This window comes from Ursus arctos, unplaced genomic scaffold (genome assembly GCF_023065955.2).
Source record: "Ursus arctos isolate Adak ecotype North America unplaced genomic scaffold, UrsArc2.0 scaffold_24, whole genome shotgun sequence".
In the NCBI taxonomy this organism is placed as follows: Eukaryota; Metazoa; Chordata; class Mammalia; order Carnivora; family Ursidae; genus Ursus; species Ursus arctos.
This window is the reverse complement of record NW_026622919.1, coordinates 35,804,283-35,929,418: the sequence shown is the minus strand read 5'-3', so window position 1 is coordinate 35,929,418 and position 125,136 is coordinate 35,804,283. Positions and strand designations below refer to the sequence as shown.

General features: G+C 44.9%; 6 protein-coding genes, 1 long non-coding RNA gene and 1 pseudogene across 9 annotated transcripts; 2 read left to right on the top strand and 6 right to left on the bottom strand.

Moving 5' to 3' along the window:
• The first annotated feature begins 3,859 nt into the window (after positions 1-3,859).
• Positions 3,860-31,306, top strand: TAF15 (TATA-box binding protein associated factor 15). Its single transcript, XM_026517589.4, has 16 exons — positions 3,860-3,971; positions 10,321-10,360; positions 11,712-11,763; positions 11,849-11,933; positions 12,017-12,119; positions 15,066-15,259; positions 16,299-16,419; positions 22,924-22,958; positions 23,583-23,615; positions 24,836-24,945; positions 25,910-26,039; positions 27,960-28,052; positions 28,763-28,844; positions 28,961-29,049; positions 29,157-29,661; positions 30,979-31,306. Exons 1-16 carry the CDS (start codon positions 3,965-3,967, stop codon positions 31,016-31,018), a joined length of 1,719 nt encoding a protein of 572 aa, XP_026373374.1. The 5' UTR covers positions 3,860-3,964; the 3' UTR covers positions 31,019-31,306.
• Positions 31,307-38,282: 6,976 nt separating this feature from the next.
• HEATR9 (HEAT repeat containing 9) lies at positions 38,283-49,948 on the bottom strand. Its single transcript, XM_026517590.2, has 15 exons — positions 49,861-49,948; positions 48,949-48,998; positions 47,514-47,695; positions 47,132-47,258; positions 46,875-46,931; positions 46,634-46,690; positions 45,900-45,957; positions 45,399-45,529; positions 41,831-42,013; positions 41,336-41,428; positions 41,114-41,233; positions 39,959-40,032; positions 39,424-39,475; positions 38,909-38,995; positions 38,283-38,663 (listed from the first exon to the last, which is right to left on the bottom strand). The coding sequence occupies exons 1-15, from the start codon at positions 49,946-49,948 to the stop codon at positions 38,283-38,285; spliced, it is 1,740 nt and encodes a 579-aa protein (XP_026373375.1).
• Positions 49,949-51,188: 1,240 nt separating this feature from the next.
• CCL5 (C-C motif chemokine ligand 5) lies at positions 51,189-58,674 on the bottom strand. Its single transcript, XM_026517588.4, has 3 exons — positions 57,218-58,674; positions 55,692-55,803; positions 51,189-51,699 (listed from the first exon to the last, which is right to left on the bottom strand). The coding sequence occupies exons 1-3, from the start codon at positions 57,291-57,293 to the stop codon at positions 51,612-51,614; spliced, it is 276 nt and encodes a 91-aa protein (XP_026373373.1). The 5' UTR covers positions 57,294-58,674; the 3' UTR covers positions 51,189-51,611.
• A 1,099-nt stretch (positions 58,675-59,773) lies between these two features.
• On the top strand, positions 59,774-73,587 carry LOC130544724 (uncharacterized). Its single transcript, XR_008961249.1, has 3 exons — positions 59,774-59,913; positions 64,929-65,124; positions 73,182-73,587. It is a non-coding gene; the product is annotated as an uncharacterized LOC130544724 (long non-coding RNA).
• Positions 73,588-81,821: 8,234 nt separating this feature from the next.
• CCL16 (C-C motif chemokine ligand 16) lies at positions 81,822-87,185 on the bottom strand. Its single transcript, XM_026517581.4, has 3 exons — positions 85,378-87,185; positions 82,547-82,667; positions 81,822-82,116 (listed from the first exon to the last, which is right to left on the bottom strand). The coding sequence occupies exons 1-3, from the start codon at positions 85,448-85,450 to the stop codon at positions 81,984-81,986; spliced, it is 327 nt and encodes a 108-aa protein (XP_026373366.2). The 5' UTR covers positions 85,451-87,185; the 3' UTR covers positions 81,822-81,983.
• Positions 87,186-87,513: 328 nt separating this feature from the next.
• On the bottom strand, positions 87,514-90,263 carry LOC113268942 (C-C motif chemokine 14-like). Its single transcript, XM_026517576.4, has 3 exons — positions 90,046-90,263; positions 88,157-88,271; positions 87,514-87,724 (listed from the first exon to the last, which is right to left on the bottom strand). The coding sequence occupies exons 1-3, from the start codon at positions 90,239-90,241 to the stop codon at positions 87,634-87,636; spliced, it is 402 nt and encodes a 133-aa protein (XP_026373361.3). The 5' UTR covers positions 90,242-90,263; the 3' UTR covers positions 87,514-87,633.
• Positions 90,264-92,358: 2,095 nt separating this feature from the next.
• LOC123002029 (calmodulin-1-like) lies at positions 92,359-94,118 on the bottom strand (annotated as a pseudogene).
• Positions 94,119-98,646: 4,528 nt separating this feature from the next.
• LOC113268943 (C-C motif chemokine 15-like) lies at positions 98,647-103,061 on the bottom strand. Of its 3 annotated transcripts, none has more exons than XM_026517577.4 (4): positions 102,903-103,061; positions 100,878-100,931; positions 100,286-100,400; positions 98,647-99,882 (listed from the first exon to the last, which is right to left on the bottom strand). In XM_026517577.4, the coding sequence occupies exons 1-4, from the start codon at positions 102,976-102,978 to the stop codon at positions 99,765-99,767; spliced, it is 363 nt and encodes a 120-aa protein (XP_026373362.2). In that variant the 5' UTR covers positions 102,979-103,061; the 3' UTR covers positions 98,647-99,764. The 3 variants fall into 3 exon arrangements, with proteins under 3 accessions (XP_026373362.2, XP_026373365.2, XP_026373364.2); XM_026517580.4 differs by having other exon boundaries at positions 100,286-100,397; positions 100,884-100,931; positions 102,903-103,060; XM_026517579.4 differs by having other exon boundaries at positions 100,884-100,931; positions 102,903-103,057.
• Positions 103,062-125,136: the final 22,075 nt, after the last annotated feature.

Here is a 125,136-nt window from a genome sequence, read left to right as displayed (position 1 = left end):
AACAATGGAGGGAGGCAACTCAGAGCTTTTCAACAGCAAGAAGATTCTACTTCTTGCTCTACTGAAGGAAGAAGGGAGGGTTGAAGGAAGGAAGGATTACAGGATCCCAGGAGCCAGGGTCACAGATAGGAAGGATCTCTGGAGAAGACAGCTGCTGCCTGAGACACTGCTGGTGGCAGAGAAGGAGGGGGAGACATAACCCTGGCTCCTTCCTTTCTTCTACCATCTGATTTTCCACCAAGTTGCCCATTGGCTGATTCTAGCTGGAAGCTATCCGCCGAGGGAATCTCTGAAACTGGAAAGTAGCTTGCAGGGGGTGGGGGGGGGGGTGCGTAGCTCTCCAAGTGAGGACTCGAAGAATGGATCAAGGAAAACAGGCCCAGTACTAAGACCTTCCCAGGTACCTTCTGCTAAAGCTGATGTGTAAAACGTACCTGTTGTCTTCCCTAACTGTGCAGAGTGAGGCCAGGATAGTGGATGTAGAGGGAGCAGGATCTCGTAGCATGAAGAACGGCTGGGTGAAGATTGAAGTCAGTTCCAAATAATCATCCCCAGGCAAAAGCCTGGAAGACAGTGGGGCACAGGACTCAATCTGTGAGTCAGTTCTTGGTAGAGAAGGGCCCTTGGGAAGAAGCCCCAGAACAACACAGACTTGGGAGGAGTTCTCTGTTTCATGTTTGAGAGAGCAGGGACACTGTAAAAAGAACCTTGGGTTGGTCCAAAGGCCTGCATGTGAGCTCTGCTTCTGTCCCTAATTAGCTGTGTGAACCTGGTAAAGAGATTCACTTCCTTGAGCTCCAGTGTTCTTATCTACAAAATGTGGACAACTGCAATGCCTGTTTCATGGGGCTGTCCAGAGTTTTAAAATAAATAATAAATACAAAAAAACCTAAATGTCACTCCTTTGGTTAGATTCCTCAGAAGTTCCGCACTGTTTTTTTTTTTTAAGGATTTTATTTTATTTTATTATTTTATTTTTTTAGAAAGATTTTATTCATTTATTTGAGAGAGAGTGTGAGCGAGAGAACACAAGCAGGGGAATGCAGCAGAGGGAGAGAGAGAAGCAGACTTCCCATCGAGCAGGGAGCCCGACTTGGGGCTCATCCCTCGATGACCTGAGCCTAGGGCAGCCATTTAACCCACTGAGCCACCCAGGTGCCTCAAGGATTTTATTTTTAAAGTAATCTCTATACCCAACGTGGGGCTCGAGCTCACCCCCCCAAGATCAAGAGTCACATGCTCTTTGGATGGAGCCAGCCAGACACTCCTTCCCTATTGTTTTTGATTTAGTATCCAAACTCCTCTGCCAGGCACACAAGGCTCTTCAAGATGTGTACTTCTTTCACTCATCATTTATCACCACTGTCCACCCCTGCATGTCCACAGACCAGCAGAACTACTTGCAATTTCCGGCACTTTGCTCTCTTGTAGTCTTTGCAAATACAGCCTTTTTTTTTTTTTTTTTTGAAGATTTTATTTATTTATTTGACAGAGACAGCCAGCGAGAGAGGGAACACAAGCAGGGGGAGTGGGAGAGGAAGAAGCAGGCTCCCAGCAGAGGAGCCTGATGTGGGGCTCGATCCCATAATGCCAGGATCATGCCCTGAGCCGAAGGCAGACGCTTAACGACTGTGCCACCCAGGCGCCCCATATACAGCCCTCTCTGCCTGGAGCATGCTGTTCCTGATATACATCCCTGGCCTAATTCCTGTTCTTTCATCAAAATTAAGTTTAGGAGGCATCTCCTTCAGGAAGCCTTCCTTGATACCCCATCCACTCTTCATGTGGGCTAGGTGCTCTTACTCTGTTTTCAGAGCACCCTCTGCATTCTCCAATTCTAGCACATTCAGTAGTTATTGGAATTAAAGGTTTGTACTGTCCCTTTTATGGGACTGCAGTTCCTGGAGGGCAGGGGCCATCGTGTTTCCTACTTCTCCACCTCCAGGCCTTTCCAGAGCCTGACATCGAGTAGATCTCAGGAAATGGCAATTAAGTGAAGAATGCATGCATGTATGAAAGAATGAATTGATGGTACAAACTTAAGGGGGCAATGATGAGCAACACTTTTTGTATTTCCCTCTTAAAAAGAACACCCAATTGTAAAAATTAAAATTAAAAAAGAGGAAGAACAATCTAGAATTTTCCCCCATCCCTAACCCAATTCTCTCCTGTGATTGCACATGCCCATCATCTCCTCCTCTGGGTTGCCTTCCTCAATGTACATGCTGATCGGCTGAATCATTTTTAGTCATGAAGGAATTTTTATTCCTTTAACTTTGCTTGTTTGGACTTATCCAGAGAGCTCCGTGACCCTCGATATCTAGAGTTGAGTGTACAGGTACTGGTAGTATAATGAAGAGTGATGACCTCATGTCTTTTTTCTGACCTGAAGGTGTTAATTCTGAACTTATCTTTCTACCTCCATCCCAACTTGCTCCTCCTCCTGTTCCCTACCACAGGGAATGATACCACCATCTGACTACTCCTCTAAGGGAGGAAACTCAGAATACGCCTCTCACTGTCCCTTAGCTCCTCCCTCCCAAATTGGTCACCTGATCTTGCTCAGTTTACCACAGAAGTATTTCGGAGGTCTCGTCACTTCACCTCCACAGCTACAACTTAAGTCCAGGCTACTGTGATCTCTCAGCAGAATGATTTCGTCGGCCACTGAATTGGTCTCCCTGCTTTTAGGCACCCCTCATCTCCATACATTCTTCATACTGCAGCCTGAAAATGCAAATGTGACCTTCCTTTAAAATCCTCTGGCTTCCCAGTGCCCTCAAGATAAAGCACAAATCCTAATGCACTGTGTTTTACAAGATATGAATTATTTAGCTCTCTACTTTTCTGGCCTCATCTACAGTTCTCCCCTGGAGGGTAAACTCCAAACATACAGAATTACTTGTTTTACAACTAGTCGAAAGCCCTTTACCTCACTTGGTCAACTTCTGCTCAACGGCTCTGGCTTGACTCAGATGTTGCGTTGCCGTCGGGGAATATGTCCTTGTGTGCTCTCCGAGCTTTCACAGCCTCATTTTATACTCTAGCGCTCCAGCCCCCACTAGGCAGTGCAGCATAATGGTTAAACCCACAGGCGATGGTGCCTGGTTACTAGGATTCGAATTCCACATTGGCCATTTACTAGTTGTGCGACCTAGGGCAAGATCACGCCCGTAACGTCGGGATAATATTTCATCAGTGTGTTGTGAGAATTAAATGAGATGATGTAAGGTGCCTGATAATTAGAGTTGGCCATTACGACAGCACTGAAAACTAAAGCTCGACCTCCCATCTACTGTATTCTCAAGGCCAGGTTTGTGTGTGGTTTCGTTTTAATGCACACGTTTGTTTCAGTATCACCTCGTAGTCTGTGTTTTACTTGACAAGGTAGTTAGACCGGGAGGCGATCACGACTTTCCGTCCCGAAGCTCGGCGACACCCAACGCCCCCAGGTGGCTCCAGCTGCCTGCAACCAAAGCTGAGCGAACTAGGGCATACCACTCGAAATTTTAGGGGAAGAAAGCTTTTTCTAACCAAATAGTCTGTGTTTCTAAGGCCTCCCCTCTTTTCCTTTCTAACCTCGAATTCTGTCACACGCGATAAAAGTCAGGAACAGGACTGTAATTGGGACGGAGAAAGGAGGGTCGGCTTCCTCCCCCATGCTAATGGCGGCATTGGTACTTTCTCTTCTCGATTCCCTCTCAATATTGGTACCGTCCGCGGAGGGGAGAACAGAGAGGGTTTCCGAAGTCCTCAGGGTTCAGAGGCTCGTACTCGTACAGAACCACCCCTCGCGCCTTGGCGCGGTGGTACCGTCCACTGTCCTCTGATTGGCTGCCGAGGCCCCGCAGTCGGGCACAGCCCGCCGCGCCGCCCTCAGTACAGCTCCGGCCGCCGCGCCGCTTGGCTCTCGTATTCCTTGTTCTCGGCGGGCTCTGGGGGCTCCGCGCTGCGGCCGTTAGTCATGTCGGGTAGGTGACTCCTTCAGCGAGCAGCGGCAGCGGCGAGAAGGGGCCTGGCGGGGTTGGGCCGTCTTCCCGCCCACCGGAGGGCCCCGAGGGAGAGCCTCCGGCCCTGAGGGAGGCTTGGGGTGGGGGGGGCGGCCGTGGCCGCCGCCATGTTGGACTGAAGGGACGCACGCTCCCAACGCTTTCCGTCTGCAAATCTCGGCGGAAGCGCTTCGGGCCCCCCCTTTTTTGACCCTGTCCTTGGAACCTGAGGAGACGTGCCGCTCCCGGGGAGGGTGTGTGAGTTGGGGGGGCGGAGGCCGTCTACGCCATCACGGGGGCGGGGGGAGCCCGTGATTAGAGCATCCGCCTGAGAGAATCGGTGCTTCTGGTTCTCCGCTCCGCCTCAGATCTTTCAGCGAGGCCTCGGGCCACTCGTCTCGTCGCCTCGTACCTCAGTTTCCCCATCTGTGAAGTGGAGCTGGGCCTTCCTGACTCACCCATTCATCAGGTGGGGGTCTTGACGCTCTGGGAGCCCTTTCAAAGGACGTTGCCTTGCACGAAATCCTACTTGCCGTCATTCCCTCTACCGTAACCACCAGGATTCGAATGGGGGTGTTTGCGTATAATTCAGCTTCCTCCTCACCCTCCTCTCATTTTTCTCCCTTCCCCAGTTGTTTATCTCCTGCAGGAGCCCTGAAAGTGAGCCTTTTCTATTCTGGATAGACTCCTGTAGGTACATGTGGCAGTTACCTTAAAGCATACAGGCCAAAGGAAAGGCAGTCTTACACGAAACATTAAAAATCATAGACACCTCCGCCCCTCCCCCCTTGTATGGAAGAGGCCTAAAGAAAAAAAGGCATTGATCTCTTCAGGACAGTTTAGATCCTGTTAAACCCGAATTTAAAGTCGGGAACACGAATGTTGTTTAGATTGAGCAGTCCTAGCTAACCACACAAGGTCCACTGTTTTGGGTACCTCACAGGCTGCAAAGACCCAGCTATCCACTTGCTAGAAAACATCATGAGAGATCACGTTTCACGTGGAAAAGCAGAACATTTCCTTGAAGCCATATGATGGGGATCAAAGTGTTGGCTGGGTACAGTCTTTTTACAAAAATGTAAAAAGGAAGGACCTGTTGGTATTAAAAAAAAAAAAAAACTCAACCCCAAACAACTCCCCCCCCCCCCCCCCCCCCCCCCCCCCGTCTTGCAGAAGGATGGAAATGTGTGACGAAAAACAAGTAGCAGGCTGAGAGGAGGCCAAATTAACAAGACTGGACAGGAGAATAATAAACATTCCTTAAATTAACCTTAATGTTAAGTCTGAATATTGAGCTTTTGTGGGATGGGACACCTACCTGATGGAAGAGGCTGTTAACTGCACAGGATTTCTCTCTTCTTTCAGTATTTAATCCTTGCTCCAAGAAAAACTCCCAACTAGACATTGGTGCATCTTTTACCAGGTGCATAACTTGGAATGAAGTCTGGTAAAAGCTCCACAGAAGTATGTAGAAGTATATCTTTAGGAGGCGTGTAACCCATCCATGATTTAAAATAAAATTCTCCTACCCTTATGGGGAAATTGACCGTTTCAGTGGACATTAAAAACTATTGGCGTGTCTTGATTTTTAGCATCTTTATTGGTATAAAACAATGGCTATTTTTATAGGACTGTAGCTTTTATGGAAGATTAAATTTTAGAGGTAAAGTCTGTAAAGTCCAGGATTTCAGTGTGTCGTATTAGCATGTGAGCTCGTTTATCCATTAGTACTGATCTTCAAAGTACCAAGACACTAGATTAATTTGTCAGTTTGTAAGTAGTTTTTTAAATATCAAGATTGGCTTTCACATATGAAAAGAACTTTATATAAAATTGATTGTTTCTAAATTAAGTCCATTGAAGCGAGAATCTTTAAGTTCTGCTTAGTGTTATATACTGTTTATGCATTTTGTAAAATGTGTATAAAAATATTTTTGACTTTGTATAAAAGTAAGAGTTATGCTTTTGACTTGTTTTTTGGTTAATGTTTCAGTTAATAAATGTAACAGTAAACTCCCCATAAACAGCTAATTGCATTAAGTTTAGTTAAATCCTTTAAACATTACAAACTCAACCACTCAAGATGCCTGACAGAGCAGACTTACAAACTTTATAAAATATAAATATAAAATATTGACTGCTTACGTAGTCAATAAGTAAAAATTGTAAATATTGTAAGTCAGACTCTCATTCAAATATTGTTTACAAATGTGAATTATCTGACACCTTCAAGTTAGAAGTTATACATAGAAAAATTAAAGTTAAGGTACTTCTCATTTTGGCAATATGGCAGACCAATATAAATTGAAAATCCTCTGTCTACAAACACCAAAAATGAAAGAATTCACCAAAAAAGGGCAAGACCTAACTGCCAGAAATGAAGTAGAAGCCAGCATACGGCTAGCTTGACCGTTTCCCTAAAGAGGCGGGTTTAGGTCTCATCATTTAGAGACCTGGGGCTTTTGTTTGTTTGTTTTTAAAGATTTTTTTTTTGAGAGAGAGAGCACAAGCAGGGGGTGGGGGTGGGGTTGAGGGAGAGGGAGAAGCAGGCCGCCTGCTGAGCAAGGAACCTGACTTGAGGCTCCTTCCCAGGACTCCAGGTTCAAGGCCCCGGGCTGAAGACACACACTTAATTGACTGAGCCGCCCAGGTGCCCCTCGACTGGGTTTTATTACCCAAGTACCCGAGGAGATGAAGCCTTTAGACTATTAGAGCCAGATAATAGGAACTGAGACCTTCCATAAATCCTAGATGTTTGAAAGATTGTCTTTAGTGAAAGAGTGAAGTAGAAAAAAACCTTTGTATCAGCATAACCTAACAAGGAAGGTTGGGCCCTGAGTGAAAAAAGTCTGTCCTGAGAATTTGTAACCTGGAAACTGTGCTTCAAGAATTTAACGTAAAAATTGGTTCTGGGCTGGTAATAACCTTGGGGCTCCTGGTAGAAACAAATGAAAAACCTTTTCTGAAGGAAATGTCACAGCCTAGGTCATAGGAATCTTCTAGAAAAAACAAGCCTTGCAAAAGGTAGATTCACATTACAAAATTGTAGAACTCAAGGAAACAGTTCACCAAAATGAGTTTGTGACAAATGGGGTTAGAACCCCTAATAGGTAATCTGAAAGCAAATATGTTTGAAATTACTAAAAATCTAAAGGAAGGAATCAACCATAAGACCAAGGTGTTAGGAAGAAAGGCCATGTAGATTTTAAAGAACCTAGTATGAAATAGAAACTGGTTAAGTTGAATTGTAGACCTAGCAGAAGAAATAATTAGTGAAATGGAAGACAGATACAGTTACCCACAATTCAATTCAGAAGGAGGGGATGAAAAACAAGATTTAGAAACAGATGGAGAAGTCCTGTCATACATCTAATATGTATATAATATGTCTCCTAAGAAAATGTGGGAGGAATCATTATTATAGGTGAGATTTTTCCAAGATGATGAATATTTTGGATCAAAAAGCAGTGGTTTCAAACATGAGACGTAAAAATCAGTTCATACCTAGATACATTGATGTGAAACTGCATATTATGAAATACCAATTACCTACTAGACGAAAATAGGGCAGTAGTAAGATTGGTAGACTTAAAAGTTCTAAGAAGTTGGAAAATAATGAAATGATCCCAGGTCTAAAGACTAAGAGTACCACTTTCAGGCCTTTACCAAAAGAACTAAAAAAAGTAAATCCAGAAAGGAGAAATAGAATGCAAAAAACAATAGAAGGAGCAAACACAGTAAATGTAAAGCAAATATTAACAGTATGGAACATTGAAGAGTAAAGTGATTACATTTGGAAGTTAAAAAATGGAAACAAAAAGAACAAAAATTGAATGTGTAACTTCTAAAGCAATAGGGGAAAAGGGAGTAAAGAAAATCCAGTAGGAGGCAGGAAAGGAGTTAAAAAGAAAAAAACCCTGGTAAGTAGAAAAATCTAATATAGGTGCATAGGAATACATGAAAAGTAGTAGTAAAAATATGAAGAAGCCAGTTGAAAGAGTTTCACATTGGGGAAAATAATTACCTGTATGTTGTTCAGAAATGATATACCCAAAACATAGGAATAAGAAATGTTGGAAGTACAGAGATAGAAAAAGATGAACTAGGCAAACACCAACCAAAAGCAAGATTGTTTAGTTATGTTACCAGTCAAAATAAAGTTTGGACATTTTTAATCATAACATAATGTTAAAATGGAATTCACGAATATACAAATATGTACTTTTATGTGCCTAAGAATATAACCTCAAAATATAGAAACCAAAAAAACAATTGACAAATCTGGTCAGATGGAGTGTTTTTTTTTTTTTAAGCATACCTTTCTGTGTAATTAATAGATGGGACAGACCAAATGTTAAGAGTATGAATGGTATAAGCAGTTAAGTATCTAGACTTAAAGAATTTTCTCAACATTTAGGAAATACACAGTTCTTTTCAGGCACATGGGGGCGTTTATGCAAGTGAAATATTTACAAGGGGAAAAACAAAAAACAACAAATCCTAATAAGTACCAGGAATAATAGAGAGAAAATACCTTTTCTGGCTGCAATGGAATATAATTAGAAAACAACAGAATCAAAACCCAATACACCTGGAAGTGAAAGCATTTTTAAATCATGGATTCAGACACAAGGCTCACATGTCAAGTTCTTATAATGAGCTGTAGTTTGAAATGCCATAAATAACATTTACAAACTCATGAATATGAAACATTTGTACGTTCTCTCTTAAGTATTTATACTAAGGGCCGTACTTATTGGTCAGTATTATGTCTTCTAGAGTTTTAAAGTCAGGCAACTAAAGAAGTCAGATTTATAATTTCAGGACCAAAGCGACTGGGTTAAATTATGGACTCATATTTACTAGATTTGATCCAGGGTCACATAACCTATATGCTGTGTCCTTCTATAATTTTGCTTGAGTGAAAGGGAAATAAACAGGTCTTGGACTCCGCTCTGTCAGCGGGGGACCCCCCCATCCATTGCCTTGGGATATAATTGAAGCTAAAGCTTAATTTATCCCAAGGGTACCTTAAGTTTTACTCATACTTCCCCTCCCACTTCATAATCCCTTTTCAGTTTCTGATTTAGTTGAAGCTAATTTCATTTTTCATTTGGTAGATGTATCTAATCTGTGGTCCAATTAGATTCTGTGTGCTTTTCATATTTTATTTGGTTATTAGCGATAAATCTGTGGTCATTTTATCATGGGTGTGGCAATGATAAACAATTTTTTCTTCTTCATCTCAGCCTATGTCCTTCACATTCATAGAAATAATTTGTCAGGATTTCATTCAGTATTCTTAGGATTTAAAAAAATAATCTTGTTCAGTCTGAATGTAGAGCTCTGCTGCAGAAAAGTGGCAAATCTGATATCTACTACGCTGCCAATGGCAATGTTTTCATATTGTAGCTTTACGGGAATTGAATGCAAAGTCACTGATTTGATTTCTGGTGGGTTTTCAGAACTGTTTGACAGCAAATGATTTTGTTTCGTGTTGGATTAGATTGGGCCTAATGGTCAGCAGTTTCAGATGGGAGTTATTTTTTGCAGTTGAAAGAATATTTCATATAATATTATTCTTATTCATCACTAATAAACTTAGGTCATTCATTTGACTCTGAGTAGAAACCTAAAAGATAGAGCCTCTTCAAAAGTTTTTGATGTAACTGATGTTTTGAGGTATTGGGAATAGCTTATAGTTGAAAAAAGTTTGTTTTTTTTTTGACATTATTTAATTCGTGCCTTCCTTGGTAGTTTTTATTCCCGAAAGGGAAGCTGGGAGTCGGTATTGCTGAGTTGGTATACCGATTGCCCAAATCCCTGAAAGCTTGGTAAAGTTGGGGATAAACAACTAACTTAGCTGCTTTTACCAAAGTCTTGGGAGATCTATCTGTTGCTGCTGACTGCCAGAGCAGTCCAGTACAGGGGGTGGTGTGTATGTTGGGCTGGTGAAGATTTGAAGTCAGTGTAATCCTGGGAATTTATCTTGTCAGAGTGTATGTCTTCCCCTCTTTTTAGTCTTGATTAGTTTCAATAGATGCTTTTTTGCATTTAAGAGAACTTGAGTTTTTTAAAAGGATGGATTTTTCATGTATTGTTTTACACTTGTTCACTTGGTTCTTAAGACCATCAGGACACATTTGTGGAGTAGTTTTTCAAAGATGCAGTTACTGTAAACAAATCCTTGCACAGTAATTTTAACTAGTTTTCCTTCTGTAGGTAGTTTATATTACATTTTCTTACTGCATTTCATCTATAAAAGCTAAAGTCAGCCTTTGAGGGAAACATAATTTTAAATAAGATTTAAAATTCTTTTTATGTGTTTTAGATTCTGGAACTTACGGTCAGTCTGGGGGTGAGCAGCAAAGGTAAAGTATACATACATTTTAATAATACCATGTAAGAGTAGAACTAAGGAAAAAAAGATGAATTTAGTCATGCGTTCCTTCAGAGATTTGGTATCTGGATTTCTTAGAGTTAAATATTAGCTTGTCAAGGGGAAAAGGCCTGTGTACATATGTACCGAAACATTTTTTCCTTTTTTTTTTAAAGCCTTCTTGAACCAGTGAATACACATGCCCCTTAGAGATTAAAACAAATCTCATAGGTATTTTAAAGAATGTTTTCTTTAAGAAATTTTTAAGATGAAACAATTACATGGATTTAGACAGTTGAACTATTTAATAGATTCTTAGAGAAAGCATTTCAGTTTTTGATTATATATATTACGCTGTTTTTTTCAGAGCAGTTTTTCCTTAAGCATTGTAATAGAAATGTTTAGCATTTTAAAAAGACTCCTTACCATGCTTATAATAAAAGTCTGTTTTTGTGCGACTGTATACATGCAGCAGGGTTCTCTTACTTGCCAGAAACAGCTGCCTTCAAATTACATTATAAATATTTTGCAGCTCAATGTGAGATATTCAGAATAGCATCTCAGGTATCTTCTGTCTTCAGGTTTTAAGCTTCATGAAAACAAAACAGGTTTGACTTTTCTATTCTTATAGGATAGTGCTGACTTCATAATAGGAAACTAGCAAATGTTTATTCAGTGAAATATATTTTATAAAGTTAAATTCTGTTAGCACTTGATAACTCTAGAATAATAAAAAGGTTTTTTTTTTGGCAAATATTTTTGGGGGCATATATTCAGAAAGTTTGTTTCTGACTTGTTAGAATTTACATGCTATAAAATTAAAGTTCAAATCTGAGGAAGGTACATTTATTCAGTCAGCAAACTCTATGCCAGGCTGTGCTATGTTACTGGGGACACAATATAGTTACTAAAGGCAGATTTAAGGCAGATAGTAGGAAGAAATTATCTGTCAGAACATAGCTAATTTGATTAAAGTGCTAATTAAAAAGTTATTTTTCTGTCTCAGATTTTTGTTGTGGGTCTTGCTTGCATGTAGTCACTCCCCACACCCAAGTATAATTCTCTTGAGATTTTCTAGTTCTCCTGAAGTTTTATTTGTGCGGGATTGTCAAAGCTAAACTTTTGGTGCTTGTTTGGTATTCAGGAGGTCTGGGAGTGACTTCATTTATGTCTTAACAGTCTTTGGTCATCACCTCTCAATTTAGACTGTAAGAGACAGGCAAATTGACAGTTTCTCAGTAGAGAAGCTTGTATAGGGTTGAAAGTTGAAAATGAAGTTGGTTTTTTTTTAAGCTTTTAAATTCTAGCACCTCTCTTTCAAGGAGTACATTTTTCTTTTACAGTTACTCTTCCTATGGAAATCAAGGCAACCAAGGTTATGGACAAACACCACAGGTAGGTTAAAATATAAATTGTGCTTTTTGTAAATAGTTATTTTTATCTTAAGTAGGTGATAAAACTTGTATTACCTAAATTTCAGAGCTATTCTGGCTATGGACAACCTTCTGATTCCTCATATGGACAGAATTATGGCGGCTACTCCAGCTATGGACAAAACCAATCAGGTTGGACTGGTTTATTAAATTTGCTATTTTAGAAATTAAAAAATCAGAACATTTACTAAATGGTATATCCATCCAATCTTTAGGTTATTCACAATCCTACGGTGGTTATGAGAATCAAAAGCAGAGCTCATATGGCCAGCCGTCTTATAATAACCAGGGACAACAAAACACGGAATCATCAGGAGGGTAAGGAAACAGTAAAAGCACTGAGATTGTGTTGGGTAGTGGAAATAACACTTTGGGTATTAAATAGACTTCACCACCAAACTCCTAGTGTTACACTTTTTTTTTTTTTGGAAGTTTTGAAGTATGAATTTCATAGTTCTGTATTAGGAAGAAGGTGGAAATTGTTAGCATTGTCAGTTTATTCTTATGATGAGTTATTTGTAATATTACTGTTTAGCTGTATATGAATGCGGATTATTTATTTTTAAAGATTTCATTTATTTGAGAGAGAGAGAGCGAGAGAGCTGGTGAGCGAGCACGAGCAGCAGGGAGGGGCAGAGGGAGAAGCAGATTCCCCGCTGAGCAGGGAGCCCAATGTGAGACTTGATCCCAGCACCCTGGGATCATGACCTGAGCCAAAGGCAGATGCTTAACCGACTGAACCACGCAGGCGCCCTGCAGCACATGATTTAAATGTTAAAAAAACATTTGTACCTCTGCTTTATACCTGAGATTAAATAAGAACCTAGCTATAAAAGGAGACTTTCAGTGCTTGCTTTTATTTCCATTTTATTTTTTAGCTATTTTAGTGTATTACCTTTTCAGGGACAAAAATATTTAAAAAGTGCCCAAACTTATCCACACATTTCAGATAGTCTAAGTATGTTGTATTTGTTAACATAGGTAGGTGAATATTTACCAACAAGTTCACAGGTTCTATAGCTTTTTTATTTTTTAATTTTTGTTTTGGTTTTATAGTTTTTTTAAAGTTTCAGATGTGAGGAGCTTGTTCTTGTTACTAATTTTAATAATAGCAACTTAATTCTTTAAAATTGTGCTTTACATTTTTTGAAATGCTTTTGTATTCCCTAATTGATCCTTAGCCACAATGAAAGAGAGTCAATAATTATACCCAGTTTGTAGAGGTAAAGAGAAATTAAGATTATGTAGCCTCTTAAATTACATAGCTCAAAAATTAGGCAAAAACTGAGATCACAAATACTCTCTGCAGTGAAAAAAATTATTCTAAGTGAAATTCAGTTAAATAAAAGGATTGGGGAAAGATTTGTGAGGTCACATTGTCAGTCTTATAGATAATGAGAGTGTTTTGAAAAGTACAAAGCGGTGTACACGTGCAGAGAATAATTTTCAGAAAGCATGTTACATCAGAAGGAGGAACTCTTTAAGCCCTGTTTGTTAGTTTTAAAGTTAGGAAATCCTTTTATAAGGATGTGTTTTTGGAAGCATGAGATATAAATGCAGACCAAAGAAAAGTGTTAGATTTGGTTTGACGACCGTTTTATTTTTTTTTTTCAATTAAAAAATTTTATTATTTTTTTATTTTTAAATTTGTAAAAATTTATTTGAGAGAGCGCATGTGCATCTGTGCAAGTGGGAGGAGGGGCAGAGAGAGAGGGAGAGAGAATCTCAGGCAGACTCCCTGCTGAGTGTGGAGCCCAACATGGGGCTCCATCCCATTACCCTGAGATGTTTAACCGACTGAGCCAGCCAGGTGCCCCCTCCCCTTTTTTTGACAACAATTTTAAAGTGAAGCACTAGGGTTCTGCTGTTGATGTGATGTGCTTTGGGTAAGGAGTTGAGGGAACATACTGATCTTTATTATTTATTAGATTGCTGTGGTCATCTGATGCAGAATAAGACGTGACTATTAAGTTATGAGACTTTTGTTCCCTTTTTAAAAAAGTAACATTAGAACTCAAATCCAATTAAATGTTCCTTTCAACATTCCCATCCTGAGAACAGGTAATTAATAGTCATATTGTTTAGCACATACTTAGGAATTTCTTTTTGAATTGCCAGAGATAATAAAGCAGTCTCATTTTTTGGTAGACTAGTTGCAGATAAAAAATGGCATCACAAAGCAGGTTCCTTCTTCTAAAAATCCGATTTAGTATTGTTTTCTTTTTTTTTTTTTGTAAGATTCTGCTTTTTAAGTAAACTCTACCCCCCAGCGTGGGGCTCCAACCCACAATTCTGATATCAAAGTCGCATGCTCCACCCACTAAGCCAGCCAGGCGCCCTTAATTATTGTTTTCTGAAATTTATCTTTGAAGATATTTAGGAGAATGTACTATAGGTTCTAAAGATAATTATAAGAAAATAGTACCCAAAATATTATGAGATAACATTGTTAAAATTAAGTGATAGAGAGCCTTTTAATGTACCTGTTAAAAGGACTCAGCACTTGGAGCACCTGCGTGGCTCAGTCGGTTAAGTGTCTGCCTTCGGCTCAGGTCATGATCTCAGGGTCCTGGGATCAAGCCCTGCATTGGGCTCCCTGCTCAGCGGGGAGTCCCCTCCTCCCTCTCCTCCAGCACGTGCTCCCTCTCTCTCTCTCAAATAAATAAATAAAATCTTAAAAAAAAAAAAGACTCAGCACTGGTTGTGATACATTCGTTAAAGAATGAGACATATTATTGTTTTTTGTGGGAACTTTAATTTTTTTTAAATTCAAGGGGATGGTAAAAGCCACAGCGATTTTTTTGTTTCACTAATGTTTTCAAAGGTACATGTGTTTTTCTCATAATCTGGGACCTCTTCAGTGATAGTGAATTGTTTGAAGGTCATTCCATTATTGATAAGGAGATTTTATAGATAAAAAAAACTAAATGATTTACACCCGAAAGTGGTATTAGGGTTGTCTGGGTGGCTCAGTCAAACATCCGACTCTTGATTTCGGCTGAGGTCATAATCTCAGTGTCATGAAATTGAGCCCTGTGTTGGGCTCCGTGCTCACCGGGAGAGTCCGCTTGAGATTCTCTCTCTTCCTCTGCCCCTCCCGTCTGTGTTCTCTCTGTCTAGCAAATAAATCTTCTAAAAAAAAAAAAAAAGAAAGTAGTATTAAATACGGTTGAGGTCTACCTGGTCAGGCCTCTCAGTCTCAGTTAATTTACTACAGTGAACATAATCCTTCTATAAAATTTCAAATTCTTGATTTCTGTTCAGCCAAGGTGGAAGAGTGCCTTCATATGACCAGTCAGACTATGGTCAACAAGATTCGTATGACCAACAGTCAGGCTATGATCAACATCACGGTTCATATGATGAGCAGTCAAATTATGGTCAGCAGCATGATTCCTATAATCAAAATCAGCAGTCCTACCATTCACAAAGGGAGAATTACAGCCACCACACACAAGGTATGATATATTGACCTGTTATTTTTCTTTTTTTCCTTCATAGAATTCTGTTGAGTTTTGGATTAAAAGACCTGCATAGGACTTCAGCTGTTTGTAAAAATTCAGAGTGACCTTGAATATGCATGCTTTTCTCTTATGGCCATCAAAGCTAGTTTATTAGATTTCTGTTCTGAACTTCTCAGACTCCCAAATGCTCATGTGACTTTTTGATGACTGATGACATGAATTTCCGTTGTTGCATTACTTAACTCTGATCATTTGACAATGCTGCTGCTACCAGTTGTTTTGATAGTGGTGGTATACTTGATTTAGGGAAATTATGATCCTGTATTAGCCTTCTCACCTCATTTAAGAAGGACCAGACATTCTTTCACTTGTTCTCTTACAGCACTTGAAATAGTCTCCTGATACTTAGAAATCGATCTGTGCCATGGACATGAATGCTTCAAGGGCACAAGTCTTGTTTTACTCATTTATACCCTCATTGCCTAGTATAGGGCCTGGTTCATAGTAAGTGCTTACTAAATATTTGTTGAATAATTGAATGAATGAATAAGTAAATGAGTAAACGTGGAAGCTCATTCACTGACTGTCTTCAGTTAATATAGTCACTGAATATGTCTTCAGTTTGAAAATCCAGTTATTTCTTTTCCATGCTTGATTTACATTTAAGTATTTTTGAGATGAAGAAATAACTTGTAAGATTAGGGTTATGCCTTTCATCTAATTAAGATTTTGTACCTAATATTGTACTGTAACTCAAACTGTTCTTCACCATCACATCAAATGGTGATATCCATGTCACCATTTTGCTATCTGACTATAGCAGAATGGAATTTGACACAGATATAATTCTCAGACATATTTAATTCCAGATGGTTTTATGATAACTTGCATTTGAGCTCTGTGTACATGTGCCATTTTCTGAAGGACATAATATGTGACCCAAAGAGCCATTTAAGTTTGTGTTATGGGAAGCCTTTGTCAGAAATGACGATGGTTATTTATTCACGTATATATTTGTTTCTTTCTTTTGTAGATGACCGTCGTGATGTGAGTAGGTATGGAGAAGATAATAGAGGATATGGCGGGTCACAGGGAGGAGGTAGAGGGCGTGGGGGATATGACAAGGATGGAAGAGGTCCTATGACAGGATCAAGGTAAGTATTTAGGTCTAGGTGCCTACATTTCTTCTCTCTCTCTTTTTTTAATTTAAAAAAATTTTTGTTGTTTTACTTAGCTGGTTTGATTCTAGCATCTGATTTAGTTAAGAGGCTTAAGTACATTATGTTGTAGAGAAGAAGGCAGAAATTCAAAATTTATTTTCAGTCTTAAGATGTCAGTAAATTACCTCAGAATAGGCTATGTTAGCAGTTAGTTTATGTGGTGTATAGTAAACACCAGTGGAGAAAATTCCCCTATTATGGTTGTGATTAAACCACTTAACTATGTTTTTCCTGCCAGAGCTATAGAGTCTAAACCCCTTTAAAAGATGACTGAGAAATCCAAGTATATTATATGTAAAACATAAAAGGTAAGTTAATTTTAGATTGGAGTGCAGAGAGGCTCCTTAATGTTGAATCCCCTTGGGAAGGGAAACTATTAGGAGGCGATAGCAGAGTATATAAAGGTGGGGTTGGCGAATGAGAAAGATTTTATGTAATTAAACTATTTTGTCTTCCTTCCTAAGTAAATAATTATTGAAATAATTAGCACAACATTCCCTATCATTGCATATTTTGTTCAGACTAAGCTGTGGAAAAGATGACTTTTTAATTCAGCTTTTCTTTTCCCCACTGCTAGTATTACCAGGTTTTGATATACTTAATTTTGTCATATGTTATGAAAGCTGGTTATAAAATTACTTTCAAATATATCTGTAAATTTAGTACTTCGGCCCTAAAAACAAGAATGAAAAAACTGACATTTGTTTTCCTCAGTTGAGGTTTGCAGTTGCAAATTTATGTGTAAAATACACAGGCTTGAAAGGTAATTTTTGTTCCTTGGGAATTGAAATTGTTAGTGGCCTGTTAACTGACACTTAATAAGGAGCACTCTTCTGCTCCTTAGGGACTCTCTGTCCCTTGAGGTGACCTGAGAAACAAAACTAGTTACATACAGCACTGTTACTTCTTCAAGTGAGCCAGGAATTTGATCACCTACTTGTATTTCTCTGTGTTTAGTGTACAGTACTTTGATACTACGGCAAAACTAAAGCCTAAACATATTCGATGAACTTTTGTAAGACTGAACATCAATCTTTCGATTGATAGCCAAAGTCAGTTTACAATATATAAATATATCATTGTATGCTCTTCATTATCAAAGAGAGCAGCCTGCCATCATGTGGATATAAATGAACAATGTAAACTGATAACGGTGATTACTTTCTACCTGATAGCCTCCTTCCCATTTCAGACAGAATCCCAAACAAGATAGCCAACAGGTGTATTTAAATTTCCAGTTAATATGTCTTGGGTAATTGGCTTCTTTGGAATGCTGTATGTTTTATAGTATATTGTAGGTTTGATTTTCTTTATACGGAAGTTATATCCTATACATTATTTATTAAACTATGACAATGTGTGAGAATGGTAGAATCCCACTTTTCAGGAGGAGGAGGGTAGGGAAATCTTCAAAAATGTTTTCATCTTTGAGAGATGACTCATCTTAGAGATTTGAAAGGACCTGGAATGAATCTCCTAATAAAACAGGGGAGCTCCATACCTTAACCATCTTGAGAGTCCCCTTTTTAATGACTTTTATAACCTCCTTGGCATCATATTTCAGTATAATTTTTGCTCCAGTTTTTGATTTTCAAATAGTTTTATTTAGCTTTAGAACCTTTTCACAGTATCTTTTGCAGAAGCCCACTTTATATTAGGTCAGAATGATACAGATCTGGTTCAAGGTAGGATTGGGGGAGGAGGTCTTGACCAACTGCTGTCTATACCCTACTCCGACCCCCTCCTTCAAGCCAATAAATGGGATGTTCATGAAAGGCCTTTTTTAGGAATCCATGTGGATGATGATGGTTCTCTATATTGGGCTGGTAAATTTTTTATGTGAAAGGCCATGTAGTAAATATTTTAGGCTTTTTGGGCCATATGGTTTCTTTTATAACTGCTCACCTCTGCCCTTGTAGCACCAAAGCAGCCATAGGCAATATATAAATAAACATGGTTGTGTTCCAGTAAAACTTCATTTGGATATGGAAATTTGAAGTTCATATAATTTTCATGTGTCACAGTATCTTACTCAAGATGTATTTTTTAGCTTATTTATAGGAGTAAAGTATTTTGAATTAGAGTAAAAGTGTCCAGTTTCAGGATATTTTTTTCACACTTGGTTTTACATATAAGTACGAAAAATATCCAAACATTTTTTGTTAGTCTTCATCACACTTCCATTTGTGTTTCTAATCATCTTACTTAAATTTTATCAAGGTTGAAAATACAGTCCTTTCAGGGCTGTTTGAAGAATATCTGACATTAGGTTTTTATTTAAAGAAGAAGGGGCATAGTTTGTGGGTGAGGGTTGGATACGTGGTAAAGGATGGGACATTCTTAGACTCAAGTCGTATGATTGCATGGCTTGAGGAAGAATACAGACCAAAAGGAAGCTGCCAGCTTTCCAAATATGGAAGAAAAACATGTGAAAATTATAGGGACTTTAGGAACCAATGTTTTTCTTTGAAAAAGCAGTTATAACAAAAAATACTGAATTTCTAATTGTCATCTAAAATTGATCACTGACCTCTTATTGGACTACAAGTTTAAGGCTGTAAGTTCTCGTGTTTTTAACTTCAGCATTGTGATGAATGCATTGCAGAATTGCCAGAACTTTATAGATAACCATTTTTCATGATTAAGTCATCAAGTTACATAGCTTTTTCTAGGCTTTAATATCTCAAGCCTAAAAAAGTCATCTTGAATTTTGACTGTCTTGTTAGAAGAGTTTTTGACTAATTCCATTTAAATTGTGCATATGTTCTGGTGATAGTCTAGAATAGCACTGCCCAGTAGAAATGTAATGTGGGTCACAAATGTGAGCCACATAGGTAATTTTAAATTTTGTAGTAGGCACATTAAAAAACAGGTAAAATTAATTTTAATAATATATTTAATGTACCCCAAATATTTTATCATATAATCAGTATAAAATTACTGAGATATTGTATATTGCCTTTTTCATACTAAGACTTAGAAATCCATTTTGTATTTTATATCTTGAGTACATCTTAATTTAGACTGTCCATATTTCAAATGATCAACAGCCCCATGTGGCTAGTGAATACTGTATTGGACATGTAGCTCTAGAATGAGAGATTCTTGGCTTCTTGAAATGTGGGTAAATGTTGAATCCAGAGAGCCTTTTTACCACAAACAGAAGACATGGGAGGAAATAAGACGTAAATACAGCTACTGTTGAGAATGATATTTAAATCCATTGAGTCATTTACATTTGGAATTAATGTTAGTGTTCTTCATACCCAAAAAATTGTATTTTGGATTTACTATGAAAATTCAAGCATAACACAGTTTTTTTTAACCTTTTCTAATTTTTAGCTAAATCCCTTTTTCTCTTTAGATAATGGGTTTTCTGGAAACAAAGATTCCTGTATTGTCCTTTTACTTTTTGGCAGTTTAAGTCCTTGAATAGATATATTTAGATTTTTTTAAAATGAAAGATTTGGAGTAGAGATTCTGTCAAAAGAACTTTTTCTTGACAAGAGCCTGAAATTAAATGACCATCAGATTAAATGAGCATCTTCTCCTCTACATATGTAATACTGTAACAATGAAAGAAGCCTCAGTCTACCTTAGGGTAGGCTGCTCATTGTTGTTTTGAACTTGGGACAACAATTTCTGTAGTTGAGTCAAGAATATATAGTTGGTTTTCTTATGCAGGAGACACTCAGCCATACATTGGAGGATGTTTAATCTCTATAAATACCTCTACTGCTTTACCTTCAAATGTCCTTACTTCAGGAATTCTTTATGTGTACAAGTTTGCTGCTTTTTCTGGGAGGAAGACAAATTGTTGTGGCAACATCTGCACCAAGATGTTCCCATATCTTCATTGTCTTAATTGGCTAGTGAAGCCTCAACTTGGTTTATGGAAAAGGGACTTTTGTAACCTGACTGCAGGTTTGAAAGATTCTTAACCACAGGCCCATCTTTGGTTAAATATTTAATAGTGAGTACTACTTGAGGTTTATGTAGTATATTTAATATAATACATTTACTTATAAGGGATTATAATATAACTAGTTAATATGGAATTTCCTAAGTGAAGAGAAAAATGATTGAAACATTTGAACTTGAATGAAACATTTGAACTTGAAAGAAGGCTTCACGTAGGATTGTAGATCATCTAGACTGGTGCTTCTCAAACTTTACATAATGAATTCCTTGGGGGATCTTATTAAAATGCAGATTCTGATTCAGAAGGTATGGGTGAGGCCTGCGATCCTGCTTTTCTGAGGTGCTCTCAGACTCTGCCTGTGCTCCTGTTCCCTGGACCACCCTTTGAATAGCAGGGATGTAAACCCTTATTTTGTGAAGGAGGAAACTGAAGCCTAGGGAGAATTACTGACATGTCTGAATTTTCAAGATTGATTAGTGACGGTAAAGACTGTACCCTGAGTCTCTTAGTTTAAAGACTAGTACTTTTTCAAATTCACTGTGATGTTTTCATATTTATGACCATTGTGTTGAAATCTTCAGCTGCCATATTTTCAAAGGAAATGCTCAGTGAAGGTGATTTAAGTTAAAATGTCATTACATGGAGAAATAGGAAATAATAAACCTATTCGAATGTCATTTGTTTTATAGCACTTTTTTTTTGCAGTGGTATGGCCTTTTTTTATTGTTCAAAGTTATATTGCTGGCCAGAATGGAAATTACGGGAATTAGCTGATATATGTAGTTGCATATTTTCTCTCCACTGTGGCCAGATAAACAGTTTGGTACTTGGCTTAAGATAACAGCAAAATAAGTAAGAGGTATCTCTTCCAGCACTTACTTGTGAAAGTTGCCTATTTTAAAGAATATACTTTATCCTGGGGACTTTAACCTTCTGATAGGAATGTGGGCTTAATATTTTCACTAGTTCTTTCCTCTTTTTTTTTTTTTTTCTTTTGAGTTCTCATGATCGTCTTTGAAGAAAGCTAAGATATCTTGGTTTCTGATAATAAGATTTATAGCAGATTAATCTCAAGAACTCTGTTAGCTTTCCTTTCTTAAAAGAGTAAGGAGTGATATACAGGTCCATTAGAAGTGTAGGAAGGGCTTGGGTACTGTTCTAAAAGGGGGGTCTTAGAGACTCAATAGGAGACTGTATGTGTATAAAGGACTTGAGCTTTATATTGTCTGCATAGCCTTGAAATAGCCTTATTCTACTTATAGTCTTCCTGGAAATTAAAATTAATAACAAATTAAGATGCATGTGTCTATACCTAAGCTAGTTGCAAGGGGAGATTTTACATCAAAATAGTAGAATAGACTTATAAAAGAGGACTGCTTTCTCAGAGAGGTTTTTCTCAGGATGGCTCAGAAAAGCCATCTATTTAGAGGCTACAGGGGGCAGTGTTATCATTACAGGAGAGGCTTTTAAGCATTGAAGAGACCTTAGTGTATTGGATTAGTTTCTTGGATTATAGTAGAATATGATTAATAGTAGTACAATATTAGATGTCACCATCTGAAAGCTGGGTGTTTTTATTTCCATGACATATGTGAATCTTAGAGGATTACTTAGTTCAGGCAAGAGAAACAAGCTTTTAATGTATGAGTATTTAAATAGTTTCTTGATGAGAGAGATCTTAGATTTCTTACGTAGGTTTATGCACACAAGGACCATCGACTTACCAGTGGAAGTTTGCCAAATAGTCATTTTCTTGTGGGCAGCTGTGATATTGGAGTATGTTGCGTTCTGTCTCTGATACGGTCTGCTGATTGGTGTACAGAGCATTTGGTAGCATGAATCTCAGTAGCTCTGATATGAAGAGATCTCGTATATTATAGGGGTGTAGAGTAGGAGGGCAGTTTTAAGTTATGCTTGCTTTTAGTGCTCATTTTATCAGATTTCTGAATGATTTGAGATTTTTCAAGACTACTTTCATTCAGGCTCACTTTCGTGTATATTTGTACCTCACTTTTTTTCATCTCATAAATCCCACAATTTTGTATCACAATAGAATATACTACTAAAGTTTTTACCTCCCATTCTGCTATCAGAATCTTAACCTAGCTTTATATTGTTCTTCTGGTCTTTTTCCTTTTTCCTCATATTTAAAAAAATATCCCCCTTGGAAAGAATGTTTGCTCCAGGGTAGCATTCTTTATTCTGTGCCTCCAGCTTTTAAGTTATGATATGAATAGTATCCCTTTGGCTTGGGGTTGGGAAGATTTTAAAATAAGAATATATGAGATACATTCTGTAGTAAGCTTGAAAAGGCAACTTTGTGGAAATAGATTCTTGGGAAAACACTTAGGTGAAAACAACATTTTGGAGTCTATGAAATGGAATTTACTGGAAAGTTAGAGGTGCTACTGTTTCCCTAGGCGCTCTACTTGTGACAGTTAAGTGTAGATTGAGCCCAGGGCTCAGCACATTAGAGACTTAAGGAAGAAATCATTTCTTCAATTTTTCCTCTGCAGTGGTGGTGACCGCGGTGGCTTCAAAAATTTTGGTGGTAAGTGCTGAGTATCCCAAAATGTTTCAGTGGAAATGCTATATAAATCTAAAAGCCACCAATATCCCGCAGACGCAGTCTAAGCCCTTTCTTACTCTGTTGAGGCTGGTGTGTGTTGTGTGCTTTAAAAAAAAATTATATATATATATACATATATATATCAAAGAAAACATTAAAAAGCCAAAGTTGATCTCAAACAGTCCAATGGGTTTCTACACAGTGAATTTGCATGAAAGAGTCTGTGGTGACCGATGAATGAGACTTCCACTGGATTTTGACAATACGTTTTTTAATAAAGGTAGCTGACATGGTGCTGTTAAATTATTAGGGTTTTCCAATCAGCCTTCACAACCAGAGCTTAACAAAAGTGATACACTAGCATAATGCCAAAGTGGCGGGTACCGTCTGGGACAAATTTAAGGAAGTAATTGACTTTCATCTTGATTTCTTAAACTTAATAAAACTTAATTTATGTATTTACTTTGTAAATCTGTGATGGTTGACTTTCAAGGATTTTGGAAGTATTGACTTTCATGCCTTGATTTTTATTACTATTTCTTCATAATTTCTAATGAGTTGCCTTAAATAGCTTTTTTTTTTTCTTTTTCTTTTCTTTTCCCTTAGGTCACAGGGATTATGGACCCAGACCAGATGCTGGTAAGGTTTATAGTAGTTTGTGACTTTGCCATTAAGAGAATGTTAGTTTTCCAATTTTTCAAGGGAAAAGTGTGTGTGTTTGGAGGAGTTAGGGCAGGAGGAAGATTTAATATGATAGTGTTTCCAGAATTGGGGAGCTTCACTTCTAAAAAACATACCAGAATGAAAAATTATGGGAAATTGGAAAGTTTGCTGGGGAAAATTGGTATGTTTGTGGTTTCCTATGCTCTGCTTTTTCTTTTGTGAAGAAATACTTCATCTTGTATTGCTAAGTAACATTACTTATTTAAATACTATAGATCAGATTTGAGAGAGTTGGTATCATTGGGAATTTGAAGTAGAAAAACTGTGTTTAAGAAAATATTACATTGGATTGGTAGTCTGCTTAGTGGGCCTGAGAAACCTGAATTCATACATGGGGAGAATTGTCTTACTCTCAGCAGAGGTCACTAACTTCATGTGGCTTTTATTTTTAAATGAAATTCAAGGCTACCTGGAGCCTTTTGGAAGTTATAATTTAGATATTAAAAATCTATTTGAGCCAAGAAATTTTAATATATATTGAAATCAGAACTTTTGTTTTTATTAAGATGCCAAAGTATTCTATATGGATGGCAATTTCTGAATTATCCCTTGATGGACTGAATTTTTGTACATCTTTCTTACTTTGTTGTACTAATCCAAAAGTGTGCGTGTAAGGTAAGGTGTGTGTCAAGGTGCCCCTACCCTCTGGTATATACAAAGCTTATTGCAATGATCGGGAAAACAACAGTTGTGCTTGGCTTGCTTGGAAGTCCAAAGTGTCAGATTTGGGGAATTTTCTGCTGGAGAGCCTTTAAAGTATTGATTAGCTGTAAAGTATTAAAGCTCTCCAAAGAAAGGAATGCTAATAATGCTGTCTTCATCTCTTCATGAGCTTCAGCCCTGTATCTGAATCTAAAGAGTAAGATATCTAAGATCTCCCTTAATTGGTCTGTATTTCACATAGTGTGGACTTGATCCACTTTAACTGAAGTTTAGTTGTAAGGATTGATCTACTACCAAATAACTATGGTGACCACTTTGCATGTTGATACAAGATTTTTTGTATATTGGTCCTTTTTCCTTTTGGTCATAGAAATAGCTGAAGGTGGACAATAAATTATTGCTCTTGATTACTGAACAGGATGTACTAAGACCAAGGAATATGTAAAATTAACCATAATTTTTTTCCCCCTTAGATTCAGAATCTGATAATTCAGATAACAACACAATCTTTGTGCAAGGACTTGGGGAGGGTGTGTCTACAGATCAAGTTGGGGAGTTCTTTAAACAAATAGGAATTATCAAGGTGAGTAGCAAGTATGGCTTATGTTGAAAATCTCATAATTATTAACATATTCTAGTTAAGATATAAAGATTACATAAGATTATTGTGTCTCTTAGAATTCCCTCATACACATGCCCAACCATATCTGTAGGCCTTTTGCTAAATTTGCTAAATACATGAAAATTTTATTCCTTGCTTGTTTATCTTTCCACAGCCTTCTACAGCTTTAGTTTTCAGTCTTGGGCTCTAAAAATAGTCTCTGCCTAGTGCCTAAAATTGTGAGAACCAAATGAGATTGTGAGAACATTTTATAGATTCTGAAAGGCCATTATATGCAAACTGCATTACATATTAGCCCAGTACATGATGCTTTATTTCATAACTGTATTTATTGTGTACTTAACATGTCTCATGCACCATTTGTCTCATTCATGTATTTCTTCTGTCTTCAACTTAGAAAGAAGCAGTAACGGTAGTGTTAGTAGATTTTAGCATTTGCCTGAAACCAGTTTGCAATTGTCCTTGTTTTGGTGTCTGTGGAATTACTCATTTACCCATGACATGTAAAAAATTCACACAGTTCTGAAGAGCAAACGTCCTTATTTGTCTTCTACTCCCATCCCAGCTGGCTGTAGTGTGTGTACCTTAGTGGTAATCTGTTAATTTGCTTGGTGTACGTTCTTCCTGACTTTTTAAATGTTTTACAAGGTATATATTTACATGAAGCATTATCTGTATTATTTTTGTGGGTTTAAAGAAATTATACACAGATAAAACAGTATACTGTGTATCATTTTCATAGCTTGGGTTTTACTTAATATATATTAAGAGAGATTTCCTTTTCAGAACCTATAGATAACTTAATTTTTATATTAGGTACAAAGTATTTGTAGTATGGATATATGAATTCCTTTAAAAAAATCTTTATTTCTGTGGTTTATGATCACTTTAAAAAAATGCTAATACCAGCTTGTTTGTTCCTCAGACAAATAAGAAGACGGGAAAACCAATGATAAATCTGTATACAGACAAGGACACAGGGAAGCCAAAAGGAGAGGCAACAGTGTCATTTGATGACCCTCCTTCGGCTAAGGCAGCCATTGACTGGTTTGATGGTATTATCTTTATACAGTTTCAATATGCAGTTTGGATAAATGTTTTAGAGTCTTGAAGTCAAAATATATTCTGGTGGACTGGTTATTTTCATGTTTACTTTTGTGGATATTTTAAAAATAAAAGCCAGAGTTTTTACATACCTTTAGAAATGAGGTAGATGAGCTCTCTCCTTGTTTGTCTCCAATATTGCCTTATTATTCTACCTTGTGCTTGAAGCCACCCTGATGGAGATTCAGAGGGCTGGCCTGCTTAACTCTCTTCTTTATAAATTTAGATTAATTTCCCTTCAAATACAAAGTTAATACATATTTGGAAGAAATATTAAGACTTCCCCCCCGAAAACAAGAAAATATGGGAAAGTAGAAGAAAGCAGTATGCATCCATAGTCCTCTACTCAGAGATAACCATAGATAATATTTTTTTATTAAATTTAACTCTACTCTTTTAAAAGCATTTTTAAGTTTGTCATTATAGTCCAAATGTAGTTTTGTCTCATGCTTTTTTCATTTAACATTTTAATAGTCATTTCCCCATGTTATTAGAAATTCATTGTTTTGTACTCTAATAAAAACCAACACTTACTGCGTGTTTACTGTGGTTTATGGGCTAGGCATAGTTCTAAAAGCTTTATGCGCATTAATTCAGTATGACCCTCACGGTAACCCTATGAGACATACACCCTATTATTACTATTTTTAGATGTTGAAACTGAGGCACAGAGAAGCTGTATAATTTCCAGAATTATAGCATAACTGGCGGAGTCAGGATTCAAACTCAGCCTGGATCCACAGTCTCTAAAGGACTTAACCATGCTAGATTAGATTGACAGACACTTGAGGTCCCTTCTGGTTCTGAGATTATTGTACCTGTGTCTTTGAAAACATAATTGCATTTCTTTACTTCAAAAATGAGATTGTGATACTCTGTCCTCGCCTTCATATCCTTTAGTTTTTTGCGTTAATCTGGCAGGCCTCATCACCTTGCTCTTGAAGGCTAGGTCCATTCTTCTTCACTTTTCTGTGTTTTCCATAGTTTTGGTGAATTAAAAAGCAATCTCTTTTGCCCATATGTTCAAAAATAATTGTGCTTTTTGCCCACAGGGCATACGAGCCTCTTAAACCTAATTCTATAGTTCAGGTCATTCTACAGCTTTGAAAATACTGATCCGTGAGTGGCTTCCTAGGTCCTACTCTCTGATACTCTAGAAAGTTGCCAGCCATAATAATAAAGGCTTTGATTAGGGAGCTAAGGCCCCTGGAATTGTGACCATTTTATGAATCCTCTTGTTTAATGTAAAGTAGTAAAAAGATTAATTCCTGTCTCTAAGACCCTGGGGCTACAGAATATAGGTTTGTGAGCATGTGTGTAAATAATCACATATGATTTCATTTTTCTGGCATGTATTACTTTTAAAGCTACTACTTGCATATGGTAAAAGAGTTTCAAACTGTACCAGAAGTGTAGAGTAAAAAGTGAGCTTTCTACCTTTGACCCCCAGTGATCTCTTTTCCTCACCTGAGAGTTGAGCATAATAGGCAGTGTATATATAGCATGTACATGTAAAGGCACATGTGCACATGTACATGGGCACACCCACACACACATTCCCTTTATAAAGCAGAAGTGGTGACATACTACACACACGGTTCTGCACTTCGCTCTTTTCATATACAAATACTAGATGGGGGGGGTTGCTTGTAAGAAGTAACTGCATCCCAGTGACAGATCTGCTCTATTCAGTAGATTGTATTATGTTTAGCACTGTTACCTTGACTCTTAGGGAATACTGTTGTGTTTGAATTTGTGTGAGGATGTCAATTATTGCTCTGAAACTAAAAATTTCCAGGACAGTTTATGTTTTTGTTGAGAGGTGGAGATGCAGAGTAGCATTTCTTCAAAACTCTTTTTTTTCTTCTTAGGAAAAGAATTCCATGGCAACATCATTAAAGTGTCCTTTGCTACCAGAAGACCTGAATTCATGAGAGGAGGTGGAAGTGGAGGTGGGCGACGAGGTAAGACACTTGTTGCTCACAGGCCTGGGTAAAGTATCAAACAAAGGGTTTGAATTTGAGTCCATGTTCTGTCTCTATTGTGTGAACTACTACCTCTTTCTCCCCCTAAGATAGAAGTGGAAAAAACTTAAGGTAGAAGATTTTTTCCTTCTATCTTAAAGTGAGAGTGAGTAGAGAAGGGAGATTGGGTAAATAAGGTATCATAATAGGTAAGAAAGTAGTTGGAAGAAGGTTCTAGAAATCCCTTTGGAAAGCTTTGTGGCAGTTTGTTATTCACCTGGAGATCAGGAGGTAATTGTTTAAATGGTACCTAATTAGGTAATCTGACCAGTTTATAAGTTCCCTGATAAAGTGGCTGCCACCTTGTTCATTTCTATTGTGTTTAATTTCTTAAATTTGAAATACATCTTCTCTACCTTTATCACTAAGATACTCAAACCAAAGAGGGTATTATAATAGAAAGTGGACTTTGAAATGTTTTGGTTCATTATTTGCACTGTAATATGTGCCAATAGTCTTTTCCCACTTTTCTTGGATTTACTAAGTAAAGCCTCAAATGAAAGAATCTGAGCTCTACTATAGGGGTTAATTTTGGGGGTGGCCACCCAGTTATTGATGGTTGCTTGCTCTTAATTTTTTCATCTGGTGCTTTTCCTCTGCTGTGTTAATGTCAGCTGCTGATTTTTCTCTCCTGCCCTTCTTTACCCCAGGCCGCGGAGGATATAGAGGTCGTGGAGGCTTTCAGGGGAGAGGTGGAGATCCCAAAAGTGGGGACTGGGTTTGCCCTAATCCGTAAGTATCCTATTTACTCTGGCGGTAGTAGGAGTTGGGATTGGGGTTGGAGGATGCAAGAGGGGGTTCTGATTCAATTGGAAATAGTGAACATTTTTATTTTCCCCCTTTCTCAGGTCATGTGGAAATATGAACTTTGCTCGAAGGAATTCCTGCAACCAGTGTAATGAGCCCAGACCAGAGGACTCTCGTCCCTCAGGAGGAGGTGGGTCGCTTTTTAACAGCATCTACATGGCATTTATCTTCTGACTAGCATTAAGGGTGGTTTACATTATCCTTTGGATCTCACTGGTTTGCATCTCTACCTTGCAGACTTCCGGGGAAGAGGCTACGGTGGAGAGAGGGGCTATAGAGGTCGTGGGGGCAGAGGTGGAGACCGAGGCGGCTACGGAGGAGACAGGAGTGGCGGTGGCTACGGAGGAGACAGAAGTGGCGGCGGCGGCTACGGAGGAGATAGAAGTGGGGGTGGCTATGGTGGAGACAGAAGTGGGGGCGGCTATGGTGGGGACCGAGGAGGCGGTTACGGTGGGGACCGAGGAGGTGGCTATGGAGGAGACCGAGGAGGCGGCGGCTATGGAGGAGACCGAGGAGGTGGTTACGGAGGAGACCGAGGAGGCGGCTACGGTGGAGACCGAGGCGGAGGCTACGGTGGAGACCGAGGCGGCTATGGAGGAGACCGCAGTGGGGGGGGCTATGGAGGAGACCGCGGTGGCGGCGGGGGCTACGGTGGAGACCGAGGTGGCGGCTATGGAGGTGACAGGAGTGGGGGCGGCTATGGAGGAGACCGAGGCGGCTATGGAGGCAAAATGGGAGGAAGGTGAGTATTAGAATGTACTTGTTAACCCGTTTTACCTCACTGCTCCTAGGCTTTAGGATCTGAGCCCTTTTTGTCACATTTTCTTAAGGTCCAGTTTTTTGGAACTTGAATTTTTCATTGGAAGCTCTCTCAGTGAGGATGGAGAATAGTCATTTAGTTTCCTATTTAGAAATTTCTAAAACTCATTTTGTTTAGGAAATTCTGTTTCACAAATCTTTATGTCGGTGTGAGTGTGTGTATATGAACATGTGCTATTCTTCCTCATGGCTAAAGATAATTGAGATTGAGATATAATTTGAAATTGTATGTAAATCAGAGGTTCTTAATCTAAGTGAGGGGGGCACACCTTTCATAGGGGTGTGTTTTCTGAAATCCTGTGTGTTGTACCACCCTGTAGTTGTTTCTCTGGAGATTCTGGTAATAGCTTTTCCAGATGAAAATCACTGATGGTAGGTACTGATGGGAGTGTGTTGTCACGTGAATGGCCTAGAAGCAGAAAAAGTTGAACCACCAGTGATGTGAAAGAACTTCAGTTATTATACTGAGCATCGGTATGCCAGAGGCAGTATAGGGTAGTGAGAATTAGTATGCATGTGGTTAAGAGCGTGTTTTTCAGAGACAAGACTTCTCTGGGTTCAAATTCTGGCTCCACCATTTACTGTGTGACCTTAGGCAAGTTACTTAACCCTTTGGAACATCAGTGTTCTCATCTCCTTCGTGGAGTCGTATTAGATTACTATGCTATGACAGTTCCTGGCCCATGGTAAGTGCTATATAATTGTTAGCTATTAGTAATTATTATCTTTTGAACCCTTCTTACTGTGCGGGAAATCCTGTGGAAGTATCTGTATTCTTTAGTCCTCCTCTTAACCCCATGAGGTAGATGTATTTCCCATTTTATGGAGTAAGAAACACTGAGTACTTTTCCGAGGTCACATAGTAAGTGGCAGACCCAGAATTCTTACATGACAATGTTTGCTTGCCTAATTCTGTGATGCCACTCTTCTGTTTAGAGTGCTGGAATTGGCACAGTCTCTGACCTGAAATACCGCAGTGGTTTGGAGTCCTTATTCTAGATGGGAAGTTTTGAAGAGAGTTAGTGATAGCAAAAAGCTTCTTCTAGGAACTTTGTGTCTTAAAGCTGATAAATTAGACGTTTATTAAGGACCTTCTAGGAGTAGAGAAATAAATTAGGTATGGAGTCATTCTTACAGAAATTGTCAAACCAACGCCAGTCACCAGCACGCTGAGGAAGTGTCTGATGCTCCCCCTTGGTAGAAAATTAGAATTTAGTCTGGCTCTTTATTTTTTTCCTAGAAACGACTACAGAAATGATCAGCGCAACCGACCATACTGATGACTGTTTTGAATGTTCCTTTGTCTCTGACATGATCCATAGTGAAATTGCCAGAGTTTTGCCTGCTGCTTTCCTCGTGGCCTCTTCTTGGGTAGTGAAATTAAGTGACATTTGGATTTTTATTTGGGTGGGAGGGCTGGGACAATTTTTCTTTTAGAAATGTCCATTGAAATTTCCCCGTTTAGTTTCCAACCTCCTTTCCAACCCTTGAAGCTAAGTGCGTTGTAAAATATTGCCAAAATGGAAAGTGTTTTGTATTACTGCAATAAAGGCTGCTTGTTTTGTGGACTTTTGTATATTAGTGCATTGTTCTGTCACACTCAGGATTCAGTTACAGCAGACTCTAACCCTAAAGAATTAAGAAATGCATTGTTTAATGAACTGAAAATGTATCTTTCAACAGTACTGAACTCCTACTCTGTTTAGAGTAATAGTTTGCAAGAATGACTGCATGTCAGAATTACCTGAGGAGGTTGTCAGAATTACAGATTCCTAGGCCTCACCCCAGGTCTAACTGATCAGAACTTGTTAAGTGTGGAAAGCTAGGCCTAGGAATCTATATCAGGCTCACCAGGTGGTTTTGATACAGTCAGTTTAATTGCAGTTTACAGTTGTGAACCATTTATTTAGGGCAGTGTTCTAGATGTTAGGAATGTGAGGGCTGAGGGCTAGGTAGGAAGAGTAAGGATTTGATAAGCCAGGGTCCAGATACCAGTGTGCATGGTATGTTACTTAAAGAACTCTCTCTCCTACCCTTACCAAGGGTGAGGCATTGCATGAGACGCTGGGTATGTTGCCCATCAAGCAAACAGTATACAGTCTGACAAGTACTCCAGTAAGAGTAAGTACAAGGTGTTTTGAAGGCTGATCGGAAGGACGCTTAATCCAGTCACGTGGGGTCAAGAAGGTTTGGTAAGTCTTGAGGGAAGGGTAGGAGGTGGCCAAGTATGAAGCCTGGGTGAGGAAATGGTGTTCCCAGCAGAAAACTAACGACATGAACAAATGAGTCAGGAGTTAAGAGAAAGAGTGGAGAGCAAGCTCTGTGTTTAGGAATTGTATGTAGTGTGTTGTGGTTAGAGGGGGGAGTTCGAGGGGGGGCCTGCGCAAGGTAAGACTGGAGAGGTAAGCAAGGTTGGTGACAAGATCCTTGCATTTCGTTTTTCCCACGCCTCCAAATAGGGAGTCATTAAAAGATTTTAACCAGGGGAGTGGCCTGACCTGAGTGGCGTCAACTGAAAGATGCTTATGGCTGCCTTGTGGAGACGCTGGACTGGAGACAGAATGGTAAGCCAGGTGAGAGAGATACTGGTCTGAGCTCAGTGACTGGATGAGGAGGAGAGAACTAAATTGATTTGAAAAATGAGGAGGGACATTTGATAGGCTTTGGCTGGATGTTAGAAACTGGGGAGAGAAGTCAGGTTTCTGGCCTGGTAATTGGGTAGATGTGCTGGGAGACACTGGGAGAAGAAACAGGTTTGGGAGCAAGATTAGGGGAGTGATTTCAGTAGGCAGCCGGGTGTGCAAATCTGCAGCTTAGAAAACAGTGGCATTCAACATACACCCTGATTTTTTTTCTTTACTGACTTCTGTCTCCTTTGCTAGTTTCTCTACTTGACCATCACATGTTGGAAGTTTCTCAGGGCTTGTTCTGATCACACCTTTGTCTTTCTATTCACAACCACTTTTATCCTGGAAGAACTCATTCAGACTGTGGCTTTAAATACCTTCTAATACAGTGATGACTACCAAATTTAAGTCTCTAGTTTTGACCTTTTAACTCTGGATTATATTCACCTTCCTACTTGACCTAGTCTTTTTTTAAAAACGATTTTATATTTATTTGAGAGAGTGTGAGAGAGAGGGCGTGCAAGTGCTCAAGTTGGGGGGGGGGCAGAGGGAGAAGCAGACTCCCTGTGAGCGGGGAGGTGGACATCGGGCTCAATCCCGGGACTTAGGATCATGACCTGAGCCGAAGGCAGACACTTAACCAACTGAGCACACAGGTGCCCCTCTATTAGACCTTTTCATTAGGATGTACTGAACAGAACATTTTTTTTTTCTTTTGGTGACCCTGCCGGGACTAAACAGAACTTTTGATCTCCCTTTTCAGATCAGTTTCTCTTTTCCTAGGCTTCCTCATCTCAGTAAATGTCTTCACTGTCCTCCCAGACCAGATAGAAAACTTGAGTTTACATTTGATTTCTCTTTCATTCATCCTGTACCTGCAAGTCTTTTTAATTCTATGTCCAAAATATAACTCAAAACCATCTTTATATTCTTGGTTACAATGCTGGTACGAACTATAATCATCTCTCTTCTGTACAGTCGCGAAGCCCATTAATAGGTCCCCCTACACAGTCTTGTTCCTCTAAAATCTGTTTTTCCCATGGCAGCCAAATGATACTGTAAAGATATGAATGACAGTGTTGTGCCTTCTTAAAAGCCTTTCATTGACTTTAAATTTTAATTGTAGGCTCCATGCCCAATGTGGGACATAAACTCACAACCCTGAGTTTGAGAGTCGTATGCTCTACCGACTGAGCCAGCCAGGCACCCCATTGACTTTTATTATATGTAGGCTATAAATTCCTTACTTTGGCTTGCAGAGCCCTTATGATCTGGCCTCTGTCTCCCTCTCCAGCCTTATTATATAACATGTATCCATACTTACCTTGCTTTAACCACGTTGGTCATAATTACTTCTGCTTCAGTATCTTTGCGTATGCTTTGTCTAGGATCCTCCTTCCTCAAATACTCACGTGGCTGACTCCTTTTCACTGCAACGTTGGGTCAGATTACAGCCCCCGTCCCTGGCCTTCCTATTTAAAACACTGCCTCTCTCCAGTGACACTCATATCTCCTCTTATAATGTCATCACAGTATCTATCACTATTTGGAATGACCTTTTTGTGGTTGTCCGTTTCTTTCTCTCCATTAGAATATAAGCTCCAGGAGAGGAGAGAACCTTGTCTGTTGTTCACTGTTCTACCCTACTGCCTAGAACAGTGTTAGGCTCAGAGTAGGTACTCAATGAATATTGATTAAATAAATGAATCTGTTATTTGAGATTAATGAGAGCCATTAAAATATATATGGTAAAGGGCTGAGTAGATATAATTATAGTAAGACTGTCTAGAGTACTACTTCACCATCTAAGCTGTATACTAGAATTAGCGAGGAAGTTTTTTAAAGCACAAGGATGCTCTGTTCCACTCCAAGACAGTGAAATCTGTTAGGCCTGGGCATTTAAAATAAAAAAAGAATCTCAGTTGATTTTAATGATTTGGGGAGATGGTATGTAGAGAGAGAAGAGCCTAGGACAGGACCCTGAGAAATGCTAATATTTGATCAAGATAATAGAAGAGGATCCTGAGATAGAGACTGGGAATTCCCAGTTGGTAGAGGTGTTGGTAGAACCCAAGGGAAGAGTGGATTTTAACGAGGGAGAAGCTAGTGGTGTCAGGTGCTCAAGCCAGGCGAAGTCATGCAAAGGATAGAAAGCAGTCATATTTAGTGATAGGGAGGTTGTAAATTGTCTTACCACAGGGTTTCCCAACCTTAGTCCTACCTGACATGTGGATTGGATAGTTCTTTGCTGTGGGGGCTGCCCTGTGCATTGTAGGATGGTTAGCAGCATCCCTGGCCTCTACCACAAGACACCAGTAGCAGCCTCCAGTTGTGACAACTAAAAATGTCTCCCAATATTGCCAAATGTCCTTTTGGGGGCAAAATTGCCCCTTTTGAGAACCACTGCCTTAGCAAAAGCCTTTTCAGTAGAGAATTGAATTCTGAACTCCAACTGAAGTGGGATGGTGAATAATAGAAATTAGAGAGATGGAGGAGACCAGTAATATGGGCAACTAAGACTTGATTATGAAGAGTGGTTAGAGGTGGGGTGAGTTAGGAGGCATCTAGGCAGGGATGTGGGTTTGTGGGAGATTGTTTTTTAGGATGGTTATTAAGCATGTTTATACACTTCTTGCAAGGAAACGGGGATAATTAATATTCACATCCCTTGAAGGAATGGTGACTATAACAGTGGTGAAGGATTTGCCTTAGAAGAGGAGAATGTCTCTTGTGTTGTTACTGGAGGTGAGGATAGTTGCAGATGCTGATAATGATAACAGACAATTAACATCTATTGGGAGGTTACCATGTACCAGGTACTATTACAAGCAATCTGTGTGTTAACTAATTCTCACAACAATGCTGTGAATCAAGGAGGTATAGGAAACACTTCAGAGAAGAGGTGAATGGTATAAATGATTTCGATTGCCATGTGGAAGGGGCTTTTCAGAGGGTAAATTAAGGTGAGGAACAGAGGCACTGAGAGGCTAAGCAGCTTGCTCAGGGTCACCTCTCTAGTGGTGGCAGAGTCAGGATTCTAATCCAAGGATCTGGCCTTAGGGCCTGTGCTCTTTTCTATGTATAAGTATGCTTATAAAAGAGGGGGCAGGAAGTTGAGATAATTCCATCTGATGTCTTTTTCTGTCCTGAGTATAGTAAAGTATAGTGGTCTGCTCAGAGTTGGGGGATATGATAGAAGGTTTGAAGAGACTGTAGTAAATGGGAGGGTAGCAGAGAAGGCTTAAAACAACCATTGTAGGAAATAGGAAAGTGTTGTGATTAGGAACCCATAAAATTGCCAGACAACAATAAGAGCTCAGTTAACATAGGGAACAAGTGTTCTGTAGATAGTCTGTATGGATATGTGATTTTTCTCCATCTTTAATCAGCAACTTGTTTATAGGAACAGAGGCAGTTTGATTCAGGGTTAGGGATTTTACTAGTCAGATACTAGTAACCTGAACAAAAATTTCAAATTTGTCTCGTACCTCGTAGAGGTATGAGAAGAGTGAGGATAGTGGTTGATGGATGAAGTCCAGGCTGAGTGGGAAGAAAAAAAGTAAGGCAGTTAAGAATGTAGGGACGTCAAGAGCATAGTGTTATTAATGAGATTCAAAGAACTGGTAGTGGGGATAAAAAGAACTGGATAGATAGCTTTGGGTCTGAAAGTAGATGTTTAGGATTTTGGAGATGAAGCAATTCCCAGGGATGACGGGTGAGGTGTGGCCATGGAACTGGGGGGCTGAAGTGAATGGAAGGGAGAGACCTTTGTAGTTGAGATCAAGAACTGAGGAGATGGGGTGTTGGATGGTTGTTACCATCATAGTGATAGCAAGACTAAGGTTCAGGCGATGAATGAGAAAATAGAGAAGTGGACCAGAGGGTGTGATAACTAGAGAGCCAAGACCCACAGAGAAGTGGTGGGTCTAGAGTCCCAGAGTGATTTTTATATGAAGGCACAGGATAATGGTGACATTGAAAGGAATGGAGGAGGATAAGCAACACCTAAGACTTTGGGAAGAGGCTAGTTCAAGGGAGAGAGCCAGATTTCGGTTATAGCACAGAGATGGAGGAGAATGTTGGAAGAGGAGGAGGGTGTATATGTCTTTTGTTTCTGCTGCCATCAGAGGGTGTATTCAGAGGTTTCATTAGAAAGAGAGGAGAAAGAAGAGGGGGGGATTTATATTTTGGATGGTGTCCAAAGAGCAATATCAACAGATGCTGTTGGCTGAGATAAGTGGGCATTTCAGGCTTCAGGGAGAAACTGGCCACAGCTTGGATTGAGCATGTTTGTCAGAGTGTTGCATCTAGGTGGCTTTGGTGCTAAGAATGCTCTAGTACATTGGTGGTGTACCAGATGGTGTGTGCTCTCTGCAGAGCTTTATGTTCAGTGCTGTCTTTAATCTTCTGATGAGGATTGGTGAAATTAGGATTGAGGTATTGAGCAGAGACTGGTATCTGGTCAAGTAATAAGACCGTCCTCTAAAGAGCCAGAAATACGGAGGAGGAGGAACAGGGGTTGGAGATCTGTGGGCAGGATTTTGCAGGAGTTGAGAGCCTGAATTTTGTAGTTATTAAGCCCTCGTTTGTACCCACAGTCTGTTAAGGCCCAGGGAAATTTGGGTTAGATTGTTCATTGGCCCAAAGGTGCAGGGTGGGCAAGAGAGGAAGATCATCTTTGCCGTCTTTGGTCTTTGTGCCACACTAGTGGAGGCGATGTTGCTTAGACTCCAGAATAGTGAAACTACTCTTGGTTTTTACTTACAACTCTATGAGGCAAAACATGCATCTGGAAGCAGTGGGGTAGGTAGGGAGATACATCTGAGTGACACACACCATGTTGGATTCAGAATAACTGGACCACTCTAGAACCTGGAGTGTGGGGAAATGGAAAGGAGCATCTATTTTACTTTGACCTTTCTCTGCTTAATGGGAAGAAGTTGACCTCACATTAGATCACTTCAATTAGATTGGGGGGATTAATAGGGGTGGCAGGACGTTTTTAACTTCTGGTGGTCACAGGCTCACATGGCAACACTGAAGAGAGGAAAAGAGAAAAGCAGCTCATATTTAAGTGCTTCCTATGTGATGCTAGGCACTCTGTTAGGATTTATATTATTGTTCACTCCTCAGAGGAGCTCTCTGAAGTAGTGTGCATCATTCTCATTTTATTTTAGGTGAGGAAACAGAGATTACGGAACTTGTCCAAAGTCAGAGTTGAAGAAAGTGATGGACCCTAGGATTTAGACTTCAGAGTTTTCTGACTCCACAAAGTCTGTTTTTTTTTTTTTTTTTTTTTTTTTTGATGGAGGATGTAGACTGTTGGGATTGGTGCAGGTCCTACTGGTAAAGGGAAACAAGCTTTTAGAACAAACAAGGGAGAAACTGAAGCAGTTTTAGAGAGTAAATAGGGCCTGTCACAGGGCATGGCCCCGAGGAAGGCAGAAAGCAGGTGGCGAAGAGACCGTAGAGATGGTTGGTCTTGAGTATAGCCTCGTTACCTCCTGACCACTGGGAAGTGGTGGTGAGGGGCGACAAGTTAGTGCGACAAGTTAGTAAGATGAAATGGTCCAAGAGCCAAGCTTTTCAGGATTTTCTCCTACTTTTCCTTCTGCAGCCCACTCAAAGGCAAAGGCTCCTCAAATTCTGGGCATAAACAAGGGCTTGATTTAGGGAGGCAGGTTGGCCACTGGAGCAGCTCTGGCTCTTTCCCTTTGTGAAAAGGACATGTGGCTGAGTGAATTAACACTCAGCCAGGAGTGAGGAGACCTGAGTTTCCATGCAGCCTCTGACAAAGGGACCGGCAGTTATAGGTAGAGTGACATTTATTCATGGAAGATAGGTATAGATTGTTTTCTCAGGGGAGCCTGAGAAGCAACCTCAGGGAGAGAGTGGGGACTTGGCCCGAAGAACTGACCTATTGGGAGGTTTTAGCTAGGATCTGGAGCTGCTTCCTGATCCTTGGCACCCAGGGCCCTGTGGCTGGTGCTTTGTGTTTTGGTTTAGAGAAACAGGGTGGGAAGGCAGAGGGCAGGTAAAAGGCAGAGCCTCTCTGGGCACTCAGGTTTTTCTGTTGGTCTGATGTGGCTGTGGACTTTGCAATAAACAAGGGGTTCAGCTGTGCAAGTTGAAAGTCTTGAATAGTTAACTCTTCTGGGTTCTCAGGCTCTTTCCGGAACCTTGTAGGCCCTTCCTCCTCATTAGTCTTAAGTGCTTCACACACAAAGAGAACCTTGTTCTTCAGCTTGTTTTGGATCCAGGGATCAATTGAGGCCAAGACAGTTAATGTTTCTTGTAGCTGCATTGAAACAAAGGTCCTATGGCTGGCTCACTTCAGGCTAAGCCTGGGAGCGGAGGGGGTGCCTCGGCGAGAGGGGTGCTCTGGCCACAGGCCACAGTGGCCCCAAGGAATGAAGTCAAGGGACAGTGTCTGAGGCTCATTTCCCCTTTCCTCCCTCCTGACAAAGAGCAAGTGGTGAGGATGGGTGGGAGAGGCTTAGAGGAGGGATAGAGAAGTGGAAGAGGGGAGCGGGAATGCCTCACGCTGTTCTTCACAGCCTGGCTCTTTTCTGTGTCTAGCATATCCAGGAGCAAGTGGAACACCTGTGGGCTGCGGATCCCCAGGACGCCCTGGCAGAGGCAGAATGAGAGTGACTAAGTAGCCAGCCTAGGAAGATGCCCCATCTGTGCTCTTTTCCATTCTAGTCCCCCTCTGACGACTCTGTGGCCTGCAGAGAGGGGGCGTTATGGCTCCCCCGCTGAGGTATCCCTTTCTTTCCCTTTTGGGGCCACTGCATTGGGTTCCAGCGCATACTGTTCACCAGGAAGAGTCAAGACAATTCCTGCAGTATCTAAACAACGACTCTCATACCCATCTCCTGTTGGAGGTAGGTGCCTCCAATCCTGAAAAAGAGGTTACCCCTGAATTCCTGGTAGGGCTGGAATTCTAAAATAAGCCAGCAAACCTCCCCAAACTTTATAGCCTTTTCTGCCCCTGAGTAATTGTGCTCGGTTGCCTAATCCCCCTGCCATCAAGAGAGAAGCAGAGCTGGCCTTACCAAAGAGATGACTGCTTCCTGGCGTGCAGTGACATTTGAGTTCATCAGTTGCCTATGTAGAAGGGAGTAAGTGTGTTATCCAATTAGAGGGTAGGGGAGGAAGGCTGGTTGGTTGTTCTTGCAGCCCAGAGTGAGTCGGGCATAAGGCCAATGAGAGATGCTAATTTCATCAGTTGCTCCCTCTTGTTACTTGGGTCAGGAAAGGGGCTAGGTAGGGAAAGGCAGGTACTGCAATTTGCCAGAAGGCACTGAATGACAATTAGGACACACGTCTGTCCAGAACTCTACCTTTTACAGATCCCTTTCACGTCCTCATCTTAATTTGGGCTCTTACATTTTATAGCAACCCTGAGTTGGTATTATCAGCCCCCTTTTACAGATAAAGAAAATCCTGGGGGTCAAAGAGTGACTTGGCCAGGGGCATGGGCAAGTGAGAAGTAAGACCTGGGATCTGAGTCTCAGCTCTCTCCGACTCTGTGCCCCTTTCCCACAGCCTAGGATTTGGCTCTGGCAGCTCCCAGCCTGAGCCACTCACGCCTCCACCAAGTTCATCATCGTAGGCTTCATCTTGAGGTCTTCCACAATTTCAGCCACAGCCTGCCTCATAGCCTGAAGAAGGATTAAGGAGGGACAACAGAGGAAAGGAATACGGAGTGTACCTTGAAGTGCTCACAAACCTTTACTGAATGTTGACCTTGTGCTACATAGGGTCCTTGCCTTGAACTCTTGGTCTGGTAGGGGAAGCAGACAAGTGAGTAGGCAGTCACCCGACTGTTGTAAGTGTTACGACTGAACTAACTATAGGGTGAACATAGGAGGGTCTCCTCAGTTCGGGTACCGGCAAGATTTGCTGGAAGAAGTGATGCCTCAGCTGAAGCCTGAAGGGTGAATGGCAGTTAACCAGTAGAGGGCTGGGGGTGGGGTGGGGCATGAGTGGAGGGCATGTACAAAAGCTTAGAGGCTTAGGGAACAGAAAATATTTCAGTTTAGCTAGGTGACCACACTGAGACTCTTCAAAGTGGGGCACTGAGGAATTACACTGGGATAACAGGTATAAATGAGGACACGGTCATTTTAAGCATAGCTGGTGTGTGGCCCTGAGCAGGAGTGGGGAGAGATGCAGCTAGAGAAGGAAGCAGGCCTTGGGTGGTGAAGGACAATGTAAAGCCTTCCTGAGGGCATTGGGGAGCTACTGAAAAGTTTTATGCAGAGGTGAGACAATCTGATTTACATTTTAGAAAAATGTCTTTAGAAGTGCTGTGGCTGGTTTTGTAATAAGCTACAAAAAGATGAAAGCAAAGGAGCACGGAGGAAGGCAGGGTTCATTCTGTTGGAGGTGATTTGGGAAAGGTTCCAATAGGAGGTGTTTGGACTGGCCTTGCAGGAGCAATCACTGTGACAGAAAGAAGGAGGGAGGAGTGAATAATAACATGAGGCAGTTTTGCACCTTGCAGAGGGACGAGGGATGACTCGGCATTTTTCGCTAAGAGAACTGCCTGACCAAAGGCAAGGTGGCTTGAAAACGTGGGCTGCATTAGGGGAACAGGGGAACAGGGAGTGCATTAGTGTCTTAGAGTGAATATGATACTTTATGGGCAGTGTGGTGGGAGCCAAGCTAGAGGAGGTCTTCAGAGAAGGGAGAGGAGGCGGGTTTGGGCTCCCTGGGCTTGGGACCTTTGGTCTCACTTACAAGGAAAGGTTCATTATATGTCTTCCTCCAGAGCAGGTCAAATGTGAATCCCTCCAGCCCTTGTGCCTGGATCTTTTCCAGCCCAATGGTCTTGAGCATCTGGGTGGCTTCAAAGCGGTGCTGAGAGCAGAGGTGGGAAGGTATGAAGGATAGACTCTTCCTTATCCCTCACCCTTGTGCTATGCTGGAGAAGGAAGGGTCCTAGGCAGTCTGAGAGCTTACCTCCAGGACACTAGAATAGCACAGCTGGTCTAGGATGGCCCTGGTGACTGTGGGTGTGTGTACATGCATCATCTTGACCAGCATCCTGAGTGCCTGTGGGAGGCAGGCAGGGTAGGGTGGGGTGTACAGGGCCAAGAGGCATCTGGATTTTCAGGTAGGCTTGAGGGCTGAGCCTAAAACTGGGGAACAGATCGGGTCCATTCTCCTGCCTCTTCACCTTTTGAGTGAGAACATAAGTTCATGTGTGCACATAGGTGCACATTTATAAATGAACACTCATACAAATCAAATATATACAGACACATGTACACTTAGGTCTATGTGACCCCATACTCATGCACATGCATATTCACAGACACACAGAAGGCTCCGCGGTGGTCCCCACTGAAGCTTCTCTTCTCTGGTTGAGTATGACGGCCCCGACAGTACCGAAGTCAGCACCAGCCTCTGGTTCCCCAGTGCTCCCCAGGGAGCCTAGCCTCCTGCCCCTCACACCTTCATCTGCTGGGTTTTGGACCCTTGGCTCAGGCACTGCAGCAAGAACTCTTGGGCCGTGTTGCTGCAGGGCCTCAGGAAACCCAAGCACAGGGCTGCCTCCACAGCTGCTTCGTTTGATGACTTATTTATCAGCTTCTGCAGCACAGGTACCAACTTCTCTTCATCCCCGACTTGAGTCCTCTGAGGGAGACAAGAAGTGAAATGGGCAGGGGGCCTATGTCTTCAGCCAGGCTTTGTTAAGAGGGCAATTCACTGCTACTTCCAGAGCATTGTGCCTCCTCCCCAGAATAAATCTCATGTCCTCAGATTATTTTACCCACTTGCTCTTATTTTTGCTGTCCTCTACTTGCTCCTAGGTCTTAACTCCTCATTTCTGTATGACTTTATCTTGTGGATGGATGAATGTCACTCTCTTTAACACTTCTAATTCCTGACATTTAAAAAATATGTTATTTTATCCTATTCCTGTTCTCCAATAATCTTGTCCTTGTCCTCCATTCTGTGTCAGCCATTAATTTTCACAGAGAGGTTTTTATCATTATCCATCACTGTAACTTCTCCGTGACCTCCATTTCATGGACCCCACTCTCTGACCATCACCTCCTATCTTTCCAGCACCTCCCGATGCCAATAATTGTTGGACTCCATATGGATTAACAGTCCACTGAGCACCTTTTCATTGCTCCTCATTTTCTTCGCTCTCTACCCAGCTTAAACTCCATGGTCCTACTATAGTCACTTGCTTGCCTCACTGAACTCCTTTACCTCCTCTTGCCTCATTGTAGTCAGCTGTGCACTCATTCTGTGCCTGCATTTCCTGGAGAAAAGCACACAGTCGTGATGACTGATCTTGCTATATTTTTTATTTTTATTTATTTTTTAAAAAGATTTTATGTATTTATTTGACAGAGAGAGAGGCAGCGAGAGAGGGAACACAAGCAGGGGGAGTGGGAGAGGGAGAAGCAGGCTTCCTGCTGAGCAGGGAGCCCGATGCGGGGCTCGATCCCAGAACACTGGAATCATGACCTGAGCCAAAGGCAGATGCTTAATGACTGAGCCACCCACGCACCCCAGACTGATCTTGCTTTAAATGTGTGAGCACAAACCTTGTGTAGACCCTTAGTGCTATCTAGTAACCATACTGTTTTTCCCTGGGCAGTTCTTTTTCCTGCCCTCCTGATTCACACCCTGTCCTCTGGAACCTCCATTCCTCCATTCTTAACTCTTAGCTGATGCCCTTGCTTCCTACTTTACTGAGCAAATATAAACAACCGGAAAAGAAGTTCCAGAGGCACCTACCATCATTTCTGTCCAACACCTGCACCCATATGTTCTTCCCTCCACTTATTACTACAGACTCTGACCATATGTCTAAAGTCAGTCTTTCCACTCGTGTTAGAGCTCATCCCTTCTCACCTAATAACAACTTTCTTCTCTCTCCATAGTTATCATTTTTCTAACTACTGGACCATGGAAACATGCTATTATTTTTCTTTATTCTAAAATCCACTCCTGGTGCCAGCTACAGCCCTTGCCAGCAAAACTTGGAAAGTTGTCTGCTTTGCCATCTCTAATTTCTTTCCTCCCGTTCACTCTTAAACTCCTTCTGTCAGACCTACACCACTGTGACCCCACCAAAATTGTTCTTGAGATAATCAAGGATTCCTACATTGTTAATCTGTGTATCAGTTCTCAGTCCTTATATTATTTGATGTCGTTGATTTGTTTCCTTTCTTTGATGTATGTTCTTCACTTGATTTTCAGAATACCACACTGTTGGGTTGTCTTCCTACCTAATGGCCAGCTGTCATTATTCACTGGTTCTTCTTCTTCTCCCTGAGCTCTTAATATTGGAATGAACCAAGACTTCATACTTGGTTCTTAGTGCTATCATTTAATTGAATGACATTAAATGCTGTCTATATGGTTCAGACTTCGAAACTCAAAATTGTACAGCAGCTTTACCTGCTGTCTCCCTTCGAGGTCCAGTAGACGTCTCAAACATCACTTGTCCAAACCTGTACTTCTGATATTACCTCCAAACCTGTTCTACTTGTAGCTTTCTCCATCTTAGTTGGCTTCATCCTTGTTTCCTCACTGCCTTTTGTAGCTCACATTCAACCTGTCAAGAGTTTTACTAATCCCACTACAACTACTGTGCTCCGTGCCACCATTATATCTCACCAGGATTGCTTCAGTAGCCCTTAATTGGTCTTTCTGCTTCCACCTGATGCTCCACCCCCACCTCCCATCTTTTCTGTACAGCAGAGTGAACCTTTTGAAATGTAAGTTAGGTTATGTCATTGCTTTGTTCCTTACTTCATATAGAGTAAAAGTCCAAGTACTTGAAGTTGTCCAGAAAGCAATGATGCAGTTAGTATGACCTAGTCTAGTAGATCTAGTTGATCTGGATCTAGTATAATTGAATTTCCTGTTAACTACTTTGACCTACCTCCATTTTCTGCTACTTTCTCTATTTCCACTCCACTGCAGCCACACTGGCCTCCTTGCTGTCCCTGGACCATGCCAACCACGCTCCTACCTTAGAGCCTTTGCACTGATTGGCCCTTCTGCCGGGAAGGCCTCCGCTCAGATCTCTGCAAGGCTAACACCTTCACCTTCTTCATATCTTTGCTCAAATGACACCTTCTAAATGAAGCCTTGCCTCCCTTCTGTGTTTAAAACTGCAGTCTAGTCCCATCCCCACTTGGCATTCCTTGATCATCCTTACCATGTTACCTAATTTTTCCTCTGCACTTGTCACCTCTAACATACTATATAATCAAGTTTACTATAATTGTATTCTCCCCAACTAGAAGGTAAGCTCCACAAGAGCAGGGGATCTTAGTCTGTTTGGTTCACTGATGTATCTTAAGGGTCTGGGACAGTGCCAGGCATGTGATAGCTATTTAGTATATATTTGTTGAGTAAATGGATGAATGATGACTCTGTTTCACACAGAGCAGTGATGGGGTCAAAGTAAGAGGGCCCTAAAAGGGAAAAAATTTGAGTAGTGTTGCAGACTCTCTTGATCCCTTTCCCTTCTTGAGAGAGGTTTTTTCTTTAGTAGGTTATTTTAGGGATGATAATGGTTACCATTTAAAAAGCATAGGCATTGAACGAGGTGCTTTACATACATTATCTCATTTAATCTTCTCAACAGTGCTATAATTACTGTCTATCTTATTTGTTTACTCCATTAATGAATTTTTATTGAAATATAGTTAACATACATTGTTGTGTTAGTATAGTTAGCGTACAGTGTTCTGTTAGTTTCTATTTAGTGATTTATCAGTTCTGTACATTACTCAGTGCTCATCATGGTGAGTGTGACTACCTCCGTTTTGGAAATGAACAAACTGCGGCTCTGAAAGCCAGCTTTTCAGGGGTTTTTGACTCCTAAGTGGCCATGCCAGTGCTTCTATTCAGGGAAGCTGTTCCACAGGGAACTTTACAAGGACAGTGTCTTCTACCATCAAGGCTAGGAGCTAGGTTAACAACCCCAGCCAGCACCATCAATTACCTTGTCCTACCTGCCCCAGTTACTGACTCTCCTCCCAATCACCTTGTCTTTGGGGACAGCAGCCCAGGAGTTGAGAGCCACTCGTAGCCCTGTCAGAGAATCCATCCTTCGCCCCTCATTTTGCCCCTTCAACTGTGTGATGAGAACCTGGATCACGTGCTTATTCAGGCAACCTGGACAAGGGAAGGTCCTCAGGTCAGGGCAGAGCCTCAGGAACTGTTCCTCTCTGCCAGGATCCATTTGACTCCACTGTGCCCTCAAGACAGAAGTTCTAAGTACTGGGTCCCGAGGTGTTGCCCATCCTCCCAGGACGCTAATGCAGCTGGCTGAGCATGGCTGCAGTTCCAGGGGCCCGCCCCCTCTCTCCCGATCTCTTCTCCTTTTCACCCCACTTTCCTCTCTCTGCCCACAGTACCTAGGCTAGCTCCCAGATCCTGCCAAATGCTAGGTAGAAGTGGGTGTCCTTACCCAAAGGGGAAAGGGGCTGTACTGCTTCCTTTCTCACTTTCCCCCACTCCCCTCCCAGGGAGGGGACGTACTCACCCAGTATGGCCAGGCTTCGACAGGCCTCATACTTCACTTTCTCTGGACCAGTTTGGGCCTGATTTAAGAGGCAGGTGGTGGAGATATGTCATAAGATGATGGAATGTCAGAGTGTTAAGAATCATCTCAGCTTAACTTTTCATTTACAAGTGAGGAAACCGAGGCCTAGAGAGTGACCTGTCTACGCTTAAACACAGAGTACGGGCAGATGGTGCAAGGGAAGGAACACAACTTAGGAGTAAGACTTTTGTTCAGATCCCTATCTGGTATCTAGCAGCCCTGTGGCCTCGGGCCAGTCACTTGGCTCACTCTCAGAGCTTCCATTTTATCATTAGAAAAATGCAGATACTACTGCCTGTTCCCAATTCGTAAGATTTAAATGAGACTATAGATACGAACGCATATTCCCTATTATAAATTGGCATTTAAGCACGTGGCATTGATTCGGTTAAGGTGGAAAATGAACTCAGTCCCAGTTCTTTTCTGCTTTTCAGTTGAGGGTCTTTTCTGTTAGACAGAGAGGACCTCAGATTCCCCCAGCCCCATCAAGCTGCCCTTCAAGGACGCCAAGGGCGTGAGATGGGGCATGCCGCACACTGGCAACTCTCTCCTCACTGCATCCAGCCCAGCATCCTTGCACCCTGGCGAGCTTTGTCTGTGCCCCTGTGCCCATGCTCGACATATCTCAGACCCTGTATCCTCCTCTCGTGAGTTCCATGCAGCCCCAGACTCACCACCTGCTGTAGTGCCTCTATGACAAACTTGTCACTGATGCCCAGGCACCCCAGAGCCTGCAGGAATAGGGGTGGAAGAAAGGGAAGAGAGCTCGGACACCACCCCCATGAGTTACATCCTCTGGGCACAGCTGGAGTTTTGTCTTGGAATACCACTCCCCCTCCCCCATGCAGCTTTCTACTCCCCAGCTCAGCCAACTCCTACCTGTGGCCATGCTCCACCACCTTTGCCACCTCTCACCTGTGCTGCATACAACTGCTCATGCTCTCTGGGAGATTCCAGGCTTTCTGTGAGTTCCTGCCCATTCAAGGGAGCCGGTGGAGAGAAAGGGATATAGTTGTAGGACTTCAAATGGAGAGGAGCTCATCCAACCCCTTTTCCTTTCCTCCCTCCGTTTTGTAGGCAGGGACTGAGGGCTGAAGGATAATGTGAGCCCAAGGTAAGGGCACCCACTGAAAGGGAGTCTCCCCATTCTCCCTCCTGCCGTGGTCCCTGACCTTTAATCTTTGCCACTTCAGGGGGTTCCCAGTAGGGTCTGAGGGCTTGGGTTCCATCTGAGATTTTACAGTCAACTTGCTGATAGGGAGATGGAATTTTTGGATGGGCGTGCTCTCTTTGAATTGCCTGTGTGAGAAATTGCACAGCAGCCTTGGTCCCCTTGTTCCCTCCCTCACACTTCACGAACTTTCCTCTGCACTTGGTCCTCAGCCAGCTCAGAGATGGGACCAGAGGAAGACAGATGCCCCTCCTCCTAGCCCAGGCTCCTCTCTCGGATCTGTTAGCTGGATTTGCCCCACCCCCATCCCACTTCTTCCTTCTCCTCCCTCTCTTTCCTAGAAGGTATGAAGGGTGTGGAGAATAGGGAGGGGCAGAGCACACCTAGGGGGATCTCTCATTTTCCGCAACATTTTCAGGGCCTCCCGTTCTTGTCGCTGATCATACAGAGTGTGCCAGTGTGTGTAGATCTCAGGCTTCTTGAAGTAGCAGTAAGGCACTGAATCTGGCTTGCTTGGGTGCTGCCTCCAGCACTCTGGACTTGGGGGAAACTCTTCCTTTGGCATCTGGGAGGTGTGAATGGCACAACAGTGGCGGGGAATATTCCTTAGCCAGGAAAAGGACCAGGATAAGAGGGAACTAGTTGAGAGGGACGCCCTTTAGTCCCTCATCTCAGCTAGACTCAGACCTCCTACCCATTGTGTGACTTGCACAAGTGACTTCACCCACCAAGATCTCAGTCTTCTCATCTGCAGAATGGAGCTTGTCCTTTCTGTACCCCTTGTTGTGAAGAACAAATGAGGTAAAGATTGTGAAGCCCTTGTTGATCTGTAAACCAATCTGAGTACACCGTTTGGTTATTTGAGGATCTCAAAGCACTTTGAAAAGGCCATCTGGGCAAGGAGATGAAAAGGCAAGGGGTGAGGGATATGTGGAGTGAAGAGGGGAAGAGACAGGCTACTGCCCCTTCCTTCATTCAGGCATGCAGCAGATACTCACCGAGCACCCGCTAAGTGCCAAGCACTGTGCTACGTGCTGGGGAGGCAGTTATCATCCCTGCCTTCATGGGACTCAACAGTTTAGTTGGAAAAGCAGGATTTTCTTAAACAATCTCTGTCTTAAACGGTCATGAAACTGCAGCTCTGATTGTAGTGGAGGGGCGTTGGTGGGTCAGGGGACTTTCTCTGCAGATTTGGCTAGAATTCACTCCTATCTCTTCTCCAGCCTTTGTCAGAGTCAGTTCTCTGAGCAACAAGGCAGGGCTTCAGCCAGTGGTTTTCAATGTGGAGATTGAAAAGATCATAGTAAAAGTTGTCAGGTGATGGCCATGGTTTCAGAAAGTGGAGCGTTGACTCACAATGAGTTGGGTTGTCAGATTTAGTGAAAACCAAGCAAATAAAAAACAGGCCATCCAGGTAAATTTAGATTTTAGGTATTGGATACCATATTTGGGACTTAATTATACAAAAAATTATTTATCTGAAATTCAAATTTAGTTGGGCATCCAGTATTCTATCTGGCAACTCTATGAGGATCCCTGTGTTAATGAAGAAAAATAACTCCTTATTAAGCACTGCCCGCATAGCTTGGGCCTTACAGATAGTATCTCATAGCAACCACAATGGAGCGGGACAGGGGTTGGCCAGTGACAGAGGACGCTCCTGAGGCTCAGGGAGGGGAAGTGACTTGTCCAAGGTCACACAGAATTAGCGGCAGCCCCGGGGATGAGTGTGAGGGTTCTTTGACCTGGCCTTAAAGGAAGGGGCAGTCTGCTCCCACCTCAACAAAGCCCCCTGGGGGCAAAAGTTAGGGGTCTTACCTGGTAGCAGGACAAGGGCAGGTGGACAGGAGCCATGACTTTTCTGAGTTCTGTGGTACAAATGGTGGGCTAAGAATCATCCATTCTCCCGGCATTCATTTATTCAGCATTTAATAAATGCTGCATGTTAGAATTATTTGGGGGAACTTTTAACCTGCCTTAGCCCTGCATCAGACTAATTGAAACTGATTCTCTGGGGATAGGGCCTAGGCCTTTCAGAAAGCTCCCCAGAGGATTCTAATGTGCAGCTGATGGTGAAAACTAGTGGTCTTGTTCAGTGGTTCTTAGATGTGAGTGTGTTGTAGGATCACCTGGAGAGCTTCTTAAAACCAATTTCTGGCACTCATCCTGAGTAGGGATTCAGTAGATCTGGGGTGGGGCTGGGGATTTGCTTTTCTAACAAGATACTGATGCTGTTTGTCCTGGGACCACACTTTGAGAACCATGGCTCTAGCTGATGAGACAGAATTGTTTACTAGTGATTAACAAAGGGAGACAAATGTGAAGATACAGGCACAGGTGGTCCAATGAGGCCCCTAACCTGGCTGGGAGGATCAGGAAATGTTTCCCAGAATCTCAGTCTTTAATCCACGTAGGGGTTAGCCAGATAGATAAAGGGGAAGAGCATTAGGCACAGGGAACAACTTCTTTCAAAGACTGGGAGGTGGGGAATTGGGTAGAGAGCAGGGTGCAGATGTGGGAGTGGAAGATGGGGAGAAAGATGTCCCATCTTTGAGGGTCCTGGAGACTTACCTTGAAGGCTGTGGAGAGCCACCAAGTGTCTGGTGGCCTGCCCTGACCCTTCCTGTGGATTTGCTGAACTCACCAGACCCCTGTCTTGGGAGAGGGAGCCAGGGAGCTTTTCTTTTCAGGCCCCACCTCTGACTCTGTTCCTGTCTATTCTAGCCTCACCTTTGGTCCTTTCTGGGTATTCCAGCCATGGGTACTTGAACATCGACCTGGAGATGTCAAAGATATCAGCTGATTTTTCATAGGCCATCCTCCTCTTCTCCTGGTGGGGCCAGAGGGAACCCAGGCAGGGCAATAAGGGCTTTTGGGAGCGTGGGGGCACAGTTGGGGGAAACCTGTCCTCTCTGGCACAAGGGGAACTGGTAAGGAGCTGGGACTTCTGCGGGTAGAAGCTTCTGAGTGTTGAGCAACCAGATCTCCTAGGTAAATGGAAGACTCCAGTTCCATTCTTGAGCCCCGCCCCCTCAGCCCCCACCCATGGCGTCTCCTGGCCTGTGGCCTTGAGCTAGTCACTTTACTTTTGGGAGCTTCAGTTTCCTCATCTTAAAAGTGGGAAAGTCATGCCTGTGTGGGAGCCAGAGGGGCTGTGGTGAGGCATGCATGGGAAAGAAAGTCAAAGCATTTGGTGAACTGTCAAGCACACATCAGCCCATGGGAGGGGCAGGGGTGGTTCTTAGGATTAGTCATCAGGAAAATGGCAGGAGCGGGAAAGCCCCTTTTAGACACACACCTCCCTCCTTGGCAGCAAGAGACTGAGCTCTTCTCTGTGTGGTGGGGAGCTGCTTTCCGTACCTCCTACTTTTGCATATGCTGTACCCGCTACCTGTCAGGCCTTCCCTACCTGCTAAACTCTTTCTCCAATCTTCCAGACTTCATTTAAGTGTTATCTCATCTCTGACGTCTCTTTTCTCCCCCAGGCACCCTGCCTCACCTCCTTCGGTGGTGTCATTCCACCCCTCCCACCCCCCACTCCCACTCTCAATGGGACCACAACAGGTGCTTTTGAACAGTTGCTTCCCTTTATGTGTTTATCATATGTTTAATCTGCCTAAAGTTAAAGATTGTGGCTTGTGGCTCATTCACCTCTCTACTCTCCCCGCCAACCTCCCGTGCCTGGCATAGTGCCTGGCACACAGCAGTGAGCTCAATGTGGCAAGAAAACCTGGGCCATCAGGCCATCAGACTCAACATCACCAGTAAACCAACATGTACCCTGATGTGCTGCACTGAGAAACAGCATCACCCATGTGGTGTCCCTGCCAGAAATGTTTAACCTGAATCGAATTATGAGGAAACAACCAAGCAAATCCAAACTAGGGAACATTCTACAAAGATTTGATCTGAACTCCTAATAAAATACTTGAAGACACACAAAAAAGTCTGCTAAAGAACGCTAAAAAGACATGACAGTTAAATTCAATATGTAGCTCATTGCTTAATGCTTATGAGGAAGGAGGGTTCCCGAGGAGGAAAGCAAACCAGGAGCCAGCTTGGTAACTGCGTGGAGAGTTTTAATGGAAAGCTGATTTCTCACATTTGCCAGTCAGCCCTCCCCAGTGAGGGGCTGAGAGAGGAGCTGTGGCCACAGGACTTTACCGAAGGAGCCGTCTTCCTCCCTTCTTCGCCTCCAGAGGCAAGCTGACTTCCTTTCTGATCGCAGAGCCGGGGCCAAAAAGCTGAGGGGCCTGAAGCTCAGAGCCTAGAGACTTCGCTTGTACGAGGCAGAGCCTTAGGAGCTCTTGGCGGCTTTAGATGGAGGACGCTTTTACAGCTGCTGCTGGCTGGTGGAATCTGTGCCCTCCCAGGACAGGGTGGGAGTAGGGGCTTGAGGGGCATCTCCCAAGCTGGTTTAGGGCGCAAACAAGAAGCACTAGGGAAGTCTGCATGAGTTCAGGTTCAAGACGCCTTCCATCCTAACTCATCTCCAAAGAGTTGATGTGGTCCCGCACCCATTTCTTCTGTGGATCGGCACACACCTGGCGGTGCTTTCGGGTGACAAAGCTGTGGGACAAGAGGACGGTGAGACCTGGTGAGCACCCAGACAGCCAGTTTTGGGGATGAGGTGGACTGAGCCACAAAGGGGATGATGATGATGGTACTGGGGTGGGGCATTCTTGGAGCTCCATAAGGTTGGGTTTGTAGCTTTTAAGGAAAGGATATTTCCTCTTCTGTTGGGTAGTAGGGCTCCAAAGCAGATCTGTGTGCATTTTAACCCCCACACAAACCCGTGCAGCCTGGAGAGCTAAGGGCATATGGAGCCTGAGGAGTCCAGGTTTGAGCCGGTCAACCACTACTAGCCTTTTCTCAGTGCTTCTCGGTTTCGGACCCTGTGCTGGGTGCTCAAGATGCAGAGAAAAAGAGGTGTTTTCTAGGAACTGAGTCATGGTTCACTAAGTGAGAGATAAGAAGTGGTTAAAAAAAAAAAAACAGGTGCGATTTGGTTTTAGATGATACAATGCCTGGCACAGGGCAGACACTCAACGAATGAATACATCTGTGTGTGTGCGTGAATGACGACATTGAGTCTTGATTTCACCACTCATTAGTGGATTCACCTTGGCAAATCACTTAAGGCCTCTGAATCTATTTGTTTACCTCTTAAAGATAGATAGAAATAATTCCTACTTTGCACTGTTGTTGTGAGACTTAAATGAGATAGTATGGTGGAGTTTTGGAAAATACCACACATGTATTGTTATTGGAATGTTATGGGATTCTTCTTTAGGAGGGATCAGAGCAACATGATACCAAAGGTCCTGGTACTGGGCTTCGGTGCTCAGAGAGGTCAAAGGCACTGAGGTTTAGCTGTTGTCAGAGCACTTCTGCCAATTAACCCCGCCAGAACGTGGAGGCCTCTGGGAGGGAGAGGCCTGACCTCCACAGGTGTTGATAGCATGTGTTGGTGGTTTAAAAGCCTGTGGCGCACAGGCTCCATCCAGTTGCCTGCCTCACCTCTTTGCTGGAGGACGGTTCTATATGGGAGAGACCGTGGGCCTAGAGAGCAGTGCTGCCGATTAACTTGTTACTCTTGGGCCAGCCCTGTCTACTTGAACCTTTCCCCTTTTGGGTTCTTTAGGATGTTTTCCTGCACCTGTATGAGCCCAGATGTTTTCAGACAAAGTGAAGGCCTAGGTCGTCTGGTGAGAATGAGGATTTCTTGGTTTCTTTTCAGGTTCTCTCCTGGATAGTGTTTATTCTCAAGGAAGCTGCTTCCCCTTTTCTGAGACTCAGAGCCACTTGACCGTCTCTCTTTCTTCCATTCTAGTGTGCAGAGAAGAGAAAGGGAGCAGATGGAGTATTCTGGGCTCTCCTGCCTCCTAGTGTTTGTTTGCTTATTTGGGGTGGTGAGGGAGCTTCTAGACCTAAGCCCCTGCCCTTGTTCAGCCACGAGTCAGACAGGAAACCCTACAGACTTGCTATCCTCCCTCCTTGGCCCCCTCAGCCTGTGACCAGGAAGTCAAAAGGGCAGGAAACGAATATCTAGGGGTGAGGGTTTCTCAGGGTTCCATTTCCTCCTAAAGAATGTGAGACTGAGGAACAACCCCTCCTGGCTAAGTTTCTCTCCCTGCCCCCATTTTGGGGACCCCCCTACTTGTCTGACTTCTCTCCTGCCTCTCTTCCTGACTCTTCTCCGGAGCAACCCCCTCCGCCTGCTCCTTGAGAGCAGATGTTCTCAGAATTGCTGCCCTTTTCTGTGTTTTTCTCCCAAGTCTCTGGGCCTAGGTCAGGCACAGTGCAGGGGCTTAGTGGGTGTTTATTGAATGAGCTAGTGAATGAACTGCATTCCCTCAAGGTTTGTCACTTCTAAGTATATATTAGTACATTTGGAGAAGGAGGAGGAGAAGTTAACACTTATCAGGCACCAACTGTATGCCAGAATATATGCCAGTTTCATTTTTCATTTCATTGTTCTCTCTTTGACCCAGTGAAGGAAGTACTCTTTCACTCGACTTTGCAGATGAAGAAATGGAGGCTCAGAGAGGTTAACTGCTAGGTCCAAGCTCATGCAACTGCCAACTGGCACAGCTGGGATTCTGACAAAGGCTGACTAGCTCTGGAGCCAGTGCTCCCCAAGACTCTGCTAAAGATGACTGCTGTCCTCTCAGGGGACCCTTTCCTCCTATAAAAGAATGTCCTGTCTCTAGCCCCAACGCTGTTTCCTAGCTGCCAGCTCCTCTTCTCACTCTCCCTGCTGGACATTGCAAAGGGTTTTTGTGCTGGTACCTTGGCTCCTTCCTCTTTAAACAGCTCTTCCTTGAGACTTCGGGGTGAGGGGGTCCGCACTTCTCTAGCTGTCTGGTGTCACTTAACCCCCTCTCGTCCTTGCTCCTGACCTCACCTCACCTGCCGGGTCTTGCTGACTCCACCTGTGACGGTTTCCTACCCCCTCTCTCCTTCCCTTCCCCTTCAGGTCCTGTTTAGCCTCAATACCGCTCACATGGATAACCATACAGCCTCTTAACTGGACCTGACTTTCTAGGCTTTCCCTGTGCCAGCTCGTCTCCCTCGCTCTAACGCTTTTGCGTCATTGTGCTGACACTCAAGGTCCTCAGTGCTTTTCTACACAGGGACGCTGCATCAATCAAAGGAGAGTCCTGGCAACATTCGCGCTGTCTCATGTACCCAGTCCCCCGGGTTTTTCTCAAACACCTTTTGCAGCAAACTTCCCTTCACCTCTGAGGCTGGATGTGCTCCCTCTCTCTTTTTGTGATGTTTTTTTACTCAGGGTTACTCTAGTCCTTCTGCATCTGTCTTTTCCTTGTATTAGATTGTGTGTGCCACGAGGGCAGGGGTGGTGGTTTATTCATCTCTACCTGCCTGTAGCAGGTGCTCAAAGAAGGATTTTTTTTCTTTTGAAAAATATTTGTTTTCAGAGATCAAATCAGTAGTGCTAAATATTACCACTATACTTTGAAGGACTTACCAGAACAAAAGGCAATTCTGAATACCTATAGCTTTTCAAGTGTCACAGGAGCTTTTGGACTAAAAAAACTTAAACGTCTGCCTTCAGCTCAGGTCATGATCCCAGGGTTCTGGGATCGAGTCCCGCATCAGGCTCCCTGCTCAGTGAGGAGCCTGCTTCTCCCTCTGCCTGCCGCTCCCTACTTCTGCTCTCTCGGTCTCTCACAAATATAAATAAAATCTTAAAAAAAAAAAACAAACAACTTTGCCGTTATATAGGAAACTTCATGATTACCCCATTTTCACTCTTTAAGTCTATTATCTTAAATTTCTTAAGCAACTATCACTGTCGACCTTTCTGTATAGAAAGAGGAGGCTCCAAAGACTGGCTCTATCCCTCACTTACTGTGCGACCTTGGGCAAGTCACCCAAACTCTCTTGGTCTCAGATTCATTATCTGAAACATGGAGAGAATTACACACACCTGTAAGTGTTATGAAATTTGGGGATAATCCATGTAACACATTTGATACACAGGTACTTTCTAGGTGGTAGACTTAATTTTTTCAGATGTAATAGTTTGCATATTTAAAGGAGAATCTCATGTCATTATCTCTTCACCAATTGATAATTTTCTTTTAAATACACCTGACTTTAACTAGGGCTCTGACCTCTGACCCCCCCTCTTAGATCCTCTGAGGTTGTAGGTGGATTCAGTTGGCTGTGGGGTATGGGGGAATGTGGGGTTCTTAACTGAAGAGAAATGACTGTCGATCTTTCTCCATGGTGGGGCATTGTAGGTCATGTTAAAGTAAAGGTTACACTCCTAAAGATCAGAGACCTGACCCAGTCCGTCAGAGTGGGGAGAACTGCCCCGAGAACCCCTTGTCTAATCTTCTGTGTGATAGCGGGTGTGGGGGGTATCTGAAGCTACAGAGGGAGGAACTCTGGCTATTTAAGCAGCTGGAAGATGGGTAGGAGTGGATAGGGTACCCTCTTAGAGGGCTCCTGTGGGGGACTGGCTCTGGGACAAAAGGTGTCCCTTCCCCCCCCCCCCGCCCCGCCCCAAAGGTCCACACACTGGGACTCACACGACCGCTGGCATGGAGCACTTGCTGCTGGTGTAGAAATACTCCTGGATGTGGGTGAAGGGCAGTCGGCGGGAGATGTAGGCAAAGCAGCAGGGTGTGGTGTCCGAGGCATCTGGAGAAAGCAAGGAGACGCCTATATTCATTGCTGTTGCACACGGGGTATCGTGCTGGGTATGTTATCTTGGATAGACTGTTATCCTCCTTTGGCTGAAACTGAAGCTTAGAGAGGTAAAGTCACTTGACTGTGGACACACAGTAGCAGAGTGGGGGATTCCAACAGAGGATTGAGAAGATCTTCGCAATCCTTCATCTAATCCTTGAACCTTGTTTGTATCCTTCCCTCTACACCATAACCCTTTGCCTTTGGTTCTGCGGATATGCTGGGCTTTCTCCTAGCTCGTCTTGGGCCCTTTGCCCTTATTCTTGCCCTCCCGGGATCCTCAGTGGATTCAGAGCTTTGTTTCTTTGAGACCTACGGTGGGTTGGAGGGAGGCTTCCAAAACTCAGACTTCATGGCTCAGCCTCAACCCCTAAGAGGGTCCTGAAGATGTGTATTACATCTGGGGAGCCTCTGGCTGAGGTGTGGTAAGTAGGGCTCTGAACAGAGAAGGACGACTTTTTGTTGGTCAGTTAATTCAAGATGACTTTGGAAAGTGTCAGTTGCTACTTCCCTGTAGAGTAGGAGTGTTTAAGAGCCAGAAAGAGCTGGCTTTGAACACCAGTTTCCCCACTTCCTAGCTGTGTGACCTCAGGCAAGTTACTTAACTCTTCTGGGCCTCTGTTTCCCCGTCTGTAAGTCAAGCTCAGCCACTCTGAGAGTAGTGGCAAGCATTAAATGACATGGTACACGCAGAGAAGTCAGCATAATACTTGATCCATACTAGGCTTTTAAAAAATCCTCTCCTGGGGCACCTGGATGGCTCAGTTGGTTAAGTGTCCCACTCTTGATCTCGGCTCAGGTCATGATCTCGGGGTGGTGGGATTGAGCCCTGCATCAGGCTCCGTGCTCAGTGGGAGTCTGCTGGAGATTTTCTCTTTCCCTCTCTCTCCAACCCTCCCCCACACTCTCTCCCCCTCTCTCTCTTTCAAATATATCTTAAAAAATTAAAATTAAAAAAATTAAAATCCTCTCCCAAGCCCCACTTTTTCCATCTATGAAATGGGAAGAATATGACTGTCTCAAGCTCAGAAGTTTCTTAGAAACCCTGCTGGTGATAGGCATGAGTTAGCTGTGTTTCGAGGTCAGTTCAGGCTGCCTCTGCCTGCTAACATCCCCAGCATTGGTCTGCACTCAGCATCTGAAGGGCCTGGGTGTAGATCCTGAGGACAGAAAAATTGAGCAGAGAGGTTCCCTGCCATGAAGTGGCTTAGAGCTCTCTCAGGGACAGCTGGACATCTGGGTAAAGCAATATAGGAATGTAAATCATTGGGTTCAGACAGCATAAATGCTGCAGCTGAAAGGGGGGCAAAGTCGGGATCAGGGTGAGGGTCTGGCCCCAGGCTGTGGTGGTCAGGACCTGACTTACATGGGGAGGCAGAGGCAGGAGCGCAGAAGGCAGCAGTGGCGAGGAGGACCGCAAAGGTGGCTGCGGAGACCTTCATGGTACCTGTCAGTGGAGGCTGCGTGAGAGCCAGTGGAGGCTGCGTGAGAGCCACTGCAGGGATCCTCTGCCGCTGAGGCTGGCCCTTTATAGTCAGGTCAATAGAAGGGGCGCCCCCCCAAGGGGAGTTTCCAAAACAGCAGCCACGTACTGCTTGATATCATAAGTGAAATTACACAAAATGGAAAAGAAAACTGAAATAGCCTCCGGAAATTTGAGTCTCTTTCTCTCTCTCCTCCTCACCGCCTCTGATCCCGAGTGAGCTCATCGGTTCCCTCTTTGCCCTCCAGAAGGACTAATATAGGAACTGGTGGTGGAAAGCCTCTTCCTCCGCTGGCATCTTCAGCTTCCTCTTCTAGGGCAGGGGTGCTCAGCAGAGGTCAGGATCCTGCTTCCCTGGGGGCAGAGCGGGGCAGTTAGGATGGACCAGAAATAAACTGAGTGTTTATTTGGCTGCTTTCGAAGTTCTTGCTCATGCATTACAGATTCGTATTTCCCCTCTCATCCACGGAAGGGAGGGTTCTCTGACATAGAGCCCCCAAATGAGGCGAGAACACCCGCCCTGTGCTGCCAGCCACTATTCTAAAGGTTTTACAGGGCAACTCATTTACTATTATTATGTTCATTTTTCCCGTTTTACAGATGAAGAAATTCAGTAAATGCTGGGATCCCATCTCATTTCTAACATCTTCTTGGATACAAAAGTTACAGAATTTGAAAGCTGCAGAGGACCCTAGGGATCATTCCTTCCATGTTCTTCAATTGCAGAGGAGGAAACTGAGGCCCAGAGAACAGAAATGACTTGCTAAGAACACACAGCAAATGAACGATGGGATCAGAACCTGGGTGCCCTGGTAGTACTGAGTGCCCCATCCACTCAGTACTACCTACCGTGAAAATGTTTATGGTTGGGGACATCCTTTAACTGAACCCATGCTGTGGTCTTGATTAGAGACAAGGTACTTACTCCATTCCAAAGACTTGGGTTCAGGAAATCTTCATCCATTCCTACTTTTTTTTTTTTTAAAGATTTATTTATTTTTGAGAGAGAGAGAGCACGCACACGCATGCGTGTGCGCGCGAGTGCGGGAGAGGGGAGAGGGAGAAGCAGACTCCCTAAAGAGCAGGGAGCCCGATGTGACTCAATCCTAGGACCCTGGGATCATGACCTCAGCCGAAGGCCGACGCTTAACTGACTGAGCCACCCAGGCGCCCTCTTCATCCATTCCTATTTGGATAATTCAGAATAGTGACAGTTTGGCCTGGGATGGGCTAAGGTTGACATCTGAATTATCTAAGAGAAAGTTGTCTATCGACAGTGACAAGAGCAAACACATTTTTAAAAGGATGTAACTTTAAAAAAATTTAATCTTATACCAAAAAAAAAATTTTATTGCTAGCTCTTGTGACATACGTAACTTGGGGGCTGAGGGTGACTGAATCACCTAGAATGGGAAGACCTTATCTCGTTTCTCCTCACAGTGACTTTGAGGAAGGGTGGTTATTCTCATTTCACAGAAGAGGTCATGAAGGTCCTCAGAGTCACATGGCTGATTAGTGGGATTGAACCAGAGTGTTTCTGATGACCAGGCTCAAGCCTTTTCCACTGAGTCACATCAGTCGGGCAGTTAACAGTTACTGCATCCTGTCTAGGTGCCGGCTGCTGTTCTAAGCCTGTCCTAGGAAGCCTCTCCTCCCCGCCTCATGACTCATTCACCCATTTACAATTGAAACGCAATTTTGAAAACCATGGCCATTTCATTTAAAGAAACACATGGCAAGCACTTTTGAAACATTCATCCGTCCACACAAAAATGGTCTGCCTGTTTTAATTGTTCCCCTCACACAGTCCCCTTAGTTACCAAACGTGTGGGAGGCCGTGTAGCCTGGTGGCCAGGAGCAGGGGCTTTGGGGTTGTTCCCATTTATTAGACAGTCTTTGGCCAGATACCTAATCTCTCTAGCTTCAGTTCCCTCATCTGTAAATCAGGGGTAAGGACAATGGTCCTTTCCACAGCTGTTGAGACAATTAAGTTCCTATAAATGTATCCGTCTGTAAAGCTCTTAGTACAATGCCTGACGCATGTTAAGTACTTAATAATGTTAGCTATTATTATCACGTTATTATAATGGCAGTCCCTTTAGGGACATTCTATACTTTAGGCTTTTCAGCAGTCTAGATCAGACTCCCTATTAAATGGGTTAGTGAGCTTTATTACAAAAAGTGTTTGTTTTTAAGCAGACGGGTTGGTTGAGGCGGAGGTTAAGTGACTTGCTGAGGTCGCATAGCCTACAGTGGTAGAACTTGACATTGCACCCAAGCCTGTCTGGGTTCGTAGACTTTTTACCACACTGCATTGTTTCTAGAGAAATCCTGAGACTTCTGCTGAGGTTCAGTTTTTCCATGTGAGCTCTATTTCTTTTTTTTTTTAAAGATTTTATTTATTTATTCGACAGGATAGAGACAGCCAGCGAGAGAGGGAACACAAGCAGGGGGAGTGGGAGAGGAAGAAGCAGTCTCATAGCAGAGGAGCCTGATGTGGGGCTCGATCCCACAACGCCGGGATCACGCCCTGAGCCGAAGGCAGACGCTCAACCGCTGTGCCACCCAGGCGCCCCCATGTGAGCTCTATTTCTGTTTCCTTTCTCTGATCTCAGTTTCCCTCTTTGAGGAAGAAAGCAAAGTATTTTCCTGGATGCCAACTATGCTGAGTTGGGACACTAGCTGAGGTAAGAAGTGATATGGACCAACATAATCCTCATCCTTAAACCCTGGCGAACCTTTCTGCTGTGTGTGCGTGTAAGTGGTAGTGGGAATAGGGGTAAGTAGGATGGTGGTGTTGCTGAGCAGGAATAGATAATGGGCATATCAGAAGTATGTTTCGTCCCTTTTGGTAGTTCCAGTGGATTGTGGGGACCAGAGAGGAGGAAGACCCTCACTGTAATTCCATTTCTACCACTCACTACCTCCTGTGCAAAATCCGGTCTGGACTCAAGGAGTTAATATATTCTCTGGTTCTAAGGTACTGATTCTGTGAGGAAATCAAAGTGCAGGTTCAATGAATGGCAACTGTCCTTATGATTCCCCCAGCATTTTATGTCCCTGAAAACAAGGGACACCTGTCTGTGTGACCCATGTACCGGTGGTTGAGAGGATCAAGGAGAGTAATGATTGTGAACGTACTTAGGAGACTGTAAGGTGAGGTACAAACATCATGAAGCCCTCTCTGCCCTTCCCCCACCTCCTGCCAGTGTGTTTGGTCTACACCCACTCAGTCAGCCTTTGTTCACCTGCAATCGATTCCTGTGACTGGCTGTGAGCCAGGCACTGTTGTAGGTGCTGCGGATGCCATGGTGAGTAAGTCAACCACCTGCCCCTTGGAGCACGTGTGTCCGTGTGTGTGTGTGTGTGTTTGTGTGTGTGGTGGGCAGAGAACTGGACAATAACAAGTAAAAATATCCTCCTTTATTGTGAGTCACCTTTGCACTGGTCTTGTCTTAACTCCCTGGACAAAGTAACAGCGTCTTATGGTTTTTCTTTTTTAGCTTCTTTTTGTATTCTTCCCCTGCTTTCCACCAAAATCTTGCACATGATAGATCGATAGATGCTAAATTCATGCTGGCTTAATCTGAATAACTTCTTACAGCGTCTTGAGTAATTACATGGGCTCTTTAGAGTTGGACTCCTAGGTTCGCACGTGGCTCTATTACTTATCAGTGCTGACCTCGAGCAGATTGCTCACCTTCTCTGGGCCTCAGTTTCATCTGTGAAGTGAAAGATTGCAAAGATTGCTTCCAACCTGTTTTGGGCAATGGAGCCCTTTAAGAATCCGGCGAGAGCTGTGATTGCTTTCCACAAACACGTGGAGGCCTACACAGACGCATGTAATTTTGTGTGTACGAAGTTCACAGACCCAGCAGGCTCATCGACAGGCCTCTTGCGTCCACAGGGCTGGTTGTCATCAGCAACCCCTCCTCCTGGATGTGAGTACATTCCTCGCTAGAGCTAGACACACACTCTTTCCAGCCCAGTGCAGGCCCTCCCTCGCCTTCCTGGCCCAGTTTCCCTTTTCCTCTTTCATTCCTTCCCTGAGCTCAGCTGGCTGCCTGCCCAGCCTCACACTGTGATGTTAGGAAACCGAAGGCAGGCAAGAAAGCAAAACCTCATTGGCTCTGGATTCCAAAGCTTTGCTTAGACCCGGAGTTCCCCTCACGATCGTGTGGGGAGCAGCTCTGTTTTTTCTGGCTGCTTTTAAAAAAGTGTCCAAAGCAGGGAAAGTCCCTCCATTCTCTAGGAATCCCAGTCTGGGCCCCAAGAGAACCCTGAGGCAAAGTCGTTTCCTCCTGAGGAGCCTTGATTTTCTCCATCTGCAAATTGGAGAGCTGCTCCCTGGCTGTGTCCCTCCACTGTCCTTGTTTACAAATATGAGTATTTCCCCCAGGAGCCAGCTAGCTGGTCTCACGCTCCTGTGTGCACAGGGCCCTGCCTGGGGTAGGTGCTCTGGCAGTGCCGTTGGAGGGTCTGTAGGGGCGGCAACCGGCGGGGGTGGGGGGGTGGGGGGAGGATTGCCCAGCTGGAGGCAGGATTCGAACCCCTATCCAGGACTCTTTCTGCTGCACCTTGCCTTGCCTTTTGGTCTGGTTTCATTCTATCCTACACTTCCCCCCCGCCCCATGCACCTCCTATGCATCACCAGGTCAGGGGTACTAACTGTGACAACTGTTTTATAGTTTCAACCACATTCAGGCTGGAGGGCTGCAGCTTGGCCTCCCCCCACGCTTCTCGCCTTCACCACACGGGACAGTGGCTGCGTACAGCCGCTTGTTTTCTGCAGCCTGTGGTGTGTTTGCTGATATGCTCACTGCCTTAGGTTACTGGAAGCATCACCACAGGATGCCTCGGGGATGGGGCAGCCCTGGGAGCGGGGCCCAGGGAGAAGCCTCCGTTCTTACAGGTTTGCTGAGTGACAGCCGGTCTCGGCTGCTCCTCCTTCTGAAGCTTTGGAGTCGTTTTTTGTTTTCGTTTCCCCAGCATGTTTGTCAGAAGCAGCCCCTTGCTTTGCGCCTACTCCCAGGACATAACCGACCCCTCTTTTCCACTGTCCCCCGACCCCGGGGGAAAGCCTGGTGAAGAAGAACAGACTTGGGGTGGCAATCAGACAGATCACTTCCTCTCTGTATGTCTTTGGACAAGTTATTAGCTATTCTACAACCTTGGTTTCCTCTCTGAAAATGGGGCAAAGAATACCCAGCACCGAGGATGCCTCAGAGGATTAAAAGGCAGTCAACTGCCCAGCACTATTCCCAGCACAAGAAAGATTCCCTTTCTTCCTCCAAATGTCCAGACTCCAGGGCTTCTCCACTCCATGTCTGCCCCCCACCCCCCGAGTGTTCAACTCAGCTCAGTGTTAACGGACATGGGGGTAGGCGAGGGGGAGTTGACGGTGTTTTCCATTAGCTCTTAGGCACTGTGCTGGACACTTAGGCGTTATTTCACTTATTAGGAAGAAAACATGTAGAAAACGGTGATGACTCAGCTTGTCGTAAGCTTTCCCACGCTCCGTGCCTCGGACTTCAGAGACTTGGCCTCTATGCTCTGTCCTTCCCTGGATTTCTCTCTCGCTCCAAGCTTGGCTGTGGAGTGACCTATGGTCCCCCCTTTTTCCTTCCTGGCTGTGCCCGCAGCCAGCATACAGACCCTTTTTCAAAGAGTTTCACAGACATGCTTTCAAAGGAAGTGACACAAGTTTTAGAATCTTACAGGACTCTTGTGGTTGTGGTCTGGATTCTGCCCCTTTTTTGAGTGGGCCTTGGGAAGCCCCTTCTTGCCCTGCATCCATTCTCAGGGATGGGGGTCCCCAGTCTCTTGCTTCTCCTCTATGCTGCTTCCCCAAACCTCTCCACCAGCCCCCTTAGCACAGAGGCCTGCAGAACATTCACGTTACAATAGGGGCCTAAGAACTTCCTTGACGCATTGACATTTTTGAGGACCTCCAGCCTGTGTGAGGAAGTCCCCTTGGGGAATTTTTTCTTCAAAATGGAATCTGGAAATTCTGCACTTTAGTCATTCCTCATAGAGACAGCTTTCATGAAGCAGTGAAAACAGCAAGGGACTGGGAATTAGGACCTGAGTTTTAGTCCCAGCCCAGCCTGAAACCTCGTTGTGAGATTTTAGGGAATCGCTTTCCCTTTGTGGGCCTCAGTTTCCTTATCTAGGAAATGGAAGTTTGACAGTATTATTTCTGAAGGCTTTCTCAGTCAAAAGGTACAAGACTAAAGGAGGACATTTGGGGGTAGGCATCCTGTTGCCCCTACAACCGGTTCACATCACTTCCCCTGCAGGCGAGGTTGAAGGGTCATCATGCCTCCTCTCCCACCCATCCTTCCAAGGCCTGGGACTCAACACTTAGTTCATCAAGTCCTTCCCCAGGCAGTGCTGCATTTATCCACATGCTCACCCCTCTACCCCTTTACTCCTCCACATTCTCATCTCCTTCCATTCCTCCACCCATCCATCTATTCATCCATTCATTCATCTCTGCATCTGTGCCATTTAAAAGTCATTGTAAGTGCAGAAAAGCACTTTGGCTCATGTAAGCGGGAAGGTAATATACTGGGGGTAAGGTCGAGTAGCCTGTAGAATGGATAAAGCATTGGAGAACCTGACTTGGAAAATGAGTAGTAAGAAACTAGGAAAGCTCTGGGTGTTTGAACAGCAGGTACTACCTGACAGTCTCATCAGGGTACCACTTTGGAAATAAATGTACTCCGGCCGTGCTTCCTACCCACATCCCTGTCTACTAAGGATTCACAGTCCTAGGGGAGAGAAGATGACCAGCCAAGCTTGTGTCATTTGCTTGCATCTTGGCTGGGAGAAGATAGAGCACTGATTTGCAGTATCACTGAGACTGTATATCCTGGGAGAGAAGTAATTCCATGAAAGGATGTCAAGGTGATATTTGGAAAGGGTAATGGATGCTGTGTAGGAAAAAAAATAATAAAACAAAAAAACCCCATAAAACATAAGTCTAAGAAACAAATTTAACCAATACTCCCCCCACCCATTCACGCATCCAACCACCCATCTGTTCTTTCAGCCAACTGAGCAATGCACCTTTGTTGAGCACCCGTCCTATTCCCCAGCTGTGCAAGGCACTTAGATATAGTGCAAAGCCACCCATCAGAAACACCCCAAGAGTGTCCTTAAAAGGATGTGTCTATGGAGCTGAAACAAAGATGAGGATTCGGGGAAAGGAATTTATGTATATCCATGTGTTGCAGGGTCCCAAAAAACATTGCTAGAGGACACAGTGACTCATTCTGGATGTGGGCAGACAAGGGATGGTTTTCGTGGGTGCCTCATGCACCAGGAGATTGCTTATCATGGGGGCAGAACAGTCTGTGGCCAGGTTAGACACCAGAAACCCTGGGTCCGCCTCTAGTCTCTGCTCCTCTGGAGCAGTGACGAATCATACCTCCTTTTCCTTGTCTATGAAATGGGAGGAATGAATGTAAGAATCCCTGCCTCGCCCAACCCAGGAAACTGCTGTGGAGGTAAAATGGGTTAATGGATGTGAAGGCACTTTCTAAGTACAGAGGCAGAGCGCTGTTTTCACCATGCTTGCTTCTATTTTCAGAGTGACTGATGATACCACCCGCGACACACGTGTGACTCTCACTTCTTTCACGCCCTCACTGTCCACCACCGAGCAGTAACCATGGAGAGGGTTCGTTGAGTTTTTCAGTTCCTTAGGCTGGTGGATGAGTATCCACCCCGGAGAAGTGGAAGATCAAGGCTCCGTGGGCCCCAAGTAGGCTGGAAACAGCAGCTGGGTGAGTGTGTATGTGTGGGAACAGGTCCTGGTTCCCTGTGGGTGGGAATGAAATGACAAGTGGAAGCCCGCACCATGTGGGTGGCCCAGTTATTTTCAGCTCACAATAGGAGGGAGTGGGGTTCTCCAAGTTCTGGCCAAGTCAGCACAGGAGACCACAGCTGCGACCAGAGGGGGAAGCACGTGTGGTCTGGGGGAGTGGGCCCTGAACTGACGGGGTTCCAGGCCGTGACCCTGGGTGAGGCGTGTCAACTCTCTGAGCATGTTTTCTCATCTGTGAAATGGGTGGCTTGCCTGCAGGGAGCAGCCTGTTGGTGGTGCTGGCTCACCTTTGTCACTTGCTGTCCTAGGATAAATGTCTGGGCCAGGCGTGGGCTTGCCTGTCTGCGCCTCAGCTCATCTCTCCCGGCCAGAAGTCTTTTCCTCATGTAAAAGCACTCCCTGTGCTGCCCCTTATTGGCAGTGGTTGACACATTGCTACGACCTTTATGGAGGGAGGGCAGTTTGGCGAAATCTATTAAACACGTAAAAGCACATATTGTATTTAATAAGCTCTATCTAGCAATCCTACATCTAGGAATTTATCTTACACGTATCCTCGCATGTACCACATGATAAGTACAAGATATTCACAGTTCGATACTAACGAAGATTGGAGACAATCTCATTGGCCATCAGTAAGGGACTGATAGATTAGTTCTGGCACTTCCATATGATGGAATGTGAGGCAGCTGCTAAAAAGAGTGAAGCAGATCTCTACATGCAGGAGTGGAATGATCTCTAAGATTAAGTAAAAGAAGCAAGGGACAGAATGGCTTATGTAGTATGCTGCCCATATGTAAAAAAAAAAAAAAAAAAAAAAGAAAGAAATAGACTCAGCTATGCTTAGAAATGCCTAGATGCTCTTTTGGAGGTTGATAAGAAACTGCTAAGAGTTACTTTCCTTTCTGGTTAGGAAGGATCATGGGAGGGAGACCGGGGACAGGGGTAGGAGGCGACTTCTTTTTCATTGTATATTTTTTTGTATCTTTAGAATTTTATATCATGTGCATTTTTGGTCTATTTATAGAGAGTCATCTGGCAGGCGGTACCCAGATGTCTGGGGAAAATTCCCATGGAGTTTCCAGTCCCAGTCTCAGAGCCTCTTTTTTTTTAATTTATTTTTTTTTAATAATTTTTTATTATGTTATGTTAGTCCCCATACAGTACATCCTTAGTTTTTGATGTAGTGTTCCATGATTCATTATTTGCATATAACACCCAGTGCTCCACGCAATATGTGCCCTCCTTAATACCCATCATTGGCTTATCCCAATCCCCCACCCCCCTCCCCTCTGAAGCCCTCAGTTTGTTACCAAGGGTCCATAGTCTCTTGTGGTTCATTCCCCCTTCTGTTTACCCCCCGTTCATTCTTCCCTTCCTTCTCCTACCGACCTCCCTGCTATTTCTTATGTTCCATAAATGAGTGAAACCATATGATAATTGTCTTTCTCTGCTTGACTTATTCACTTAGCATAATCTCCTCCAGTCCCGTCCATGTTGCTGCAAATGTTGGGTAATCGTTCTTTCTGATGGCTGAGTAATATTCCATTGTATATATGGACCACATCTTCTTAATCCATTCGTCTGTTGAAGGGAATCTTGGCTCCTTCCACGATTTAGCTATTGTGGACAATGCTGCTATGAACATTGGGGTGCATATGGCCCTTCTCTTTACTATGTCTGTACCTTTGGGGTAAATACCCAGTAGTGCAATTGCTGGATTATAGGTTAGCTCTATTTTTAACATTTTAAGGGACCTCCACACTGTTTTCCAAAATGGCTGTACAAACTTGCATTCCCACCAACAGTGTAAGAGGGATCCCCTTTCTCCACATCCTCAGAGCCTCTTTTATCCCTCAGTCCAGTGAGAGTAGTACCAGTCCTCTCTGCGGGGTTCTCTGAGGTGGGTTGACTCACCCAGCGGCTCCTCTCTGTACCGGCCTCACCCCACCCCCCACGACACTCGTCACGCCATCAGGGAAGTGGGTTTTAGAATCACATATTGACACTGAAAATACAGCCTTACGTGCCTTTCCCCGAAGGGGGTGACATTTGATCCCCGGAAGAGGAGAGTAGATCATTATCTCCTCTGACTGAGGGTGTCCATAGTGGAAACAGGAGGAGCCTTGTTGTTGCTCAAGTTTGGTTCAAATTCCAGCTTCTGCTTCTTGCACTGTGAAAGCTCAAGGAGCTGTCTTGATCTTGCTATATGGTTCCCTCCACTGTGAAATGGGCTGACCGCTACTGAACTGAGGTGACAGGGGAGAGGAGATGAACTTGCTGTGTAGAATGCCTGGCACGCAGTGGATGCTCAGGAAATGGTCACCGTGAAGTGACCTCAGTGACAGTGAGGTCATTTCAACCAGCTGGACCCCTTACCATGGAAGAGGGAAGAAACAGTAATGGTTGGAACCAGGCCTAGTTCAGCAAACACTGATGGCCCCTCTGGGCTTGGCCCCTTGCCCACTAAAGGTGGAGAAGGTACAGTGCCTGTCTGCTGGGGGTGTATGTTGATCAGACAGATGGTCTGGGGGAGTCTTAAGTTTGAAACTTGGGAGAGAGAGAGCCTGTCTGTAGGTCTGAGGTCTGGAAACAGTGAGGTCTGCCCCAAGATGACTGTTTGCTGCATGGACTTGGCACTGGGGTTTGCAGTGGGGGCTCTCTTCGTCAGGGAAGAGGCTGACTTGGGAAGGAGCAGAGGTCCTGGAGGATGGGGCCTCACTCGGACCAGTAGGGACCCTGAGAGCAGCCTCCCCCGCTGTCAAGGGTTCACACCTCCTGGCTCCACAGATGACCTCGCAGCATGGGAATTGTTCGTTCCTGCCACATAGGAATTGTTCTGAAGATGGGTTCACCTCCTACCTGTAGAAATATAGCTCTTTCTCCCAGGAGGAGCAGTGGTGGGAGCATGGACCTTTAGAGTAAGGCAGACCTGGGGCTAAATTCTTGCCTGGTTGTTGATTCGCTCAGTGACTGTCAACTTTGCTGTTTTGGTTTCCTGTTTGTGAAGTGGGGGTAATAATATTACCTACTGTTCACTGTGAGGGTTCAAAGAAATACCTGTAAGGATTCAAAGAAATGTGTGAGGCATCACAACAATGCTGTTTTAGTAGAGCTGGCTAAAGTTGAGCTGGCTGGTTTAAAATTAGGGCAAAAATCTTGGGAGGGAATTACTCTTTGGCTTAAGGGGGAAACATGCTTCATGGGCATGTTTCATTATAAAAGGGGAGACCCCCCCTTCCCCTGCCTTGCCTAGAGAGGGCTAAATTGTCCTGCACAAGAAAGAAACAGGACTGGGAGTTGTTCCTGGTTGAGGTGAGAGCCAGTGTGGGGTTGTGAGGGAGAAGAGGAGAGATGTGCAGGGCCCCAGTCTTGGGAAGAAAATCAGGCTGGGGAAGATGAATTCCTTCTGGCAGGGAATGGCCAGTGGATTTTTTAAGCAGAGATTTTTTTATGGCTATTATCCTAGATGAAGTTCTCACCTAAATTATTCTGTGCTACATTCATGTTACATCTTCTTCAGAACCCATCCTATGCCAAGATTTCGAGTGAACATCTGTTGGCACCCAATATACTTACATCAGTGTTCTTTTGGGGGAATGAAGGAACCAGGGCCCTGACCCATGTGGGGTGAGGCAGCATGTGAAGAAATGGATGATCAGTGGCGGTGGACATTGGAGGAAGGGATACCAGGATAGAACACAAGCCTTCAGTTCTCCTTGGGGATGTGGATGGGGTCTAACTCATAACTGTTTGCACTATCTGAGAGGGAGAATGGAGCAAGTGCTTTTGATATTCCAGTGAGGGCCCGGCCACCCCCAGAGAACAGACCCCCAGTTCCCTTAGCTGTGGCGCTGTGGCCATCAGGAGGGTTCAGAGGTAAGGCGAGATGAGCCACACCCCATCGCAGCATCAACTGAAGCTGGCAAGACGAGAACCTTGTCCCTCACCCCCAACCAGGGGCACAAGGCAGCTTCAGTGCCCCCTGCATCCTGAAGCCTTCTTGGAAGGTACGAAACAGCCCTGACAAGGAATTTCACAGTGGCCTTGCACATTTCTCTGAAGCACCACTGCTCTATTCCAGGGGAGATGGTTTTCTTTAATTGTCATGGTTTAAGTGTTTCTTCCACCATTCCAGTGTGGTCAGTTACTGAAAATAATGAGAACAATTTTTTTTTTCTTAGTGTATATAAGTTGTAACATGTCCATTTTTGACACCGTCACATGATCGATACTGAAGAAGCACCACCACCGCCACATAAACACACACCACCCTCCCGCTGAGAAACCACCCTCTCATCTCGCAGACTCTGGCTGCTTTCTAGCCTCAGCCCTGCAGACCCTCAGACCCCCGGGATCTCTCTTCAAACCCTGGACACGCTTCCGAAAACAAGGGGGAGCCTCTGACAGTCGTGACTCTCCCTTTGGTGTCCTGCAGCTGTCCTTTGATTGCTTCGAACCTCCTGAGGAGGCTTGATTTCTCCCCAGGGACCAGGCAGGAAATGCTCAGAAAGTAGGATGTGGAGTTGTTTTCTTAGAAAAATAAAAAGAGAAGAAGTGGAAAACACAGAGGCTGAGGCTGAGTCACAGTGAGAAGGGGCTGGAGCCTGGTCCATGGGGGTCCGAATGGCTGGATTGGCTAATCGTTGTTCTGTAGAACTTGTCCTTCCCCACTTCTGTTAAATGGGCGCACTTCAGACAGGTCTTCCCCCAAGGCTCGCTGGGGGTGTAAGTGGCATGATGTAAAGAATGTAATAGTGCCCAGCGCATTGTCAGCACTCAGTACAAAATTGCTCTTATTATTTTGATTATTCTCTCTTGCCCTCTGTACTTTTCCCCCCTCTTACCCCCACTTTCTCCATCAGTGGGAAGGTGAATAATAGGGCCATTAAGGATCTCTACTGTGAGGAAATGGGAACTTTCCCATGGACAATGAGGGGCTGGCACTTGGAAGCAGGGATCCTCACGAGTAACACATTTTGGGCCGCTGAATGTCAGAGCACCATGGCCTTTCTACCTCCCCCATCTCTTGCCCCTTGAAAACCAGCTCCGCCACTTACCAACTCTCTGTCCCCGGGGCAATGGCATCATTCTTCCGAGCGTGTTTCCTTATTGATAATATGGGGATGGTACGGCGGTAGGACATAATGCGGTAGGGAGGATTAATGGGCATACTCTGTGTAACGGGCTTTGCGGAATGCTTGGCCCACGGCAAGCACACAATACATGTAGCTGCTTCCGCTAAAATAATGTAGCTTGACTGGTCAGGCCCGCAACCCAGGAGTCAGTCTCGACTTTGCTCCTTCTCACACCTTTCTTAGGTCCAGATTCCCCAGAAGTGGCCATGAAATAAGGATGTGAGGGCAAGTAGTTTATTGGAAGGTGATCCCAGGAGGTTCCAGTAGGAAAAGCTGCAGCCAAGGAAGGACCCTGAGGCAGAGTTGCCCGTGCTTGCAATAGAGGGCTTGGCCAGGAGCTATGTGGCTTAGATGAAAACGATGAGCTGGGCCAGTTAGATTCCTCTGCTGGGGCCTTGGAAATCAGCGGAGAGACTGGGCAGGGGGGGCATGTTCCCTGGGAGCTGAGCTGGGGGTGTAGATTCTAGAAACATAGCCCATAGGGCCCGCGGGGAAGGCTGGATCAGGCACTGACAGGTCCCATTTGGGGTTTTGGAGTCCGACCCAGACTTGAATTCTGGCTTGTTTTCACTTGCCAGTGGTGTGAGCTGAAACAAGTTACTTAAACTCCCTGAGATCCCCATGGTTTTCTCCTATGTCTCTTATGGCTATAATCCCCAGCCTGCAAGGTGGAAATTAGGATTAAGGTGACACATGTAGCCCACCTGACACGTAAAGGATGGCCAGTGAGTGTCTTCTTTTTCATTTCCAACCGCCCCAACTCTTGCTCTTTGAAGCTGGACAGTGACAGGGTTACAGGGTCAGAAATGAGTTTGAGAATAAATGTTCCTCAGGAAGTGACAGGGAGAACTCTAGCTAGAAAAAGGGAAGTGAAGCCCTTCTATGACTTAGAAGGTCCACTGTGGGATTCCAAGGCAGAATTGGGAGGACCGTTCCCTGCCATTGTGAGACATATGCCAACAAGCTCAGAGCTTGCACTTTTGGGGGATTTCTGGAGAGGAAATATCCCCCCTTCCCCCAGAGGCTGGCAGGGATTCTGTTCTGCAGGAAGGCAAGAAAGGAGGTGAGTAGGCATCCTACCAGTCCTGCAGCCAGCAGCCACAGGCTGCCTGCTGAGCCCAGGAGGGGGGGCAGCTAGAGGTCCCACTGTGGTTCAGCCTCAGGATGGGGTGTGGGATGTCTGTGGTCAGACCGGAGTCACAGGGAAGCCACAGTGGGAACACCCTCAGCTGAGTACTGCCTGCCTCCTAAGTTTCCACTCCGGGGACACAGGGTAAACGAACACTTAATGAGGATTACGCAAGTAAAACACTAACATCGAAAAGATTCATATCATTATAACAGATTCAATTCAGAAGTACCCAGAGTTGTAGCTGGAAATGAAGTCTACAAACTCAGGTTTATAGGAAAGAAAACTTTACTCCTATAACTTAATTTGATGTATCTTTGTATCCTGTCCTTTTGCTGGTCTGGTGAGAAACTTTAGCCTCAGCCTTTCTGGGGTACACCTGGGTGTTTGGAGAGCCCACAAGTTACTGCTGAGTCTTCCTACCTGTGGTTAGTATGGTCTGTGGGTCTGATGACATGTTGAAGGTTTGGGGTCACATTTGAGGACACAGAGAACTTCCTTAGGGCTGCTGTGGTCCACCTGCCTGGACACTGTCCACAGCTCTTTCTCTTGGGGTCTCCCTGGCCGTGCTGCGGGGATGCCCATGTGGCACCTGCCTCCCTCCAGACCAAACCAGGACTTTCTTTGGCTGGGAAGAAATCCACAGTCCTTAATAACTCTGGTGAAGACATTAAAAAAGATTACTTTGAATCCTCTTTTATCCTTTTTGCAAAGGGCTTAGGCTTTTAGAACAAAAGAGACTCACAGTTTTAGTCACTGCCCTGTGTCATGTCTCCCCTGAGATGGGCGGATGAGCTACGTGGTGTGGATGAGCTGCCTGAATGAGGAAAGGGAAGAGGAGATAAAAATAGGAAAATACCTCAAAGATGTCCAGAGAGGAAAACTTGGAAGCCTGTCTTCCAGCAGGACTCCAGGCAGAAATGTCTGTGAGCCGTTTGTCCCTCATTTCCATGCATACATATTTAGTACTCGGAGTTAGTCTCTAAGAGTGTAATGCCCTCTACACCCAAGGGTTTTTCTCTACCTCCTCCCCAGTACCCATTTGACCATTTTAAAAATGCCATACTAGGGAGCAGTAGAGGATAGCCCGAGAGTCAGGTCTGGTTGCATCAGCCTTTTCTACACAACCCTGGCTTTTTCCTGATAGACATGTGGTTCCCAAGGAGCAGCATAAAATTGCTGCCTCTGAGCTTTGCCACTCCCTCAGTCCTCCAAAACTCAAAGTCCTTATTTAAAAACAAAAACAAAAAACCAAAAACTGGGGTGCTTGAATAGCTCAGTCAGTTAAGCACCCAATTCTTGATCTCAGCTCAGGTCTTAATTTCAGGGTCATGAATTCAAGTTCTGCATTGGGCTCTACACTGGGTATGGAGTCTACTTAAATAAAAAACGATTGAGGTATAACTTATGTAGAGTAAAATGTACACATCTTATAGCTTGATGAGTTTTTTTTTTTTAAAGGTTTATTCATTTATTTTAGAAAGAACATGAGCAGGAGGGGCAGAGGGAGAGAGAATCCCAAGCAGATTCCGCATTGAGCACAGAGCCCGATGCAAGGCTTGATCTCATGACCGTGAGACCACGACCTGAGCTAAAGCCAGGAGTTGTACCCTCAACTGACTGAGCCACCCAGGCGGCCCTAGCTTGATGAGTTTTTAACAAACATGTATATACTCATGTAGCCATCACTCAGATGCAGATAAAGAACATGTTCAGCTCCTCAGAAGTTTCCTTCATGTTCTCTTGTAGTGAATATCCATCCCGCAAAGGTAACCACTGTTTGACGTCCGACTGTTCTGACTTCCCTGAATTTCACATATGGTATGTACTCTTTTGGGTCTGACTCTTTTGCTCCAAATCATGACTATGAAATTCACTTATATTGTGTTTACTGGTGGTTTGCTCTTTTTCATTGCTGTGTAATATTCTACTGTATGGGATACACCACAATTACTAAAACTGAATGCAAGCTTCTCTGGTTTTAAATTTCCCTCCAATCTCTTTGCTGAAGAGAAAACTTCATGACACATTGCTGTCTGTATGTTTGGCCTGAGCTCTGCCCTCTGCTCCTCTGCCTACTCCTCTGGGGGCAGAAGGGGCAGGGTTTCATTTCTCTACCTGACTCTCCATTATATCTTCCTCCTCCTAAGGAGGCGCTGGCCCTGTCTTCTTTCCTGGGGCCATCTAACAAGGGGCAGGCTACTGGGGCTCCAGCAAAGTGAGCCCTGCTGCTGAATTTGTGTGGGACTCCTGATTGGTCAGGGAGGCTGGAGAGAGAGAAAACTTACCAAAGGAACAGGAAGAAATCTTGGGAGGGGGTCTGGACATTCACAATGCTGTGGTATTGAGATTGTATCAAGTTTAATCAGATTTCCCAGGGTCTGTGGACCTAGAGCTGGACTCTTGATTATGCACAAGGATGCCCAAAGACAGGAGTCATTTTGATTCTTAGCTCAGTTTAAAGCAGGGCAAGCAGGATTCACTTAGAAAGGATTTGGAAAGGGCTGGCTGGACTAGTGGGGGAAGCAGACCCTGGCTGCTGGACTGGAGAATAGGACTTTACTTGGAGGTCCCTGTCCCTAGAAATCCCTAGCCAGAGGGTACCTGACAGGCTCGGTGGCCTTCTGGGAGCATCAGGGAGCTTCTGAGGATCCTAGAACAGCAGACCACTATTTCTGGACCCCACTTACTAGTGGGACACACCCTACTGATACCACCCAGGTGATACTGGGGAGGGAGGAGTTTGTCTGCAGAGGCTCGGATAAGAACTGCATTGTGGCAGGTATGGGTACCTCTCCTCTCCAAAATTTTCTGCTTCCAAGCCTCCTCGTTCAAGTGCCCAATTCAAGCCTGACCTCTCCAGGCAATCCGCCCACAATCCATAATTACTCTCATCTATTTTTCAAAACTTTCCTTTTCTCAGAATGGTGTGAATGAATAACAGGGTAAATGCATTAGCTTCCTAAACTTGTTTGCATTTCAAAACAGAAGGCTTGGGCCCCAGATTGAAGCGCCAAGAGATGGATGACTGGCACATGACAAATTGATATGACCCTGGTGAGGGATGGGTGGAAGGGCTTCTTATCATGACCACAGGTTCCTTGATGTCATCCCCCATTCTTCCAGGCAATCGTCCTGTAGGGCACATTACATGATTACACTGTAACCTAGCTCACTATTTGCCTGAGCAAATGACTCAGCCTTGTCAGTCTCAACTCAGCCTTTTCTCTCAGCTAATCTTCCTGTATATATTTGGGAAAAGGGGTTTATTCCATACCTGCTCTTGTGTCAGCTCCAAGAGTGGCTGCTTCTCTGTCCTTTTAGCAATGTTAAGGTTCATTAATCACTTTGTTGCTAGTCAGGGCTCTGATTCTTGGCCTCCTTCTCTCTCTTGAGGATCCTGTTGCCTCCACTTGGGCATCAGGGGAAGGGCTTATTAATTTTTGGTTGAAAGAGGCAGACATCCAATCCATATGAACTTAATCAAAAAGGAGACTTAATGACTAATATAACTGGAAAGTGCAGGAAGGGTCTGGCTTGATCCAGAGGCTCAAACAATGTCATCGAGGGTTTCTTGCATTCCACTTTTCATCTCTGCTCCTTTTGTATGTCCCCCAATTTTCTTCCCCTGAAGATGGGCTTCCTTTATGAAGAGGTGGGAGAGAGGGACAAAACCTAGGTTGTTCAACCTTTTCGTCATTCTAGCTCAGCCAACCCCAGTGAAGAGTGCATTTCTTTCTTCCAGTGTTTATTACCAATCTCAGGTAGGGACTTGGCCTGGCCCTGTATGGGTTGTGTGCCCACCTCTTGGACAAACCTCTATGGTTGGGTGTGAGAGGTGTCCTGAAGACAGGCAATCCCATTAGCACCCTGTGCTGGGCAGACAAAACCGTCCACATTTACTGTGAGGTGTAAATATGGGGTAGGGCACACTTCCCTCTACTACCCTGACCCTTTATTTCCCATAACACTTTTGTAACCAAACTAACATGAGTTTGCTCCTTGGTGAGTCACAGATAGAAACTACACCAGATGGAGTTGTTGCACAAAGTAAACTTTATTTCTAGCAAATAAGGAGATCCAAGGAATAACTTCCAAAGCTGTGACTCCCCAGGCAAAGGTGAACGGGTTCCTTTTATTTAAGGTTAGGATGAACAATTAGATAGAGGAGCCTTGACATTGTATGTAGAGTCGGGCACGAGGTCACACATGCATCTTAAGGAAACATGCCTATAACATACATCGCATGTTTTGTAAATGAGGCTTGTGCTCCTCCTTGCGCAGAGATTTTAGTATTAAAATGAGGTGAAGGTAACCATGGGTTGCTTCCGAATTCCGTAAATAAGTCTTCCTGACAAATTGTATAATCTTTGATATTTGAGCCTGGCCTGAAGGGGTCAATGGCTTGGTCTTTGGTTTTCCTGAAAAGGTTTTCAGGGTGAGCCCTGCACTCGACCTCAAACCCAAACCACAAAAATTAGGAACTCACTCCGCGCCTGTTGCCAATTCCCAGTTTTTAACCTCCAAAACCTGCCTGCTTCTGTACAGTCTCTTGTGCTCTCAACTGAATTTTAAACATTTTGTCTGGAGCTTATAGCTTTTATTTGTAGAACGATCAGTTTATTAGATGTGTTTGGTGTGCAGTTCTCTTGGCTAGAAGCAGAACCTAAGGTGACAAGTTTACTAAGTTAAATTGTTCTTGGTGGGTTCTAGCAAATAGTACAAAGTTGCCATTTGCACTCCTCACCATTACCTTTACTCTGCTTTGTTCTCTGTAGAATTCCTCACTGCCTGATGTTGTGTATATTTGTGTATGGTCTCTCTCCCCACTCACATGTAAGTTCTTTGACAGCAGGATATTTTTCTGTTCTGCATTCGTGCGGACCGAGAGCCTCAGCTTCCAGCCAAAGGGGAGCAATCAGGGAGGTGGGAGGACACAGGCACCAGGAGGCGCCATGTCCGCAGCTGGGTTTATGCATCATGCACAAGCTGATTTTGCTCCTTGGACACAATCACTTGTGTGAGCCCTTTAAGGAATTGAAGAGTCTAGTCATTGTGGTTCTGAACCACTGGGTGGCACTGCCCACTAATTTTCCTAAGAAAAGTCAGACTAGACCAGCTTTGCCGTGGGTGCAAACCCTCACCTTCCAGGACCCAGCTTAACATGCTATTTCCATGGTGGCACTTTCTGATCTGACCCCCTGACTCACAGCCTAAAGGGCTCAGCACATTGACGTCTGAACACACCTTCTGCCTAGCCAGCCCAAGGCCTTTGTGGGAATTTCATGCACAGGCATTTAATGAAGCCTACTAGGTGCAAAGGGTGAATAAATTCAAAGTGGTGGTCCCTGCCTCCAAGGCAGCCTTTTTTAGCTGAGTTCAAAGGCATGCATTGGATATAACGGATTAACTTCTCTCCTTTGCATCTAGGATGGTGCTCACTATGCAACATCCTTGGGAGAACTGGGAAGATAGTCCCTCAAATCACCTGTGTTCTGTGGTTCAGATGAGCAGTCCTATGTTACAGAGTCTGGAGGGGAAGGCTCGTTTTTGGGAAGAGAGAGGGAAGTTCTGGGTGTGTGCTTAGGGTGAAAGCAACCATGCTCGCAAACGACTTCTTGATCTTGCCATTCACCACATGGTTCCTTTTCCCCCAGCTAGTCGTCTGCTATAAGGGGCAGTGTGCAAGCTGAGAACCGTCCTCTTTCCATTACCAGTGAGAACCTGCTGGGGGCAAGCACTCTTTTTCTGACATGGGAACCTCTGCTATGAACCAGGCATGGGGCTGGATACTTTGTGTACATTAACTGGTGTGATTCTCCAAATAACCTGCAATTGTAGGTGTTTGTTTTGGTCTCTGATTTACAGCACAGGAAACTGAAGCTCAGAGAGGTTGACTACTTTGCACATTCACACACAGACACACGGTAAATTCCCACACTAAAAAAAAAAAAAAAAAAAAAAACAACTTCCAGTGACCCATTCCTGCTTCTGGCTCCAACCCTAAATTCTGTCTCCCTTCACAAAATAGCTGTTACAAGAGTTACCTACATAGAGCTCTGATCCCGACTTCCGTAGCCCCAGTCTCTTACCCCCTGTGGTTGGGCTTCTGTCCGTGCCTGTCCAGGTCACTGGACATTCATGGGTCAAATCCAGTGGCATTTCTCTATTCCTCTTTTACTCTTGGCTGTACTCATCACGTTTGACTCCTCCCTCTTTCTTGAATTGTTTTCTTCTCTTGGCTGGCAGGTCACCACACTGTCTTGGATTTCTTGCTATCTTACTGGCTACTCCTGCCTCCCATTTCTGTGTGGCTCCTGCTCTATCTCTAACGTGCCCCAGAGCCCATTGCTCATCACCTTCCTACCTGACCCCATCTGGTCCCATGGCTTTACATCTCCAGCACCTTTCTCCGGCATTCCAGACTCACAACCAACTCCCTGCCCACGAGAGCTACATAGATGCCTAACACGTGTTTCAAAATTGTCATGTCCCTATCCTGATTCCACTCTGTAACTTGCTTTCCCCCCCACTTCCCCATTTCTAGAACTTGTGCCAGCATCCACCTAGTTGCTCAAGCCCAAATCTTTCTCAGTATTTCTTTTCAATTCTGTCCCCCCAAGCGGTTCCCTAATCTCCTTTTCCTCCACTTCCACTACTTCCTTTCTGGCCCCAGCCATCCTCATGTGTGGTCTGGATTACTTAGTCTGGACGGGTCTCCCTTGCCTCCAGGAATCTGTGTCTGCACTGTAGCTAGGTTTCTTTAAACAGGTGGGTCAGATGATGCTACTTGGCTGCTTAACACCATCCCTGATGGCTTCCCACCTCCCCTGACATAAATCACACACCCCTTACTCTGGCTCACAAAGTACCCCTGTCCTGCTCTTGCCTTCCTGGTTCCTCATCCCGCTCTCCTGGCCATACGCTCCAGCCACACTGCTCCCGGGCACCAAGCTAGTTCCTGCCAGCACTTTGCACTGGTGGTGCTTCCTGCCTGGAAAGCTTTATTCCTCATGAGGCTGTCATTGAGCTGTTGGGTTGCACGTCACCTCCTTGGCGAGGCCTTTCCTCACCACCCAGTCTGAAGTAGCCACCCTGAGCATGTCCCTGGATCTTGAGAACCGCTTGCAAGTCTTTTTACCCCACCCCTGCCCCCCAGGTCTACTGTCTAGGGCCATCCAAAGTTTCTGCAAGGCTTCTGTGACTTTCCAAGGACTGACTTCACATTTCTCAATTTTAATCCCTTATTCTGGGGCGCTGGCCCTGTCTCACACCCATGTGAACCTCAGCGGGGAGTAATCCCCCTTGTCACTTCCCCTCAGACCACTCTCATCAAATATTCCGGGAGCTGCATAACTGATGGGACTCTTGAGGGCTCCAGGGAGGAGAAGTTCCCACTGTTCCCGGCACTGGCTCCAACTGCTCCCCCGACCGCTCTCCCCACCCCTCTCTGGTTCTCAGAGGCAACACAGTCCCTCCTCTTGGTTCACCCCTTCCCCTGGTCTGGGCGCCAGTCTGTAGTCCTGTCCTGGGGGACTTTCCTCCCTTAACTGGGGTTACGGACACATTTTCTTAACAGAGGTGTTTCCTCCATGAAAGAGATTCTTGCTCTAGCTGCTAAGAGAATAACAACATTTTCCATTTTATTATGGTGCTTGTTCCAGACCCTGTGGTTGGGGATAGTCAAAACAGCCCTGTAAGGGATCAGCTCCATTTTGCAGGCGAGGAAACTTGGTTCAAATAGGTAACGGCCATTGCTGGTAAACACCAGGCTCTGGAGAGATGCATTGTCCCTCCCTGTGTCTGCCCATTGCTTCCTCAAAATCTTCTTGCCAGCAATCACAGGATAGCTGCATGGAGGTCTCAGGAGCCCAGATGATGGGAAAGGAGGCTCTCAGACCTTGAGCTATTGCTCTCTTTGTGGGGTGGATCCAGTTTTCCCCAGCCTCATGGAGACCAGAAGCTTCTTCTGTTTAAAATATGGCCCCTGGTCCTAATGCCAGATCTGCCGGTGATTCCTAGTACGGCCTTGGGCAAGTCATTGTTCCTTCTCCGAACTGTGGTTCCCTTACCTCACAATGAGAGAAAGCTCCTTTCTGTCCTATGTTCTATGGTCTTAAAGAAAAGTCAGATGCTGGCCTAATAAGGCTCATCTCCTGAGCACTTGCTCTGTGCTAAGTGTTCTCCTGATCCTCTCCACATCCGGAGGTAGGTCCTGTTATTTGACCTATTTTATAAACGTCGAAACTGAGGCTTAGAAGAATTTAGTAGTCTCCCAAGGTCTCACAGTAAATGGCATAGTTGGGATTTGAACCTAGATTTTGCCTTTCTGAATTTGGAGGATTTAAACCATTGTATCAACCCTGTCCCCCTGATACTAGTGTCGGCTGCTGACAACTCTCCACCGATCACTCACACATGCGCACGGACACATGTCCTCTTTTATGGGGAAAGGCATGTTCATCTGGCCTATCTTCGAAGGCCACTCGGGGGGCCAAATACCATTTCTTACCAGCCCGCCAAAGCTAGCCTCAGGACATCCGGTCATCTGGTCCAGATCCTCATGGTGTAGTAAATGACTGCACGGAGAGGGGACGTGTGGCCAGACCTCCTACCTGCATGTAAAATTCTCTTTGTACTATCCAGAGTAGCTTCCTCATGTTCTTGCCTTCCTGTCCTACCCACTGGTTCCCCCACGTTGCTGTGTGGTCTTCACCTGTCCTGAGGCAAAGGCCTTTCTCTGACATAGCAGTGAAAGTGACCCACTATTCTAGGCCTTATTTCCCACCCCCAGCCTCCCAGTCCACCACCTCTGTCCCACAAGGCTGACAGTCACGTGAGCTCTTTGGTTTATGTGGGTGAGGTCTTTGCTTTGGGGTGATCAGAGCTGGTAGATCGCTGTGTGTCCCAGTGAGGGGGTCTTTTGGGTGTGTGTGTGTGAGTTTAAATCTGGGCATCTGTCTATCTTGAAAAGACTAGGAAGAGCCCTCTTTAAAAACAACTGAATGCACCAGAGGAAAGTACTTCCATTAGCATGTGAACCGTTAGGAGTTTCTGGCAAGCTTTATATGATGTGCTAGGATGGGACTTTGACTTTGTTATATAGACGCCCAGTTAGGTTTTCAGACTGACATCTCGCCTCTGAACTCTGATGGACCCAGAGAGAGAGAGAGAGAGAGAAATAACAAACAGCGTTTCCTTTCCAGGTTGTCAGGATCCTGGCCCCAGCCTGTGCTTCCTGTTTTCAGCCCCATCCCCATCCTGTCCTTTAGGCTTTTGAACTCTGGTTCCCTGACATTGACCCTGGTGCTGGCTCAGGACTTTGAAGCTTCCTGCTGCCGTGGGTGTACGTGCTGACCTTGTTCTAGCTCCTGTGTCAATCTCCTGCCACCCCCACGTGCACTCTGGCCTCTGCCAACAAAGGTCTGGGCCTGACTGCATCGTATCTGTTGGTGATTCTGGCATTCCTGGGCTGTGAGCTACTAGAGGGAGACATTCGGTCATATTCCACTGTAACCCCTCAGCTCTGACGGCAAGGAGGGAGGAGAGAAATCCCTGGATCAAGGAGCAGGAACTCCCAGTCCAGGAGGTTCTAACGCAGGCAGCACTGGCTCCCTGTGGACGGACGAGGGCGGGAAGCATGTGGGTCAGAGCCTTGGACCCTTACCTGCCTCTGAGCCCCTGGGTGGCGATGAACGAGTCACCATACAAGTTAAGGTGTTAACTTGGGATTTGGGCACAAGTAACGGCAACCAAGATCCACTAGCTCTGGCTAGTGTAAAGGAAAGGGGTATGGATACCGAGACATCCGCCGATGGATGAATGGGTAAACAAAATGTGGCACATACACACGATGAAACGTTATTCGGCCTTAAGAAGGAATGAAGCCCCTGACAAGTGCTGCAACCTGGGTAAGCCCTGGAGACATGACGCTGTGTGACACATGCCAGTGGCTCAGTGTGGGAGCTGAGATCCCTACTTCTCTCCCCGTTCCGGCCCCGCCCAGGGAAGACGGCATATCTGCATATCAGGGGATCTAGCAAAACCTCTGCGACAGGGACAAAAACTATTAGCCTGTGAATTTTCCCACGCTGGCCTGTTGGGGGAAAAAAAAGCGCTATGTTTTAAAAGAAAAGAAGAAGAAGAGATCTAGTAAAGGGATAAGGATAGACAGGAAAAGTGAAGAATTCTGTGGGGCTTTTAATGAGTCAGAGGCCAGAGATGCTCGGGCCATTGCAAGCCGAGCATAATCATCTAGGACGGCTGCTGTGTGGGTGTGAGGTGAGGCGCGGGAAGAGCGAAAAGGATATGACATATGTATTTCTGTGTATTAAGAATGCATTTATCTCCGTCTCCCTTACCCTTGGCATTTCCTCCAGAGATTGAGAACAGGTTTGAAATACTTTTAATTAGCTTCTCTGACTGCGACTGGCATTCAGACCACACGCGCCCCCCCCCCCCCCCCGCATATTCACAGGGCTGCACCTTTCGTTCCGGAACCTGGACTCCCACCAAGGCCTGATGGTCACGGTGAGCTGTGGTGTGACCTTTCTATGGCCTAACGCTTTTAACCCGGGCCACGTTCCTGGGAGGCAGCAAAGGTATATTGGGATCCTTGATGTACTCTTGGACCCATTTGTTTTGGGGGTTGGCGCAGACCTCGCGGTTCTTTTTGGTGACAAAGCTGTGGAAGCAGAGTTAGACGGTCAGTGGTCATGGAGTGGGGTGGGGGGTTCAGTCCACACTCCCCCCATGTCTAGCTTGCATGGGGGCTCCCCTCATACTCTTCACTGCCTCCCCGGGCCTCCCTTATCTGAGTTCCCTCAGAAGGCCTCCCTGTCTAGGTTCTAGACCTCATCATCCCTGTTTTAGCCTGTTTCCTGCTGAGCCAAGACGCTCAGGCTTGGGTTTCATGATGGCTGCCATTTATTGGGCCACACAGCTCTAAGTGGCAAAATCAAGAATTAAACCCAGGCCTGCCCTGTGAGATTCAAAGCCCGAGTCCTTAATCACGACTCCCCTCCTTGCATGGAGACTTCTTGGTTCTGTGCATCTCATTCTGGCCCCGGGGTTCCCCTTCCCCCTCCACAGAAGTATCTGCAGGGAATGCTTACATGATTGCCGGCAGGTAACAGTTGAGGGCCTTTCTGTATCCCACCACCAGTTTCCTTGGCATTACTTTCTCATGATGCTTCAGGCAGCAGGTCTGAGAACTGTTCAACGACTCAGGACTTTCTGAGGGAATCACATGGAAAGCAGAGCCAAGTAGGTGTAGAGGGAGCCCATGGTTGCCTACCTTCATCTCCCATCCTTTGCATTCCATGCCTCTGATAGCAAAGCCATCTGTTAGCAGGGGCTGATAAGAGCTTGATGTGTAACAGAGAAAGCGAAAAAAGTGGGGGAGGACGCACACGTAGAAACTCCAGCCTCTGAACTGAGTTTCGTTAGGTGTAGATGCCTCGGTTATTCACATTTGCTGGTGAACCGGGGCTTGGGTTTGGCAAACACGTATGGGCTCCTATTACATGCCAAGCTCTAAGGGGGCAAAAGCATGAGGAAGACACAGTCACTCCTCTTGAGTATCTCCCAGTCTAGTCAGGGTGAAAAGGTAAATACTACAGTGGAATGTGGTCTGGGATAGAATAGAATTTGGCACAAGGTGCTTTGGAAACAGAATGAGGGACACCTAACCCAGCCTGGGTGTCTGGGGAAGAAGTGCATGGCTTAGCACACAGTGCATGGCTTAATTCTTGATGGCCAAGTGGGACTGAGACAAACAAAGGGGTTGTAGGGTCTGGAAGAAAGAAAGGTATGAAGGCCTGAAGGTGGGGGAAGCTGTGTGTGGGGAGCTCCGAGCAGTTGCAGATGGCTGGAATGCAACATGGGTGCCTGGGTGGCTCAGTCAGTTAAGCATCTGCCTTTAGCTCAAGTTATGATCCCAGGGTCCTGGCATCGAGCCTTGCATCAGTCTCCCTGCTCGGCGGGGGACCTGCTTCTCCCTCTGCCCCTTCTTCCCCCACCCCACTCATGCTCTCTCTCTCGCAAATAAGTAACAATCTTAAAAAAAAAAGAGAGAGATGAAATTGGAGGGCGGGGGGGGACCAGCACACCTTCTGAGCTGTGGGAGGGAAGTGTGGACTCTATCCTAGAGGCCCTAGGGGGGCTGGGGTCAGGGAGGAGGGTGAGGTAAGCAATGAGCCAGAGAAGTTGGAGTGGGAATGAAAGTCGTCTTTTTTTTTTTTTTTTAAGATTTTATTTATTTATTTGACAGAGATAGAGACAGCCAGCAAGAGAGGGAACACAAGCAGGGGGAGTGGGAGAGGAAGAAGCAGGCTCCCAGTGGAAGAGCCTGACGTGGGGCTCGATCCCAGAACTCTGGGATCACGCCCTGAGCCGAAGGCAGATGCTTAACGACTGAGCCACCCAGGCGCCCCGTGGGAACGAAAGTCTTCTAATTTAGGCTTCGGGTCAGACATCCTGAGTAGGAAGCTGGACTAAATGATTTGAATCATGGTCTCCTCATCTCTCTAGGTCTCCTCATCTATGAAATGAGGGTAAAAAGATGCTCGTGTCCTAGGATCATGGTGAGGGTTAGTTGAGAAAATGCTGGTAAAGCCCTTAATGCAGAGCCTGGCACATAGAAAGGCTCTGTCAGTGCTTGTTATAATTGAGAGCAGATGGTAGGAATGCCCATTCTCCCTGCCTGGAATTGCCACTTTCCCACCCCTCTTTGATGCCGACAGGATGCTGGCCTCATTGGTTGTTAGCACTGTGTTTCCCTTGAGCTCCCCTGACTACTCATCAGTTGGGGATACCACACAGGAGGGTAGGCAGAGACCTCCCCCAGCCCCCAAATTCCTTTGCAGCCTGACCCCTTGCTTCCAGCCTGGTGGCCAAGACTGGAATATCTCGAGAGTACTATTTGGCCGATGCATGCTTTGGGTGGGCCATTTTCTGTTTTTGGAAGACTGAACCCTTTGCAGCGGTCTGTTTGACCTTTGCTAAGGAATTGTTGCCTCCTGCCACCCACCAGATGTGGCTCTGCTCATAGTGACGTCCATGACCCTGGTACTCAAAGCAAAGTTCACACAGTTCAGGGGCATTTTGAGAGTGTGTGAGCAGATTACATGGTGTGTGTGATCCTTGCTCCCCTGAGAGTTTATACAGGCAGAGTCTGGCCAGACCATGTGCCCGGGGTAGCCTTAGAGAGAAAAGAAGGGCTGGGGCACCTGGAGGTGGGTATGTGGTCTCTTTCATAAATGGTGGTTGAGTCAGGGGTAGAAAGTGGGCTAAACAAACCTTGTTCTCCATAGGTCCCAAGCATCCTGTGGCTCCCACACCTTTCAACCCCTTTCCTGTTTTCCTCTTTTCTATGGACTTTATTTAGGCCTGGGCTGGGGAATGGGGATTGAGGAGGCCATGACATCCTCACACTGCACACCTGGGCATGCCACTGGCCCTTCTTTTGGCTGCCATGGTAGTCCCAGCAATCTGTGCCAGACACTACCAGGAATGGGTGTCTAGGTTCAGAGTCCCCACTCCTGGGCTAAGCCGCCTCCCTGACACCTTTCATCCTGCTCTCCCAGAGCACCTGCAGCTTTTCTCCTCCACCCGTCTTGCTCTCCTTTCATTGCTAATGTTTATTATCATCTCTTCTGTTACTTCCTTGGCTCCCCCCAATGATCATTCCTGTTCTCCATCCTCGGGACTCCTGACGTGACCTTGACCCAGCTTCCTGAAACTGCCCGATGACCCCAGAAGGGATCTGGACCCCAGCCCAGCTCTACTTGCAAAGGGGAGAGTTTGCAGACAGCAGGTGTGCCTGCAGGAGGGGAGAGGCCCTGCGGCTGGTGACAGAGACCTGATAGGGCTCTTGGTGTCACCTCGCTGCCAGCTGCCCTGTTCCCCTTTCTCATTCCTGCCCTACAGAGACAGGTGGACTCACTTGACTGGCCGTGCGAAGCAGGAGTGGTGAGGATGAGGATGAGGAGAAAGAGGGCAGCCCCGGAGACCTTCATCCTGTCAAGGGGGCCCTTCAGCTTCAGGGGAAAGGCTGGTCGTCCACTCTGACTTCACGGCTCTCTGGACTCTGACCACTTCAGAGCCGGTGGGGGAGAGAGGCGGTGCCTCCCTCAGTGTTTGCTGAAAGGGGGGGGGTGGGGCCTGATGCAGTTGAATTAATAAGATTTAAGTTCAGGAAAAGGAGAGGAGTGGAGAGAGGGAACGAGTGTGGTTGTGTGTGCTGGGTGTGGCCATCTTGTATGCCCTGTTTTATTTAATCCCCACAGTAGTGAAGCAGAGATTATTACTCTGTTTCATAAATGAGGCCACCGAGGCTTGGAGAGGTTAAAGAAATTCTCCCAGGTCACACAGGTAGGAGGCAGGCAGTTCTGAAAATTGGATCTGTGTGATTTCACCACCTTACCTGCCATCCATCTGTATTTTGGGGGAGGGGGAGGGAGGGTGGAACCACCCCAGTTCCGCCAGGTGATCCATCGTTGGGAAGGTGAACATAAAACAGGATTAGAGAGTGCACAGACTGGGGCAAGGGGTAGGGTTTAGGCTTCTGAAAACAGCATCCCCCATCCTCAGTCTGACACATGACTGAACTCACACTATTTCCTGTACAGATTATGTTACTAATACATCGAGAAAAACAATGTGCTGATCCTTGGGTCCTCATTTATTGCTGAGCTGTTTAGCTTGTTTGTTGATTTTTTTTTTTTTTTTTTTAATCTTTGGACCTTGAACTCAGACACAGTTTAGGTCTAGTTGGCCAGCCCTCCTGTATACCATGGCCAGCAGGGGGCGCTCCAACCTCACGCACCTGACAACTAACTTCTGCGTCCCAGAGTTCCAGCTTCCATGCCCCTGGCCTTGACCAGGGCTGACCTGTCCCTCAGCATCTTCTCTCTTCACACTGCGTCAGGACCCCATTCCTGGGGTTGAAGGCAGAGTTCAGAGGAGAGATGGAAGATACAGGGGGTTTTGCTGTCAGTGGACTGCGAACTTTAGAGACACAGTGGGGAGTGTTTCAGTAAATGAGAGTAGAGGAAGGCAGGGGCAGAGTGAGACCTTATGGGCCTTGCTGTTTGGCATGACTGCTCATAAATAGGGAAAAGTTGTATAATGCACTTAGTCCTGCTGGGTTCAAAACAGTTAGTGGTGGTGAAGCTGTGGCTTTTTATGAGGGTAGGGAGGGTATGTCTGTGGGGTCCCCCCTTGGCTGCTGTTTATGGAGGAAAGGAGGTCTAGAGAAGCCTGGTTGTACCTTTAGCAGACAAGCCTCCTCTTGGCCCTGGTCTTGGAAGGCCAGTGGCCAGGGAAGGATGGCCACAGTGCCTACACTGGGCATGCTCTTACTCTGAGTACATAGGACTTCCCCTTGTCCCCTGAAGATGGGTCTGAGAGCCTTTGGAGGCAGCTGGGTGTAATTCATGGGGCACAGCCTCCCCTTGGTTCCTGCCTCATTCCTTCCTTCCTTCCTTCCTTCCTTCTTTCCTTCCTTCCTTCCTTCCTTCCTTCCTTCCATCCATCCATCCATCCATCCATTTCGTGAGCACCTGGTATAGGCCAGGCTTTGTTAGGCCTTGTGGAGGACACAAAAATGACTCTAACGATACAGTACAACCTGATGTATGTAAGTGGAGAGGAAGGGTTGGATGGAATAAGTTCACGAATCATTCTTATCCCAGACGGCTGGGAATGAAGGCCTTGGGAGCAGCACAGAACAAAGGGCTTTGAAGTTTGTCTGCTATAAAGAAGGCTTCATGAAGATTCACCTGCAAAATCAGGTGACAACTCTTAGCTTTACACTTGTGTATGTCATGTAAGATAATTCACATAGGCTACTTACTGCTTGGAAGGTAGACAGCGCTAAGACAATGGTATCTGTTACCATCCTGACAATAATTGTGTAAAGATGGCTTCAGCTTCCCTCCACCCCCATCAGAGGCCTGACCTGTTTTTTGCACCCAGAGCTGACCACACTTCTGCAGAGCAAAGGCCGATGCTGAGGGTGCCAGCCCGGCTGGGCTCCAGTGAGTAGATTTGGTAGAACTGAGTGAGGGCAGGGAGGGCATGAATTCAAGGTCTTTAATTCAAGGCAAGGTGGCTCCTGAGAGGTGGCTGGGGCTGAGAGGGGGGCCGTGGCCTCTTCTCTTTAAGATGGCCAGCTATGCCCTTCTCCGCTACTTCTGGGTCACTCATTTCCCTCCAGGTCCTTGATGTAGTCCTGGACCCAGTCATCACTGGGGTTGGCACATACGGAATGGCCCTTTTTGGTCATGAAGCTGTGGAGCAAAAGGGAGAAGGGTCACCACCCGAGGCATCCAGCCGCCGGGAAGTGAGAGCCGGTCAGCCCTCGCGAGCAAACTCCTCACCCACCTAGGCTGTTTCTCCTTCCTTTGCTAGAGGCAGCTCAAGGCCAGGCTCCTCTCTGAGACATGTTCTCCAGCCCCTCAGGACCCCCGGACCCATCTAGTCTCCGTGCTCCTCCTGCCCCTGGAAGTGCCCTCCTGCCTTCCCTTCGCCTCCGCTGATGCCTCTGGGCTTGCTCTGGCTCCCTGCAGGCTCAGCCAGTCCAGAAAGCCCCCAGCTTGCCTCTCTGCTGCCCGTTGCTGCACCTGAGAGGTGCTCTGGGGAGTCTCCATTCCTGGGCCTCCCCGGCCCGCCTCAGGCTTGCAGGCTCCCTGTCCCCCAGTAGAGTGTGTGGGGCCACTTACACAATCCCAGGCCTGGAGCACTGGCTGCTGGTCTCATAATAATCTGTGATCCGGTGACGTGGGATTGCCTGGGCAATGTAGCTGACGCAGCACTCGGCCGGGTGGTAAGGTCCACCTGAGGAGAAAGCAGGAGGGAAGCTGAGCCGGGGCTCTTTGTTAAAGGCCAGACCTGCCAGCTGTTTCTGCACGACAGAGGCTGGAAGAGGGAAGGAAGGAGGAGGGGGTCCCTCGGAATTCGGAGATAGGATTGTGCGGATTCCCAGTCCTCTGGCTCTTCTTTCCCTCCTCCCACATCAGCAATCACCTGCCTTCCCGTTCTTCAATCTCTCCTAGAAAGACTGGCTGATGACCTTCAACTCTGGATTGAAGATTAGCAAAACCCAAATCTTCTCAGTGACCACACACCACTCCTGTGGGGCAGGCTCGCGCAAATGTTCCACATAAGAGGAGTATTTGGAAGAAATGCCCATGGGGGACAGGGACACGTGCCAGTTGGGAGTGCAGACCCAGCCACTCCCAATCTGCCCTCTCTGCCTGTGTCCCCATTGAACTCCTGTCCTGCAAAGAGGGAAGGAAGCTGACACCAAGGTCCAAGGACAGGGAGTCAAGACACCCAGATCCCAACCACCCCTCGCCTTTGCTGGCTTTGTGCCCATGGCAACTTTATTCCCGTTAGTTTCCTCATCTGTCAATGTGGCTGTTGGACTGGATTGGTGGTTTTTACACTGAGCTTCCTGGGATCTGGGGGCTTTGGGGTCTATTTCAGAGATACTGATGCATTTAGGAGTAGAGTTTTGGGGATAGTACCCTTTTTGGCCCTTTTCGCTCTTTTACTTATTAGGTTTCTGAGTAAGATTTTGCTTGAAGAAAGTTCCCACGATCTAAAAAAATGTTAAACATCACTGGATTAGGTGAACTTGCCAGCGATTTTCTGATTCTGAAATTTCATGGCTCTTACAGGAGGTGCGGGAGGGGGACAGTGGAAATCACACGTTCAGTCAAGCTTGATTTATGGAGGTAGCAGGAAGGGCATTTCTGACCAAGGGCCCTGGAGAAAAGGAAGCAGCGTGGTCATGGAGTGGAGTGATGGGGGTTTGCACGTTATGCGGCTAACCTGGACAGAACTGGGAGTGTCCGGGCAGTGGCCTCTGTGGTCGCCAGGGGCGGCCGCATACGTAGGTGGGGAGGGAAAGGCCTGCTCTTTTACCCAATTGACATCCTTCTTTCCCGAAGAATGGGATAAGGGGTCTGCTGGTCCCCGAGACTACTCCTACTCTATCCCTCTGAGCTCCAAACGCCTCCTCAGAGAGGCAAGTCAAACTGCCCAGATTCCCGTTCATGTTAGACCAGCTTTATTTCAACAATTGTCTCTGTCTCCCCCCAGGTTCAGAAAAGGAGAGGAGGTAAAATTGAAGGGTGAGGCATGGTTTTGGTTGTGTGTGAAGGCAGCTCATCCTAAGAAATAAGCTGGAAAAGGGTGGTCGAGGTGGGACCCGCACTGTTGTGGTTCCCCTCAGCCCACACCTAAGCAAGGCTGCTCTTACGGGGTGGGGCTGACTCTGGAAACAGGTGGCCCCAGTCTCAGGAGGCAAGCAGACAAATGGCTTTGAGGGTCCCCTCCCAAATTGTTCCTCTATCTCCCTGGGGATAATGTCCCCCAGATGGGGTAGGCCCCTCTTACTTAATGGCAGAGAGAGAGGAACTGAGGGAGTGGAGAGACAGGCCTCACTCCATGGCGGGGCCTGGTCCTGGAGGGCAAGGACGAAACCAGTTGAAGAAGACCCCAGACCTCCTTTTAGAGCCCCTCTTCCTTATATCCCCAGCAAGCTTACTCCTGCTTCTTTCCCCACAGGGGCCAGGTTGGAAGGAAGACAAGGTGTTGCACTCACGTGAGGAGAATTCAGCCTTGCGCCCCAGGGCACAGGTGATGAGGATGAGGAGGAGGGAGATGGCTGCCATGGAGACCTTCATCCTCCTGGCGGGGGAGACCTTCATCCTCCTGGTGGGGAGCAGCCGCAGGGGGAGAGCTGACCTGGTAGGGACTTCGGAGGCTCCTGGGCTGAAGAGGTGTTGAGAAATGATCATCAAGGCAAAATATTTTTTTAACTGAGGGAACTAAGATGACAAAGGGAAGTAGGGAGTAGCAATGCCTCAGCAATTTCATATCCTGCATGTTTTTTGAGGGTGGAGCAAGGGAAGCCTGGAGAGCCAAGATTTCAGGGAGGAAATTGCCTTCTATCCCTAGTGCAAATAAATTTAACTCCTTTGATATAAGCCCTTCCTTTGGTGTAGGCCACAGCACAGGGCCTGGGGGTACTGTTGCACACTTAGTGTGAGAACTCAAGGCTGGGATGTGGCCTCTGCCCAATTCCAGTTCTGGGCCTGGAACAAGGCCATGTGGGGCGGTTCAGGATCTGTTTCGAGATCAGAGGGGCTTTGGGGTACCAGGATGAGGCCTGGAGCCCCCCAAGTCCGGTCTTACTAATCTAGGCTAGGCGCTCTTCACTTAAACACTTACGCAGAACCTGCAGCTCCCAGCCTTATCACCGCCCTCTCACCATACCCGAGGGTATGAGCGCCACGATGCTCAGTAGATAATTTATTTAACAAACATTACATAGCAGCTATATGCATTAGCCACTGTCCCAAATGTTTTATGAATATTAGCCCATTTAATCTTTCAATCAGCAGTTGAGGAAACTGAGGCACAGAGAGCATAAATAACTTGCCCTAGTTTTGACAGTTGATAAGTGAAATCAGGGTTCAAACCTGGGCAGTCTAGTTCTCAAGTCTGTGTTCTTAACCTCTATGCCATGGAGAAACATGGGACCCCCCCGCCCCGACTAACCTGTCTTGGAATGTGTCCTGGCTAGTGTGGCTTTTCTGCAAAGCCTTTAGTCTGAGCTCAGGTGGATCCCTTTGGGATCTTCTCCTGGTTTCTGACTTTTGTTAACAGAGAAGCTTGATGGGCACCTAGAAAACGCCTTGTTCAGGGATGGCTAGTAGGCTTCCCTGATTAGGGGTGGACCAGAGTTCTTTGTTGGACACCGTTCTGAGGCCACGTCACACCCCTCAGAGGGAGTGCTGTGACTAACATATGGTTCCTGTTAGGGTGCAGCTCACAGGCCATGTGTTGCCATCCTTAGATAAGTCTAAAGTGGCCATTTACGGAGAAAGAATTGGGGCTCCAGAAGGGCCAGGGACTTGCTCATATTTACAGGATGACTGGGATGCTGAACAGATTGGCCTCTGCGGACTCCGTCTGGTGGCCTTTACCACACTCTTCTTGGGCACCCTGGGCCCATTTTGCTTGCTGTTGTGGTTGGAAAGCTGTTCGCATCTTCTTTCCTTGACTGGATTCGTCAGGGCAGGGGGCATCTGTTCTTTACCTTTGCCCATTCACACAGAGCCTGGCAGCGAGCAGGTGAGGTATAAACGCCTGTTTCAGAAGAAGCATGAATAAATTAACTGAGCGGGTTGAAGTATGTACGTCTCACAGGAAACATGCTGGGCTGCCAAGATAGCCATTTATTAGACATGTTTTATATTTGTTATCGATAACAATACTACTTAAACTCTTCAAATCAAATAATGATTGCCATTAGGAACCATCTGAGGAAATAAGTTGTTTTTGGGGAGAATATGAGTTGGAAGGAAACAGTGTTTACTTTGTTTTCCTGGAGACTTAGCCTACCTGCCAAGTTGTTGCTAAGAGCCTTACAGGAAATCCCTTTATTTTCCAAGAAATTATTAAGTTCCTATCTACATTAGTCTGTATATGCTAATTGCTATAATAAACCACCCCTAAATCTCAGGGGGTTAATTAAATGAAGGCTTATTTCTTGCTCAAGTCATAGTTCAATGTGTGCGAGCAGTGGGATGAGGGTGTGTGTGTTGGGGAGAGCTGTTCACGCACCTATTCATGGACTAAGGCTTCTTCTGTCTGTGATTCCCCCAGTTTCAACACAAGGCCTCCAAGTTTGCTACAAAGGGAAGAGGCAGAAGAGAGCCGGGAGATTTTCGTGTACCGGAAATGATATAAATGACTTCACTTCCACTCCACGGCCAGAATGAAAGCACCTGGCTCCAACTTAATGATGAAAATATGAAAAATATAGATCATCTGTGTGCCCAGGAGGAAAATGGAATGGGTTTAATGACTACATCACTTCTTTGCCACAATATCAATGCCAGGTACTGGGCTATGCATGGAGGATGGGAATGAAGACGACCTTGACCTCAGAGGACTCCTAGCTCAAAGAGGGAATCAAAAAGTAAGTGAAAATTATAATACAGTGGGATGAATGGAATTCGGTCACAACAAGAAGACCTTAAGTGTTCTGTTGCCAGCTGGTAAGTATGCAGTACCTATTTAAAAAATATTAAAAATGTTTTCCAAAGCAACACATACACATTGATTTTAAAAAATCAAATAATACAGAAGGAGTGTGTGGACATACATTTTCTGAGTTCCTGCTTGTCTGAAGAAGTCATTACTCCTCTCTCATGCTTGATTGATATTTTTGCTGGGTATAGAATTCTGCCTTGAGAGTATGAGAATTTTTGTGCAAGGGGGGAACTTATATTTGTGTTTTTTTCCTGGTTTTTCCTCTCTCTCGATTTTTTTTTAAGTTAATGGTCTTTTTATTGGAAAAAAAGACTAACATTTACAACTTGGAATGGACATAAGTTATAATTTCTTGAACAGCAATGGTGATGGTTGTGCAGAGTCCACAGCCCCAGCCTGCTCTGCTGGCTTCAAGTCATGGTTCAGAAGGTTTTAAAAAACAGAGTCCAAAGATGGTCCCTTCCTTTTTAAAACTTTGTGTGCATGGTGATAGCCTGACACCCATTTTACTCTAGTACAATGAGGACAACGCTAACCCAACATATGCAGCAGGCCACCAGGGTAGGTGTCATTGTCACTTTGGGTCGGGGCACACAGAAGTATAAGAGGGCCATCCTGCTGAGTGGTGCTATGTCTAGACAGTTTATCCTTCATCCATGTTTCTGCAAAACATCTTGAGGTAAACAAATTTTAAATGTTTAAGTAAACCAGCCGTGACAATTTATACTAACAAATTGGACTAGAACACATTTGAATAGGCTTTAAATTTGTTTTTTTCACTTATCATTTTTAACGCAAATGTCTGACGATGCTCAGTTGTCAAGCAGCATGCATGAAAAACTGGCCAAACCGTGTATTAATCATGAGCAAACAGAACTGCAAGGAGTCCACTAAGTGCTGCTTTATCATTAAGGGGGTATAAGTATTTATATTGTAAAACTGGTGGGAGCTTGATCTTTAAAGGACACAGGACCACCAACCAATACAGGCAGATTTTGTGTGTGTGGACCTAAGGTATTTTGACACTCAGTTTTGCTGTAGAGAAACAGAATGTGTAAATTAACTTTTTTTTTTTTAAGAGGTAAGTAAAAGATTCAGTTTGTTCTGGAGGGGGAAAAGGAATTGAAAGTAGGTCTTCATTTTCAGCCATCATCTGTATGAATTCTTCATAGTTGACCTGTCCATCTCCGTCAATATGGTTCTCTGCTCATTTCATTGACTTCTTCATCTGTTCTTTTTCTCCCAAGTTTGTCATGCCATGAGGTCGTTCTGCCACACTGATGTAACCAGTGCCATCCCTGTCAAGGACTGGGAATGCCTCACAAATTTCTTCTTCACTGTCTGTATCTTTCATTTTTCTAGCCATCATAGTCAAAAACTCTGGTTAGTCAATGGTGCCGTTACTGTCAGCAGCCACCTCGTTGATCATATCCTGCAGTTGGACTTCTGTTGGGTTCTGACCCAGTGACCTCATGACAGTTCCAAGTTCTTTTGTTGTGATGGTGCCAGCGCTCTCTTTGTCAAATAGGGAGAAAGCTTCCTTGAACTCAGTGATCAGCCATGGTGCAAGTGAAGGGAGGAGGAGCAGAGGGAGCGGGGTGTGGCTGCCCCAGTGCAGGGGCTGTGATGGTGGGGGAGCCCCTGACGCTGCTGCTGCTAGCGTGCCGTGTGTGCTCAGCACTGTGAGTCATGGCCCCTGCCTGCGAGGCTCCCAGCACTACTGCCCCATTCTCTAAAAGATTTGAAGATTTCTGATTTATCCTTGCTTATTTCCTTTTTGGCAGAAAATGATGATGTGAGGCTCATCTTATACTTTGCCCCAGCTCTGGGAATCAGCCATTTCTCCAACGAGTCCTGGTTCCTGTTAGTAAATGATGGTTTTGAGAGATCTGGGTGCTCAGGGTGCTCATTGCTACGGGAGGGGCAGAGCTCTTAGGTCTGAGCTCTTAGTGGACAGAACTAGAAAATATATTGAGCATATATGCATAAATGTGTATATAAATTTATATCTATTTCTATTATTTCAATCTAAGCATTTATAGCAATTTCTATATCATCAGTCTAGCTAAATGAAAAACCAGAAGTTTGTACCAAACATTCAATTCCAAGTCAACACCACAGGGTTTATTTTAATCTTCCCTTTCTATGTGTTTCCCTCTCTACTTCAGGGGTGAGAAATCTGGCTCCCCTTAACCTCAATATGTTTACCTCTTTGCACTGTTCCCTGTGTATACCAAATCTTCTGGCCATACTGGCTGTATCTTCAGTCCCAGTGACACTGGCCTCAACCATGTGGATCATGCCCTCTGACCCAGTTCTAGCTGGGTCCTCAGGTGAGCCCCCGGTTCACACCAAGGGCATGAATACATGAAGGGGGGGGGGGAAGGAGAGAAGGGAATGAGCTATATATTTAAAACCTTCACTGTGTAAAAATGTGGATGTTTCCATTTGTTGTTTTATGCCTTGATGATTTCTGTGCAGCTTTCTATTTTACTTTTTAAAGATTTATTTATTTATTTGAGAGAGAGAGTGCACAAGTGGGAACGTGGTGGGGAGGGGCAGAGGGAGAAGGAGAGAGAGAATCTCAAGCAGACTCCGAGGCAGTCTTGATCCCAGGACCCTGAGATCATGACCCGAGTGGAAATCAAAAGTTGGCAGTTTAGCCAACTGAGCCACACAGATGCCCCTGTTTTTTTTTTTTTTTAGAACTTTTAAGCACATTTTTTCTAGCTATTTTGCATAACTCCCAAAATTTTTACCTTAAAAAACTTTTTAAAAAAAGATTAAAAAGTTTTTAAAAATAATCCCTATATCCGACATGAGGCTTGAACTCACAACCCCAAGATCAAGAGTTGCTTGCTCTATCAACTGAGCCAGGCAGGTTTCCCCCTAAGATTTTTGCTTTTAAAAATTGAAAATTGTTTGTCAGACTTACTTAGCTGTGTTTAAACTTTTCCCAATTGCATATTTCTTTTATAATTAAATAGCTCTGATAAACTTCATCATTGAAAAAAATGTGTCAACACAAGTCAAGAACTGGCTCATTTTGTTCTTTGTTCTTAAGACCATAAAGATTTATTTTTTTTCAATTCTTTGAAATTATTTTTTGGTTACTAAAGAAACATGTGCTTTTTATAAAAGTCACAAACAATGCTGAAATTACAAAGTCCGAAGTGAGAGTTCTTCACATTTCCATTCCACACTGTAACATCAACAGGACCTGGGAACTTGTTAGACATGCTGGGTTTTTTTGGGCTCCACTCAGTCCTACTGAATGAGAATTTCTGGGGCTAGGATCCAGTAATCTGTGTTTTTAACAAGCCCTCCAGGTGATTCTTTTTTTTTTTTTTTTCCCACATGCATGGTTAATGTTTTATTCTTTGAAGAATGGTTCTGAAACATTACGCTAAGTCAGGCTGAAAGGTAAAGTTTAATATCATTTTATAAGGATATAACACATGACAGTTAGCTCCACAAAATTTTGACCATAGAGCTTACGCTACACCTAGCTAGCGATAGCACCCAGGTTTTTCCAAGTAGTCATCATTTTTCTCTTGTCTGCATAGACTTCTCATTAGCTGGATTCTGCTTTTGTTGCTTTATCTCAGAGTCCCTCTGCTTTCTCTGAGAGGTGGTCAAGCTATCCTCTTTTCTTTTTCCCTTGCTAATTTCCTGGGATTTCTTCACGTTTTTCTGGTGGACAAGTTCTCCCCCAGGCCATGCCTACCCCAGACCGGGTCTGGAAGAGCACACTCTAGGAGCCTCTATGCATGCTAAAGTTTCAGATCTATAGTACAGCTTCCTGCCTGTTGTGCTTCAATATACAGTTGACCCTTGGACAACACAGGCTTGAACTGTGCAGGTCTACTTGCATGTGGATTTTTTTTTTTTATAAATACAGTAAATACTGTATATGTATTTTCTGTGCCTGATGATTTTCTTTTTTTTTTTTTTTAAAGATTTTATTTATTTATTTATTTGCCAGAGAAAGAGAGAGAGAGCACAAGCAGGGGGAATGGCAGGCAGAAGGGGAGCCCAATGTAGGACTTGATCCCAGGACCCTGGGATCATGACCTAAGCCGAAGGCAGATGCTTAATCGACTGAGGCACCTAGGTGCCCCTGCCTGATAATTTTCTTAATAATGTTTTGTTTTCTTTTCTCTAGCTCACTTTATTATAAGAATATAGTATGTAATACATATACAAAATATGTGTGAGTCGACTGTTATGTTATCAGGGAGGCTTTGGCAACAGTAGGCTGTTGGTAGTTAAGTTTTTAGAGAGCTACACTTGGATTTTCAACTGCATGGAGGTCAGCGCCCCAGACCCTGGACTGTTCAAAGGGTCAGCATCAACCTTTGGGTAGCCCACATGGGGCCTGGGAAGGTGTTAGGCCCAGGCTGGTTGCCCCTCATAAGACCACCTCATCGTTTTAATCCACTGTTGCATGACCACTTGGAGATTTAGAGAGGAGCTATATATATGATTCTTGCACACAGAGGTCATATTTACTTTCAGTCTTCTGTATATCCTGACTATTACAGCGTGTAATAGCCACTCAGTGGCTACTCAGTCATTGAGTGACAATAAGTAAGTTTCAGGATTCCAGAGAAAGGGAGGTGAGATAGCAAGGGAAGGTTTTACAGGGACATCTAGGTTGAACCTTGTAGGCTGGGCTGAGTTTTGCTGGGGAGAGTTGAGAGGAGGAGTATTTGTGGCAGAGGCACCACAGACGGCAAGGAAGCAAAAAAGAACATGCAGTTTTTGAGGAACTGTGAAAATAGGGTATGTATTATGTAATTGACGTAGACATAACAAACCATTGTCTGCTCCAAGATCTCAAAGACCTTCTATGAGTGACCAGATGCTTGGTCAGAAAGGAAGGTCTCAGTGTCCATTCCCCCTTTCCGTTCAGCTGCCATTGTCATGACCCAAAGCCTTGATGAGACACCTGGTCCTCTACTGTCCAGATGGTTCCAGTGGTCCGTGCTCTCCATTTCATTCTGTTGAGCTAACAACTTGGCCAGCCAGAGAAACCAATGAATTCACACACTTTCCCCTTGGGTCTAGCGCCCTTTCAATCTAACAACTTTTTGAGATTTTCACCGAGGCTCTGAAACAAAATCTCTGCAGAGAAGCCAAAAATTGCGGTTTCCATCACTCAGTTCTCAGTGGGCTGGTGTTAACTCAAAGCTGCTGAATTCAACAGAATACAGTGAAGTGGATGAGAGCAACAGGAGAGGTCATAAATGGGTTCAAGCACAGTTCTCTAAGTAAAGAAGGCTATCTGTGTGGGAGCCTTCCACAGGGGCGATGGACCCGAGAGAGAGAGAGAGCTGGGCAGTGCCCAGGACAACTTTTGGTCAAAGACAAGAAAGGAGTCCCACCACCTCTACTCCCTAGAAATGAAACTTTCCGACAACCTCAGTGAAAGTTGGACCAGTCCTACCCCTCCTTCCTCCTTGCCCACCAGAGCCAGTGCCCCCATCCTCAGAAACTGCATTCACAACCAGGGAACTAGGGATTTCTACTTCCGCTGAGAAAAAAAGAGCGGAATCCCTGAAGGAGTGAAATTTACTAAGGCACAGGTCCACCAGCTAGCCTGCCTACCTTTTTTACCTGCACCTCCTAAAATGGTCTAAGTGAGGTCCTTCCTAAGACCACCTGCCTAAGAATTACGTGGAATGCTTGGCTAAACTGTGTACATCTGTGCTCTACCTCTTACTCCCCAGTCATCTTCTGTCCATCCCCTACTCCTAAATGATGGAACAGAAGAAGCTTTTCTACACCGTAGTCAAACCTCCAAAGATTAACTATTTTTCATAGAGAGAATAAGAGGAGACATAGTGTGAATGTGTATTTAATCCCTTTAGAGTTATAATAATCCCCAGCTTTAATCACTGTCTCAGGTTTCTTCTTCTAATAGTGTTTATTATTATGACAGATATTTGGTCATCAGTGAGTTTTTTCCCCTATAACTCTTTATGGCAAATCACCCAAAAAGCAAGATACGTTTTATATTTTTTTTAATTAAAAAAAATTTTGTTTAGAATTTCAGTGCTTTCTTCTGAATTTTGAGACAGTTGACTAAGACTTACTAATTATAAATATAAATGTATATACATGAATAGATATGAATGTAAAATTGATATTCACTCCAACTTTATTTTTTAAAGATTGATTGATTGATTTAGAGAAAGCAAGAAAGCACTCAGTGGGGGAGGGGAAAGGGAGACGGAGAACCTCAAACAGACTCCCCGCTGAGCATGAAGCCCAATGCTGGGCTTGATCTCACTACCCATGTTCAGTCCAACTTTATATGGTTTTCTTAACGTCCTTTAACTTTAAAGAGGAAGTTATATCTGTTGAGAGAAAATATCCAAAATGTAGAAATAAGGCAGAAGGATGACTGCAGGCAGGCCCTCCAATGTCATTTGGAAGATTGTCCAACAAGCCCACCCCAGGGCTCCTGTAGGGGGAATGTCCTCTCCAGTGGTGTTCTACTTACTCCTGATGGGGCCCCTGACTTTGTGAAATTAGGTTAACTTGCAAATTTTTATCTAGCACAGATGTAAATGATTTTTGTCCAGTAGAAAAGATAATCCCCAGGGACGCCTGGGTGGCTCAGTTGGTTAAGCATCATCTGACTCTTGGATTTCGGCTTGAATCATGACCTCAGGATCATGAGATTGAGCCCTGTGTTGGGCTCTACACTGGGCGTGAAGTCTGCTTAAGGTTCTCTCCCTCTCCCTCTGCCCCTACCCATGAAAAAAAAAAAAGAAAAGAAAAGATAATCCCCAGAGTTACAGTTTTATTTTCCTATAGGATATTAATCTGTTTTTCTCTGACTTAACATCAGAATGCCATCCCCAATTAACTATATAAATCTCTGTTCCTCAGATGATCTTTGACTCAGTTTTATGGTTCCCTCATTAAATGGGTTAAGCACATTTTTGACACATGTTCAATCTATGTTTGAATGAGTTTGAATGTTTTGAGCTTTTAAAACATTCTATTATGTTATATCATTTGGAAAAAAAACACAGAATCCAAATTTCAGCAATTCCTATAGTTTCTTTTTCCTGTTAAATTTCAAGGAAAGTTACATTGGATACTCTTTATTAATACATTGCTTTTATAACCAGAACAAAAAGAACAGTAGTTGTTGCTTTTTGAAAAATAATTCAGGCCAAGAAAATCCCAGGAGGGAGTTGGGACAAGACAAGTGGAGGTGGGGTGGCTGGCACCTAGCATCCTTTCTCAAGCAAGCCTCCTCTTTCTCACATCCACGTGATTCATCTTTAGGGACCTCATGCAATTCTGAACTTCCAAATCAAAAGGGTCAGCACAGACACGCCGCTCCTTTTTGGTGAGGAAGCTGGGGAGCAAGACGGAGAACGATTACAAACTAAGGAGCATTCAGCAAATGGGGATGGGGAGCCCCTTCCTCCCCGGCTCTGGGATCTCCCACTCGTACCAGCATGTTCTTTTCCTTCTCTGCTACAGGGGCTCAGGGCACCTCCTCTCTGAGACTCTGCCTCAGCCTCTGAGGCTGCCTTAGTGACTCATGGGTATTTCCTCGGGCAGGCTGTCTTCTGCTCTCTCCATCTGTCCCCAGTCTGCCTCTTCACTGCGAGCATCTCTTACCTGATGCCCTGCAGGATCCTAATGAGGACACAAGCCTCCTGGGACCTGGCAGGATCCAGAGGGTGGGACTTTTCTACACACCTGTCCATCACGTCCTCCCCTCCCAAGACATGGCTAGTGAGCTTGGCACTTACATGACAGCTGGCCGGGAGCATGCACTGCTGGTTACAAAAAAATCTTTCATGTTTGCACATCGAATTTTTCGTTGTTTTAAGTCGGGGCAGCAGTCAGAGGGACGGTGAAAGCCTGCTGCAAGGGGAAAGAGCCATTTAAGGACTGGGTCTCTTTTCAAGGAAGACTAGGTCCTTTCCCTCTTTCCTCCAAAGTCCTGGGGAGGGTGAGAAGGCACAGGACTCCAGGAGGATGTTCTCCCTCTCGGCCTGCACCTGCTTCACTCTCCTTGGGGCTGAGCTATGTGAGGGCACACAGGCAAGGCCGTAACAGTGCCACGGCCATTTCCGATAGAAGAGGGAGTATTTCATTTCTGTGGAAGGCATCAGTGAGCACCTCTGCCCCCAGGTGAGCCAACTCTAGAGACATCTGGGTGGACTAGAGGTCACCTCTAACAGTCCATCCTGATCTTTCTTGGGACATTCACCAACTTCAGGACCCTCCCCACCTTCCCCCTACCCCCACCCTGTAAATGAGGTGTTCTGAAGTCATTGAGCAGATCTGTGCAGCTGCTGCTTTTAAACATATGCTATAATATAATGTTATATTATATACCTTTACCTTCCATATGTATGAATGGTTCATGCTGAATTTTCACCACCATGGGTTCTATTTGGGAGAAACAAACAAGGAGGGGAGAGAAATCACTGAGGCAGCCTTGTCTCCATGTCTCCTCTGGTCTCATGTCTCAGCCCCATCCCCTGGTAGGGAGGTGATGATGTTGCACCACTGGACCCCGGTCTGGGTTCGAGGTCTGCCTCCAGGCCCCTTTTCTCTCTCAGGGCCCTGGGGTGTTTCAGGAAATTCTTGAGACTGTCAGAGACGTGAATCCATCCGACTGACTTTGAAATACCAAAAGCAAACTGTAGATCCGATATGAATAAATCGGTTGAATGGGTACATAATGTGAAACATGCCACAATACTTTCTATACATTTCTGGAATCCACAAGGGCTCAGGAAACAGCAGAATTTTTCGTTAACTGATTCGGTGGCACAATGTCACCCAAAGTGAAGTGAGGCTATTCACGATCTTTATTTATCCCAGTAGTATGACTATTTGTGTTTGCCGCAGAAATACTACCACGTTTGATTGAAGTACACGTCTCAGACTCTGCCAGCGACCTTAAGTAATGTCCAGGTATGTGTTATCTTTTAAAAAATGTCATTTATGTTATTGAAAATGTGAAATAGACATAATCGACACAATTGTGAGCATGTGCAAAAGCATACGGATCCGTAGAACGAAGCACATTCACGTATTGCGCAACCATCACCACAACCCATCCACAGAACGTTTTCCATCTTGCAAAACTGGAACTCTGTGCCCGTGAAGCAATCACTCCCATTTTCCCTGCCCCCAAGCCCCAGGCCACACCAAGCAGTGTTTGTTCTTTTGTTACAGGTTTATCTCACTTAGCATAATGTCTTCAAGGTTGTCCCTTTTGTAGCACGTGTCAGAATTTCCTTCCTTTTTAAGGCTGAATAATATATTGTATGTGGATACCCCATTAAAAAAATCTATTCATTTGTTGATGGACTCCTGGGTTGCTCTCCCCTTCTGGCTATTATCAATAATGCTGTGCTGAGCATGGGTGTATGCAACTCTCTTCACGTACCTGCTTTCAGTTCTTTTGGGTATATATCCAGAATGGAACTGCTGGATCATATTGTATTATGTTTTTAAAAACTAAATACTTCTGCATTCCAAAACACATCCTACCCCAGAGTTTTGGAGAAAGGATTGTGGACCTGCATTAGGCTAATGAGGCAAAGGCAACTAAACTTTTAGATCATTTCTTAAATAGTTACACATGAATTCTATTTAAGGAGGCATGTGTGTAGACCTGATATGCTTGCTATGATGTGTGTGGGGCTTGCAAAATAAAATCTTAAGTGACCTTGCCTTTCCATAGCAGCTTCCTAACCGGCTCCTACCCTCATTCCACCACTTAATAGCTGTATGATCTTGAGCAAGTTGTCTAAGGTTTTCTCATTTGGAAAATGAGAACAATAATATAATAGGCAGAACTATACAAGTTGTGGATAGTCCGCCCCCCAGGGTTGTTAGGAGGATCTAATGTATGAAGTCCATAAGACACTTAGAACAGTGCCTGCCTGCACATAGGAAGAACTAGCTATTTGTTTGTTAAATAAATAGAATGGTTAGGTGGACTTGGGTGAGGCACTTTCAGGGCTTGTCTCATTTCCTCTCTAAAATGATAATATTACACTAACATTGTAGAATTCTATGCTGCTTTCTGCAAATTTACAATTTTACTATAGTTCTTTTGATTTAGCACTTAACAGTCCTATGTCAGCTAAGAGAAGGCATCGAATAATTCTGGTCATGAAAAGGGAGAGAGTTATTTCCCCAAGGGGGACCAGTCATTTGTACACAGTTTTCCCAGAGAGAGAGGTCTATAGCCTGTTGGTGCTGCTTTTTAAACAAGTGCCAAATTCACATCCCCGCCTGGGGCAGGGGACGATGTCAGAGGACAAAGGTGCCCTTCTGCGTCTCCTCCCCAGCTCACGAGTTACCGTGCACCGCGTCACCAGTGGGAAGTTTCACTGAACTCACCATGAACGACCTCGACCTGGGATCCAAGGGCAGTAGCAAGAATGAGGAAGGGGAGGGCAGCCGTGAAGATCTTCATCTTCCCGATAGCAGGCAGAGCTGGTCTGAGGACTCCTGGCTCTCTTGCTCTCTGACTCTCTGGGATCCCAGCTCTGCCCTTGTATTTATAAGAGAGGAAGACCAGGAAGTCACAGGGCAGAGGTTCAGAGTGCCGTCCTTTGGCTATACAATAGGCAACATGCTATTTCTGAAAAAGGGAACAAGGCTGGGAATGCAACAGGAAGTAGATAGTAAAGGAGACTTCATGCTTTCCCAACCGCCCAAGGGATACAGGCACACAGAGAGAGTATTTCATGAAGGACCCTTCCTCCAGGAGGTTAATTTCATCCTCTAAGTCAGAGTGTTTGCCCCAGGAGTAAAGCACTTCCAGTGCAGGAATAGCCTGTAAACCAGTGGTGTGATTCCTCACACAGACTCCTGATCCTTGACTCCTCGCTTTGTTTCACACCCCGCGTTCATCCATTAATAAATACTGTTGGCTCTACTTGCAAAAAATGTATCAATCTCATTATTCCTCAGCACCTCTCTGCTGAGAGTTTTTTTGAAGAGCCTTATGAAGTTATCTCAGAATATTTCGCCAGGCGGAAGAGAGGGGAAGCATTTATCTCTGGCTTTTATCCCTGCAGCACTTTTAAAATATGGCTGTGAATTTTTTTACACTCCTCTCACCCAGTGGTGGTGTCTATGTTCTCTGCCCTAGAAATGGAGAGGGGCTTGTGGCTTGTTCAATCAATCGCTTATCCCATGTGACCTCTGAGGCTGTGTTATGAAAAGTCATGGACTTAACCTTAGTCACTGGAACACTCTTGGAGTCCTGAGCCACCAGATAAGAAGACTCACTAGCTTGAGGCTGCTGTGCTGTGAGGAAGCCCAAACCATAGGCAATGTTCTGGTCAATAGTCCCAAATGAGCATAGCCCTCAGGTCATCCCAGCCTCGGTGCCAGATGTGGGTGTGAGGAAGCCTCTAGATCTGTACTGGTCAGTCTAGGAACGAGTAACCACATGTGGCTACTGAACACTTTAAATGGGGCAAGTCCACACTGGAATGTTCTGAAAGTATAAACTTCACACCAGGTTTCAAGGATTTAATTACCCCCTCCCATGTAAAATATCTGGATAATTTTTTACATTGGTTACATGTTTTGGATATATTGTGTTAAAGAAAATATATTATTACAATTCATTTCATCTGTTGCTTTTTGCTTTTTTAATGTGGCAACTAAAAAATTGAAAATTTTGTATATGACTTGCATGATATTTCTATTGGACAACACTGTTCTAGATTTCAGTCCCTCCTTGCTAGTTGTGTCTTCCCAGCTGAGATCTCAGGCATCACAGAGCAGAGACAATCCATCCCTGCTCTTCCCTGTCTGAATTTCTGACCTGTAGAATTTGTGAGTAGAACAAAATAGATGTCATTTTATACCATTAAATCTTGGGTGGTTTGTGACACAGCAATAGATGATGGGGACAACCCTTCATTGGCCAATGGTGGATCACAGAAATTGTTTGCTCTTGCATGTGTGTTATGTTCTTGCAGGGGCTCCACACCTCAGGATCAAAGAAGCTAGATCAGGAAGCTAGTGTTCTCAAAGGCAGGCTGAGGCATGACACCTGCATGAAGATTGTGTAAATCTAAGAAAAGTGAGGGCTGAGCAGTGGGTGAGGTAAGCAGCGGGACAAAAGGACGTGAAGTAGTACAGGGTACAGTCCACCCCATGCTTCCCTTCAGTATGTTTGTGGCTTTATTATGTTGGATCCTTCACAAAGCCTCCTTCAGGTTCCGGAAGGGAGGTTCCTATGTATTCTAGATGCTGGGGACATAGCATCATCTATCGGCATTTGGTTCAGTGGATATCCTGGATTCTGGAGAGTCTCAACCCTGAGTCTGTTGTCCCCTTAGCAAAATTATTAACACCCCACCATTCTCCTGGTCTGGCTGCTTCTGCAGAATTATGTATATGCCAGTGGATCTCCTATGCCCACTGACTCACATTACTGTCTATAAAACAGATCCCTTGGCCTGAGGCCATGTTGTATAAATACTATCTCATCAGGCATTCTGTAAATCTTTGGATGTTTGTGATGCAGGCTGATTGGGTCTGAGGACCCAGGGAGGGTCGCGCAGGACCAGCAAGAGATTCCTTGGCTTTGCACACAGAGAAATCTAATGCAAGCCGAGAGCAAGTGAGAGCAGAGTTTATTGAAGACATAGAGAGAGCAGATACAGAGTGTCTGGGAGACTTAGAAAGATGAATGAATCTCATTCATCTTGGTGTCTGGTGTTTTTATGGAGGTTAGTGGTCTGGTGTATGTGTCCTTTCAGGCATTCGGCAACTGGTCAAAACAAGGAGGAGTGCTCAGGCATCCTCCATAAGTCCTTAGCTCCTTGTGCCCTGGAGCCTGGGGTCTTGGTGTCAAGGTGTTTGGAGTCTTGGAAAACACACATGGTGATCTCTCCAAGTAACTCCTTAGATGTTATCTATCGTGCTGGAAGACTCCAAAGAAATCATTAACTCCTTGACCTTTATAAGGAGGACATATATTATCTGAACTGTAAGGTATGTGTCAAAGGCAGGGGTGTAGGTCCTAGCAAAAATAGAAGCAGGAAGAGGAACCAAAAAAGCAGTCCTTTATGAGGTCTCTTGTTTCCCTGTCTCAATTGTGTTGGCAAAGGCACTACTGGTACAGAAGGAAAATCTGTATCTGGAGTGGGTGACCGTTCTGCTAAGGTCAGATTGTTCTGTCTTGCAGGATGGCAGGGGTCCAAGATATTCAACCAACATGTTACCATATGGCTGTATTTTCTCCTTGAGGGTAGGCGCCATATTGATACTTGATATCTAGATGTCAGAAGGGTGGTAGCTGCTGGTCATGGGGGACTGACACTCACTGTTGAAGATCTTCTTGCTCTGTCTCTTCTGCATATGCGTAAAGTGCTGCGTAAATGGTGTTTTTCATGGCAGCACTGACACCTACAAACCATGCAGGAGGCTGACTTCCTGGAACTGTTGCTCCTGGTGGAAGAAGCCAGGAATCACATCCCAATTTTCAAAGCTCCAAGACTGGTACTACTTTTTAAGACCCAGGCAGGACGGGACTGGGCCCTGGACCCCATGTTTTTGAGGACTCCTCATTCACAGACACACACAAATCAGATTTGTCAGAGGACACAAAGATACCTCTGTGTCTTGGGAGATGGTGCTCAGGGCTGGCCCAACATGACCGGCAACTCTCCACATCTGTTCTGGTGACACACACACACACACTCACTCTTCATGCCTCAAGGTAAAATGATTCTGACCATTTCCTGTATGCCTTGGTGATATCAAGTCAAGTAAAGGGATTTCAACTGGGGACCAAGCCCGTCTACGAATTCTAGCTCAGAGGTTAGGTCTTGGTTTAAATATTTGATTTATTCCTTCCTTTAGTAGATTATTTACAAGAATGGCTGTAATAATTCCTCCCATCCAATATGCATGCACTTGGAAAGTCCGTTCCATACTGACTCTGGTCTTGGCTCTGTGACTCACTTTGGTGAGTGGAATAATAGAAAATGTGATTCAGGGACTTGGAAAGTGCTGGCACATTGAGACTTGTGTGCCATTTTTCTGTTGAGTCTTTATACTGTTGCATGTACCAGCCCATGCTAGCCTTTCGAAGGTTGAAAGATCACATGGAAAGAAAGATCCCCCAGTTATCTCAGCTGTCCCAGCTAAGAGGTTATCCTAGACCATTGAACCCCAGTTAAGCTTGCTCAGGCCAGGAGAATTATCCATCTAACCCATAGAATTGTGAGATATTAAAAAATGCTTGCTTCTTAAAATTTTTTCATTTTTTATTATGACTTTACTTTTTAAAAGTAGATTTAGATTCATAGCAAAACTGAGGGGCATATAGAGATTTCCCAAATACCCTCTACCCCCACACACACATAGCCTCCTCCATGATCAACACCCGCCACCAGAGTGAGATATTTGTTATAGTTGATGAACCTTCACTGACACATCGTCATCACCCACAGACCATAGTTTACATTATGGTTCACTCTTGGTGGGTTTGGACAAATGTATAATCATATACCCATGGTTCACTCTTGGTATAGTACATTCTATGGGTTTGGACAAATGCATAATCGTATGTATCCATCATTATGGTATCATACAGAGTATTTTCACTGCCCTAAAAATCCCCTCTGCTCTGCCTATTCACCACCTCTCCCCCCAACCTCTGGCAACTACTAATCATTTTACGGTCTGTCTAGTATTGCCTTTTCCAGAATGTCATACCGTTGGAATCATGCAGTATGTGGCCTTTTCAGATTGGCTTCTTTCACTTAGCAATATGCATTTGAATTTCCTCCATTTCTTTTTCATGGCTTGATAGCTGATTTTTTTTTTTTTTTAGTACTGAATATTTCACTGTCTCGATCTACCACAGCTTATTTATCTGTTTATCTACTGAAGGACATCTTGGTTGCTTCCAAGTTTTCGCAATTATGAATAAAGCTGCCGTAAACATTTGTGTGCAAGTTTTCGGGTGAACCAAAGTTTTCAACTCCTTGGGTAAATACCAAGGAGAGCAGTTGCTGGATCACATGGTAAGGGTGTGTAGTTCTGCAAGACACCACCAAGCTGTCTTCTGAAGTGGCCGAACCATTTTGCATTCTCGGTGGCAACATATGAGAGTTTCCGTTGCTCCACACCCTTGCTGCATTCGATGTTGGATTTTGGCCAGTCTCATAGGTGTGTGGTGGTGTCTCGTTAACACTTGATTTAATCTACTGAATTTTAGGGTGATTTGTGATGGAGCAAAAGCTAATTGATGATTTCTCCTTAGGGCCGTAAAGACTGCCTCACCTTCTTCATATAGTTGCTGAAAGCAAAAGTAACAGTCCCTCATTCAAAGGGAGGCTTGCTGTTGTTATTGAGGTTAAAATCACGTGACATAATAGTAACCATTAATCATCTTACAGTGTGCAATTAATTTAGTGGCATCTAGTACGTTCGCAATATATGTAGCTCTAGCCTCTATCTAGTACCAGCACATTTTCATCACCCAGAAGGAGCCCCTGTACCCACGAAGTAGTCACCTTGATTCTCCCCTCCGCTGACCCCTGGCAACCACTCGTCTGCGTTCTGTCTGGGGATTTGGCTCCTGTGGATGCCCCATATAAATGGAATCATACTGCATATGTTGCCTTTGGTGTTTGGCTCCTTTCACTGAACACAACATTTTCAAGGTTCATCCATGTTGTAACAGCCTTCAATACTTCATTCCTTTTCACGGCTGAATGATAGTCCGTTGTATGGCTATACCAAATGGTGTTTATCCACTCTTCAGGTGATGGGCATTTGGGTTGTTTCCAGTTTGTGGATATTACGAATATGCTGCTATAAGCATTCATGTACAAGTTTTTGTGTGCACATATGTTCTTATATCAGGGTGATGCTGGCTTCATCAGATGAGTTAGGTAGTACTGCTTTCTCTTTCATGTTTTGGAAGAGGTTGATATGTTCATCCTTCTTTAAATATTTGGTACGTTTCATCAGTGAAGCTATCTGGCATAGAGCTTTGCTTTCTCTGTTGGGAGCTTTAGGTTTGTTGCTTTTAATTCTACTAGTACTTGTTAAGAAGGACTACTGTAAGTCTTAGTAAGGATGATTATATTCTAGTTGGGGCAGAGCTGGAGAGGACTTGAAGGTCCCTGCCGTCCAGAACTGTGGGGCCCTGGTGCCCCATGTGGACTTCAGAGGAAGAAGAGAGAGATCCTTTTGAATTAGGATGATGAAAAAAAATCACAGAAGAGATAGCCTTTGAAGGGGGTCTCAAAAATTGGACCGAGACTCTGTACCATTTTAAAATGCAGAGAAAGGAGGAAGAACATTCTAGTTAGAAGTATCTGCAAATAGTGTTAATAACCAGTAGTTGCAAGACATGAGCTGTTTTAAATGTTTTGCAAATATTTTATCATTCTATCCTCACTACACTGTGAAATAGGGATAGTTGCCACACTCTCTTACAGACCAGGGTAGAGAGGCACAGAGCAGTGAAGTAATTTGTGCACACTGCTAGAAAGAGGCAAAGCTGGAATACAAATCCAGGGCTTCTGGTACTAGAGCTCACCCTTTAAGACAAAGGCATGGAGATGATAACATTTGGGGCATGTGTGGGGCGTGTCCATACCACACATGTAATGTATGAGTGAATACAGACATTTAACATGGTAACCAATACTTTAAGAACATTCCTTAAAGTATATCAATACTTTAAGCCCAAGAGGCTTTTTTTTTTTTTTAAATAAAAAGCAAAGTAGGGGGGTATCTGGGTGGCTCTGCCTTCAGCTCAGGTCAGGATCCCAGGGTCCTTGGATGGAGCCCCACATTGTGCTCCCTGCTCAGCGGGGAGCCTGCTTTTCCCTCTCCTCTGCCACTCCCCCTGTTTGTGCTCTCTCACTCTTTCTCAAATAAATACATAAATAAAATCTTAAAAAAAAAAAGCAAAGTAGGGGGCTTTATATATATTTATTTCTTCCAACACCCTTCTTTCTTCTGGAAACTATGCCCCCCTTCTCTGAGGGAACTTCTCTGCCTATGCAGCTATGAGGGTCTCTGGGCTCAGTCAACCCTTTGTCACAGGTGTGGACCCATCCTCGCAAGCCCAGCAGGCTGGGTCCTTCCCCAGTAGTTCTCTGCTTGTAAGGAAGGGGAGAGGCAGCCCTGTCCTGGCACACCTGCAGAAGAGCTGGGGAGTCCTTTGCCCCTGGGGCCAGTTTTCCCTGAGCCACACCCCTGGCATTTGCTCTTTTTAAGTATGTAAACCAATAAACTATTTTAGTATTCCCATAGCACATTTTAAGTGGGCTCTCTGTCATATGGAACTAAAAGTAAAGGAGCTTCTGTTCCCCAGTCCTGGACTCTTTCTTGTTTTCTGCTCAAACGGAATTCTGTGCAAAGAATGAGAGTGGAAAGAAATCGACATTGGGGTTAAATTCAGGCAGGACAATTCCTAGGGACTGGTGGAGGGGAGGGGAATGGGGAGGAGGTGGCTGTGGCCTCTGCTCTTCTTGCATCCTGAGCTGAAATGCCCCACTGCATCGTGGTTATTTCGCTTTGAGCCCTAGGTTGAGGCCTGCTTTATGGGTGTGTGAGCTGTATGGTTGCAGAGCCCCATGCTCAGGGGGCCCTGTGCTTGCTTTTATATTCTCTGTAATTGAATGGAAGTTCTTAATGGTTTTTTCTTTTTAAATATCATTATTTTTTAAATTAAAAGAATTTTTTAAATTTTAAGTAGGCTCCACACCCAATGTGGGGCTTGAACTCAGGACCCTGAGATTAAGAGTCACATGCTCTACCTACCACCGAGCCAGCCAAGTACCCTGCTTAACGGTTTTTAACCTGTTCCCAGTCATTGTGTAGGCGTGGATCCAGGCACCGCAGGGGTAGGCCCAGATGCGTTGCTCTTTTGGGTGATGAAGCTGAGGAGTAAGAGGCAGAGGATTAGGAATGAAACTTCCCTTCAGCTACCCTCCTTATGGAATGCTGGAAATTTCTAGATTGGGGCCAGTCTCCTTTCCAAGGGATTGTCCTCGTCCCCAGAACCCCAGACAGTGTCTTCCTCCATGATTCATGCACCCCTCAGCCAACTCCCATCTTCCATCTTCTCCCTCCCGGACTCAGGCCCTCTCTACCCACTGGGATAGACATCCCCGCCCCCATGTCCCTGCAGGTCCAGCCCAGGCCAGAAGGCCCAGCCTCTCCCTGTGTCTGTGCAACTGACAGGTGTTCAGAAGTCTACACCTCCCCTGGAAAGTACCCACTCTCTCTCACCAGGCCTTGCTGACTTCTTGGCTTCTTACCACCACTGGAGGTCAACTGCTTCAGGACAGCAAGGATGGTCTTAAAAGAACTTGTCACAAACCCTGTGGGATTTTCTAAGAGACAGAAGAGAGACCGTATGCACAACCTTTGCTTCTGCCAGGAGAAGGGTGGTATGAAGCTGGGCTGTGTCCACTAGGAGACTTGGACCTGCTTCTCTGTCCCCAAGAGTATCTGGATGGCAGAAGGTGGAGGCAGCAAGACCACAGAGAGGACATGGCCTGGCCCCCTTTTGGATGCCTCTTTCTCCTTCTATTTTTAAATTTATCTTTTTCTGATACTTCTCTTCCTCCTTTACTAAGCCCTCCTGTCCACTCCTTCCCTCAGATCCTCCCCAAGCCAGGACTATGCCTCTGTGGGTGCCCAGGGCAGGCCACAACAGGGCAGGACTGTCCTCACCATTTCCCCCAAGGTCTCAGGAAGATGCTGGGCTGGGAAGGGGAGGTTTGTCTATCCACCCAGCAGAGCAGAGCCTTGAGTATGAAACAGAAAGACTAGATTTGTCTTTGTTTCTGCTTCTGACGGTTGTGTGACCCTACACGGGATACTTACCCTTTCTCAGCCTCTGTCCTTGAAACTGCGAATCACACCAGATGGGGCATTGTGTTGGGTATTGGGGTGTGGGTTTGTGTCTATTGACATAACTAATTGCTATAATTCCCGACCTTTGTGCAATCGGGCGGATATGATCAATATTGCCCTGTTACAGATGAGGTTTGGGAAGCCTAAGTGACTCACGGAAGGTCACAAGCTGGTCTGTGCCGGGGTGTCTAGAGTAGATGATCCCTGAAAGCAGAGACAGGGTGTTCTGCCCACTGCTGTGTGCCAGCATGTTCCGAAAATGGGTGGCACAGAAGAGGCTCTCAAAAAAAATCATTGACTACCTGTATAAACGAATGATTGATCAATGAATGAGCCAGGTTGGAACCTAAATCCGTCTGACTCTAAAGCCTATAATTGTCCTATTATGTCTTATCTATACAGTAATAATAATTTTAACAATAGTTACCATTTATTAATTCCTTACTCTGGGCAGGGCTGGAATAGGGTGTGGTGAGTGAGGCACTGGTTTTGGGTACAAAACTTCACAGGGCACCAAAAACCTTGATAAGTTGAGACAAACAATATTTTATTTTATTTTATTTTATTTTATTTTATTTTATTTTATTTTATTTTATTTTATTTTTAAAGGTTTTATTTATTTATTTGACAGAGACAGCCAGTGAGAGAGGGAACACAGGCAGGGCGAATGGGAGAGGAAGAAGCAGGCTCCCAGCGGAGGAGCCTGATGTGGGGCTCAATCCCAGGACTCTGGGATCACAGCCCTGAGCCGAAGGCAGACGCTTAACGACTGAGCCACCCAGGCACCCCAAACAGTATTTTAATAAAATATTTTAAACATCAAAATTAATGCTGGGGCGCCTGGGTGGCTCGGTCGCTTGGGCGTCCAACTCTTGGTTTCGGCTCAGATTGTGATCTGGGGGTTGTGAGATCAAGCCCTGCGTCGGGCTCCGTGCTCAGTGCAGAGTCTGCTTGAGACTCTTTCCTTCTCCCTTTGTCCCTCCCCCTTTGTGATCTCCCTCTCTCTCGCTCAGATAAATAAATCTTAAAAAAATAAAAATTAATGCCAAAAAATTCCACAGTGAATAAAAAAAATCAAAATCTTAAATCAAGACAGGATTAGTAACAGTGCTGTGCTACACCGTACTGGAGCCTGGGGCAAAGAGAAAAATTGGTGGGATCTTCCTGTTAGAGTGTTCATCCACCTATTCATCCATTCATCCCTCTCTTCATCTTTATATATGTATTAACTAAGTGCCAACTCTGTGTCCAGCCTTCTGCTTGGTACCAAGAATACCAGGGAGAAGCAAAAGATCGTGTCCCTGTTCCATCCTTCTTGGAAGGCTTGGGTGACCCCAGATCCCAGAAGTCACTAGCTGTTCCCCACCTCATGTCTGATTCCCAATTTCTGGTTTTGGCCTTTCAAAACCTGTGAAGGCCTTGGTTAGTCATTCACACTTTAGTATGAAAAGAGACTCAGAGAGTTAATTTTAGGATGGCACCTGAGGAGAATACAATTGAAGATACTGAGCAACTAAGGACTTTAGGGCTGTGGGGTTGCCCTAAAGGGGCCTAAATGGGGAAGCTGAGGGACACAGAGACTGATTCTACTGATTTCCTGACTTTCCCCTTTACTGGATTGGCAACTGCCCTCCTCTTTCCAAAAGATGTGAAAAAAGATGGTAAATGCCACTCTTCTGGGCATGATGCCACCTTGATGCAGATTCACAAAGAAGGTTCGTTGTAATTTTTAACCCTTGAACTCACATTGAAAGCATTAAAGGTGGGAGGGAGTAGAAGATTAGGGAAGAAGGTTTCAGAGAGGCTGTGGTAATGCCGAAAATTCTACTTCTCATAGGGAAGGCTGGAGATGTTTTTTCTCTACACCTAATGTTGGAAAGGGGGCTTCAGCCAGATGACTCAGCAATCTGGGGGACACAGTGGGCAGCTGTGTGACTCGGTCTAGAAAATCTAAAGGGAGAGGGATGGTCTAGCCAGCTGCTTTGAGGGTGGCACAAAGGGAGAGTTGTTGCATTGGATGGCTCGTTTGGGGCAGAGAGCGTGCGTTTCCCATGGGCCAGAAGTAAGACTTGAGCCAGAGGAAGTGCCAGTCTGGGGTCTTCTCAGGTCCTGTCCAAGAGGACCACCTGGAAGGAAGAACAGCCCCCTGCAAAGAGAAGGAATCGACACGGTATTTTTCAGGGCTGAGAAGGAAAAAGCATCCAGCCCAAACTAAGGGAGCTGCAGGTGACTGGTCCCAGGGGGAGGTGGGTGGGTGGTGGGCATTTTAAGAGAAAGGGTCAGCTTCAAATTCCTGCCAAGCCCAGAGCATCAGGGCTAGATGTCCAGGATAGACCAGGCATGTAGGAACCTCCTAGTTCCCCTCACCTTTTATTTCTATGGAGATAAAATTCACATATCCTAAAATTTACTCTTTTAAATCCAGTCGTTTTGTATGTATTCACAAGGTTGTGCAACCATCACCACTATCTAGTTCCTGGACATTTTAATCACCCCTGTTGAGAGTAAAATCTTTTCCTCTACCAACTTCTCTCTGGTAATCAGAAGCCTGCAAATTAATTGACAAAAGATAGATTAACAGGGGAAAAATTTATTTTGCCTGTGGGAGTATTCCATATATAGAGAGAACTCCCCACCCAGGTAGGATAATAGTTTATATACCAGCTTAAGTGGTAGGGGGAGGCTAGAGCTTCAGGGGATGGAGAGTTCTAATGAGGGTCATTTACACAGGTTTGTTTGTTTGAAGTGCCCCTGGAGGTGGGCTTTGGGGCAGGGGACTCCGATAGAGCTCTGCTTTAGTCCGTAAGGGACGCTCAGATAAGATTTCTTTCTGCCTCTGTTGTAGCTCAGATGTTTTCCCTTCGAAGTAATCCTTTTAAAAAAGATATTAATTAATTAATTAAGAGTGTAAGTTGGGGGAGGGGCAGAGGAAGAAAGAGAATCCTAAGTAGACTCTGTGCTGAGCGGAGGGCGGGGGGCAGTATCACGACCCCGGGATCATGACCTGAGCCGAAATCAAGTCAGACGCCCAACTGACTGAACCCCCCAGGCGCCCCTGAAGTAATCTTTATACCATTACTGACAGGTCCTTTCTCCCCCAAAAGAAACCCTGTGCCCGTTAGCACTCACCTTCATTTCCCCTCCCCACAGCTCTTGGCAACCAATCTACTTTCTGTCTCTATGGATTTGCCTCTTCTGGGCATCTGATATAAATGGGACCATATGAGGCCTGACCTTTTCTATCTTCCAGCACCCCAACTCCGAAAGGGTCAGAAATGCAAGGGCAGGGGAAGCCCAAGAACAGGTGGGGAAAGCCCTCCACCCCTGACTGCAGGCTTTCCACCTGCAAGGGGCCCAAGGTGTCACTGAGGCAAGATCGAAATAAAACTTACACACGGAATTGTAATTTTATTCATTTATTTATACTGATACTGTGATTTGTGACTTAAGTGACTGCAGAATGGTTGGCATTATTTGAGAGCAACCAGGGAAATCGTGGGGACTGCTGTGAGTTTTATCCAGGAGCAGAGGACAAACTAGCCCCCAGAATTCAAGACCGAGCACGAGACTGCTATGTAATTTGTTCCCCAAAGTTGTCCCCATTCGAGGTATCCATGACACACAGGGACTCTGATCTATGTAGACCACGGGACATCTGTCTCTTCCTGGGAGTGGTCAGCAGGTGCTTCCTCAAGGGCTGCTTCTGGGCATGCGCTGGACGCAGAAGCCCCTTCAAGGTCCCTGAGACCCTTCTTTGGGGCTCAACTCAGGCCTCAGCACCACCTAAAGAGCCTCAAGCAGACCTGTTTGCTTCCCACCAACTTTTTCTTCCTGCCCCCTCTCTTCCCCCAGTATCTGCCACAGCACTTTCTGTCTTTGGACCTCTGGAGCCTCAAAGAGGAACAGAGCAGCGTCCCTGACTCACCCAGTTCCATCCCTGCCCGGGAAAACTGGTTTTCTCTGAACTTTCAATAACACGCCCTTCCAGTTAAAAGTAACAAACCTCAAGACACATAGTTGGACTATTGCTTCTGCTTTTTGCAACGCCGTAGAGTAAAAGCCAAATCCCAGGGTCTAGAGAGGAGGGATAAAGTTGGATTTTATGATCTGGGCCCTTTCCCTTGGCAGCCAGGCAGGATTCAGAGGGAGGAGGACCCTGTTATAGAACAGCCACCAATCCCCCCACCCCCCCTCCCCTCCCCGGGAGCTGGGAAGAGTATGGACACACAGAGAGGAGCCCCTGTGCCTGGTTTAACTTTAGTTGGGGCTGGAATTTACAACATGTCCTTGAGTCTCTGCCATATCGGCAGTGAGGGACAGATGACATCGTTATAACCCTTTGCGTTATAACGTGGGTACCGTCACGTTTTATAGGGAAAAAGAACGCAACTTTGCTCCTGACCCAAAAAGGAAAAAAAAAAAAAAAAAGTAAGTGGCAAAGTTAAAACGACAAGCCAGGTGCCTGGCTCCTCAGGTCGTTATGTGAATTTCTCCATTGACATTACTAGCTGGGTGTCATGGGGCAAGACACTTAACCTCTCTGAATCTCAGTTTCCATGCTTATACCTGGGATAGTAGTTCCTGTTTTGGCAAATTGTTGAGGTGATCAAAGTAAAATAGCTTGCACAGTGCCTCAATATGGTGCTTGCTCACTGGAGGCTCTCTTAATACCGTCACCTGGTGCCTTCTCCTATGGGACCCACTACGTGGCTTCCAGCAGATAAAGAGCAGCCCAATGTCATGGCCTCATCTCTTGCTTTTCCCCCAGTCCTTCTTGTGTTCATTCCTTTTTTCCTTGACATAGACTCAGGGCACCATCCTTTATTCCCTACATCTTGTCCAGCATCGTGTGACAGCACCAACCCTTCCTGGCTCTGCCTTGGAGATGTCAAAGCAGCTTAGGTCAGACCACTCACAAGAAAAATAGATACTGAATTTCGTCCCTTTCTTCCTCCTTCCCTCTCTCCCTTCTTCTTTTCCTTGCTTGCCTCCTTAAACATCCGAAGCTAACCCTGAGTTCATCCTGCCCCTCGATTCACGACCCCTCGGCGGCGTCAGCTGAGTCCAGTCACTATAGAATTTTGTTGTTTTCCTCCTTTATCCCACAAGTCTGTGCCCATTCTCCTTCCCCGTGGGCTCTCATTCTGTTGTGTTCAATGTGTACCTTTGTTTAGACATGGATTCTCGAACACTCACTAATGCTTTGTGTGTGTGCTTTTAATGTACAGAGATGGTGAAGTGTGATAAATTGTAATCCTTCTGTCTCCTTTTATTTTTATTTTTTAAAGATTTTATTTATTTATTTATTTGTCAGAGAGACAGAGAGCACAAGCAGAGGGAGTGGCAGGCAGAGGGAGAAGCAGGCTCCCTGCAGAGCTAGGAGTCTTATGCGGGACTTGATCCCAGGACCCTAGGATCATGACTTGAGCCGAAGGCAGGCACTTCACCAGCTGAGCCACCTGGGCGTCCTGCCTCTGTCCCTTTTAAACAACTCAGCAGTGGCTAGATAGAAATCCAGGGCATTGATTTGGACTGCCGCCCACTTTCCACTGGATGCATATACTTTCTGTTCTCCTGGGGTGTTTCTGATTTCCTACCATCTCAAACCCCGTTTGATGACTCTGCTCGTGCAAGTGTGCTCTGGGACCTTTGGAAGTTTCTCAGGGGGTTAGTTGCAGAAATACTCTTCCGGGCCATCTGAATCCATTAAGTGCCAATATACTTTCCAAAGTTTTTTTTTTTGTTCACTTTGATATTTTGTTCCAAAATTTCTCTATAGACTAATAAAATTTCAATAAAAATACAGGAGAAATCAACTCCCCTTTCCTACTTAGTATTAAGAAAAGATTATATCAACAAAGTCAAGGAAAATATACACCAAGCATTGCTTTATCCATGTAATTTGGGTTGATCCATTCCCAGAGGCCAAAAAAGTAGTGTAAGGTCCAAACAGACACCCCATTTGTTCAGAAGACTGTCTCTGGTGGTGTTGCATTGAGGATGAAGAGGCAGTGCGTTCATCATCCCCGGACTGATTTATGGAATCACTGACTCGTGTATTCCCAGTCATTCAGACATTCAGCAGGTATAGACTGTGAACCTGCAATGCTGCTGATATAGCGCCCGGCAAGATGGGCTGGGGGGAGGGTGCTGGCGGTGGTACACAATGCTATCTACACTGGTGGATTATAAAAGCAGGGGGAGGCAGACATTATACATACAACCACACAATCTTTCATTGCCAATTATTATATATGCCATAAAGGAAAATCAGGTCATGCCGCAAGCAGGGCTGGCTTCGTCGGCATGAAATCTGTGTAGTTACATGGAGCCCTGTGTTCAGAAGGGCTCTATGCTGGGTTACATGCTTCGCTGTTGTCTTCTTAATCACTGTTGGACAAGAAGTCCTGTGTTTTCATTTTCTGCTGGTCCCTGCAAAGTATGGAGCTGGTCCTGGCTGTGAGAGGGTACGAAAGGAGATTTCGATTGGCTGGGGATGTCAGTGAGGGTGCCCTCATGAGACCTCTCAGCTAGGTGCAGACCGGAGGGAAGGGAGATTTAGTGGACAAGTAACGTTTGTGAAGACCCTCAGTCCAGAAAGAACTTGATGTGTTTGAGGAGCTCAGAGAAGGGTCCTGTGGTCAGATCACAGAGAGCAAGGAGCAGAGAGGCATCAGAAAGCGTGGTATGGAAGGCAGGTGCCAAAATGCTCAGGCTCTTGGGGGCCATGTAAAGATGTCCCTCCCTCCATGTCTGCGAATCCTCCTTCTTTTGTTCATATTTGGAAGGGTAAGTTGAGTAATCTTGCATGGGCTTGCATCTGCTCAGATATAATTAGGTCTACTGTCCTTGTAGGGTGCTCCTCCAAATGGGAGGGCCAACTGAGTGCTGAGTGTACCCAGGTGGGTCACGTTAGCTGGCAGGTGGGAGCAGAATGGGAACCCTTCCCAAACTGCAGTGTATGGGGCTTTACTAGGTTATCAACCCCATCGGAAGCCCTTAGTCTCTCTTCAATACAATTTAGTATAATTCTTAGGAATAAACTCTGGTCTGTGACTGAGATGACCTTAAATGTTTCCCTTAACTTTACCAAATCTTGGGTTTCTTTCTGCCTGTAATCCCTGGCCTCCCCTTCTTCGAGCATTTACTTTAGAAAACTTGAAATTGTAAAGTCTTTCTCTGCCCCTTTGAAATATATAAAAATCTCGTAGACTCTTGCCAGTTTTACTACCCAGGAAGGACCTGGTAGGCCCAAGTCTCAAGGACCTTGAAGCCACTCATTTGAAATGTGATCATCAAGGAAAACAGAACCCTTATATCCCAGTCTCTGTGGGACAGTGGGGACCTAGCTTTAATAGGTGCCGATTAACAAACACAGATGGTCTAATCACAGAAAAGCACGTTTACAAACTCAGGAATCTCTTGATGTGCTGGACACATCTTATAGACCACCTCCCCTAAGGTCCTTCGGTCCTTTTCTTAGCTCACCCCAGCACTTAAGAATCCTCCTGCCTTTTGTTTCAAGGGGGTTGAGCTCATTCTCTCTTCCCTATTGCAACAGTCTTAAGTAAAGTCTGGCTTGCTTGTTCTGCTTTGTCTGGGGCAAGTTTTTACCTTCACACTGCTGGGAACGGGTAAGACAAAGACGTCTGCCTACAGCTGCTTGCTGACGCATCTTCAGAATTCCCACCCATATCTCACTCCTGCTCTCCCCACCTGCCACCCAGAGCCCAGAGCCTCCTCTGCTGCTTCCTCCGTGGGGCGTCCTGGGTCCTGGCCGCCTCTGCCATGTTTGATTTGTTCACAGCACTCTGTTCATTTTCCATCTTCCAGAAATTCAATGAAAACTCTAGGCTGTCGATCTTCCTGCCATGAACTCCTTCTCTTTGGTTTCTTCAAAATTATTATTTCAGTGAGGTTTGGACAGGAGGAGTTCTAAAGTTAGGGGTTCTGTCTGCCACCTTGAGCTGAACATGCCATTAATTTCCAACTTGGCTCCAAGTGTTCTTTCTCTTTGTAAAGAGATCTTTGAGCCCAAATGCCTGCCCAGTGAATAAGAGCCTATCAAAAATATCAGAAAAAGCAAACACCTACCTCTACAAGTAATGAAATAAACTCATAGCAAAAGAAAATAACAATGGGAAATTCAGGTTGCACTGCTTTTCTCAAAAAATGCCAATGTATTGTCTTCCATGAAGCAAAAAGTAGTCCAAACCCTCAATGCAATCTCAGTGGGGCCTCATTTGATGAGTCACTGGTGAAGTACCAGAGCCACCTGCAGGTCATTTCCCCACTTACTCATTTCTTCCTTCCTTAGTAGTCGTCAAGTTAAGAGGGTGGGAAGACATATTGGATAGCAATAGGCTTATGGAGGAAAAACTTATAGCAGCTCACCCCCCCAACCGTCCTTGTCCCATGGAGAAGCATTATTGGACCAGTCACCCCTGGGTGCACCGTGGGGGGTGCTTCACCAATGTCTTCTGGAAGAGAATATTCTCTGTTCAGAAATATTCTGCTGAGTTGCTTCACCAATTTATAGGGAAGTGAGGAGGGGGCAGGGAGAACCAATTGGGCCTGCATAATGGGAGCTGTCTGGACTGGTCTTGCTGGGGAGAAAAACATCTGGAGCTTATATGCCAGTTCTCCAGGGACATTTGCATACTGACATAACATCTTATCCTCAAAAGTAAATATTTTAAGTATTGTGGGCCACACAAACCTCCATCTCATTTGTCCAGCTGTACTGGTACAGCAAAAGTAGCCATGAGCATATGAAAATATATGGGCATGGCTGTGTTGCAGTAAAACTTTATTTGCAAAAACAGGCAGCAGGCTGGATTTGACCCCTGACCCTTAAGCTGGAATCCTGGTAGAATCCAGCTCATGTTTTAGAGTAAAGGTGGGAGGGGGTGGAGAGATGCTTCCTAGGCCATCAGCAAAGGGTTTGCCACTGCTAATTCACCCATCCAGTACTACTTGGCCTCATGGAACATACCATCTTGTGTGAGAGAAAAGCATTAAATAATCGTGTATAATAAGTATGTAATTAAAAAGTATGATAAGAGCTATGAAGGATTAATTATAGGATTTTATGAAACAGTATGACTGGAGACCAAACTTACACTCTGGGTTAATGCAAGTGTACCCTAAGGAAGGACAGGTTAACTGAGACCTAAAGGATGGGTGGGAGTTGGCCAGTCAAGGGTGGGTGGAATGGAAACCCTAGGAGAGGTAATATCATATGCAAAAGCCCTGAGGCAAAAATGAGGATAGAACATTTGAGGTAACAAAAGAGAGTCAGTGTGGCTGGAGCACAGAGACAAGGTCACAAGTGGCGCAGGATGGACCTCAGGAGAAAGGCAGGGGCCCCATCACGGGGACATCTGTCAGGACATGTAAGGATTTTGGATTTTATTCCAGTTATCATGGGAAGCTCTTGGAAAGTTTTCAGGTGGCTGCAGTGGAAGAATGGAGAGGATGGGGAAAGAATGGAAGTGGAGAGCCCAAGGGGAGCATATTGTGGTCATCAGGGTGAGAGATGAGGATGACTTCTGTTGGTGTGAGTTTGTTCACATCTGCAGCAGAAGTGCTGTGTAGGAAGCCATTTGAAGTTCCTTTGATTTTTATTAATTAATTTATTTTTAAGATTATTTATTTTAGAGAGTACACACATGCGTGAGTGGGGGGAGGGGCAGGGGGAGAGGGAGAAGGAGAGAATCTCCAGCAGACTCCATGCTGAGCACAGAGCCCAACACGGGGTTTGAGCCCACGATCCTGAGATCATGACCTGAGCCGAAATCAAGAGTTGGACTAACCGACTGAGCCAGTTGGGCTAACCGACTGAGCCACCCAGGAGCCCCTCCTTTGATTTTTAAAGAATGTTAGTTCAGTAGAGCAACAAATTAAAAAATTGGTTTCCTATCAGCCTTTTGCTTCACTCATCCTACTTCTAAGTTAGCAAAATTTAAGAGGTCCTTGCTTAATGCTTAATGAGGTGGAATAGACTCCCCTTAAATAATCAGTCGCATTTCCCAACTTTGTTGATTAAATTTTTGTAGACAATTTAAGTTGCTTTTATTAATTTCATATATCGAATTTTTAGAAGTGCTCTACATGCCTAGTCTAACACTCAGAACCTTCCAAAGTACTTCACAGCTGTAAGTATAACAAATTAAGCTAACAAATACAGGAAAATCAAGATGTGTTAAACATCCCAATATTCTCTGCTAACTTAGCCAAATTCTCTTTCATCTCTCAACTCAAAATCACAAGTATGAAATAAATTATTTAATTACACGCTTTATATTGCAGCCATAAGGGTAGTCTGTTGTAGGCTCTAATAAGCCCTATTAAAAATATAAACACTTGAACTTCCAAATAATATGGATGATTCCAGTGGTTACAAACATATTCCTAATCTTTGCAGTATTGAGGATTAATATTCCATGCTTGATCTACAGCTTCCTATCTATGTTTAATTATAACCATTCTGTGGTGTACCCACTAGGGTACAGTGTTATTATCTTAAACACATTGAGATTACTAGGCCAGTTATTTATGGTCTTCACCCAGTCACCATCCCAGCAGTAAGGGGTTGCTTATTGGCCAAAAGGCACTTGAGACCTGGGCCTGCACACCTCAGGGGTGAGTCCACTCTGCCATGACTGGGTACGTGGAGCTCTATTTTCACAGTCGAGATGACAGCAGGAGGCTTGGAGTTCACTTCCTTCAAAATGGAGTAGTGGCTTCTAGGTTCTGATTATACCCCAAATGATTCTTCTGTGTTACTTGTGTAGACAGAAGCCAGCACCTTTACTGAGGGTATAGTAAACGTTCCTCATGGCTAGGCTGGATTTTGTCATTTCTTTTGTTCTTTAGAACATCTATTACCATCCTCTCTGGCACTGAAGATGCTTCAATGCCTGTCCATCAATTCTTTAGATCTTTCTGTAATTCTTTTGTCTGATCTGTGTGGATGGAATTTTGTACCCCCTGCTGAGGTTATGGCTGACTTTCGTCAGCCACTTCTTTCTGTATAATTGAATTCTGAATTTTCATGATCTTCCTGACTGGGCACCATTCTCAGATGCCTGATATTGGATTCTGTATACCTGCCAAACCCTCATCTGCTTCTGAGACACATTATGACGTCATGTGGATGAGGGCTTGGGTTGGGGTGGTGGTGGAGCAGCCAATGTAGGTGGATTTGAGAGTGATTTTGGCATAGTGAAGGGATTTGTTGATGGATTGGATGTGTGTGTGTGTGTGTGTGTGTGTGTGTGTGTGTGTGTGTGTGAGAGATGAGGGTGAGGGGTTTTAAGGCTGACTTCCTGTTTTCAACTTGAGTAGCTTGGAGAGTGGAGATTCTATTTCCTGAGGAGGGAAACTTGAGGAAGGAGCACAGCTCATGGCAATTACAGTTCCACATTCACAGGACACTCAGTATCCATCTCAGCTCCCCACAGGGCCAAGCATCCCAGATAACTAAGGAGAATGGCATGTGAATGGCAGCAAGAATGAAGTGCCATTGTGCTCTACTTTCTAGAACCGCTTCTCTGAAGGTCATTAGTGGTTATCCCCCAGGTGGGAAGAAGTGCTCTTCAAGATGGAGTTGTTCCAAAAATTCTCCCCTGGAAGCCCTCTGCTCTGTAGGCTTGTTTCTGAGCCTAAGTGACTCCATCCATCCATCCATCCATCCATCCATCCATCCATCCATCCAACAGTGCCTACTCTGTACCAGGTCCTCTCTAGGCACTGAGGGTAGAGCAGTGAATAAATATGAAAAAAATCTCTGCCCTCATGAAGTTTACATTCTAATTACAAGGAGACAGATAAACATAATTAAGTAAATATATAGTATAATACAAGCTGGCAAATACTATGGAGGTAATGGCAACAAGTGGGGAAGGAGGTTAAGGAATTTGTGTGTGTGTGTATGTGTGTGTGTGTGTGTGTGTGTGTGTGTGTGTGTGTGTGTGTGTAGAAATACTACATATTATAGGATGTTCAAGGAAGGCTTTCCCGATAAGGTGGCATTTAAGCATGGCCTGAAAGAAGTTGACCAGATGGGAGGAGGAAGATTCCAGCAGAGGAACAGGCACAAAACCCTGGGCCTAGATCCTGCCTGTTGTGTTTGGGGAACCACACAGAAGGTGTTGAAGTGAAGTGGAGGAAGCTAGGAAGAAAGTAGGAGATGAGGTCAGGTGATGTGGGGCTGGTGGGCAAATCATGCAGGATCTTATAGGTATTGTAAGGAATTTGACTCTGAGATAGGAAATCATTGTTGAGGGGAGTGGTTTGAGGAGGAGGATGGAATGATCTGACTTATGTTTGAAACGATCATTGGCTGTTCTGTTGAGATTACAACCATGGAGACTCTTAAGGGGCTACTTTGGTCATCTTGGGGAAAGACGGTGGGTGGTGGAGTAACAGCAGGGCATGCTCAGGTTTTGGATGTAGGAAGTACAAGACACATGGCGGGGGGAAGAAGGAACAGAATCATGGATGACTACAGAATTTTGTTCAGAACCTTTGGAAGGGTGTTGCTACCGTTTACTGAGGTGGAAAGACAAAAGAGGAGCAGGTTTGGGGTCGTTCAGAAGTTCATTTTGGACCAGCTAATTTTGAGAAGCTATTAGACACGTAAGTGGAGATGCCTGGGCTGGAGAAGGATAAATTTGGAATTTGTCAACATATAGGGGAATATGGAAGCTATGAGTCTGGCTGAGATCACCTAGAGAGAGGGATGGATCAAGAAGGGTTAGGAGGACTGTGCCCTAAATGGACTTCATAGTAAAACAGTAATGAGTAAACAGTAATGAGCTTGACACCACAGGGAAGTTAGGGTGGTTAAATGATGTTGTGGACGTAGAGCACTTTGCACAATTCTTGACACGTGGTAGGTGCTTCCCTGAGCTCATTCCTTCCTTCCTGTAGGCAGACAGTTTCACTCTCCTGGGGGCCAGATGGCGGTGCTTACCTGTAGGACTATGAGTAGCTTGGAGAGTGGAAATTGTATTTACCCCTGCACTCCTTCCCATCCTTCCCAGAGACCCCGGGCCCTCCCCACCTCCTCACTGATTCTTGTCCCTTTGGCTTTGGGATTTGAGCTCTCTCAAAGCTTCAACCACATTTTAGTATGAGTGGAGGTGTGGAGAACTGGTTTTCAGTTGAGATTTGAGTGAGAGTAAGCCCAGGTGCCTTAAGGCTCTAAAGGTTGGAATTTGGAAGAGTGAGGAGCAGGAAAGTGAGGAAATGGGCCTTGATGGGGGAATGCGAGGACACCTAAGATAGACTGTTAATTTCTTAACTTTGCCCCTAACAGTAGATGGCCCCCTACTCCCCACCACTAAACTCACGGATATACAGAGATCTCTGACCTGTGGTGTCAAACAGTAGCCTTCTTCCACAGGAGTTTAGGACTGAGGCAGAAAGCTGTAGTATGTCTTCCCCAAGACCTGAGTTTGGGGGCATGGGTTGAACAACACCAGCGTCCCTGAGCCCCTTCTCTGGTCTGTGTCTGGTGAAGCATGGCCAGGCTGGCATCAGCCTCAGCATCCCCCAGAGGAGAGCTGAGTACCTCCCACCTACCTCCCTTTTCCTCCTTGTACCCCACGGAGGACTGCCTTGTACCTGGCTCTGTCTTTAACTGGGGTGGTGGTGGGGGTATGGTCAAATGTCCAAAGTCACTTCCACACCAGGTATCAGGGATGAGGGC

Coding starts and splice junctions, on each gene's coding strand:
- TAF15 (XM_026517589.4), top strand. Junction 10,361..11,711: donor TCTGGGGGTGAGCAGCAAAG/GTAAAGTATACA, acceptor TTTCTTTTACAG/TTACTCTTCCTATGGAAATC. Junction 11,934..12,016: donor CTATGGACAAAACCAATCAG/GTTGGACTGGTT, acceptor TCCAATCTTTAG/GTTATTCACAATCCTACGGT.
- HEATR9 (XM_026517590.2), bottom strand. CDS start 49,948: ATGGCCTATGAAAAATCAGCTGATATCTTTGACATCTCCAGGTCGATG. Junction 47,259..47,513: donor AAAATGAGAGATCCCCCTAG/GTGTGCTCTGCC, acceptor TTTCTCACACAG/GCAATTCAAAGAGAGCACGC. Junction 38,664..38,908: donor GCCAGGCTGTGAAGAACAGC/GTGAGGCATTCC, acceptor GTTTCAATGCAG/CTACAAGAAACATTAACTGT.
- CCL5 (XM_026517588.4), bottom strand. CDS start 57,293: ATGAAGGTCTCCGCAGCCACCTTTGCGGTCCTCCTCGCCACTGCTGCC. Junction 55,804..57,217: donor TCCTGCCTCTGCCTCCCCAT/GTAAGTCAGGTC, acceptor TGCTTTCTCCAG/ATGCCTCGGACACCACACCC. Junction 51,700..55,691: donor TGCTCCATGCCAGCGGTCGT/GTGAGTCCCAGT, acceptor CTTGTCCCACAG/CTTTGTCACCCGAAAGCACC.
- CCL16 (XM_026517581.4), bottom strand. CDS start 85,450: ATGAAGGTCTCCGGGGCTGCCCTCTTTCTCCTCATCCTCATCCTCACC. Junction 82,668..85,377: donor TGCTTCGCACGGCCAGTCAA/GTGAGTCCACCT, acceptor TGATTCCCTCAG/AAAGTCCTGAGTCGTTGAAC. Junction 82,117..82,546: donor TGTTACCTGCCGGCAATCAT/GTAAGCATTCCC, acceptor CTGCTTCCACAG/CTTTGTCACCAAAAAGAACC.
- LOC113268942 (XM_026517576.4), bottom strand. CDS start 90,241: ATGATCATTTCTCAACACCTCTTCAGCCCAGGAGCCTCCGAAGTCCCT. Junction 88,272..90,045: donor CAAGGCTGAATTCTCCTCAC/GTGAGTGCAACA, acceptor CTTTCTCCTCAG/GTGGACCTTACCACCCGGCC. Junction 87,725..88,156: donor TGCTCCAGGCCTGGGATTGT/GTAAGTGGCCCC, acceptor TTTGCTCCACAG/CTTCATGACCAAAAAGGGCC.
- LOC113268943 (XM_026517577.4), bottom strand. CDS start 102,978: ATGAAGATCTTCACGGCTGCCCTCCCCTTCCTCATTCTTGCTACTGCC. Junction 100,401..100,877: donor CATACATATGGAAGGTAAAG/GTATATAATATA, acceptor TTCCCCTTGCAG/CAGGCTTTCACCGTCCCTCT. Junction 99,883..100,285: donor TGCTCCCGGCCAGCTGTCAT/GTAAGTGCCAAG, acceptor CTTGCTCCCCAG/CTTCCTCACCAAAAAGGAGC.